The following is a 142,323-nucleotide window of genomic DNA, read 5'->3' as shown; positions in this document are numbered from 1 at the left end:
TCTTGCATAAAAGCCAGATCCAAATCCTGACATTGCTGAAGGTCTAATTACAGATTCTTGTTCCAGTTTTGTAGTTTGCTGCAAAACAAGCATTTAGGAAGGATAAAATAACCCTCAGATAGTCCCAGCTCCCTCCAGCCTCCCAGGCTTTCTTCCGGGGTGTGTTGGTAGGAGGGTATGGAGCGGGTCTCCAGGGCACAATGGGGAGTTACAGGAGTTCTTGACCTTGTGTTGTGGCTGTGGCTGCCCTCATCTTCAGCACAGATGCTTCTGTGTTTCCTCCTATTGTATTTGATGAGCTTGTTTGAAAGCCTAAATGATTGCCAGTCCTCTCAAGGGTCAGATTTATGAATAATAATAATTAATAATAATTAATGCTTGTATGCAGATGACACCATCCTTATGGCAGAAAGTGAAGAAGAACTAAAAAGCCTCTTGATGAAAGTGAAAGAAGAGAGTGGAAAAGTTGGCTTAAAACTCAACATTCAGAAAACTAAGATCATGGCATCCGGTCTCATCATTTCATGGTAAAAAGATGGGGAAACAATGGAAACAGTGACAGACTTTATTTTCTTGGGCTCCAAAATCACCGCAGATGGTGACTGCAGCCATGAAATTAAAAGACGCTTGCTTCTTGGAAGAAAAGCTACGGCAAACCTAGATAGCATATTAAAAAGCAGAGACATCACTTTGCTGACAAAGGTCTATCTAGTCAAAGCTATGGTTTTTCCAGCAGTCATATGAATGTGAGAGCTGGACCATAAAGAAAGCTTAGCATCAAAGAATTGATGCTTTTGCACTGTGGTGTTGGAGAAAACTCTTGAGAATCCCTTGAACAGCAAGATCCAACCAGTCCATCCTAAAGGAGATCAGTCCTGAATATTTACTGGAAGGACTGATGCTGAAGCTGAAGCTCCAACACTTAGGTCACCTAATGTGAAGAGCCGACTCATTGGAAAAGACCCTGATGCTGGGAAAGACTGAAGGCAGGAGGAGAAAGGGATGACAGAGGATGAGATGGTTGGATGGCATCACGGACTCAATGGACATGAGTTTGGGTAAACTCCGGGAGTTGGTGATGGACAGGGAGGCCTGGCATGCTGCAGTCCATGGGGTCGCAAAGAGTCGGACACGACTGAGCGACTGAGCTGACTGTATAATGGGCACAGTGGTGTGAACTTGAAGTTCGTGTAGAGCTTACATCAATGGCGAAGGGGTTTCTCCCCACTCACGCGGCCCTCCCGGACCCCCGGCGGCCCTCCCACCCCGCCTGCCCAGCTGCTCCTCTGCGGCGCAGGCTCTCTGCAGCCACTCTGGGTCCCCTTCACCGCTCTCACCTGCCCCCTCTCCACCAGAGACCTGAGCGCTGTGACCTTGGCCCACATTCCCAGACAGGCCTCTCCTGCTGACCCTGAGGGGGCTGTGGCCACCTTGGCTGAGTCCTCCAGCCACTGGCCTGTCAAGAAATACACCGTGAAGCGCTTTCGTGAGGCTCCAGTCAATCAGCACAAGTCAGGTGCCGACACTCCGCTTCTTGCACCTCTGGTGATTCTCAGCAAGCAGCTTATCTTCACGCCATCTGCCTCTCTCTTAAAAGTCAGGTAAGCCTCATTCCTTTAAAATAAAGTTCTGTGTGGTTGGACTCATAAGCCAGAAGTTCCCTGAACTGTTTCATAGCTAAATTGCTAGAGATTAGGCCTGACTCCCTTATTGGCACCCAAAGGATATTTTCCAAGCTCTTAAGTCTTGCATCAAGAGGCCCAGATTGTGGACCTGCTCATCTCACAGGACTGTTGACCCGGATATGTGCTCAAGGCTCAGGGCTCACCATGGGAACCCCCAAGTGCTTCCCAACCAACCTGTGAGAGACTTGATTATATTCCTAGTTTCCAAGCCATTCGGAGCAACATTGTTATAAAAGACAATGAGAGCAAATTACCAGGAAAACTTAAAGCACACACAGCAAGTCCAGGTTTCTATTAGCTAAAGAAAAAGTGAAAGTGGAGTTGCTCAGTCGTGTCTGACTCTTTGCAACCCGTGGACTGTAGCCCACCAAGCTCCTCCGTCCATGGGATTCTCCAGGCAAGAATACTGGAGTGGGGTGCCATTTCCTTCTCCAGGGGATCTTTCCGACCCAGGGATCCAACCCAGGTCTCCCATATTGCAGGCAGACGTTTTAACCTCTGCACCACTAGGGAAGCCCCTAATTAGTTAGAAGAGGCATAAAGTAATATTGCAATCAACCTAATCAGAGAAAGTATAGTGTAGATAAACTACCAAAAATATACAAGTAGTCCATTGCAGAGTGGATGCACTTATACACGTATAAGTCTCTGTCATTTTGCAACCAGAGATAAACAAAAATTTATGAAAAAGCAATTGTCCATGAGCATGATTCTGAAGGTGGTCAGCCCTGGGATTTCTTTAGAAGGAATGATGCTGAAGCTGAAACTCCAGTACTTTGGCCACCTCATGCGAAGAGTTGACTCATTGGAAAAGACCCTGATGCCGGGAGGGATTGGGGGCAGGAGGAGAAGGGGACGACAGAGGATGAGATGGCTGGATGGCATCACCAACTCGATGGACGTGAGTCTGAGTGAGCTCCGGGAGTTGGTGATGGACAGGGCGGCCTGGCGTGCTGCGATTCATGGGGTCGCAGAGAGTTGGACACGACTGAGCGGCTGAACTGAACGGAACTGAGGCTTGCAAAGGAACACCAACATTTAAAGCCTTTGACGTGAATAAAAAGGCTTCTCGCCTTGTTTATCTAACCTGAGCACGCAGACACGAATGCGGGAAATGAACGCCCCAACTGCCGTCGAGTGTGGCCTTTAGAAACAGTGAAGCGGTCTGACAGGGGAGCGGATGGTGCGGGAAGAGACGCAGATCGTGCCAGCAGGCCTAGGCTGTTCCTCCTAACCTACCCGCAGCAAAGCAGGCCCCTCGGCGGCAGCGGCGCCGGCCACACCCTCTGCAAACCTGCCACTCTCCGCACGGTCCCCACGAGGCTGAGACGCCGCGGGCCGAGTTGAGGCCCTGCCGCTCGGAGCCGCGTCCCGGCGGTCCCCACCTGGCCAAGCAGGCGGGCTGACCGCACCTGGGCGGAGTCTGGGGGCCAGCGGCCACGGGCTCCGAGGGCTTCGCCCAGCTTCTGCCTTCCTCTGGCCGCGCGACTTAGAGACTAAACCACCACCGTTAGTGACAGAGGGCATTTCTCTGTAGAGTACTCGAGAGTGTCATGCTTAGACCAAAATTTCCACATGGAAAATTCCATTCTTGGAAACCCATGTCTATCGCAGAAGTGCTATGAGGGAGCAGGCTGTGTGAATTTTTCTACTGATTTATTACCTTATGAAAGTTTCCAGAAAATACACTGTGAAAGTACCATTTCCTAGTCCGGTTAAAGCAAATCCTGGGCAAGCAGCCAAGATGAAAGCCTTTAACCTCTCCAAGGATTTCGCAGCCACCTACACCCCAAGGTGCAAGGCAGAAGACTCGTGTCTCTGCAGGTGGAAGCTGCAACTTCAAGTCCTCCCAAAAGGAGAGAAAGTTGTTCAGAAAAACAGCTTCTCTGGAATTCGACCAGAGTGCGCATGTGTCTCGGGGCTGCTGCTGCTGCTGCTGCTGCTGCTGCTGAGTCACTTCAGCAGAGCATCAGAGCCTAGTTTATACTCACCTCGCTGTCCTGCTCACACTTTTCTATTTTTCACTGTTTTCCCACTTTCCAGTGAACTTTGCCCTGCTTCCTACTTCAATCACACGGTCACCTTTTCCTGTTTTTTGTTTGTTTGTTTGTTTCTTCTAATTGAATCTTCAGTTTCTAGGAACATACTCTCATTATTGTTTGTACAATGCCTACTTTTTAAAATTAATTTACTTAAATAATTTAGCAAACATCCAGAAAAGTGCTACCCAAAGTAAAAATGAAGACTTTATAAAACTACTACCTCTGCCTTAACAGCCCCCAATCGACTCTTCCCCTTAGATGTTATCTTGTGCTATTTGCTTTTCTGTCCATGTATTTCTAGCCTATATACATGTGGCTTTAGTTTTACTTGTTTTTAATTCTTTGGGGATTTTCATTTAGCAGTCAAAACCAAATTCTGAAATTCATACGTCTGCTTGCATACAGCTGTGGTTCCTAATTTCAGTTCAGTTCAGTCACTCAGTTGTGTCCGACTTTTTGCGACCCCATGGACTGCAGCATGCCAGGCTTTTCTGTCCATTACCAACTCCTGGCGCTTGCTCAAACTTATGTCCATCAAGCAGGTGATGCCATACAACCATCTCATCCTCTGTCGTCCCCTTCTCCCACCTTCAATCTTTCCCAGCATCAGGGTCTTTTCCAATGAGTCAGTTCTTCTCATCAGGTGGCCAAACGATTGGAGCTTCAGCTTCAGCTTCAGCATCAGTCCTTTCAATGAATATTCAGGATGGAGTTTTAGGATTGACTGGTTGGATCTCCTTGCTTTACAAGGGACTCTCAAGAGTCTTCTCCAACACCACAGTTCAAAAGCATCAATTCTTCAGCACTCAGCTTTCTTTATAGTCCAACTCTCATATCCATACATGAAAACTGGAAAAACCATAGCTTTGACTAGATGGACCTTTGTTGGCAAAGTGATGTCTCTGCTTTTTATATGCTGTCTAGGTTTGTCATAGCTTTTCTTCCAAGGAGCAAGCGTCTTTTAATTTCATGGCTGCAGTCACCATCTGCAGTGATTTTGGAGCCCAAGAAAATAAAGTTTGTCACTGTTTCCATTGTTTCCCCATCTATTTACCATGAAGTGATAGGACCGGAGGCCATGTTCTTTGTTTTTTGAATGTTGAGTTTTAAGCCAGCTTTTTCACTCTCCTCTTTCACTTTCATTAAGAGGCTGTTCAGTTTCTCTTCACTTTCTGCCATTAGGGTGGTATCATCTGTGTATCTGAGGATACTGATATTTCTCCTGGCAATCTTGAGTCCAGCTTGTGCCTCATCCAGCCCAGCATTTTGCTTAATTAAGGGTGCTAAAAATAATGCACTGTTTGCATATATGACAATTTAGCTATTCTCCTGTTGGTGGTCATTCCAGATTTTTGCTATCACATTAAGCATTCCCACTCATGTCTTTTGTGTACATTTCTGTGAAGTGCTGCTGCTTTTGGACATAACTAGTCCTTTTCTTAGGAGAAGGCAATAGCACCCCACTCTAGTGCTCTTGCCTGGAAAACCCCATGGACGGTGGAGCCTGGTATGGTGCAGTCCATGGGGTCGCTAAGAGCGGGACATGACTGAGCGACTTCCCTTTCACTTTTCACTTTGATGCATTGGAGAAGGAAATGGCAACCCACTCCAGTGTTCTTGCCTGGAGAATCCCAAGGATGGCAGGGCCTGGTGGGCTGCCGTCTATGGGGTCGCACAGAGTTGGACACGACTGACGCGACTCAGCAGCAGCAGCAGCAGCAGCCCTTTTCTTGTTGATTTAAAGCAGTGTTTGGGCCACTGGATTTCCACTTCTGAGAAGGGGTGGTCACTCCCTCTCTGGGTGTAGATGTAGTTCCAAGGTGTGGCTTCTCAGAGTTCTGCTCTCTGCTAGTGAGAAAACTCCCAAGAGAAGGGAGAGGATAAAATTGGAAGAAAAAGCAGTTCTTGGAATTCCAGATACTAATCCTTTGTTGATTATATGATCCACATATAATAGGATGCACTCATCCTATGATGCTTTCGGTTTCCTTATGGTAACTTGAGATGCTGTTCGCAACAGCACCTTTGGGACTATTCAAGGGCCCTTTTGCTGGATGTCCAGGACGGAGTCTCCAGACGTCCAGGTCTGGAAGACTCTCATCTACACTTTCTGCTGGCGTCACCCTGCTTTTCCACTTTTTCCACAACAATGAACAGCACCGTCACATGAACAATTTCTGTTACTTTCCAAGTTGTGCACAGAAGCAACTGACATGTTAGCTTTGCCAAGGCTACTGGCTTTTAAAGCATTTTTCCTAAGTGTGGAATGAAAGGTCTGGATCAGATCGTGCGGATTGAGGTATCAAGTCTAGGGTGAGACTGTGTGTCAAGGGGCTCCTTGCAACGCTCGTCTGTCTGCTCTGGGAATGAGACTGATCCTTAGAATGGGCGTTCTCTAAACGCACTGGAACTCAGGCTCCTACGGCGTCTTGGGAACACTTGACACAGACTTTGTTTCCCTTGTACTGGAAACCTGAATAATGTTGGACCATCCTACCCCCACTGCTAACGTGCCAAAGTCAGCAAATTCCTTCTTGCTATGAAAAGCTTTCTAAAATATCAGAAACAAGGCATTCTATTGATTCATCCCAAAGCAAAACTACTCTACATAGATGCATACCCAAACTTTAATAGTAAGTTTATTACAGCATGCAGGCAATTTGCCCTGTGATTTAAAAGGAATAATTTTGGTTTCAGTTAGCCAAAGCTTTCCATTCTAAAACCAACACACACATTGCTTTACTCATGTCAACCAGAAAAAAAGAAAAAAAGAGTCCAATTTAGCATCTGACTCATCCAAATTCAATGACTGGAAAGTGAGGACAGATGCGTTGCACCTGGAAAAGTCTTCCTCAACCAGCAAACCAGGAAATTCCAGGCTGTGTCAATATCTACAAGAAGTGAGCAGCAGCTCAAAGAACCGTGCTTGCCAGATCTCGGAAACACTCCTCCTCTCCCAAATAATTCCACGTTGTTTGAAGCAGAACACAAATGGAAAAGTGTACAAAACACAGATGTGCAGTCCAGGGAAGTATCTCCCACATGAAAACCAGGCGGCTGCCCGATGCTTGCCCCTGCAGCTGCCCCTGCCCTGTTCCCACAAGGCAGCTGCTCCCTGGTCCGAGAGCACCCGTGCGGCGTTGCCCGGCTGCTACCCTTACGGGACAGACACTGTGCACGCCTCCGGGTCTGGCTTCTTGGCCAGCCTGACTAGCGTCTGCTGTGATGATCCACTCAGATGTCCTTCCCACTTCAATTCTCCCAGCCGCCGGGAGTGCTGTCTGCAGAGGGCCCACAGCCATGATCTGCGCAGGGCTGGCCTGGCACACCCCGGGCACCTCACAACCCCTGATGGATCCAGATGGGGGTAAAAGTTCCACACGAGGGGCCACTGCAAAGGGCCATCCCAGTTTCAACGTATTCTGTGTGGTCAGCTGAGGCCTCTTGAGACTGTGTCCCAGCTCAGATTTGCCCTCTGCCCGCTTCTGCCGTAGGGGAGGTGCAAACGCCTTAACTGCCTTAGAGATGGTGAAGGAGGGATGGGTGGGCTAGGAGAGGTGGGCTCGCTCAAACGGAAAAGCGCCCAGAGGGCACCCCACTGACCAAAGCGTAGCAGAATTTGCTGGTGGAAAGGAGAGTGGTGGCCCTCCGAGCAGGCCGGGCTGACGAGAGCAGACAGCCAAACTGGGCTCTCCGACAGCAGTGGGGTCACCGGACCCTGAACACTGCAGGCCAGGTGGCTTACACGACCCTCAGGAGCCAAGGGCAGCGCTCGGAATCTGCGAGCTAGAGGGGCAGTCGAGGGAGCCCGACTCACAGATGTCACAGAGGGACTGGCAGAGGAGGGTCCTCACGTGCAAAATAGAAGGACAGTCAACAAAGGCGCTAAGCAAAGGCACTGTGAGCTCAAATCAAGCATGTCCATGACCCCAGTGAACACTTAGGAACCGCAGTTTGGGGACCCCAAACCCCACTATAAGAAGGAGTCACCAGTCCTCCAGCAGGAAGGAATCGGATACACTGTCGCAGAACATGGTTCTGATTTCCTTAGTCCTTGCCGCAAAGGAGCTTCAGCCAGTTACGCAGGTAACCGTTCAGGAGGGAAGGGCCAACAACACACATGCTTCAGACTGGGGAAGGTGGCAGTCCAACTTGACGGACTGCCTGCTGCTTCTTGAACGAGCCTTGGTAGTTTGTATCTTTTAAGAAGTTGGTCTATTTAGCCTAATTGTCAAATTTATCAGCATAGAGATGTTTATAGTAGTCCCTTATTTTCCTTTTAATGTCTTTAGGTTCTTTAGTAATATCCTTTTATTAAGTTTTGATGATGATGATGTGTGTCTTTTCTTATTATTTCTGGAGCAGTCGGCTGGAGGTTTATCTATTGCAGTGACCTTTTGCAAGTATAAGCTTTTGAGTTCAGTGATTTTCTGTATTGTTCTTGTTTTCAATATTACTCATTTTTGTTTTCATGTTTTTGCTTTGTCTTCCTTTGTGTTTAATGTTTTCTTTTCCTAGATGAATTATTTTCTATTTTTCTAATGAAATATTAAATATATATATAGATATTTAATGCTAGAAAATTTCCCTCTAGCAATCACCTTCGCCAGATCCCATAAGTTTTTACATGTCTTATTTTTATTTTCATTTAGTTCAAAATATTTTCTAATTAACAGGTTAATTAAGCTTAGCTTATTGAACTGTATTCTAGTATTTTTAGGTTGCTTCTTCTATCAGGAACTGAGAGAGGTACTTGAAAACTTCCCAATATTATTACAGGTCTCAGGGCTTTTCCTTTTGTAGCTCTGTATAGTTTTTCCTCATATATTTGGATCTGTGTTATTTGCGGCATTCATATTTGTAATTACTAGAATGAACCAGTGAACCATATTTTTGCATAAGAAGTCTAGGTCTTCCCCAGTGGTTCTGTGGTAAGGAATCCACCTGCCAGTCTGGAAACATGCACTCCATCCCGGATCCAGGAAAATCCCACATGCTGCAGAGCAGCTACGCCCATTCGCCACAGGTACTGAACCTGCGCTCTCAGCCCAGGAGCCGCAGCTCCCGCAACTCGTGGGCCTGGAGCCCCGTGCTCTGCTGCAAGGGGACCCGCCGCAGGAGGAGCCCGAGCACTGCAGGGAAGCGCAGCCACCTCACCGCTGCTAGAGAAAAAGCTGTGCAGCAACCAAGGCCCAGCAGAGCCAGAGAGAAGAGATGGGCGAGCAAAGGAAGTGGGTGAAAGAGAAGTCCATCTCTGTCTCAAGCAACCAAGGCCCAGCAGAGCCAGAGTGAAGGAAAGAGCGAGCAAATAAAGTGGTTTAAAGAGAAGTCCATCTCTGCATCTCAAGTGACACATTTTCCCGTAGAGTCTGCATTGATATACAGCTACATAATCTTCTTTTTGGTTTAGGTTCGCATCAAATTCTTTCCCATCCTGTTACTTTCAACCTGTATTATCTTTACATTTTGTATATGTCTCTTGGAAGAAGCATGTAAGTTTGGGATTTTAACTTTATTTTATAATTAAATATTTGTTCTATTTACATGTAATGTAATTATTGATATATTTTATTTGAACTCTGCCAACTTATTAATTGCTTTCAACTTGTCGCATATGATTTATATTCTTCTTTTTCTCTATTCATGTTTCATAAGATTATTTTTTTGTTCTTTTCTTTTATCCTTTTAACTATTAGTAATTATAGATTCTATAACTATTCTCTTTCTGATTATACTTGAGACTACCACCATCATCTTTTAGTTAGAAAATTCAAATTTAAATTAGTATATTTCCTCTGAAAGTTAGAAGGAACTTTGAATAATTTTACTTCATTTGCCACCTCACAATCATATGTTGCTCATATCATATATATTTTTTGAACCTCTCCATACATTATTGCTGCTGTTGTTATTTTTAAAATCACCTTTATGCAGATTTACCAGACATATACACTCTTATTCACTCTCCTTTATTCTTCCCTGAAGCTCTAAGATGCTATTATCTAGTATCACTATATTTCTACTTAAAATATTTAAACAGACTCTAAATATTTCCTTTAGAGAATTAGCTCTTCTTGTAAAAAAAAAATCTCTCAAATTTGTTTGTCAAAGAAGTTTTAATATTTAAATTTCTTTATTATTAAATAATATTTTACTGAATATAAAATTTCAGCTTGGTATTTTTATTTCTTTTCACGTTTAGCAATAACATCCTATTTTGTTCTGGACTTTTTCTTCCTGAGATAAAGCATCTCCTCATTATCGTTCCATTTGACGTCGTCTCAGTAGTTGGCTGCTTGAAAGATGTTTCGCTGTTGCTCTGCTTATTGCTACCAACCCACCTCGCGTCATCCCCCTGACACATGTGTGCTCAGCCGTCTGACCCCAAGGACCGAAGCTGGCCAGGCTCTTCTGTCTATGAAATTTTCCCAGCAAGAATACTGGAGAGTTTCTTCTTAACATTAGTTTAGACAGGTTTTGCTAAAATATATGTAAATGTGATTTTGTTTGGAATTTATAGTGAATCAAATTTAACATTTAATGTCCTTTAACATATTTTGTTAAAATATGTTTAACACAGAGTTTTGCCAAGAGAATGGATTGGTCATAGCAAACACCTTCCAACAACACAAGAGAAGACTCTGCACATGGACATCACCAAATGGTCAACACCGAAATCAGGTTGATTATACTTTTTGCAGCCAAAGATGGAGAAGCTCTATACAGTCAGCAAAAACAAGACAAGGAGCTGATTTGCTCAAATCATGAACTCCTTATTGCCAAAGTCAGACTTAAATTGAAGAAAGTAGGGAAAACCACTCAGAGAAGGCAATGGCTACCCACTCCAGTACTCTTGCCTGGAAAATCCATGGATGGGGAGCCTGCTGGGCTGCAGTCCATGGGGTCGCTAAGAGTTGGATATGACTGAGCGACTTCACTTTTGCTTTTTACTTTCATGCATTGGAGAAGGAAATGGCAACCCACTCCAGTGTTCTTGCCTGGAGAATCCCAGAGACGGGGAAGCCTGGTGTGCTGCTGCCTCTGGGGTCGCACAGAGTTGGACATGACTGAAGCGACTTAGCAGCAGCAGCAGCAGGGAAAACCACTAGACCATTCAGCATGACCTAAATCAAATCCCTTACAAATATACCGTGGAAGTGAAAAATAGATTTAAGCAACTAGGTCTGGTAGACAGACTGCCTGATGAACTATGGATGGAGGTTTACAACATTGTACAGGAGACAGGGATCAAGACCATCCCCAAGCAAAAGAAATGCAAAAAAGCAAAATGGCTGTCTGAGGAGGCCTTACAAATAGCTGTGAAAAGAAGGGAAGTGAAAAGCAAAGGAGAAAAGGAAACATATACCCATTTGAATGCAGAGTTCCAATGAATAGCAAGGAGAGATAAGAAAGCCTTCCTTAGTGATCAGTGCAAAAAAATAGAGGGAAACAATAGAATGGGAAAGACTAGAGATCTTTTTGAGAAAATTAGAGATACCAAGGGAACACTTCATGCAAAGATGGGCACAATAAAGGACAGAAATAGTATGGACCTAACAGAAATAAAAGATATTAATAAGAGGTGGCAAGAATACACAGAAGAACTATACAAAAGAAGATCTTCATGACCCAAATAATCACAATGGTGTGATTACTCACCTAGAGCCAGACATCCTGGAATGTGAAGTCAAGTGGGCCTTAGAAAGTCACTACGAACAAAGCTAATGGAGGTGATGGAATTCCAGCTGACCTATTTCAAATCCTAAAAGATGCTGTGAAAGTGCAGCACTCAATATGCCAGCAAATTTGGGGAGCTCAGTAGTGACCACAGGACTGGAAAGTGTCAGTTTTCATTCCCATCCCAAAGAAAGGCAATGCCAAAGAATGCTCAGACTACCACATAATTGCACTCATCTCACATGCTAGTAAAGTAATGCTCAAAATTCTCCAAGCTAGGCTTCAACAATACGTGAACCATGAACTTCCAGATGTTCAAGCTGGTTAGAAAAGGCAGAGGAACCAAAGATCAAATTCCCAACATCTGCTGGATCATGGAAAAAGCAAGAGAGTTCCAGAAAAACATCTATTTCTGCTTAATTGACTATGCCAAAGCCTTTGACTGTGTGGGTCACAAGAAACTGGGGAAAATTCTGAGAGAAATGGGAACACCAGACCACCTGACCTGCCTCTTGAGAAATCTGTATGCAGATCAGGAAGCAGCAGTTAGAACTGGACATGGAACAGCAGGCTGGTTTCAAATAGGAAAAGGAGTATGTCAAGGCTGTATATTGTCACCCTGCTTATTTAACTTATATGCAGAGTACATCACGAGAAACCCTGGACTGGAAGAAACACAAGCTAGAATCAAGATTGCCGGGAGAAATATCAATCACCTCAGATATGCAGATGACACCACCCTTATGGCAGAAAGTGAAGAGGAACTAAAAAGCCTCTTGATGAAAGTAAAAGAGGAGAGTGAAAAAGATCATGGCATCTGGGAATTTCATGGGAAATAGATGGGGAAACAGGGGAAATGGATGGGGAAACAGTGAAAACAGTGCCAGACTTTATTTTTTTGAGCTCCAAAATCACTGCAGATGGTGACTGCAGCCATGAAATTAAAAGATGCTTACTCCTTGGAAGGAAAGTTATGACCAACCTAGATAGCATATTGAAAAGCAGAGGTATTACTTTGCCAACAAAGGTCCATCTAGTCAGTTCAGTTCAGTTCAGTCGCTCAGTCGTGTCCGACTCTTTGCGACCCCATGAATCGCAGCACTCCAGGCCGCCCTGTCCATCACCATCTCCCGGAGTTCACTCAGACTCACATCCATCGAGTCCGTGAAGCCATCCAGCCATCTCATCCTCGGTCGTCCCCTTCTCCTCCTGCCCCCAATTCCTCCCAGCATCAGAGTCTTTTCCAATGAGTCAACTCTTCACATGAGGTGCCCAAAGTACTGGAGTTTCAGCTTTAGCATCATTCCTTCCAAAGAACACCCAGGACTGATCTCCTTTAGGATGGACTGGTTGGATCTCCTTGTAGTCCAAGGGACTCTCAAGAGTCTTCTCCAACACCACAGTTCAAAAGCATCAATTCTTTGGTGCTCAGCCTTCTTCACAGTCCAACTCTCACATCCATACATGACCACAGGAGAAACCATAGCCTTGACTAGATGGACCTTAGTGGGCAAAGTAATGTCTTTGCTTTTGATCATACTATCTAGGTTGGTCATAACTTTTCTTCCAAGCAGTAAGCGTCTTTTAATTTCATGGCTGCAGTCACCATCTGCAGTGATTTTGGAGCCCAAAAAAATAAAGTCTGACACTGTTTCTACTGTTTCCCCATCTATTTCCCATGAAGTGATGGGACTGGATGCCATAATCTTTGTTTTCTGAATGTTGAGCTTTAAGCCAACTTTTTCATTCTCCTCTTTCACTTTCATCAAGAGGCTTTTTAGTTCCTCTTCACTTTCTGCCATAAGGGTGGTGTCATCTGCATATCTGAGGTTATTGATATTTCTCCCAGCAATCTTGATTCCAGCGTGTGTTTCTTCCAGTCCGGTGTTTCTCACGATGTATTCTGCATAGAAGTTAATTAAGCAGGGTGACAATATACAGCCTTGACATACTCCTTTTCCTATTTGGAAGCAGTCTGTTGTTCCATGTCCAGTTCTAACTGTTGCTTCCTGACCTGCATACAGATTTCTCAGGAGGCAGGTCAGGTGGTCTGGTATTCCCATCTCTCTCAGAATTTTCCCCAGTTTATTGTGATCCACACAGTCAAAGGCTTTAGCATACTCAATAAAGCAGAAATAGATGTTTTTCTGGAACTCTTGCTTTTTCCATGATCCATCGAATGTTGGCAATTTGATCTCTGGTTCCTCTACCTTTTCTAAAACCAGCTTGAACATCATGGAGTTCACGGTTCATGTACTGCTGAAGCCTGGCTTGGAGAATTTTGAGCACTACTTTACTAGCATGTGAGATGAGTGCAATTGTGCGGTAGTTTGAGCATTATTTTGCATTGCCTTTCTTCCGAGGAGCAGTGGCTACGCAGGCACATGAGGGCCTAGAGGAGCTATCACACGTTGAAGGTCAGGAATGGCAGCATTAAGGAGATACCCCTCATCCAAGGTAAGGAGCAGTGGCTGTGCTTTGCTGGAGCAGCCGTGAAGAGATACCCCACGCCCAAGGTAAGAGAAACCCAAGTAAGACAGTAGGTGTTGCGAGAGGGCATCAGAGGGCAGACACACTGAAACCATAAGCACAGAAAACTAGTCAATCTAATCACACTAGGACCACAGCCTTGTCTCACTCAATGAAACCAAGCTATGCCTGCATGGCAACCCAAGACGGGTGGGTCATGGTGGAGAGGCCTGACAGAATGTGGTCCACTGGAGAAGGGAATGGCAAGCCACTTCAGTATTCTTGCCTTGAGAACCCCATGAACAGTATGAAAAGGCAAAATGATAGGATACCAAAAGAGGAACTCCCCAGGTCATTAGGTGCCCAATATGCTACTGGAGATCAGTGGAGAAATAACTCCAGAAAGAATGAAGGGATGGAGCCAAAGCAAAAACAATACCCAGTTGTGGATGTGACTGGTGATAGAAGCAAGGTCCGATGCTGCAAAGAGCAATACTGCATAGGAACCTGGAATGTCAGGTCCATGAATCAAGGCAAATTGGAAGTGGTCAAACAGGAGATGGCAAGAGTGAACGTCAACATTCTAGGAATCAGCGAACTAAAATGGACTGGAATGGGTGAATTTAACTCAGATGACCATCTAATCAAGGCTATGGTTTTTCCAGTAGTCATGTATGGATGTGAGAGTTGGACTGTGAAGAAAGCTGAGCACCAAAGAATTGATGCTTTTGAACTGTGGTGTTGGAGAAAACTCTTGAGAATCCCTTGGACTGCAAGGAGATCCAACCAGTCCTAAAGGAGATCAGTCCTGGGTGTTCTTTGGAAGGAATGATGCTAAAGCTGAAACTCCAGTACTTTGGCCACCTCATGTGAAGAGTTGACTCATTGGAAAAGACTCTGATGCTGGGAGGGATTGGAGGCAGGAGGAGAAGGGGATGACAGAGGATGAGATGGCTGGATGGCATCACCAACTCAATGGAGGTGAGTTTGAGCAAGCTCCGGGAGATGGTGATGGACAGGGAGGCCTGGCGTGCTGCAGCCCATGGGGTCACAAAGAGTCGGACACGACTGAGCAACTGAACTGAACTGAACTGAACTGAACTCCTTGGAAGAAAAGTTATGACCAACATAGACAGCATATTAAAAAGCAGAGACATTACTTTGCCAACAAAGATTTGACTAGTCAAAGCTGTGGTTTTTCCAGTGGTCATGTATGGATGTGAGAGTTGGACTATAAAGAAAGCTGAGCACTGAAGAATTGGTGCTTTTGAACCATGGTGTCAGAGAAGACTCTTGAGAGTACCTTGCACTTGAAGGAGATCCAACCAGTCCATCCTGAAGGAAATCAGACCTGAATGTTCATTGGAAGGACTGATGCTGAAGCTGAAACTCCGATACTTTGGCCACCTGATGGGAAGAACTGACTCATCTGAAAAGACCCTGATGCTGGGAAAGATTGAGGGCAGGAGGAGAAGGGGACGATAGAGGATGAGATACTTGGATGGCAACACTGACTCGATGGACATGAGTTTGAGTGAACTCCGGGAGTTGGTGATGGACAGGGAGGCCTGGTGTGCTGCAGTCCATGGGGTCACAAAGAGTTGGATACGACTGAGAGACTGAACTAAATTGAGCTGAACATATTTTGGAAATTCTTAGCAATATTTTTTGGATTCTCTTTTTGCTTCCTTCTCTCTCCTCTCTCCTTCCACAATTACAGTCGCAGCCATGCTAGATTTTTATCGTTGTTATTATTTCCTCTGTGACTCTTAATCTTTTTTCTATATTCCATAGTTTTGTTTCTTCATTCTATTTATTTTTTCTAAAATATCTTTCAATTCCACTAATAGTCTCTTTAGCTCTGTTTTTATTATTAATAATCTCATCCATTAATCTCTTCGTTTGGGTTATAGTACTTTTTAGTTCTAGAATTTCCTCTTGGTTATGTCTTATTTCCATTTCTCTGCCAAAATATCCACCTTGTCTTTTATTATTATTTTAATATGAGGTGGCTACTTTAAAGTTGTGTGTCTCTAGTTATCATGTATTATCTCTTTTATTCTTTCAATCACATTATTTTTCTCCTTGAGACAAGATTTTTTTTTTTTGAGACAAGTTTATTTTTTATGGATGTGTACTTTTTATGGGAAAAAAACCCAGAATGCTTAAGGCCTAGGATGAAATCTATCTCGACAGACTTTTTCTTTATTTTTAGCAGTCAGCTAGATTAAGAGCTGTAACAATTCCAGAGCACCTTAATGTATTCCTAAGGACTGAGAGGATTTGAATCTGTCTTCAGCCCTTTTTCTCTCATTTTCTTGGCAGACACTATATTCCAATTTTCACCCCTCTTTCCCTTAAAGGCTCTGCTAAGCTTCAAAGTCTTTCATTTGCCTTTGCCGTCTCAGAATCAGGAAAATGTTCCTATAGAAAAAACATCACTGGATTACCTCCTTTTTCCCAGTCTTGGCCCCATATCTTTGGCTCTCTGAGGCTTTCAAGCAAGTGTTTTTATCTTTGTCCAGGTTTTCTAGTTGTTGTCAGGAGGCTTTTCCTTATTACCTAGCTACCACTAACAAAAGTGGAATTCCGCCAAAACAACTTTTAAATGTAACTTGGGAAACTTCCAAATGTATTGCATTGTGACTGTATTAGTTATAAGATTCTGAATTAGCCACATTGCAGTGTTGAAATAATACAATTTTTGCCCTTTGTGACAGAGACAATCAATATTCATTTGCCCTTTAATTTCCATGAATAGAACGTCTGTCTCTTTGGATGGTTATATGACCACCTAAAATATAACCCAATTTTTCATGTCTTTCTCAGAGGTGGGTGTGCTTGAGTAATGTTTGGTCAACGGGACGTGTGTGTGGATTCCAGGCAGTGTCCTGAAAGGAAAGGACACATAGTTTTCCATCTCTTCTCCCGCGCTGCTGTCTAGACTGGAGAAGCAATGGCTGGGGCTCCTTTCAGCAGCTTAGACCCTGGAGTGACCTTGGCACTGGGAGCCCAGGACCGCACAACAGAATGAGCGGCGCCTGGCCCCGTGTCTCTGCCGGCCGTCGTGCCAACGTTCAGTCGTCCGCTTCTGGACTCCTGGGATGTCGCAGGGCAGTAAAGAGCTGTCTTACTTACTTAAGCCTCTCTCGCTTTCTGTAACTTGTGCCTAAAATGCCCCAGGGAGGTTATCTACATGCATTAATTAAAAGAATACCTAACAAAAGGTGGAACTTGGTGATTACCAAATGAGTGACGTAAATCGTAGGTAATATTAAAATTCACAGGAGGCAATGAGCGGCCTGCGAGTTACTTGAAGTTTTAGTGAGAGATGAAGTATTTCAGCTTCACCTCGAATGAGGGACAGGATTTACACATGCAACAACAGAGGGAATGACCATGAGCAGATTAAAGGCTTATTCACGACCAGGTATCTGACCGAACTGGCAGGACAAGCAGCAGGACTCTAGCTGAGGGCCAGCGGGGGAACGTGGCTGGAGACTCGGTCGGTACGTTGGACAGGCCCTTGAAAACAAGCAAGGTGACTGGATTCTAGTTGCTGAAAACTTACAAAGAATGAATCTGATAAATATTTAATTATTCTGATAATTGAAGTCAGATAATTGAATGGGTAGCCTTTGCCTTCTTCAAGGGATCTTCCCAACCCAGGGATCGAACCCCGGTCTCCCGCACTGCAGGTGGATTCTTTACCAGCTGAGCCACAAGGGAATCCTGAGAACACTGGAGTGGGTAGCCTATCCCTTCTCCAGCGGATCTTCCCAACCCAGGAATAGAACCAGGGCCTCCTGCATTGTGGGCAGATTCTTTACCAGCTGAGCTATCAGGGAAGACCCCACAAAGAATGTAAGTATTTAATAACCCTGATACTTGAAGTCACCCAAGGACTAGTCCCAGCCGCCTGAGTTGCCGCCTGAGTCACCTTAGTCTAGCGTGCTCTGCATGAGCACACTTGTCAAGAGTTTGAGAACTGAGGTGAAGGATTTCCAGATCACGGTGTGGAAAACCACTCAAAAAATCCCTCAGAACTGGAAAACAACAAGAAAAGCAATCAGTGGAATCTTTGCCATTGGGGAGTCAGAAACCAAACCAAAGTGTTTGATGCAGAGGAAAATTATGATGATTTAAACATTTTTTCTACCCTTTCAACAGGTTTTATCATTAAATTGCCAGATGGGAAAAGTATTTGTTACGAAAGTTTGCATTTTTTCCAAGAAGGAAACTTCATCAAGGGAAACCTGGCTTGAGAGATGCAGGCAGAAAATGCTCTGCTTATAAATTTCCCTTTGAAGCATAATCTCCCATTACTAGAGGTAACTGTGAAAATGAGGCCAGAAGAAAGCCAACTCTCCATATAAAATATGCTGAAGCTTTTCCACAGAAAAGTCTCTTGCAGACACTTAAAAAAATGGACTAGGAAAAAGTGGAATGTTTGTTGTCATAAAAAAAATATGGAAAAAGGCTGGTTATGTGCAGAATGGCCTATTTTGGAAACTATCACCACACAGACAATGCTATCATCTCAGCTAATTAGCTTTTCCTCTTTCTCCTCAGTGACTGCCTTGTGGTTATACACACAGACCTGCGGGGTTTGTGTGTCGTGGTGTTTGTGTGAAGGAACAGAACAGACGCAACAGCTATTTTCATGGAATTTTTGACAAGTATACAAAAATATGAAAATGCTCACTTGGGTGATGAAGGGAATGTAATTTTGAACTTTGTTATGAAAAGCACTGCATTTGTAGGTAAACATGAATACCCCATCTTAAATTTACTGTCAACTTTTTCAATAAAGCCAGCCAAACTAACTTGAGACAGAGCCCATTTCCCCCAGAACCCTCCCTTTCTCTTACTCCAGAGTTTAACTGAGCATACAGCTGCCCAGTGAGCCTGTGCACTCAGCTGGGGCTGTTTGAGGGCCGCTGGCTGGTGCAGGCGAGCAGAGGTGATGCAGACACCTGGTCCTGGGGGGCTTCGTCTGCCCCGCCCCGCCCAGCCCCCGGGCAGCTAGTCTCCAAGCCAGGAAGGCTCCAGGCTTCCCCCCTGTCTGAGCCCTGCCTCATTTAACTGCCATTTGTCCTTCCTGGCTCTGAGGCCCTGGGAGCTCAGTGTGTGGTGGGAGCAGGACTCTCCCCACCCCCTCATGGGAGGAGGCCCTGGGCTCAACCCAGAGCCCACCCTCCAAACACTGAAGTCTTTTCCCTGGATACATGGGAGTTTCCAGAGTTATAACGGGGGAGAGCCTGGAGACTGAAATGGAGAGGAGGGCTAAATCAGGCCTAACGCAGTAGAAAATGGCTTCAGTTACTGAACAGTACTAATGTTAGTTATTTTCATAATAATTTTTTTCAGTTGTAAGTACCTGCTATGTTCTACATCAGTGGTCCCCAATATTTTTGGCACCAGGAACTGGCTTTGAGGGAGACAGGTTTTCCACAAACTGGGTTGGTAGGGGTAGTTGCAGGATGGCTCAAGGGCATTGCACTCAGTATGCACTTTATTTCTGTTATTATTACATCAGCTCCAACTCAGATCATCGGGCGTTAGATCCCAGAGGCTGGGGGCCACTGTTCTAGGTCTAATGTTGGACACTGGGTATAAAAAGATGATTTTTGTACAAATCTGCCTCAAAGTAGTGATGAAGATGGTTCATTCCAAGGAAAGAGCGGTTCGAGGAGAGGAGTGACCCGGTCTGTCCCGGGTGGGCTGAGCTCACGGACTCCTCAGGGTGCAGTCCTTAACATACAGGGTTTGAAGGACGAAGAGGTGTTCGCTTGGCAGGCGAGGAACACACTCCTGTTGTGTAAGTTGTGAATCCTGGGCTCAGCCAAGACTGAGGCTCAGAGGAAGGCGGGGTCTTCCCATATGGCACTGAGTTTGGATTTTATCCTGAAGGTGATTAAAGCTGCCGTAGGATTTAAGTGGAGGAGAGGGAGGACAAGAGCTTTGCTTTGGGAAGCACTTCCAGGCGCAGAGTGGGGGATGGTTTAGAACCTGAAACCAGGCAGGGAGCTCTGCTCTCAGAGTCTAGGGAGATGAGAGCCAGGGTCCCTGCGGCAAGGCTGAGACCATGAGGACAGAGAGGCGGGGCTGGCAACACTTGTGCGTGACGGGAGGTGGGGGGGTGAGGTGCAGGCTGGAGTCCTGGTGCCCAGAACGCAGGTGAGGAATCATCCTTGGATGAGTTGGGGCTGAGACATCCCAGGGAGAATCAGAGTAACAGCAGGTGCCAGCTGGTCCCTACAGGCCCCACTCTGCCCTGCATCCTTCAGCGTCACAGCCCTGCCCCATCCGGTGCTCTTACCCCCCTGGTTTCAGGTCAAAACTGAGGCGGGGGATGGGTCCTCGCAGAGCTGCAGCGTGAACACGGGCTCCGAAGCTGGTCTCACCCCTGATCAGCACGCACTTCACCTCTCTGCCAAGCAGCACAGGTTCAGCCTGCCGCCCCGAGAAGTCTGAGCTGCAGTGCAGACTTCAGCATCTCTGAGCTACAAACCGCCACTGAAGTCACAGGGGCCCCAGGTGGATTCCTACATGTTAGGTCCCCTGGAGACCCAGGGACGAGGCGCAGTGCCTCCCCTCAAGTAGCTCAGATCAAGTGGCTTCACTGGGGAAAATGATCTTACGGTAGTTCAGGAAATCCATACACAATTAAAAGGAGCATAGGAAGAAAGAACGTGTAGGGAGCTAACCTAGGGTACGAAGAGGGTTGAGGAGAGAAGCCTGGAAACGTGGACCCTTGAGGAGACCCCAGTAGGGAAGGAATCCCTGGGGTGAGAACCAGCCCAGGAGGAGGGTGAGGCTGAGGCATGAAGGGCAAAGAGCTGCTGCAGAATGTCTGCCCCCCTGCTCATCCGAGTGTGGAAATCTCACCCTCGTTGGGACGGCGTGTGGGGCCGACTAGCCCAGGAGGACAGAGCCTCGTGGTGGGAACGGTGCCTTCCAGAAGGACCCGAGAGCTCCCGGCTCCTGCCTCCACATGAGGACACTGGGAAGATGCCTCTGCCAGCGAGGAAGCGGGTCCTCGCCAGACACGCCAGCGTTCAGACCTGTAAGAAACCAATGTGTGTTGTTCAGCCACCGAGCCCCAGGTTTGCTGTTGCAGCAAGAAAAGGAACCAACGTGGTGGGGAGGGCTCTGGTGCCCCCAGAACAGGCGCCCGCAATGCTGACCACGTCTGAGCATTGCGGAGCCTACAAGGCTGCCTCGGGGGCTTGTTGACTTTGGCAGGGAAACACACATGAAAACCACAGGGAAAACTTTGGAGGGAACACAGGTGTGACAAGGGGGAGAGAAGCTTCGGTTCCTCTGGGAAGCTCTGCTGAGAAGCAGTGAGAAAGGGTAGAAAGCAACCAGGCTGAGAGGACAGTTGAGAGTGTCTTACCCGTGTTTGACTTCCTAGTTATCCCCCGGATGTAAATCATTTGAGCCTGAGGTAACAGCCTGAGGTAACAGTGAAAGAATGCGAAACCAGGAAGGGCAGGGAAGGGGGCCAGCAGGGAGGGGCGGTAAGGGGGAGTCAAGACGCTCGGCTGAGCTCCTGCGCCCCCGCCCGCGACGGTCCTCTGCAAGACCCGCTCATTGGCCGACTTGACATCCTGGGTGTTTACAGCCTCTTGGAGAATTGCAAGAGTGGGAAAATGTGCAAAGCGGAAAAAGCTGTAAAAATTGCTGTCCCTCCAAGTTTGGTGTCCGTGACCTCCTTCAAGTTTACCGTTGCTCATAAGATGGAATGGGTTCACATAGATGCTCAAGAGTAGTTCATGTAGTAATCTGTTTGGGCTGGAAAAATTCAAAAGCAAATGAGGCCTTGGTGAAAATCTTCCTCTTTCAAAACCAAACCAACACTTGCTCTGCGTGTTCCTTAGAGGAAGGAGGCTTGGGCACCCTCTGCAGCAAAGCAGAGCAGAGCAGGGGCAGCGTGGTCGGAAGACGGAGAGGCTGGTGCTGAGGGAACAGCAGGGTCCTGACAACAGCCGGGTCTGGCTGGCCGAGCAGCCCTTGTATTTTATTCAGTTTTCCTCACAGATCTGCGGCTGTCTGTTCTCATTTTATTTCAGCCCGTATGGTTTAGATAGATGAGTTTTGCTTCTCGTCTACATTTCCAGCTAAATGAATTCTATTTTTATCCAAGTGAAAACGTACTGGTGATCAGAGTATGTCTGCTCTAGACGGAGTGCATTGCTGAGAGATTCCTTGGGTGGTCTCACCTTGGAGTCTTCAACTGCTGTCCGGGTAAGAGAGGGGATTCCTACTGAGGGGTCTCTGAGCTGCTCTTCAATCAGGTTTTATGGGTTGTTTCTCTTAAATAACTGGGGAACAAGAGATCCTGTTTTAACAAAACAAAATATTATATTAGGACCACTTGTTTCCTTGATTTTCTGTTAACAATGTCCCTATTTTCTGATTCAGTCCTATAGTAAGTTTTCCTTTCAGAAAAAAAGTGATTTCTGTTTGCTATACAACATTGCGCGTATAGTCAAAGATAACGTATGTGCACTTAAAATTTTCTTAAGAGGATAGATGTCATGTTCTTAAAGTCACTCAGTCATGTCCAACTTATTGTGAGTCCATGGACTATAGCCCACCAGGCTCCTCTGTCCATAGGATTTTCCAGGCAAGAATACTGGAGTGGGTTACCATTTCCTTCTCCAGGGGATCTTCCTGACCCAGGGGTTGAACCCAGGTCTCCCACATTGCAAGCAGATGCTTTACTGAGCCACAGGGACCTATTATCCAAGTAGTCTTACCACAATAAAATTTTAAAATTTTAAATGGTATTTTTTTTCAACTCAACAGGAATTTCTATCCTTCTCTGTCTTTAAATTTTTTCAGATTAAACTCAGCAGCAACACATAAATTAGTTTTAGCTTTGTTTTATATTCTTAAATCTAAACTTTTTCCAAGCTTTAAACTTTTTTACTGAATTGGAATATAGTCCATGTAGTTGAAGCTGTGGTTTTTCCAGTAGTCATGTATGGATGTGAGAGTTGGACCATAGAAAAGGCTTAGTGCCAAAGAATTGATGCTTTTGAAATGTGGTGCTGGAGAAGATTCTTGAGAGTGCCTTGGACTGCAAGGAGATCCAACCAGTCCATCCTAAAGGAGATCAGCCCTGAATACTCACTGGAAGGACTGATGCTGAAGCTGAAGCTCCAATATTTTGGCCACCTGATGTGAGGAGCTGACTCATTGAAAAGAACTTGATGTTGGGAAAGACTGAAGGCAGGGGGAGAAGCGAGTGACAGAGGATGAGATGGGTGGATGGCATCACAGACTCGACGGGCATGCCTTTGAACAAACTCTGAGACTGAAGGACAGGGAAGCCTGGCATGCTGCAGTCCATGCGCTGCAAAGAGTCGGACATGACTCAACAACGAACAACGACAAGAGCAGCCGATTAACACCGTTGCGGCGGTTCCAGGTGAGCATCGCAGGGTCCCAGCCACACACACATGCACCCAGGCGCCCTCAAAGCCCACTCCCCTCCAGGCTGGCACACAACATTGAGTAGAGCTCCATATGCCACACAGTGGGGCCCTGTTGGTTACCCGCTTTGAATTTAGCTGTGCGTGCATGACCTTACCAAACTCCCTAACTATCCCTTCCCCTTGGCAATCATAAGTTCATTTTCTAAGTCTTTGAGTCTTTCTGTTTTATAAGTAAGTTCCTTTGTATCATTTCTGTTTAGACTCCATAATAAGGGATGTCGTACAGCCTTTCTCCTATGTCTGACTTCCTGACTCAGTGTGACACTCTCCAGGTCCATCCATGTTGCTGCAAATGAAGTCATTCCATTCTCGTCAACAGCTGAGTAATGTCCTGTCGTACGTATATACCACGTCTTCTTTATCCAGTCCTCTGTTGATGGACACTGAGGCGGCTTCCGTGTCCTGGCCACTGTAGACAGTGCTGCAGTGAACAGCAGCGTGCATGTATCCTCTCGGATCATGTCTTCCTCCAGATGGATGCCAGGAGTTGACTTATAGGGTCATGTGGTAGCTCCACTCCTAGTTTTTAAGGAACCTCCTTACTGATCTGTGGCCATGTCACCCTGACTTAATTCTCACAAACACACAGCATTATGAGAGACAGCTCGGGGAGAACTCGTGAAAGAGCAAGACCCTGAGAAAATGCTGAGTGCATGCTTACTGAGAGCTTATCTGGCATTCAGTAACAGAGCTCAGCAAAGTAACAGTAAAGCTTTGAAGATAAGGAAGTTTCTTCCGTGTGCAGAGCGTCTGCTGAGGCTGATGTGTCAGCCAAGGTATCTATCTTAACAGCATGAGAAAGGGCAGATAAGGAAAGGGGAAGACAGAACAGTCCCCTTGAGAAACAAGCAACTTTTATATTCCCACACCTTTCTCCGGAGTGGCTGTACCAGTCTGCATTCCCACCAACAGTGCAGGAGGGTTTCCTTCTCGCAACGCCCTCTCCATCAGTTGTTGTTTGCGGCTCTTTTTGATGAGAGCCCTTCTGACCGGTGTGAAGTGATGTGTCGGGCAGTTCTGTTCTGCATTTCCCTAATAACCAGCAAGGCTGGACTTCCTTGCATGCGCCTTCTGGCCATCTGTATGTTCTTTTGGAGAAAAGTCTTATTCAGGTCTTCTGCCTATTTTTCTTTATCTAACAAGGTCTGTATCCTGACTTCATTTTAAAGCTAAACTTTTTTTAGTTTCCATACTTTGAATGTGTCATGTTGCCTCCTCTGGCCTCAGCTGTTTCTGAAGAGATGTTAGCATTATCTGAATGTTTCAGGGTGAGTAGACTTTCTCAGGCTGCTTTCAAGTTTGAGGCTGTCCTGGGCTGCCAACATTTTGGCTGTGATATAGCTACACGTGGATTTCTTGGGTTTTATCCTTTCTTTTCCTTTAATTTTTCTGACAGGTAGATCAGGTTTTCCACTGCACTTGGGAAGCAGCAGGTGCCTCTCTGAACACTGCTCCCCCCTCTTCCTCTTCTCCTCTGTTGCTTGCCTTGCACTTACGCTCTGCGCCTAACCAAGCCTCAGATGCCTCTTCATCCCCCCGTGTGATCGCTCCTGGTCTCCCTTCTGCCAGTGCAGACACCCAGATGAGCCTCTAGGGACATTCTCGTTTGGTTATTATCACTTTCATCTCCAACATTTTCACTTTATTCTTTTCAACGACTTCTCTTGATTCATAGTCTCTGTTTAATGAGACATTGTCATCCTGCTTGAGTTTCTTAGGTGGGGTTCCATTTGGTTCTTTGAACATCTTTCTTGCAGCTGCACTGAAGTCTCTAAGTCTACACTCTGGGCCCCTCAAAGGCAGTTTCTCTTGCCCTGTGTGTGGACCACACGTTCCCGTTCTTGCCTATCTCAGAATTTTTGGTTAAAGACAGAGGAGCTCAGATAATACCCTGTAGCGACCGCACGCTGACTCAGCTCCGGGTGTTGTTATTTGCCTGGGGGTTTGTCTTGTTCTTGGCTGAACCAGTTCTCTAAAGTCCGTCTCCCCACCAGCTTGCCCGCGAACATCAAGGGCAACCCCTAGTATCTCCAACCAGATCCCCACCATCTTCTAATCTGGTTACGTAAGTCTCACCTCTGGGTGAGCCCAGGTCACTGTCTGGCCGACGGCTGTGTTTGAGCCAGCGGCGTTTTCCCCCTTTAGTGCGCTACATGACTGGGGCTCGGTGCAGCTAAGGCGGTTCACTGAGTCCAGCCTTTCTGCCCCCTTTCCTCCAGAGAGCAGCAGCCTGTGCTTTTCCTTGCTGACCGCTCCTGAGGGACACGGTGGGAGGCACGAATGGTCTTCCAGGCCTCCAGGCCTGCCTTGCTCTTCCTCACAGGCCCAGCTCCCGAGGAGTCACCCCTGGGTCAGAGCAGCTTAGTCAGTTTTGGCCTCAAGGCCCTCGTCCGGGTGTGACCCTGCCCTAGTGATGGTCTGCGTGTGGCCGGGAAACGCTTTCATGTCTGCGGCTCGTGGCTCGGGCTGCTTGCCGGCACCCAGCCTCTCTCCTTCCCTCTGGGTCGTCTGAGAAGCTTCTGGAGGCTCTGCCGCCTTGCTCACACTGTGGAGCTACCAGCCCCCTGGTAGCTTCCCCCTGCCCAGGCCCCGTTGGCTACTGACTCCGCTTCGGGGAGTGCCCCGCGGGCGGGACTCCTCCACGTCGTGCCTGCCTCCCTCCAGGCCCACGGCACCAGCGCAGGGGGGAGAGGCGACCTCTCTTCCTGCAGCGTCACCCATGCTCTGCCAGTGGGAGCCTGGCGGGGACCGAGGGAGCTGGGGTGTGGACTCCGGGGTCAGCCTGCTGGGCCGGGGAAGGCTTCCCTCCTCCAGGTGGGAGCCGACGGGGCGAGGCTTCTGCGACGCGGTGCAGGAGGAGGTGCCTCGAGGGCAGCTCGTCCTCCCGGGGAGGGAAACACAGCCCTGCCCGAGAACTGGGGGCGAGGGCACCTGTGTGGTCGGCTGCCCCTGCCAAGGACACAGCCTCCGCAAGACAGGGCCTGGGGACCGAGAGTGATGCGCCTGCTCGTGGTTCAAATGTCCTTATGTTAACACGGTCAGAAGCAGGCAGAGAAACTGTAAGTCACTCTGGCCAACGCCCGGTGAGGCTCAGTCAGAAGTCATGACAGTGAGTCACTATAGACACTTAAACCTCGGCAGCGAGCGTTTTTGCAGAGCTTTGGTAGACTAGTCCCAGTTTCCTCAGTTTCCTCACCAGGAGTTTGCCTGGTGGCTCAGATGGTAAAGTCGTCTGCTTGCAATGCTGGAGACTGGGGTTCGATCCCTGGGTCAGGAAGATCCCCTGGAGAAGGAAATAGCAACCCACTCCAGTACTGTTGCCTGGAAAATTCCATGGGCAGAGGAACCTCATAGGCTACAGTCCATGGGGTCTCAAAGAGTCGCACATGACTAAGCGACCTCGCGTTCTCTTTTTAGTAGTCTAGTCTCAATTTCCTCAATTTCCTAAGGAGGTGAGCGCTTTCGCAGGACCCCCGAGAGACAAGAGGGAACATGCAGGGCAGGGTGGGCTCCCCCTGGGGACACCCCGCAGCCCCAGGCAGTTCAGCCCACACAGGGGTCCAGGCAGCTCTGAAAAGAAAGGCGCAAGAGCCAGAAGTCATGATGACCTGTTCAAAATTGCGCCCATGACTGACTCCAATAAATCAAGAGTCTCCTGATTTTTTGGATGAAAAATCTGCAAATGTTGTGAAGCTAGAATTTCTTCTGTCTGGAAAATAAAATCATAAATCCTGGTTGTGCATGTCAGTTCACCCAAAGGAAGTTCAGAAGCACTCTCTTTGGCTTGGTGTGTAGCAGTTTCTGGCTTAGACGAGGCCTCCAGAAATGCACTGCTTTTCAGGGAAGATGGAAACCAGCAGAGCCAAGCCCCTTGCTCTGTTGACGAGGCCCTGAGAGGTGAAATAATTTGCTGTGATCCTCCAGGCATGCGGGCCTGTTCCAGCTCTCGTCATTTTATCTGATAGAAGACGAGCCGGAGGGCACAGCATCCCACAAGCGCAACTTGGCCAACAGGCCTGAAAGCCAAAACAGCTGCCCTGCAGCAGAGACTGTGTCAGACTCAGCCAGGCTGGTCGGGAGGAGCTTTTCCAAGATCAGAGTGAAATCCTGAAGCTTAACATGTGAGCAAGACTACCGTACTTTCCTCCTCTGGCTTTAAGTTTTAAAACTCACTGCTCTAGGTTAAACCCTTGGAAGCTGGTATTAAACTGTGACCACCATTAAGAGCTTGGTGTTGAAGATTTTGCTGGATTGAAGCTTGCCCAGTTGAGGGATGTTTGGGAAAGGCTCAGCATAAGGAAGATTCAGGGAGAAGTCCTGGAGCAGGTGGCGAGGATGCAGGTAGGGAGACAGAGCAGGGCTGTCAACAGGCGCCAGACCCCCGTCCGCAACTGCTGACTCCCGCCAGTCCTCGCTCTGTGCTGGACCGTTCTTCCTTATGCTTCATTTTGCTTGACCTTCACAGCAGCCTATGTCAGTGATATTATTGTCTTTCATTCTGCAGCCCAGGACCTCTGCCTTGTACACGGCAACGCACAGGGACCAGATAATATTGGATGAACTCAGGTTATGTTCTGGGCCAAAAGGCATGCTCCACTCCATCGCCAAGGGAGGCAAATGCGATAATTCTCCCCAACGCCAACTCCCCAGACCATCACCTCCCAGGGGAAGGTCTTTATAAACGGCTCTCAGTGACACTGAGACTCACAGCCAAGTCACAGCCAGTGCCGTAAGAAAGGCCACGTGCAAATCCATCTCGGTCGCTAGGAAAATAGACTTAAGTACCAGGCTTAGCATCAGATCCTTGGTCTCATTTCGGGGAAGGAAGTGAGCTTTATGTGCTCCCTCCAAGTTTATCCCAGGACGTGACGATGTCAGTTTGGGAACAGGCAGCAGTGCCAACAGCTGCATCACTGCAGTTTCCAGCCACTCAGACATCTTCTGGAAACTGGCCTGAGAGAGGTAAACTTGGGTAGCGGCTTGTACTCCTGGCCTTTGCCCTTGGTCCAGTCCCTGCCAGACATCCTGCAATGGGGGCCGTGTTCTACACATGGCAGGTATGTGCAGCCTGGACTGAGTTCTGGTTGTAAGAGCAAACAGAAAAAAATTCTTTTTAATTTTCAAAATGTTTCCCTCTCCTGGAAACAAATAAAACTTGAGCCTGGCAGCAGGTCTTCACTGAGTCTTAATGGTTTCACCTTGTTGTGCAAGGCACTGGGAACTCTGAGTGGAAGGAAGACCCCAAGGGGGAAGAAGACCACCCTACCACCCCCAGTAAGTGAGATGTCCAGAAAGGGCTTCATTTGCACCAAACTCTCTTTTTTACATCAGGGATAGGGGAATAGTGCCTGAAATATCTGAGTGACTATCTCCACTTCATTTTGGTTTCAAACACCTAATCTGTGACTAAAGAAAAAATGATGACGAGAAAGGAGTCGATCTGGGTGATCAGCTGCGTCTGAACACAGGCGCATCGGAAGCACCCCTGCGACCTCAGCACCTCTGCCTGGATGCGCCCACCCCAGGCAGCTCCAAGCCTCCGCCGCAGACCTCAAGGCAGCCCCAGTGGCACAGGAGAGCTGGGAGGTGAAGGCCGTCGTTCATGCCCCTGGGATGGGGCAATTCTGGGGCACACCCCAGATGTCCACCGCAATGATCTGCTTATTAATGACCTTCTCTTCCCCACGTCTCCTCCCCGTGACCCATCAACAACTCCGGGGCCACCTCCCAAAAAAACTGGCTGCTCAGACTTAGCTGCAGAGTTATTTGTGACAGAGAGAAAAAGCTATAATTTCCTACTGATGGAACCAAGAAGGGTATTGTTAAGAAACAGTGCCTGCTATTTTCTTCAAGGACTGTTTTTTTTTTTTTAACCCAAAGCTTTTAATTTTTTTTAATTTATTTTTAATTGGGAGAAAATTGCTTTACAATGCTGTGTCGGCTTCTGCCACACAGCCACGCGAACGAGCCTTGAGTCTGCACGTTCTGTCCCTTTGAACCTCCCCCAGCCTCACACCTCGAGGCTGTCGCAGAGCTGAGCTGCGTTCTGGGTCTGCAGAGCAGCCTCCCGCTGGCTGTCTCTCTTACGCGCAGTCGTGCCTGTCAACCCTGTTCTCACAACTCAGCGCTCCCTCTCCTTCTCCTGCCGTGTCCGCAGTCTGCTGTCTATGTCTGTGTCTCTACTCCTGCCCTGCAAAGAGCTTCATCAGCACCAACTATTTTTTGATTGGCTTTTGTAGCGTTTTCACTGTCACTTAAAGCCATGCGAATGTGTGAAAGTGAAAGTGGAGTCGCTCAGTCGCGTCCGGCTCTGCGGCCCCGCGGACTGCAGCCCACCAGGCTCCTCCCGCCATGGGACTCTCCAGGCAAGAGCACTGGAGGGGGTTGCCATTTCCTTCTCCAGGGCATCTTCCCGACCCAGGGATCGAACCCGGGTCTCCCTTATTACAGGCAGACGCTTCACCATCTGAGCCACCAAGAATATATAAAACATAAACGTATTTTTAAAATCCAATTAACTGACTGAAAAGTATTCAAAAAGTTAAATGTTAGCATTCTCAGTCCTTCTCCAGGTGGCCTTGACTGGACCCCACGGTCTAGGAGATGAAGCCACTTTTGTGTGGCAATAAAAAATAAAAATAAAAAATCCCTGCTTCAAACTTATGGGGGAAAACTGATGCATGTACGTTGAGCAAACCTTAAGTACATGACTCAGTGAATTTCACACACACACACATCCCCCTGGATCCGACTACCAGACCAACACACAGAACCTTTCTGGCATTGCCGACCCTCCGAGGACCTCAGCTTTGGCCTCTGCTGCCACAGTGAGCGCTGTCTGCTCTCACCCCTGGTGTCTCTGGGCTCATCCTCGCCGCACGGTCTTGGGCCTGGTTTCCTCCCCGTTGGTCACGGCACGTGTGTCAGCGGTCTCCTCTGCTTGTTGCTTAGATTGTCCCAGGGCACAGCAATAGCACAGGTTACCTATCTCTCCTATCACTCATGAATATGAGACTGCTTTTAATTCGGGGATGCTATTAAAAGATGCTGAGACTATTGTACGCGTGCAGCGGTGGGCGCGCACATCCGTCTCGGCTGCCGCCACGGACGGAGCCAATGGCCACCCACAGACGCAGCTTTGGTCTTCAGTAGCTGCTCCAAATGGTTTTCCAAGGCGCTTGCACCAACTTACACTCTTACCAGCAAACAATGTGAGTTCCCTACCCCACCTCCTTGCTAAGACTCGGTTCTGTTGGTGTTTTTAATTTCAGCCATTTCTTTGAGTATATAGAACATTTATTTGAAAAATAATGATGAGTAAGTAGTTTAATCGCACTTCCATATGCTTATTAGCCACTTGGGTCTCCTCTTTTGAAAGCAAGTGAAGAACACATGGTTTTAATTCTAAATAAAACTGTATTATGTAACATTATGCTGTGTTCAGTCGCTAAGTCGTGTCTGACTCTTTGTGACCCCATGGACTGCAGCATGCCAGGCTTCCATGTCCTGTACCATCTCCCAGATTTTGCTCAAACTCATGTCCATCTTGTCTCAGATCACTTCATGAAATTAAAAGATGCTTGCTCCTCGGAAGAAAAGCTATGACAAACTACACAATGCATTAAAAAACAGAGACATCACTTTGCCAACAAAGATATGGTTTTTCCAGTAGTCTAGGTTTGTCAAAGCTTTTCTTCGGAGGAGCAAGCATCTTTTAATTTCATGGCTGCAGTCACCATCTGCATTGATTTTAAAGCCCAAGAAAATGAAACCTGACTCTGTTTCCACTCTTTCCCTATGTATTTGCCATGAAGTAAGTAATGGGACCAGATGGCATGATCTTAGTGTTTTGAATGTTGAGTTTGAAGCCAGCTTTTTCGCTCTCTCTTTCACCTTCATCAACAGGCTCTTTAGTTCCTCTTCACATTCTGCCTTTAAAGTGGTATCATTATGCCCTCAACAAAAATGGTCCATGACAAATAATAGATGTCAAACACATCTCATTTTCAAAATTTACCTGAAAGTTTCAAAAATGAATTTCCTTGCTCAAGAATGTCACCCTGAAAATTCTTAGGGCCATAAGCTGACAATGAGCCATCCTGTGTCCAAATGATCATAAATGCAGAACCGCTGAACCCACCCTTGAGAGCTTGCATGGAAACGGCTCAGCCTGGTCTGGCAGCACAGTCCTTGCTCCGGTCGTCTGCGGTCCTGTCGGCATGTGACTGTAGTAGATTATGTGGGTGTGCAGGGCACAGGGTCTCTCTTGTGGAGGAGTCCACAGCTTGTGGCTGCTGCACTTGACCTACAGACATGGGGCCTCTGCTTCCCTCCTGCCTCACCTGCCTCTCAGAAAACAGTTTCTGTTCCAATTTCCAGAGCACCTTGCTGTCCAAACACAACCTCCCTGTGATGCAGTGTATTCCCGCAGTGACCTCTGGGACAGGTGACAGGCCTGACGTGGATTACGCCCTCAGGGAAGCAAAGAGAAGCGACAGCAGGCTCCTGGCCGACGTGAACCTGAGGGGCATGTGTGGTGGGCTGTAGAAAGGCCCATGCATCTGTAACTCCAGCAGCTTTGGGGGAAGCATCTTGGCCTCCCTCCTCTCTGCCCCAGGCAGCACCAGGTGGACCCATTCCTCCAGGCAAGACTCTCAGCATCGCCCACCCCCAGCTCAAGGGCTCGAAGAGGCTGTGAGCAGAAGAGACCCCAAGAGAGACGGAGAGGCCAGAGGCACAGGTGAGAAGCCGTGTTAGTGGTGGCTCCTCTGGCCTTAGCCAAGAGTTGATTTTTAAGGACAAATTGGCAGATGATATAAAAATACAGTGAATAAAAATTTAAAGGGCAAAATTATTTCATGAGCTTTCCATTCAGTTCAGTCACTTGGTTGTGTCCAACTTTTTGCGTCCCCTTCTCCTCTCACCTTCCATCTTTCCCGGCATCAGGGTCTTTTCCAGTGAGTCAGCTCTTCGCATCAGGTGGCCACATCAGTATTAGAGCTTCAGCGTTAGCATCAGTTCTTCTGATGAATATTCAGGACTGATTTCCTTTAGGATGGACTAGTTTGGTCTCCTTGCAGTCCAAGGGACTCTCAAGAGTCTTCTCCAACACCACAGTTCAAAAGCATCAATTCTTTGGCACTCAGTTTTCTTTATGGTCCAACTCTCACATCCATACATGACCACTGGAAAAAACACAGCTTTGACTAGCCAGACCTTTGTTGATAAAACAATGTCTCTGCTTTTTAACATGCTTGCTAGATTGGTCATAGCTTTTCTTCCAAGGAGCAAGCATCTTTTAATTTCATGGCTGCAGTCACCATCTGCAGTGATTTTGGAGCCCCCAAAACAAAGTCTCACTGTTTTCATTGTTTCCTCATCTATTGGCCATGAAGTTATGGGACCAGATGCCATGATTTTAGTTTTTTGAATGTTGAGCTTTAAGCCAGCTTTTCATTCTCCTCTTTCACTGTCATCAAGAGGCTCGTCAGTTCCTCTTCACTTTCTGCCATAAGGGTGGTGTCATCTGCATATCTGAGGTTATTGATAATTCTCCCAGCAATCTTGATTCCAGCTTGTGCTTCATCCAGTCTGGGATTTCACATGATGTACTCTGCATATAAGTTAAATAAGCAAGGTGACAATATACAGCCTTGACATACTCCTTTCCCAATTTGGAAACACTCTGTTCTTCCATGTCGAGTTCTAACTGTTGCTTCTTGACCTGCTCACAGATTTCCCAGGAGGCAGGTAAAGCGGTCTTGTATTCCCATCTCTTGAAGAATTTTCCACAGTTTGTTGTGATCCACACAGTTAAAGGCTTTCGTGTAGTCAGTGAAGCAGAAGTAAATGTTTTTCCAGAACACGCTTGCTGTTTCTATGATCCAGCGGATGTTGGTCATTTGACCTTTTGCTCCTCTGTCTGTTCTAAATCCACCTTGAACATCTGTAAGTTCTCGGTTCACATACTCTTGAAACCTAGCTTGGAGAATTTTCAGGATTATTTTGCTAGTGTGTGAGATGAGTACAATTGTGCAGTAGTTTGAACATTCTTTGGCATCGCCTTTACTGGGGATTCAAAAGAAAACGGACTTTTCCAAATTTGCTGGCATACTGAGTGCAGCACTTTCACAGCATCACCTTTCAGGATTTGAAATAGCTCAGCTGGGATACCATCACCTCCACTAGCTTTGTTCGCAGTGATACATCCTAAGGCCCCCTTGACTCCGCGTTCCAGGATGTCTGGCTCTAGATGAGTGGTCACACCGTCGTGGTTATCTGGGCCACGAAGATCTTTCTTCGTGTGGCTCTTCCCTGTGTTTCTGCCACCTCTGCTTCGTTAGGTCTATCCCCTCTCTGTCCTTTATTTTGCCATCTTGGCATGAAATGTTCTGTTGGTGTCTCTAATTTTCTTGAAGTGATCCCTAGTCTTTCCCAGTATATTATTTTCCTCTATTTTTTTGCATTGATCAGTTAGGAAATCTGTCTTATCTCTCCTTGCTCCGCGTTGGAACTTTGTATTCAGATGGTTGTACATTTCCTTTCTCCTTTGTCTTTCGCTTCTCTTCTTTTCTCAGCTATTTGTAAGGCCTCCTCAGGCAACCACCTTGCCTTTTCGTGTTCCTTTTTCTCAGAGATGATTTTGACCATGGTCCTGTACAACGTTATGAGCTTTGTTCATGGCTCTTCAGGCACTCTGTTTATCAGATCGACTCCCTTGAATCTAATTGTCACTTCCACCATATAAGCATAAGGGATTTGATTTAGGTCATACCTGAATGGTCTAGTGGTTTTCCCTACTTTCTTCAATTTAAGTCTGAATTTTGCAATAAGGAGTTCAAGATCTGAGCCACAGTCATCTCCTGGTCTTGTTTTTGCTGACCCTATAGAGCTTCTCCATCTTTGGCTGCAAAGAATATAATCAATCTGATTTCAATATTGGCCATCTGGTGATGTCCATGTGTAGAATTGCCTCTTATGTTGTTGGAAGAGGGTGTTGGCTTTGAACAGTACATTCTCTTGGCAAAATTCTGTTACCCTGCTTCATTTTGTACTGCAAGGCCAAACTTGCTTGTTACTCCAGGCTCATCTTCCTACTTTTTCATTTCAGTCCCCTATGATGAAGAGGACATCTTTTTTCAGTGTTAGTTCTAGAAGGTGTTGTAGGTCTTCATAGAACCATTCAGCTTCAGCCTTTTCTGTGTTAGTGGTTGGTTGGGCATAGACTTGGATTACTGTGATATTGAATGGTTCGCCTTGGAAACAAACAGAGATCATTCTGTCATTTTTGAGACTGCAGAGAAGTACTGCATTTTGGACTCTTTTGTTGACTACGAGGGCTACTCTATTTCTTCTAAGGGATTTTTGCCCACAGTAGTAGATATAATGGTCATCTGATTTAAATTCGCCCATTCTGGTCCATTTTAGTTCACTGATTCCTAAAATATCAGTGTTCACTCTTGCCATCTCCTATTTGACCACTTCCAATTTACCTTGATTCATGGACCTAACATTCCAGGTTCCTATGCAATATTGCTCATCGGACTTTACTTCAATCACCAGTCATGTCCATGACTGGGCGTTGTTTTCTTTTTGACTCTCTCTTCATTCTTTCTGGAACTGTTTCTCCGCTCTTCTCCAAAAGCATATTGGCGCCTACTGACCTGGGGAGTTCATCTTTCAGTGTCATATCTTCTTGCCTTTTCATACTGTTCATGGAGCTCTCAAGGCAGGAGTACTGAAGTGGTTTGCCATTCCCTTCTAGAGTGGACCACGATTTGGCAGAACTCTCCACCATGACCCGTCAACCTCAGGTGGCCCTACATGGCCTGGCTCATAGTTTCATTGAGTTAGACAAGGCTGTGATCCACGTGATCAGTTTGGTTAGTTTTCTGTCCTCTGATGGATGAGAAAAAGAGGCTTGTGGAAACCTCCTGATGAGAGGGACTGGCTGTAGGGGAATCTGGGTCTTGCTCTGGTAGGTGGGCCATGCTTAGTAAATCTTTAACCCAATTTTCCATTGAAGGGTGGAGCTGTCTCCCCTCCCTGTAGTTTGGCCTCGTAGGGGTAACGGTAGTAATGGCGACATAAGGACCTATGCCAGCATGCCCCGTGGCTCCCAGCACTGCTGGAGCCAGTGCCCCTGTCCCCACGGCAGGCCGCTGTTGACCCATGCCTGTGCCAGAGACTCCTGGACACTCACAGGCAAGTCTGGCTCGTCTCTTGTGGGGTCACAGCTCCTTTCTCCTGGTGCACACATGGTTTTGTTTGTACCCTCCAAGAGTCTTTTTCCCCAGTCTTATGGAAACTTTGTAATCAAATCCCACTGACCTTCAAAGTCAAATTCCCTGGGGAGTCTCAGCCCCTCTGTCGATCCCCAGGTTGGGGAATCTGTTGTGGGCCCTAGAAGTTTGCAACAGTGTGAGAACTTCTCTGGCATCATTGTTCTCCAGTTTGTGGGTTGTCTGCTCGGTTGTTCTGTGGTGGAGCTAACGGCCACCTTCTCCAAGAGGGTTTATGCCATACGGCACGGGTCCCAGGTCTGCTGCAGCCAGAGCCCCTGTCCCTGCAGCAGGCCACAGCTGATCCGTGCCTCCACAGGAGACACTCAAACACTCAAAGGCAGGTCTGGTTAGTCTCTTGTGGGGCCTCTGGGTCCTGGTGTGCACAAGGTTTTATTTAAGTCCTCCGAGCGTCTCTGGTGGGTATGGGGTTTGGTTCTCATGCAATCCTGCCCCTCCTACTGTCTTGTTGGGGTTTCTCCTCTGCCCTTGGGTGTGGAGTACCTTTTTTGGTGGAATCTGGCACTCTCCTGCTGATGAATGTTCAGCAGCCAGCTGCAGTTCTGGAGCTCCTGCAGAAGATGAGCACATGCACTCCTACCCTGCCATCTTATAACTGTGTCATGAACTTTAACTTCAAAAGTGAGTCACAGTTTCATTGGCTTCTCCATTTACGGCTGAATTATTTCTTATCACATGGGGCTTTACTGAGCTCATTCAGACCTGGCTTGATGGGTCACTTCTCCGGGCCATAGGTGCCTGGGACGCACAGGGTGGACAAGAGCAGAAGTGACTGCCAGGTGGGCGTGTTCATGATGGGGTGGTCTTGAGTATTACTAAGGAAGGGACAGTGAGGAAGGGACCCCAGTATGGGAAATGGCTCCAGAGAGCTGTGGGAATACACTACTCCTATTTGGACTGAGCAAAGTGTTTGAGTGGGAAGGCAACAAAAATGCGTCTTTTGGTGGAGAAGCTAGGAGAAGAGAGAAGGCAGCTCTTGGCGCTGAGGGACACTGCTTTGGGTAAACACCTGAGGAAGAGCAGGCAGGGCTCCCTGTTCCGTTGCTCCGTCTTCACCACACCCATCTCCTGAGTCCCGAGTGTTGGTCTCCAATCGGAAACGCAGCACTTTATTTTTCTATCTTCTTAGGAATTAAATTCTAAGAAGATGGCATTAAAATTGCATTTTCAAAAGAGCATTTCATAAACAGAACTGTAAGGAAAATGGGAAAATTGAAAGAAGCATTTTTTATATTATTCTTCAAAGGGAAGAAAATGTGACCCCTGCCTGGGGAGCAGAGCGGGGCTGTAAGCGCCTGGCAGTGGGGGGTCGGGGGGGGGGCGGGGACCCGAGCTGCAGACTCCCAGGGACCGCGCCCAGGTGAGGGCGTCAGACCTCGTGACACCTGCCCGCCCACGCAGTCCAGCCACAGCCCCCCACCCACAGTGCCGACGCCCACCCCTGCCGGGAGGCCGGCAGGTTGACCACACTTCCCACGCTGAGCCTCCGGTCCCTCTGCCGGTTTTCTCTCCCACTCCCATTCCCTTGGGTCTCGCGTTTTACAAGCTGCGGGGAGAGCTGCCGGCGCAGAGAATCCAGGCGGGAAGTGAGTGTTTGGGGATGAGCACCCTGAAGGGTCAGCGAAGTGCTCTCGCTGACAACCAGGCACAGCCTCAGGGCGCACGTGGGCCTAAGAGAGCGTCCTCATCTGCGGTCACGTCACGCCCAACTCCGCGTGTTTACTTTATGTTGACTCATAAAGGCGTTTGCGCTGAAGCTCACTGTTTATTTCGTGTGTAATCATCTCTGCGTTCCCTGTGATCAGCCGGCTGAGTTTATCAGAACAAAGCACTCATGACAACTCAGCTTTTCCTATCGGCGCCGAGGCGGTCTCCCTGCAGCGCTGAACCCCGGAGGCCCGGTCAGGTCTCTGGTCCTCGAAGGTCCAGCATGACCCCACGCGCTCTGCGTGCTGACTGGTGACTAATCGTGTTGGACCGCTGAACATGTGGTTTTCCTTTAAACTTGTTCATTTTCTTCTCTTCTCCCTAAGAAAAAAAAAGAAAAAACAGAAACAAGACCTTGAAAAGGATCTCTCAGATCCTCTGAGTGTGATGTCTGTCCACGCCACTGGTCAGGGCTGCCCTGTGAAAGAAACACCAGATGGGCCCCTTCTCAAAACTGTTAATGGCCCCTTGTGCAACAGGGCTCAGCAGATACCATCCCTCCGCCCTGGGCCCTCCACATCAGTCCCCGGTCCCTGCCCCATGCTCCACCGGGGCGTTCAGGCCCAACCCCAGCCCCAGGGCCTCTGTATCCCTGCCCTCTTGCTCTCTCCTCCCACCCCGCCCCCCACCCCCGCCATTCTCCTCTCTCTGGACTGGGCATGCCCTCAGCGTCCTCTGGGCACCCCAGCCCGCCTCCTCCACCAGCCAGCTCTGAGGGAAGGACCCTGGTCATGTAAGAACTGGACGCATGACAACTGCAAGGCTGGGCCTACTTTGGAGGAGGACCTGAGGGAGCAAGGAGCATCCTACCACACCGCCCTCCTTCCCCACTGCCCCTCCTTGCCAGGCCCACTGCAGGGCACTCTCTGCCCAGACTTTTCTCAAAGATGAAGGGTCTGAGTTACCAGTTCGAGTTAAACCTGCATGATTTAAAACCTGTCACCTGTGCCCCAAAGCTGGGGCCTGGTTTAGAAGACCAGCTTCTCCTCCTGAGAGCTGCTGGATTTGTTTCTGCTGGCTCCACCCAGCCTGGGGAGGGAGGCCTAGCCCCCAGGCTGCTCTTCCAGGGCCTCTTCAAGCCCAGCTCCTGGCTCTGTTGGTTGAGAACCCCGGCCTGGCCTGGCTCTAAACTCTGCTTAGATGGGTGGAGGTTCTCCATGTTTCCCTCAGCAAGGAAAACAGATGCTTCCAGAGATGGGCCAAAGGTGAGAGTGTCCACCTTGGGCTTGTAGGATCCTGAGTTGTCCAGTTGGGAGTGACAGCAAGTTTTGCTCTCTGCAAACTCAGGCAAGTGGTGAGAGAAGGTGGTAAGGAGGGGTCAGATCACCTGTGGCCTCAAGCGTAGGGTGAGCATGGAATAGGTCCAAAGCAGGACAGGTCTGAGAACGCAAGTGAAAGTGGAGGTCACTCAGTTGTGTCTGACTCTTTGCCACCCTCTGGACTATACAGTCCATGGAATTCTCCAAAATACTGGAGTGGGGAGCCTTTCCCTTCTCCAGGGGATCTTCCAACCCAGGGGGTGAACCCAGGTCTCCCGTGTTGCAGGCAGATTCTTTACCAGCCAAGCCACCAGGGAAGCCAAAGAATAATGGAGTGGGTAGCCTATCCCTTCTCCAAGGGATCTTCCCGACCCAGGAATTGGACGGGGTCTCCTGCATTGCAGGTGAAATGCAAGGGACACTGGTGATAACCTTGCTGGGGCGGTGGATGAAGCAGGTGGTAGACTCAGCGTGATGCTGAACGGTGTATAAGCGGCAGCAATAAGAGGGTTCTGGGCAGGAAGGGGTCATGGTCACTGCGTTTTAAAAGCAGGTTTGGTGGTTGTTCAACAGAGCTTGTATCTGCGACATCCCCCTACCCTCCATCCCTGTCACTGCAAGGAACTCATCACCAGCAGTGTCCTTGAGCTCTGCAGGGACTTTGGGCTCACCCTACGCTCCTGTCCGTGGCCCTGACCAACTGGTGTGCCCTGCATAATGCCTTCCTTGGGCCACACCATCAGTCCCTTACATCTTACAGTGGTTTTGGGGAAAATCCCCACATGACTAGATCTCATCTTTCTAAACTGATTGTGAGGTTCCACCTAAGGCTGTGCCTCTCAGATGCCTTTGTTGACAGGTCTGGAGGGTAGATCTTTAAGGTGAGGAACAGCTGCCTACATCTCAGGGTGCTGTGTACCTGGCCCCACTGATGCTCACAAGCCCCTTCCTTTGCTCCACAAACCCAGGAGGGACAGCTCCACCTGAGACTGCTGGTGATCTGGGGCAGGTTTCACGCCTCCTATACTCACACTCGGTCGGTGATGGAGGCAGCCAGTAGGAAGCAGAGTCTGCCTCCCAGGGTGGACCCTTGAGCTGGGGGTGAAGAAGAGTGTTGGGGGAGGGCAGGTGTGCAGGACAAGCTCTACCTGTAAGGACATCAGCATCCCAAAGGCTGGTCCTGCCCCCTGGACCCAGCAACCTGAGCAGAAGCAGCCCTGAATCCTTGCTGGCTGCTTTGGTACCTTTGTGTGTGTGTGTGTGTGCTCAGTCACAGAAACAGAAATACCTGTGACTTGGGCATCAAAAACACTAGATGTCACTGGTGAGGTTTTCGAAAGAAAAGCTGAGGAGATTCCAGCTCAGTGGGGAAGCAGCTGCTTTGTGTGGCAGTGACCTGGGAGGCAGGCGCAGAAAAGGCCTTCTGAGCTCCCAGGCTCCCGCTAGAGGCTGCCCAGCCTGATGTCAGCTCCGGCCATGCAGGCGTCCACAGGGGACAGTCACAGCACCCACCGTGCAGGGATGGTTTCATCAAGAGGCAAGTAGAGCACGTCAGATTGCAGAGCATGGCTCAGGGAACCAAACAGAGCTAGGTGTGTTGGGAGGTTTGCTCTGTTCTCCCCCTTCCCCTCTTCTGAGAATGAGGATTCAACCCATTCTGTCAAGGTTATCACACTCTCCAGGCTGATAATCTCCAGCTTTTTGCTTTGAGTTTATCAACCCTTGGAAGTCAGCCTGCCATTTGAAACATTAAAGCTACAACTACAAGGCTTTCCTGATCTTCAAAAAGTACAGAAAATCTTGTTTTATCACTTAATCTGCTAATCGGTTAATCATTTGATCTGTTTTCCCTGGACTTCACCAAACATTGAGTAAATGATGGAGTCCATCTGATTTATACTCTGGCAAGTCCTTTAAAAAGTAATCCAGTGTATTTACAGAAGTATCATGCTATATTCTACCTCACCCCTGGCTTCCCTTAGGAGTCCCATTACTAATACAGGACAAGCCATCAGTCTTGTCTTCATAGCAAGAAAAGGCTGAACAACCTGGAGATCAAAAACTCACTTAGACATATCAGAAAATTGAGTTCAGAGGGCAAACCATTCCCCTCAAACTGGAGAGACAGACAACTGTTGCAGAGAACCACAGCTTTCCAGACGAAAGGCCAGAAGCCAAGACCATTGTGGGAACCAGGCCTGGGGCTGGAAAATCTTATCTGTAATTATTGATTGATGAAGATTCATTGTGGACAAATTCAAGAGTTAAAAACTCCAAGAGGAACCCAGATGGCTTCACATTTTCTTGACTTTTACCTCCAGGAGTGACTAGGTTCTCATAGTGAAAATCCCTTTGTGCTTCCAGTAGGGATGGAGAGAAAAAATCATTTTTAAACACTTCAAGCTGGTTTTAGAAAAGGCAGAGGAATCAGAGATCAAATTGCCAACATCCGCTAGATCATGGAAAAAGCAAGAGAGTTCCAGAAAAACATCTATTTCTGCTTTATTGACTATGTCAAAGCCTTAGACTGTGTGGATCACAATAAACTGTGGAAAATTCTGAAAGAGATGGGAATACCAGACCACCTGACCTGCCTCTTGAGAAACCTATATGCAGGTCAGGAAGCAACAGTTAGAACTGGACATGAAACAACAGACTGGTTCCATTTAGGAAAAGGAGTACATCAAGGCTGTATATTGTCACCCTGCTTATTTAACTTCTATGCAGAGTACATCATGAGAAACGCTGGACTGGAGGAAGCACAAGCTGTAATCAAGATTGCCGGGAGAAATATCGATAACCTCAGATATGCAGATGACACCACCCTTATGGCAGAAAGTGAAGAGGAACTAAAAAGCCTCTTGATGAAAGTGAAAGAGGAGAGTGAAAAAGTTGGCTTAAAGCTCAACATTCAGAAAATGAAGATCATGGCATCCAGTCCCATCACTTCATGGCAAATTGATGGGGAAACAGTGGACACAGTGCCTGACTTTATTTTTCTGGGCTCCAAAAATCACTGCAGCCATGAAATTAAAAGACGCTTGCTCCTTGGAAGGAGAGTTATGACCAACCTGGACAGCATATTAAGAAGCAGAGGCATTACTTTGCCAACAAAGGTCCGTCTAGTCAAGGCTATGGTTTTTCCAGCGGTCATGTATGGATGTGAGAGTTGGACTATGAAGAAGGCTCAATACTGAAGAATTGATGCTTTTGAACTGTGGTGTTGGAGAAGACTCTTGAGGGTCCCTTGGACTGCAAGGAGATCCAACCAGTCCATCCTAAAGGAGATCAGTCCCGGGTGTTCATTGGAGGGACTGATATTGAAGCTGAAATGCCAATACTTTGGCCACCTCATGCAAGAAGCTGACTCATTTGAAAAGACCCTGATGTTGGGAAAGATTGAGAGCAGGAGGAGAAGGGGACGACAGAGGATGAGATGGTTGGATGTCATCACCGACTTGATGGACATGGGTTTGGATGGACTCCAGGAGTTGGTGATGGACAGGGAGGCCTGGCGTGCTGCGGTTCATGGGCTCGCAAACAGTTGGACACGACTGAGCAACTGAAGTGAACTGAACTGAAACACTCCAGAGTGCTCTGTTCCTATCGAGGCCTGCCTCTGGGGGAGCTGATTGACAATTGCCTGACCTAGTAGGGGCAGGGAAATCCTCAACTCCAGCACCCCAGGCCATCCGTCTGCTTAAGGGGAAGAAAAAACTGGGAAGCACTTGGCAAGTTCAGGCCAAGGACACAGGCCTCAAGGCTGAGGCCTCTCACGGGTTATAAAACCCCCTCCCCACATGCCCCTCTGCCACATCAGCAGGGCTCCTGGACCCAACAGGGAGGTAAACTGAAAGACCCACAGCTTAAAACAAGAAAGAGAAGTCGTCTCTCGAGAAAGCCAGAGGCAACAGAGGAGGAAAAACCACGGACACGAGAAATTTTAGGCCCCAATATCGCAGGCTTTCTCAGACACACACACTGAGGGCATTTGCTGCAGACAGCTCTGCCTTGCAAGAAATGTTAAAATAATTTTTCAGAAAAAAGAAATGTGCCATAGGTTAGAAATCTGCGTCTCTATAAAGAAGAGTGTGGAAGAAGGTAAAATGAATTTTTTCATTCTTATTTCTAATTGATCCAACAATGACACTTTGCTCAAAATAGTAACAGAAATGGTACGTTTTTTATAGCTGATGGATGAATAAACTGAATGCCATAAAGAACATTAGGGTTTGTTGGGGGTACTCTGTTATAAGGTACTTATGTTACTAGTGGTTTAGTGTTGGTTTAGTTATTTTGTTTTTAACTTTACAAAATAAAACTTACTCAAAAGGACAATTTTATACTTCAACATATTCCCCTAAAGACTTGTTAAAATTTCAAAGTGTTGGAAACAGAGTCAGGCTTGAGAGACTGTCTCAGCCAGTGTTTCCATTTTACAGATGAAGATGCCAAGGCCTGAGCAGAAGGGACCCCAGGAGAGCCAGTCTTCAGCTGGATGCAAACCCAACGCTCCTGACTTCAGGGCTTTCTTTTCCCTGTGTTCTGCCTGTCTTGTGGTTACTCTTTGCAGGGAGGTGTCCTTTGAAAGTCAGCATGAATTGGTCTTAAGTGTATATTACAAATTCAAGGGATACCACTAAAAAGAGTCATTTTAAAGAAATACAATTAATATGCTTAGAGATGATAAAATTAAATCACATGAAAAGATAAACTGAAACCAGAGAAGAAAAATGAGCATGGAAGATGAAAAAACAAACAAATAAGAAAAAAATGCCCGTAAGGGGCAATGAATAGAAAACAGTAACAAAAATTGTAGATTAATTCAATTATATCAGTAACCACTTTAAATGTCAATGATCTCAATATGCACCAGGTATAAGGCAAAGACTGTCAGAGTTGATTAGAAACAAGGCCTAGCTAGATGCTGTCTACAAAAAAAAACTCACCTTAAATAAAGACACAGCTAGATTAAAGGTGAAGGAAAGAAGAAATAGATTCCTGTCATGCTAACAGGAATCAAAAGAAAGTTTGAGTAGTTAGTTCAATTTCAGACAATGCAGACTTTATAACATGAAAAGTTATCAAGAATAAAGAGGGGCACTGCATAATCACTAAATGGAACCTTCTCAAATATGTATAACAATCATGAATGTGTCTGTGCAAAGCAGCAAAGCCCCAAAATGCATCAGGCAAAAGCTGACAGAACTGCAAGGAGAAACAGCCTGAATCTGCCATTTCTGTTGGACTTCAACACTCCTCAGTGAGCAGTTGGCAGATCTAGCAGGCAGGTAATTAGTGGAGACAGCTGAACTGGATAGCCGCGTCCATCAGCTGGATCTAATTGACATTTTTAGACTGTGCCGTTCAACAGCAGCAGAATTCTTCTCAGCCTCACCAGGAACATTCACCAAGACAGGTCACATTCTGGGCCGTAAAACACACTCTAACAAATTTAAAATAGCAGAGATCGTACAATGTGCACTCAGCGCACAGTGAAAGTAAGCCAGGAATCTGTAACTAAACGGTAGTTGGGGCCCCAAATGCTGGGAGACTAAACAGCATGCTTCTAAATAATCTGTGGATCTAACAGAAGTCTTGTGAGAAATTTAAAAATAGTTTGACCTAAATGAACATAAGATCTAACTAAACAAATTTTCAAGATACAGGGGAAATGGTGCTTAACGGAAATTTATAGCATTGACTGCATACACTAGAAAAGAAGAAAGATGTAAAACCAGTCACCCAAGCTTCCACTTTAAGAAACTGGAAAAAGAAAAACAAATTAAATCCAAAAAAGGCACAAGAAAAAAATGTAAAAATCAGAGCAAAAATCTTCTGTGTACAGTTCTTTTGTCTCCTTAGGTGAGTTTATCCCTAGATATTTAATTCTTTTTGTTGCAATGGTGAATGCGATTGATTCCTTAATTTCTCTTTCTGACTTTTCATTGTTAGTATATAGAAATGCAAGTGCTTTCTGTGTGTTGATTTTGTATCCTGGAACTTTGCTAAAGTCACTGATTAGCTCTAGTAATTTTCTGATACTATGTTTAGGATTTTCTGTGTACAGTAGCATGTCATCTGCAAACAGTGAGAGCTTTACTTCTTTTCTGATCTGGATTCCTTTTATTTCTTTTTCTTCTCTGATTGCTGTAGCTAGGACTTCCAGAACTCCAAGAACAACGGTGGTGGAAGTGGACACCCTTGTCTTGCTCCTGATCTTAGGGGGAATGCTTTCAGTTTTTCACCACTGAGAATAATGTTTGCTGCAGGCTGATCATATATGGCCTTTACTATGTTGAGGCAGGTTTATTCTATGCCCTTTTTTTGGAAGAGTTTTAATCATAAATGGGTGCTGAATTTTGTCAAAGGCTTTTCCCGCTTCTATTATCACATGCTTTTTATCTTTCAATTTGTTAATATGGTGTATCGCATTGATTGATTTGTGTATATTGAAGAATCCTTGCATCCCTGGAATAAACCCAGCTTGATCATGGTGCATGAGCTTTCTGATGTGTTGCTGAACTCTGTTTGCTAATGTTTTGTTGAGGATCTCTGCGTCTATGTTCATCGGTGATATTGGCCTGTGGTTTTCTTTTTGGTGTTGTCTTTGCCTGGTTTTGGTATCAGGGTGCTGGTGGCCTTGTAGAATGAGTTTGGAAGTGTTCCTTCCTCTGCAATTTTTCGAAAGAGTTTTAGAAGGATAGGTGTTACCTTTTCTCTAAATGCTTGATGGAATTCTCCTGTGAAGCCATCTGGTCCTGGGCTTTTGATTTGGGGGGAGATTTTTGATCACAGCTTCAATTTCAGTGCCTGTAATTGGGTTGTTCATAATTTCTATTTCTTCCTGGTTCAATCTTGGAAGGTTGAGCTTTTCTAAGACTGTCCATTTCTTCCAGGTTATCTATTTTATTGCCATATAGCTGTTCATGACAGTCTGTTATAATCCTTTATGTTTCTGCATTGTCTTTAGAAACCTCTGCTTTTTCATTTCTAATTTTGTTGATTTGATTCTTCCCTCTTATTTTCTTGATGAGTCTGGCTAAAGCTTTGTCAATTTTGTTTATCTTTAAAGAATCAACTTTTAGTTTTATTGATCTCTACTATTGTTTCTTTCATTTCTTTTTCATTCACTTCTGCTTGGATCTTTATGATTTCTTTCCTTCTACCAATTTTGGAGGGGTCTGTTCTTCTTTTTCCAGTTGTTTTAGGTGTGAAGTTAGGCTGTCTATTCGATGTTTTCCTTGTTTCTTGAGGCAGGATTGTATTGCTATAAACTTCCCTCTTAGGATTGCTTTCACTGCATCCCATAGGATTTGAGTTGCCGTGTTTCCATTGTCATTTGTTTCTAGAATTTTTTTTTCCCTTCTGATTTCTTCAGTGACCCATTGGTTATTTAGAAACAGCTTGTTTGGTCTCCATGTGTTTGCGTTTCTTACACTTTTTTTCTCGTAATTGATGTCTACTCTCATAGCATTGTGGTCAGAGAAGATGCCTGATATGATTTCCGTTTTCTTAAATTTTCTGAGGTTTGATTTGTGACGCAAGATGTGTTCTATACTGGAGAATGTTCCTTGCACACTTGAGAAGGTGGTGTGCTCTTCTGCATTTGGATGGAGTGTCCTGGAGATATCAATGAGATCTCTCTCATCTAAGGCATCATTTAAGGCCCGTGTTCCTTACTAATTTTCCATCTTGATGAGCTGTCCATTGGTGTGAGTGGGGAGTTAGGGTCTCCTACTGTTATTGTGTCACTATCAATTTCTCCTTATATGTCTGTTATGAAAGAAATCAAGACATAAACAGATGGAGAGATATTCCATATTCCTGGGTAGGAAGAATCAATACTGTGGAAATGACTATACTACCAAGTGCCATCTACAGATTTAATGTGATCCCTATCAAATTACCAATGGCATTTTTTCACAGAACTAGAACAATAAATTTCACAGTTCTTATGGAAACACAAAAGACCCCAAATAGCCAAAGCTATGAGAAAAGAAGAATGGAGCTGGAGGAATCAACCTTCCTGACTTCAGGTTATACCACAAAGCTACAGTCATCAAAACAGTATGGTACTGCTGTACCATACTGATATACAGACCAATGAAACAAGATAGAAAGCCCAGAAATAAACCCATGCACCTATGGATACCTTATTTTTGACAAAGGAGGCAAGAATATACAATGGGGCAAAGAGAGCCTCTTCAATAAATGGTGCTAGGAAAACTGGACAGCTACATGTAAAAGAATAAAATTAGAACACTTCCTAACACCATTTACAAAGACAAACTCAAAGTGGTTTAAAGACCTAAATGTAAGACCAGAAACTATAAAACTCTTAGAGGAAAACACAGGCAGAACCCTTGATGACATAAATCAAAGCAAGATCCTCTATGACCCACCTCCTAGAGTAATGGAAATAAAAACAGAAGTAAACAAGTGGGACCTGATTAAATGTAAAAGCTTTTGCACAGCAAAGGAAACTATAAGCAAGGTGAAAAGACAACCCGCAGAATGGGAGAAAATAACAGCAAATGAACCAACTGACAAAGGATGAATTTCCAAAATATACAAGCAGCTCATACAACTCAGCACCAGAAAAACAAACCACCCGATCAAAAAGTGGGAAAAAGACCTAAACAGACATTTCTCCAAAAAGACATGCAGATGGCTAACAAACACATGCAAAGATGCCCACCATCGCTCATTATTAGAGAAATGCAAATCAAAACTACAGTGAGATATCACCTCACTGGTCAGAATGGCCATCATCAAAAAGTCTACAAACAATAAATGCTGGAGGGGGTGTGGAGAAGAGGGAACACTCTTGCACTGTTGGTGGGAATGTAAACTGATACAGCCACTGTGGAAGATGGTATGGAGATTCCTTAAAAAACTAGGAATAAAACCACCATACGACCCAGCAATCCCACTCCTAGGCATATACCCTGAGGAAACCAAAATGGAAAGAGACACGTGTATCCCATTGTTCACTGCAGCACTATTTACAACAGCTGGAACGTGGAAGCATCTAGCACAGCTAGAACATCGACAGATGAAGGGATAAAGAAGCTGTGGTACATATACACAGTGGAACACTACTCAGCCATCAAAAGGAACACGTGTGAGTCAGCTCTACTGAGGTGGACGACCGAGAACCTAGTGTGCAGAGTGAAGTGAGTCAGAAAGACAAAGACTGTAGTCTAACGCATGCATACGGAATCCAGGAAAATGGTGCTGAAGAATTTATTTCCAGGCAACAGTGGAGAAACAGACATAGAGAATAGACTTTGGACATGGGGAGAGGGGAGGAGAGGGTGAGATGTGTGGAGAGTATAACATGGGAACTTACATTACCATATGTAAAATAGATAGCCAATGGGAATTTGCTCTATGTCTCAGAAAACACAAACAGAGGCTCTGTATCAACCTAGAGGGGTGGGATGGGAGGGAGATGGGAGGGAGTTTCAAAAGGGAGGGGATATATGTATACCTCTGGCTGATTCATGTTGAGGTTTGACACAAAACAGCAAAATTCTGTAAAGCAACTATCCTTCAATAAAAAATAATTTTAAAAAACCAGAGCAAAAATCAATGATATGGAAAATAGGAAATTAATAGAAAAAAAAATCAAAGAAACCCCAAAGCTGTTTTTTTGCAAAAATCAATAAAATTTATAAGCTTCAGGGCAAGTTAACTCTCAGACTTAACGAAAGAGAGAAAACACAAATTACTAATATCAGAAGTGAAAGAGGGGACATCACTATTGATTCCATGGACACTAAAAGGATAGCAAATACCAGGAGGAATTCTGTGCCCACAAGTCTGATAGCTTAGATGAGATGAACAAATTTCTTGAAATACACAATCTACCAAAACTCACATAGAGAGAAATATACAATCCAAATAGTCCTCCATCTGTTAAATAAGCTGAATCAATAATTAATACTCTTCTAATACAAAAAAGCACCAGGTCCAAATGGATTGCCTGGTAAATTCTATCATTTAAGAAAGAAAGTTTACAAATTTTCTGCAATCTCTTCCAGAAAATAGAAGTAAATGTTCCTAACTCATTTATTTCCTTAATACCAAAACTAGATAAAGACATTGTAAGTAAAGAAAATTAGACTAAGATCACTCATGAACACAGATGCAGAAATATTCAACAAAAATATTAGCAAGTGAAAGTCAACAGTATATAAAAAGATTATGCACTTCAAAAAACTGAGATTTATTCCAGGTATACAAAGCTTGTTCAACATTTGAAAATGAGTTAATATAACTTATCACATCAATGGGCTTCCCCAGTGACTCAACGGCAAAATCCACCTGTCTTGCAGGAGATGTGGGTTCAGCCCCTGGGTTGGGAAGCTCCCCTGGAGAAGGAAATGGCAACCCACTCTAGCACTTTTGCCTGGGAAATCCTATGGGTGGAGGAGCCTGGCAGCCTACAGCCCATGGGGTTGCAAAAGATTTGGACACAACTTAACAACTATACAATAACAACAAATCACATCAGCAAGCCGAAGAAGAAAAATTACATTCTCACATAAAGTAGATGCAGAAAAAGTATTTAATAAAACCCAGCTCCCATTCATGATAAAAACTCTCAACAAAGTAGGAATGCAGGAGAGCTTCCTAATTTAATACAGAAAACCTGGGGGGAAGAAACCTACAGCCAGTATTATACTTACTGGTCAGAAACTAGATGCTTTCCTGCTAAGACCAGAAACCAGGTAAGGATGCCACCCCTCACCTCTCCTATTCAGCAGCACACTGGAAGTCCTAGCGAAGGCAGCAAGACCGGGGAGAAAAGGAATACAGATCTGGAATGAATACATGAAGCTGCCGTTTTTACAAATGACATCACTGCCTATGTAGAAAGTCCCAAAGAATCAACAACAACAAAAGATCTCTTGAAACCAATACGTGATTACAACAAGGTTGCAGGAAACAAGCTTAGAATACAAAACTCAGTGTTTCTTATATACCAGTAACACACAATGGGGACTGAAAAATAAAGAGACAAAATACCACTAACATTAGCACAAAAATGACCATGGACTGCTAGATGTAAGTCTATAAATCAAAACAAAATACGTACAAGATCTGCATGAGGAAAGCTACTCACATAAAGAGAATTCTGATGAATTCTGATGAACTAAACCAAAGGAGAACTAAATAAATGGAGAGATATCCTATGTCCATGGATAGGGAAACCTGATAAAGTCAGGATGTCCGTTTTCCGAATTAACCTATGGATTCACTGCAATCCCAATTTAAATCTCAGCAAATTATTATCTGGATGTGGACAAACTGATTCTAAGATCTATATATGGAGAAACAAAAGACTCAGGATAGCCAACACAATATTGAAAAAGAAGAACCAGATCAGAGGACTAATACCACCAGACTTCACAACTTCCTAGACATCTACAGTGATCAAGGCCACGTGATATTGGCAAAGAAACAGACTAATAGATCAGTGAAACAAAATAGAGAACCCAGAAATAGGCCCTCATAAACACAGTCAACTGATCTTTGGCAGTTGAGGAGCAAAAGCAATACTCATGAGTCTTTTCAGAAAATGTTGCTGGAACAACTGAATATCCACAGGCAAAACAGTGAGTCTGGATGCTAATCTTACACTTCACAAAAATTAACTCAAAATGGATCATAGATGTAAATGAAAAATGCAAAACTATAAAACTTCTAGGAGATAAACGGGAGAAAATCTTGGTGACCTTCAGTTTAGACATAACACCAAAAGCATAAATCAAGAAAAGAAAATTTTGATAAGTGAGTTTTTGTTAAAATTAAAAACGTCTGCTCTGAGAAAGACACTGTTAAGAGAATGAGAAGACTGGGAGACAATATTTGCAACCACTTATCTGATAAAAGATTAGAATCTAAAATGTACAAAAGGTTCCCAAAATTCACCTTAAGAAAACAGACCAAGCGATTTTTAAAAAGCAATAAAAGATGGGAATAAGCACTCCACCGAGTTTAATTAGACAGACAACAGATAAGCGTGTGAAAAATATTTCACTTCTCATGCCATCAGGGAAATGCAAATTAAAAGAACGAGATTATTGCTGTTCAGTCTCCAAGTCATGCCAGACCTTTTGTGACCCCCATGGACTGTAGTACACCAGGCTCCCCTGTCCTCCACTATCTCCCAGAGTTTGTTCAGATTCATGTCCATTGAGTTAATGGTTAATGCTGTGTACCCACCTGATGCTCTCCTACCCCTTTCTCCTCCTGCCCTCAATCTTTCCCAGTAACAGGGTCTTTCCCAATGAGTTATCTCTTCTCATCAGGTGGCCAAAGTATTGGAACTTCAGCTTCAGCATCAGTTCTTCCAATGAATATTCAGGGTTGATTTCCTGTAGGAGTGACTGGTTTGATCTCCTTGCAGTCCAAGGGACTCTCAAGAGTCTTATCCAGCACCACAATTTGAAAGCATCAATTCGTTGGCTCTCAGCCTTCTTTATGGTCCAATCCTCATATCCATACATGGAAAAACCACAGCTTTGGTGACATGGGCCTTTGTCAGCAAAGTAATGCCCCTGCTTTGTAATGCATGGTCTAGGTTTGTCACAGCTTTTCTTCCAGGAGAAAGTGTCTCAATTTTGTGGCTGCAATCACCACCTGCAATGATTTTGGGGCCCAAGAAGATAAAATCTGCCACTGTTTCCACTTTTTCTCCTTCCATTTGCCAGGAAGTGATGGGACCAGATGTCATGATCTTAGTTTTTTTTAATGTTGAGTTTCAAGCCAACTTTTTCACTCTCCCCTTTCACCCTAATGAACGGGCTCTTCAGTTCCTCTTCACTTTCTGCCATTAGAGTGGTATCATCTGCATATCTGAAGCTGCTGATATTTCTCCTGGCAATCTTGATTCCAGCTTGTGATTCATCCAGCCCAGCATTTCACATGGTGTACTCTGTGCAGAAGTTAAATAAGCAGGGTGACAATATACAGCTTTGTTGTATTTCTTTCCCAATTTTGAACCAGTCAGTTGTTCCATGTTCTAATTGTTGCTTCTTGACCTGCATATAGATTTCTCAGGAGGCAGGTAACGTGGTCTGGTATTTGCATCTCTTTGAGAATTTTCCGCAGTTTGTTGTGATCCACACAGTCAAAGGCTTTAGCATAGTCAATGAAGCAGAAGTAGATGTTTCTCTGGAATCACCTTGCTTTCTCTATGATCCAATGAATGTTGACAATTTGATCTCTGGTTCTTCTTCTGCCTTTTTAAATCCAACTTGTACATCTGGAAGTTCTCAGTTCATATACTGCTAAAACCTGGCTTGAAAGATTTGAGCATAACCTTATGAGCATGTGAAATGAGTGCAATCATGGTAGTTTCAACAGTCTTTAATGTTGCTCTTCTTTGGGATCTGAATGAAAACTGACCTTTCCCTATCCTGTGGCCACTGCTGAGTTTTCCAAATTTGCTGGCATGTTGAGTGCAGCACTTTAATAGCACCATCTTTTAGGATTTTAAATAGCTCAGCTGGAAATCCATCACCTCCACTAGCTTTATTCATTTAAAAAAAAAAGAGAGAGAGAGACACTACTATACAAACACTGTTGTTGTTTAGTTGCTGTGTCTGACTCTAGTGACCTGATAGACTGGAGCCCACCACGCTCTTCTGTCCACAGGGTTTTCCAGGCAAAAATACTGGAGTGGGTAGCCGTTTCCTTCTCTAGGGGATCTTCCCAACTCAGGGATCAAACCTACATCTTCTGCATAAACAGGCAGATTCTTTACCTCTGAGCCATTTGGGAAGCCCATTCAAACATTAGAATGTTCAAAATCCAGAGCACTGACCTCACTGAACATTGGTGAGGACGTGAAGCAGCAGAAACTCTCATTCATTGCTGGCAAGAATGCAAAATGGTGCAGCCACTTTGGAAGAGTTTGGCATTTTCTTATAAAAGCAAATATAGGCTTGCCATACAATTCAGCAGCTACCCCCCTCAGTATTTATCCAAATCAGGGGAAAACTTATGTCCACATAAAAACATGCTCAGCAATGTTTTTAGCAGGTTTCTTTCTTTCTTTCTTTTTTGTTGTGTGTTTTTTTTTTTTTGCAGTATAGTTAATTACATTGTTGTATTAGTTTCCGGTGTACAGCAAAATGATTCAGTTGTGCATACATACATATATTCTTTTTCATATCTTTCTCATTTATAATTTATCAATCAAGATATTGATTATAGTTTCCTGTGTCACACAGTAGGACTGTGTTGTTTTAGCAGCTTTATTCACAATGGGAGGAAACTTGGACGTCCTTCAGTAGGTGAGTGGAGAAATAAACTGTGGTACACACAGATACTGGGAAATTACTCAGCTCTAAAAATAAATGAGCTGCCAAGCCTCCAAAAGACATGGAGGAACCTTAGATGCTTGTTTTTAAGTGAAAGTAGCCAATCTGAAGAGGCTGCAAACTATCTGAACCAACTTCATGCCATTCTGGGAAAACACCACGACGACCCTGAGCCGTGAGCCTCAGTGGACAGAGACACCGGCTCCTCAGTCTGCCGACGTGCCACTGTGCAACAAGGTGTCCACACAGGCGAGTGTGTGCGGGGTGGTGGATAGAGCAACTCCGCGCGTCCCTGTGAACGTGCGCTGCTCTAAAAAAAAAGTCTGTTTACAAGACCACAACCTTCCGGGGGCGTCCTCCACACCACGCCTCACTTCCTCTCCTCTTGGGAACACCCGAGGGCAGGTCTCTCCCCAGATGTTTCTGAAGGCCCCCTGGCCGCAGAGCTGAGAGTGATGTCAGACATCGGAGACAGCTCAGCTCATCATGTCAGTGTGTGAGCCCAAAGACCAACACAGCTCTGATCAAGTCCCCGTGTTTAAATCGAGGGGCTGGACCATCCGCAGGGTGTGTGACCCCGAGGCCCGTAAGTCCCAGCTCCGGGCCCAGAGCTGGGCCCACCTCGGGGCTGAGTCGCAGCAGGGCCCGAGGGAAGCATTCTCAGAGGTGAGGGGCCCTGGGCTCAGCACTCCGTTCTCCAGGAAGGAGCGCAGAGCGCTCCCGCACCGCAAACCGAGCGGAGCTCAGCCCGCGTCCTCCGCGGGGGCAGGCCGGCTGAGCCTGGCCGCCCGCCCGCAGAGTCCCGGGAGGACGCTGTCCTGGCAGCCGCCGCTTCCCCGTTTGGCAAAGCACAGGATGGGCTTGTGTCCTCATTAGCCTGAGGAGGACCATCTGAGAGTCTCCTCCCGGAGAGGACCGTCTGGGGAGGGAGGCTGATCCCAAGCAAAGGACCGCCTCTGGGAGCAGCAGACGTCCTGAGAGGCGGCCTCGCTCCTGGCTGAGGAGGGCGCCGGTCAGGAGGGGCCCCAGCTCTGCCAGGAAGTGGCGCTGCCTGACCCCCACCCGCCCTCTGAGCCTGGGGGACCCCCAAGCCTCAAAAGGGGCAGAGGTGGAGCAGGAAAGAAAAGACGCCGCCCACCCGCCCTGCCCACTGCTGCCCAGCTCTGTCTGCTGTCCGGCCCTCCTCCGGACTCAGAGCCTTCCCTGCTGCCGGCAGAGGACAAAGCTCCTTAACCTCAGGCTCAGGGCCTGATCCAGAACCGAGCTGCAGGAGAGACCTTTGAACCTAAAGGAAGTGGGGTGCTTTGCCATCTGAGTGCTGGGCTTTTTCATAGCTGGAAAGGAAAGCATCACCAGCTAAGGGCCCAGGACTACAGGCATCAGGCAGGGGTGCAGTTGTAAGGGAGCTTGGCCCTAATTAATCCCCCTCACAGGACAAGTCGGTTACGGTTGAAAATAGGAGGGGCTGGAAACCACCCAGGGCAAATGAGCCAGTCAAGCAGGTCCCTGACCTGTCCTGAGGCCCCAGCGCAGACTGCCAGTGTTGGCCTGGGCAGCAGAGAGCCCCCATGGGGTCACAGGGGCACACCCCTGAGGCAGCACGTCACATCAGTATACTTGAAAAATGTCTGTGAAGGCTTTCCCAGGCTGGTATTTGATTTTATCTTCACCATCATTTTGAGAAGTAGGCTGAGCACATATTAGGAATTCCACCACAGCCTGGGGATCTAACTCAGTCTGATATTCCAAGCACACTTGGGGCACCCGTTCTGTGCTGCAGGCAGCCGGGGTGCTATGGCACCCAGGAGCCAGGGTACCCTGTGCCTACGGGAGCCAGGACGCAGCAGAGAAGCATGCTCTAAGTCTGCTTCCAGGAGCCCAGGAGGCGCGGGCCAGGGTTCAAGCTCCAGAGAGTGCTCCCTGCCTCCTTGGCCAGAGACGTCCTGCCGGCAGCATCTTCGACTCCCCCGTCTTTTTTAGCAGGAGGAAGAAGTAAACTTTTACTGAAGTCTAGTCTAGCAGCTTTCAAAGGACGCAAAAAGAGGGACACAGGTGACTGCTTCGTTTCTGTGTAGGTATGAGTTAAAAATGCACCCGAGGGTGGGGGCGTGTCCCCTCCCCCCACGCAGATCTAGATGGAACAGAAGGACCAGGTGGCCTCAGAGTCAGGTGGTTGCGAAGCTTCTATCCCCCTTTGAACAAAATACAAAGTAACAGCATGGCATGTATTTCGGAAGCAATCTCACTTGCTCCTGATTGCAAAGGCCTCACTGAATAAGTAGGTTTCCAGGCTTCTGGCGTGCAGGCTGGCACACCAGGAGCCAGCTAGCTTCCAACAACACACAAAGCTCAGCCTGGACACTCAGGGACCCAGCAGAGTGGGAGTGGTGACAGGCAGGGTGTCCAGGCAGGAGGGTGGGGAAGGCAACTGAAAAGGGTCTCACCGGCCTGGCCCCTCCTGGGGCCTCGGGACACAGGCAAGCAGGTGCCGGGGCCCGGAGCCACGTGGTCCCAGTCAGGAGAGGCCCAGGAAGGGGAGGCAGGGGTCAGGTCCTGGAGACCAGGGTCCGGAGCAAGGACCCCCGGGCATCAGCATAGCCCCGCCAGGGGGCTGCCACGCCTCAGGGCACCAGTGCCAGGGGTCTAGAGACAGGACCACCCACCCCACGCATCAGACACCCACAGAGGAGCCCCTCTCCCCACCAGCCCTGAGGACACACAGACCTCCCCCTGCAGGGGGAAGTGGAAAAATTCCTGAAAGAATGGGCGTTCACCCAGGAGAAACAGAGTAGCCTTCAACTGATACATTAAGTACCACCCTCCCAACATCAGTTTTGAACAAGGACAGTAAGTCAGGGTACAAAGAACCTTGTGCTGTGTGTTCGCAGTGTGTTACCATTTTCAGTCCTGTGTGATTCAGGTTTTGCTCTCCACGGAGTGAAGACTGTTCTTCAAGCCCTCGGGCCTCCCAAGGTGACCCTCTCCCTTACAACCCTGGCCCTCAGGCTTCTGCCCAGGCGCCCCCTGCGGTGGAGATGCCTGCCCTACCATCCCCGTCTCTCACTCTCCACCGTGTTTCATTTACACATCCACTTCTCTGGGCCCCTCCTCCCCCCATCTGTCTGCATCTTGCGCTTATCACACTTTTTCTGCACATCAGTGCCCCTTCTCTGGACCACAAACTCCTATAGAGGGAGACAGTGCGTCTTGCCTGCCCCTGAAGCAGTTAACGTTTAAGGCATTGAATTTACATCCGTATAAATGGTCTACAGTCTCGGCAACCCTCTAGGTGAGGGGCAGGTATCAGCTTTCTCATTTACAAGGGCACTTGGCCCAAAGTTCATGGCTTGTCCAGCTTCAAATAGTGAGTAAAAAAAATCTGTCAAGTTGCATCCAGAATGGTCAAGTTTCCAGATCCCAAGCTGCATAGCATACCCAGAGTCCAGATCCCGTCTCTACTACTGATTCCCGCCCCCCACCCCCAGACAGAAGGACAGACGGTAGGTGATAATGACGAACTGATAGATCGATAGGTGATGGGCGGAGGACAGAAAAACAGATGAAAATTCCCGGCTTCATTTTTCATTCCTAGCGCCTTTCCATTTGCCAAGTAGCAACCAGCTCTTAGGCTCGGCTGCTCCTTGCGAAGTTCTGAGACAGGTGTGGGATGAGGCGGCATCTCAGGCCCGGGCCGCCCCTGCCCAGCGTCCAACTTTGCGGCCCGAGCAGCTGCGGGGAGGGGCGCGGGGTTGGGGGGAGAGAATGACCTGCCCAGCTTGACGCGGGTCTCCCCCCATCAGGACGCCCTCCAAGTGCCTTCCGATTTTTCAGTTGCCCCAACCAACCCACTTGCTCTTTCTGCCAACTTCTCGGGGGTCTTTAACAAGGAGGACACAGTAGGTGCAAAGGCCGAGAGCCCGGGTCTCCGACAAGGTGGGTCGCTCCGGAGTCGCTCTCCCCTGGCATCTCCGCTGGGAGCTGGGCCGCACAGGGAGCCCACTCGTGCGCACCCGTCACCCGCGGCTTAGAGGCGGTGGAGGGAGCGAAGGCTGGGGGTCGCCAGGGAGAGGCCAGGGGCGCGGGGAAGGAGGTACAAGCGGCTGGGGGCGGGCGGCCGAAGGGAGTGCGGGTGGCGGGGGGCGGTTGCGGAACGTGGGGCGGAGACCCAGGCGGCGAAGCCAGCGCGAGGGAGGGGAGAGACGGAGAGGCGGGGGCGGGGGGCGCGGGGTGCGGACGGACTTGGGGGAGGGAGCGGGGGCGGAGCCGGGGCGCCGGGCGCAACCTCGGCGGACCGCCGACCAGGAGACGGCTGCCGGGTGCCGCCCACCGACCTCGGAGCGGGGAGCCGACCCTGGGGCCGCGTCGCTGCGCACGGGCGGCCCGGCCCATGTCAGCGCCGCGGAGCCGGGATGAGGGCGCCCGCGCTGCTGCCGCCCGCGCTGCTGACCTGCTGCGGCTGGCTGCTCGCCCCGGTGAGTGCCCTCGGACCCGCGCCCTCACGACCCGCCGCGCCGACCCTCCCTGGAGGGAGCGCCCCGGGCGCTCGGCTTTACTGCCGAGGCGCGGAGATCGGAGCTGGTCCCGGGGGCGCGGGGATCAGGGCTGGTCCTGTCCCGGAGGCGCGGGGATCGGGGCTGGCCCGGCCCCGGGGGCGCGGGGATCGGGGCTGATCCCGGGGGCTCGGGGATCAGGGCTGGTCCTGTCCTGGAGGCGCGGGGATCGGGGCTGGTCCGTACCCGGGGGCTCGGGGATCGGGGCTGGTCCTGTCCCGGAGGCGCGGGGATCGGGGCTGATCCCGGGGCTCGGGGATCAGGGCTGGTCCTGTCCCGGAGGCGCGGGGATCGGGGCTGGTCCGTACCCGGGGGCTCGGGGATCGGGGCTGGTCCGGTCCCGGGGACGCGGGGATCGGGGCTGGTCCCGGGGGTTTCACCCGCCCTCCGAGCTCGCTGGAGGGCACAGGCCTGCCGGGGACTCTGGATCCCCGCGCAGAGCGCGAAGAACCGAAGCCCCAGCCTGGCCCGGTGTTAAGACCCGGCTGGGAAGGTGCGTTCGCTCGGTCTGCTCCGCGGTCCCGGGTTTGCTGGGACCGGAACCCAGTGCCTCGCTCGACGCCCTTCGTGGCGGAGCGGGTCCGGGGCCCTGGCGCCCCCTCTGGAGCTGGGGACTGGGCTGCGGTCACCTGCGCAGGCTTCTCCTTTCAGAGGGAAATTGGGGTTTGCCGCATCATTAAACACTTCCCTTTCCACCTGCTAGTACCGGCTAAGCTTCTTGTTTGTTTTAGTGTGTGTCAGGGAGACGTGGTGCGGCTAAACAAAGTTTCCTTTGGAAACAGCCTGCTTTGATTTGTTACCATTTGTTACCATTTGTTACCTATTTAAGAGCACCGGAGGAGGTCATATGCTGGGTGGAAGTTTGTTAACCGAGTGCATTTATAGACTATTTAATTCTTCCTCTTACGAGAAGACGCTTAACCGTAAGCCCGGTTTCTTGCTTCCCTCCCGCAGCCTGGAGCCAGTTTGGGTGTGCGCGCGCGTACGCACTTCACACCGAGGCCAGATCACCGTCTCTATTGACTCATACCCCCTCTTACGGTTGCGAAGCCAGGGATGGAGCTATTTAGGGAAATTCGTTCTTGCTGAGGGTGTTTGTTTCCCGTCTGCACCTAGCCCACCCCTCAGAGAGGCCAATCCCTCCTCAGAGTGAAGGCGAACGATGCCTTCCTCCGTCAGAGGAATGCTGCGGGGATGAGAGCCTGTCTGACCATTTCAGTGCGCGAAAGAGCTGCAGGAATTGTTACGCTTAACGCGGCTTTAACTTCTAGGGTATCCCAAAATACGGCATCACTGTGCGTATTTCAAGAATGCCTGGTATTATGATGTCTTTTAGTACCTTATCAAAAATCCATTTTTTAAGTCAGTACAATTTTCCTAATTCTGACATTTAAGGTATTGACTTGTTAACGTATGAAAAATACAACCTGGTTGAAACCAGAAGCTTGTACAGTGGCCGTTGTCCCGAGATGAGCCATGGGAGAAAAAAGAAGACCAAGCTTCACATCTTGTTTTCTTAAGTGAGGGTGAAGTCGCTAAGTCGTGTCCGACTCTTTGAGATCCCATGGACTGCAGTCTACCAGGCTTCTCTGTCCATGGGGTTTTCCAGGCAAGGGTACTGGAGTGGGCTGCCATTTCCTTCTCCAGGGGATCTTCCTGACCCAGGGATCGAACCCAGGCCTCCTGCATTGCAGGCAGACGCTTTACCCTCTGAGCAACCAGGGAAGCCCAAAGTGAGGTGAACGTGGCAAGAGCACCCAGCATTAAGTTTCTGCTCCTAACACTGCTGCGAACACGCTCAGCTGGGTCCCACTCTGTGGCCCTGTGGAGTCTAGACCACCAGGCTCCTCTGTCCATGGGATTTCCCAGGCATTCTCGGAGACCTGGGATGGGAGTGGGTTGCCGCTTCCTCCTTCAGGGGATCTGCCAAACTCAGGGATGGACCCCAAGTCTCCTGCATCTCCTGCCTTGGCAGGCAGATTCTTTACCACTGAGCCACCTGGGAAGCCCCTTAACACTGTTGGGAAATGTTATTTCTGGTTAGAATTCTACTGACTTATTTCAGTGGTAGGATAACTAAACGTGAGCATATGTGCTAAGTCGCTTCAGTCGTGTCTGACTCTTTGCAGCCCTGTGGACTGCAGTCCTGCCAGGCTCCTCTGTCCATGGGGATTCTCCAGGCAAGAATACTGGAGTGGGTTGCCATGCCCTCCTCCAGAGGATCTTCCCCACCCAGAGACCAAACCCGTCTCCTGCACCGCAGGCAGCTTCTCTACTCCTCAGCCACCAGGGAAGCCCAGTTAGATATAGGTGGCTGTAATACATGCAAGAGCGTGATTCTCTCCAGTAACACAAAAGTTTTGTTCAGACATGAGAGTGGGTGACACCGCTCCAGCCTACTGTGTGAGTACTTATCAGGGGTTGGAGATGGTAATAAAAGAAGAGAATGCTGGACCTTTGTGAAAATAAAGACCAGAGAATATTACCTTCCAAGACTCAAGCAGCATTCAGCCTGTCTTTTGCACACACTGACAGGCAGTGTTAATCGCATCTTTGGTTCCCGTAATCGAGCCTGGCGAGAAGTCCCCCACTGCCTCGCTGCTGCCTCGCTGCTGTGACTCTGCTCTAGGCCTCTCCCGGCTCACCCCTCATCTTTTTGAAAAGTTTGTTCATACCAGATTCCAAAGTTCAGTTTTGAATGTGACCTGCAGCCTCTAAAAATAAAGTTATTCTATTAGGGCTTTCCAGTGAATGCGGAGGCTGGCCTTAGATGAAGCACGCTGGCGTCTGGGGTTGTGTGCAGCCATTAAGAATGGGCTGATGAGTAAACATGTATTTACTTTGATTAAATCAAGGGCTATGAACTGGAGGACTCGAATACTGGAAGATTATTGGATTAAAGAGCTTTGTTGCTGCCAAATTAGTACTGACAACATACAATGTATCACGTTAGTCAGTTTGCTTTCCTGCCCAGAAAAAAAATTATATCAAGTTTCTTGTTTACTAATTCGTTTACAAAGTAAATACTGAAGCTTTAAAAAAAAAAAATTACCATGCCAAAATGTGAAGGTTATTGCTTTTAAATGAGTGTTAGTTTGGAAGCAGTTTAGAACTGTGAGATTTAGGGGCTTTTATGTAGAGTTTTTGCTTGCCTTTCCTATTACAGTGGAATTGTCCCTTTCTTTTAACCATGACTAGGTGAGCAGTATTCACCCAGAATGCCGATTTCATCTGGAAATTCAGGAGGAAGAAATGAGATGTGCAGAGCTTCTAAGGACTCAAACAGAAAAACACAAAGGTAAGGCAGATAGATGCTTGGTGAGACTCTCCCCGGGGTGGACAGGCGGGCTTGCACCTCACTCAGAAAACTGGTGTTTACAGTCACTTGTGTCTTTTTTTTTTTTTTAAGTCTGTTTCCACTGTTTTTTTAATGAACTGCTGGCAAAAATCCTATAGCATTGAGGGTAATGGGCAGTGGGGTATGTGTGTTGGGAAGGGCAGAGGGGAAGGGGGTCCTTCACGTAAACCTTTTAACGTAATAGTTTCCGTGGTTTGAGACAATAGCAACAGTTATTAAAATAATTTATGACAGTTGTTACGATTTGCAAAGGCAAGTCTTTTTCCCATGGAAAGACTATTTATCTGATTTCTTGCATTTTAAATCCTTAGTTACATCACAGATTATTTACATCCAGTTAAGAACAGTGGGAATTTATCAGAAATTAAACAGGAAATTGAGACTTTTGCTTTCTTGAAGAACAGACCAGTTATGAGTACAGTGAGCTTACTGACTATTTCTCCCAGAAGTAAAGCTGGGATGATGAGCTCCCGCCCTGGGTACCGTCTCCTGTTTGTAAACTCTGAAGGTTCTGGGATAACACTCAGATCATAAACTGTGGCAAAAACCTCTTGTCCTTCAGCTTTCTTCTTTTCCTCTGTTCTGTGTTATCATTTTAGTCTATTCAAGAAAAAAATTAAAATCAAAGTACAGCCACGTGTTAAGAGTCTGGTGCCCTGCAGAGGACCGTGAGTGGGAAGTCCCAGGTGTGGGTGTTGTTCTAGACCAGTACTTCCCAGCAGAAGCGGGATGCAAGCCTTATGGGCAGCTTGAGTTTTCTAGTGGCCGTGTTAAAATAAGTAAAAAGAAACTTAGGACTTTGACAATGGTTTTATTTATCCAAATATATCCAAATCACTATTTTTTCAACTTGTAATCAATGTAAGATATTGATGAGAGGTTTTGCTTTTTCAGTGTATTGTCTTGGAAACCCAATATGCATTTCACACTTAGAATGCATCACAATTTGGGTCACACATTTCAGGTACTCACAGATGGTCTGCAGCCAGAGGGGTTTCAAACCAGTTCTAAAACAGCTCTCCTGGGCCCCTTCCTGTCTCCCTGGACCTTCCCTTTTCTCAGCCGAGAAGACAAGGACTCTGGCCCAGGGGCTCCTTGCAGCCTTTGAGATCTGTGGTTCTGCAGTGCCCACAGCGTTCTGAGAGCCACGTCTTCCCAAAGGTCTGGTCAAGCTCTGTCCGGAGGAAGGCAAAACAGGCGGCTCAAACATGAACTCAGGAGGTGTCCTGTAAAAGCCACATGTGACCAGCTACTAGGATCCATGAGGCTGGGTCTTGCCAGTCAGTTCAGCCTCAGGACAAGACAGCTGCCACAGCCACTGAGGCCTGTCCTTTCGGTGAAAATTAAGAGACTTAGGGGAGCTAAACGCTGATAGGAGACATGCCGAAACCCCAGAAGCATCTAGTCGTGGCAGGGAGCAGGTCCGACCAGCACAGCGCTCAGTCCAGGCCTCCCTCATGGAGAGTGCGGGCGGGTTCCGTCCGCCGCATCTGTAGGGGTGACCCTCAGCCTTTGCCCCCGAGGACCATCACCGGACCATCAGGTTGCTGGGCTCTGAGGCTGCTCACAGATGGCGTCCACTCCCTGGCACTGACCGGGGACAGCTGTGAACAGAACCCCTTCTCCACGCGGGGCATCGGCCAGCATTCAGAGGGCAGCCCTCACCGCTGGCAGGCCCCTGCCACAGGCCTGATACATCAGGCACTCCTGACGTGGGAACAAGGGAGGACGCGACCCCTGACATGGGGCAGACTGAATTGGAGTCAGTTTACCACCACAGATAAAGCCTCTGCCCCAGCCCGCCTTGCAGTCACCCGGGGTGCCCCTCCCGCCCCTCGCTGTCCCCTCTGCTTGGGGAACACCAAAACACCGCCTCGTGTCTCCTCCTTAGCACTCTTCATCCCCCGTGCTCACCAGAAGGGCTTTGCTAACAAGAGGAAGCCAGCCCAGCAGGAGGCAGGGAGCGTTTACTTTCCAGAGAGGGGCTTTGGCCGTGGCTTTCCCTCGTGAAGACCCCTCCCAGCTGGCCAGGGCCACTGGGCGTCGGGAGGGGTGCCTGCAGGCCTGTGCCCATGACTCAGGCTGGTGGAAGCGGGCCCAGGAGAGCAGCGTGAGCACGTCCACCGCGGGGCAGGGCGTGTGGTCCTCAGTCGGCTCTCTGTCGTAGAGACTCTTCACCTCCGGTCGGCCCAGGTGGACGGAGTGTGGCCTTAAGCAGCGCGAAGGCTTGTCCTTTAGTGCTTCTCGTTCCAAAGGCTCGAGTCTGGCCCTGGTTCCTGGCCAACACGAACAAGTAACATTTTGCCACGGGGCCTTGGGGAATGTCCCTCAGCACCCGCTTGTTGCTGTGAAGAAACGCAGGCACCAAACATTAGAAATGCAAACTTTAGGTCCCTGTTGTTCAGTTGCTCAGTCATGTCCGGCTCTTTGTGACCCCATGGACTTCAGCACACCAGGCCTCCCTGTGCTTCACCGTCTCCTGGAGTTTGCTCAAACTCACGTCCATCGAGTCGGTGAAAATACTCCAATTCTTACAAGTTTGCAACTAGTACTTTTTAAAAGGTTCTGTGGGAGCAGGCGGAGCTGCTGTGCAGACGCTGCCTGAGCTGCCAGGCTGCTCTGCAGGGACTGCGGGCCAGGCCAGCCCTGCTCAGAGAGCTGCTCGTGGTGCAGAGATGGGCCAGGATGTTTAAAGTGCTCCTCAGGGCTCAGCCCTCGCAGGCTTTGCTGTCTGGCTCCGCGTTCCTCAGAGTGACCTCACAGGGCCCACTGGACATGCTGCCAGGGACGTGGACAGCACAGCCTTGGTGCTGGCTGGAGCAGAAAGACGTGGGAGAATTAGAGGACGGCCCTCCCGTCTGGAGCCGGGGGACGGTGTCACTCGGTCTTTCTGCAATGACAAGCGTCGGTCCTTCGGTGTTTTCTTGTATCAAAGGCTCTTATTTCACTGTTAGCTTGACAGTAAAAACACCTGCCAGAGCCCTTTCACCCTGACTCACAGGAAGAGCCTGTGGGCAGCGCTCCGCCCCCACAGGAGGGAGGCTGGCCAGGTAGCCTGCCTGGTACCCCCACTTTCTGCAGAGAGAAGCAGCTTGTGTTCTGAATTCCCATCTTTTCCTTGTTGCTCTTTGAAATGTGTGTGGCTCGAATACCAAGGATATAAATAGTAATGAGTTACCAGAATAAAGATACTACAGACGAGGTGAACCGGGAGCTGAGCGAAGGCCTTCTCACCGAGCGAGATGAGACGGATTCCAGTACCCACAGTGAACATCAGGAGACACAGGATCTGTAGGAGCTGCAAGAAAGCAGCGTGAGACAGCACCTGAAATGGCAAAAAAAAAAAAAAAAAAAAAAACTAGTTTTCAATTCTGGTGAGGTAGTTTGTGTAAGTCTAACAAGGAATCATTTTTATTACATGTTGGATCTAAAACAAACACAAACAAACCAACACAGAAATCTATACAAAAGCCAACTTCAGTTCTAAACCTCTTTAACGGATTCACTTTATAAAAAAGAAAAGTTTAGGAGGTATTTAGAGATATTTAGGGCTTTGTGACTTAATACTGATTCAGCACTAAGACTGACCTAGTCCCACCCGTGAAGCTCAGGCCACGGACGCCTGGAAATAAGCTCACAGCAGCTCTGTCCCCACCTGCACTGCCAACCACGGTGGGGGGCCCTGAGTCACCACTGCTCTCAGCCTGCGTCCTTGCCTGTGTTCACGTCACCTGGGACCTTCCCCGCGACTTTGCATCATCTTTGCCCCAATTTGGGGAGGAGGATGGGGCAGCTCCACAGTCTGAGCCATGTCATTCATGGCTATGGAGGCTTTGATAACAAGCAGCAGCTTAAACCAGGTCCCCGGGAGGCGCTGGACTAGCAAACTTCCCACTGTTTGACTTTTCTAAACAAAGGATACTGGACTGATTTTGATTCACCCGCCGAGAGCCATGGCGGGTTTGGGTTTGCTCCCCTTCGAGCTAGCTGGAGGTCCTGGCTCATCCCGGGTGCCTGCAGAGGGCTCAGGCCCTGACAGGTTGGTCATCAGAGGTGACTGCTCCAGGCAGAGCAGGCTGTGGGTGACTGTGCTCTCACTCCCGTGGGTGCCCTTTGCCCTCAGCCCCACAAGCTGCGGAGGAAGGCCTGGGGCAGTGTGTCCTTCCTGAGGAGCCCTGAGCTGGGGAACCCAGGAGCCGCGGGAGACGCTGGTGTGCCTGCCTGTCCTTTGCCCCATGAGAGTTGCCCTCTCGTTATGGCGATCAGCCCCGGGGCCACACGCCATCTGCCAAGCTCATTCACCGACGCTCGTCCTCAGGGAGGGTCTGAAGCAAGGCTGTCCGTGCCCCTCCTGAGGCGCCCACGCCTGTCCCCAGCTCAGGGGCGACTCCCCGCAGGGAGGCCGTCCGCAGCCTCTGGCAGCGGCTCCCACGTGGGCTGCTGGCCCCTCTGCTGCGCTCTCCGCTGTCCCTGCAGCCACAGGTCCGGTCTGGCACTCCTGGGAGGGGCCAGGCGCACTCTCTGCTGTTCCCGGGCGGGCCCTGTCTGCACACCCCCAGCCTCCTGGCACCAAGGCGTCTGCCATGGGCCATCCCGTCTGCTGACCCAGAAGCAGACCTGCAGACCCCACCTGGCGGGCAGACGGAAGGCCCTGAGCGTCCTCCCTCTGGACAAGGGAGGGTGACGTCCACCCAGCAGGCATGGGGCATCCCGGTCTTGATGCTTGAAGGTGCCCTCAGCCACCTTCCCGAAGTGAGGACACAAGAGAGGACCCCCAGTCTCTTGCCCAAGCTGGTGGCAGCACCTGGCTCCCTGGAGCCTGAGCCTAGCGCTCTTTTCGTAAAACTGTACTTGGCACCATAGTGAGAGAGGTGTGCTTTAGACCAGGGTTTTCTTCCCTCCCAAGCCTGCTTCAAAGCTGAGGGGCCTCCCCCTGAGCCCCCACAGCTGCCTCTGTTCATCTGCTATCTGCACCTCTGCTCAGGCGCCCCCTTGGGATGGAGGACCCTCCCTGGCCACTCAGAGTGACATTGCCCTGCTGGGGTTTGGAGGCAGCGTGGGGATTTGGTGAGTCCTTCCTGGCTGGCTGTCCTCACTACACGCCCGGTTCTCTGAGTGTCCACAGGGGCCATCGGAGGCCTCTGGGGTTCAGCTGCAGGCAGAATCCCCACAGTTCGGGTGCTGAACCGGGGCCCAGGGCAGCCCAGACGCCTGCCCTTGCACGCCACCTGGCTGTGAGCTGTGAGGGGCTCCTGCAGCCCGAGAACTGACCAACAAGTCGCCCCTTCCCCACCCCAGGGAAGGGCTGCTCCCACTTCTCAAGTCATCTGTGACTTCTTACAATTCCTTCCTTCCCTGCGAGGAAAGGACTGAGGCTGGTCTGAGCAGACGCAGAGGGTGAAGCCAGGCTTCCCGGGGGCCCGCTGCCCCGGTGACAAAGACAGCATGCGTCCCCTGCTGTCCCTCTTACCCACCCTGCGTGAAGCACCAAAGGTCGCCGGGCAGGTGGCAGGCAGGTGGGGGTTCAGGCTTGTTCCCGAGCTTGGAGAGCTGGACAGGCCACCGGAGAGACCACTTGGCTGGGGACGCCGCTGTGAGGCGAGTGCAGTGAGCTGGTGGAGGGGGGAAGGCAGAGGCGCCTCAAGGCCTGAAGCTGCAGACGGGTGGGGTGAGAAGATCCGACCCCTCCCTGGGGGGCAGCGGGGCCCCCGGAGCAGGCTGGGTAGAGCGAGAGAAAGGGACGGGAGGAAGGCTGGAGGCCGCCCGCCAGGTGGGACCGTGCAGGGCCATTGGCCCCGGAGGCCGGGGGAGTGACCAAGGGCCGGCCCGAAGGGTGTGGCCCGGAAGGAGGAAGGCAGGGAGACAGGGCTCCCGGGCTGCGAGGTCAGCGGGATGTGCCCACCGGCAGCGGCCTGTGGTGTGGACCCAGGCGGCGTCTCTGGCCCCGGCCACGCCCCTGGCCCCGGCCACGCCCCTGGCCCCGGCCACGCCCCTGGCCCCGGCCACGCCCCTGGCCCCGGCCACGCCCCTGGCCCCGGCCACGCCCCTGGCCCCGGCCACGCCCCTGGCCCCGGCCACGCCCCTGGCCCCGGCCACGCCCCTGGCCCCGGCCACGCCCCTGGCCCCGGCCACGCCCCTGGCCCCGGCCACGCCCCTGGCCCCGGCCACGCCCCTGGCCCCGGCCACGCCCCTGGCCCCGGCCACGCCCCTGGCCCCGGCCACGCCCCTGGCCCCGGCCACGCCCCTGGCCCCGGCCACGCCCGCAGCCAGGAGGGTGGCCCCGCGGGAGGCTGGTCTGGACGGCCGGGCGTCCAGCCCCTGGGGTCACACTCGGATGAGCAGCTGCCGGCCCGTGTGAGGATGTCTTGTCATAACACTGCGAGATGGATGTCCCGGGACCATCCCGGGACGGCGCCCAAGTGCTGCTCGTAAATCCACGGAAGATCGCCCTGGGAGTAACATGGCAGGACTCCCCGTGCTCCAGCCCCAGCCTGTCAGCTGAGTCCGGCCTCCAGTGCGATGCAGCTTGACTCTGCCCACCTGGGAGCTTGTGCGGCACCAACAACATCCCAAGGGGTCACTGACGTCAGAGAGAAGGTTGTTGAGGATTTGCACAGAGGATGGTGGGTGAAGGTGCGGCGTCTGCACAAGCTTAGCTCTCCATCAGTTCTGAGCTGACCCGCTGCGGGGCCTCATGGGTCTCCTGACGGTCCTGTCCTGCTGCTGTGGGAGGAGACGCCTGTCTCAGGGGGATTTCCAGTCAGCCCTCAGGCAGGCATGCCTGCCAGGACACCCACCATAGGCACCCCATTTGCTCAGCTCAGTGTAGGGGACATTTTGATATTTGGGGTTGATTGGATTCAGCATATTTTTTAAATAGGTTCAAAGTGGACTTCTGTACATTTCTTTTTTTTTTTTCTTTAAAAAAATAGATCGTTTTGTTCAGTTAACAGCTTTGATTAGTTCTGGGTTTTGAGTCTTTGTTTAGCATTAGTTTAGGTCCCAGAATATGACTCCCAACTTTGGAATCCACCTGAGCTGAAATGAAACTTTGCTGCTTCCATATTCGAAATTCCAAAGGGATTCAATCAAGACACCATCTGGTAGCATTGTCGCCCAAAATGGCATTTCCCAGACCTTGGTTTGTGGTTTGCCTCCAACTTACCAAGGTTGGGATCATTGTAACACCCTAATTAGACTGGATATCCAGGAGGTGTCTGAAGAATGAGGTCCCCGTAAAACATTCCTTGTAGCCCTGGAAACGCATTTAGAGCTGGAGCACCGTTGTGGGAGCACCTGGGTTCACTCCCGTATAGAGTCCAGGCTCCTGCACAGGTGGTCTAGGAAGCAGCATGGCTCTGGGGCATGGTCCACACCCGCCCGATGGTTTCTCTCTGGGCCCGAAGGCTTGGCCCGCAGTGTGGACTTGGAAGAGCCAGCCCCAAGCTGGTGCCTTTGTTGGCTTGTGAATCTGTGCTGTTCCTGCTTCAGGAAGCCCTGGAGAGACCCTCCTGGCCCAGCGCCTCTATGAGGCCCTCGGGCAGCCTCAGGACCAGTGACACTCAGTGAATATTTTTTTTTTTTTTTGAGACATGAACACTCATCACTGCAGGTGTGAAGAGTCCGAGGCTGTCGCTGGTCCCAGAGCTGTGCTGAGTCATGAAGAAGGTCCAGTCCATTTGTGGAAAATGAATACTCCATCTCTGCCTGCATGAGCAGAGGTTGTCATCTCACCCTGAGCCTGTTCTGTGAGTGCCTTCCGAGTCCTGATTGGAGCAGCCTGCTCCCAGCATGTGGCTGGTTTCACCTGCACTGACATGTCTGAGAAGTGCACCTCCCGACATGGGCTGTTATTTGTTCTGGGAGGCTGTCCCCTCAGAAGGGTCCTTTCCTCTCTGCTCCCACCCTTAGCAAGTACTGTTGTCATCCCTAATGACAGCATTTCTAAAAAGACTTTTGGCTCCATGTCCAGCTGAGGGAATGCATGGAAATAGCACTCCTTACACCACTGCAAGTATTTTGAGAACAAAGTGTGTAAATATGCATCCTTAGAGCAACAGAAGGAGGCCTCCACCTGGGAGAGCTTGGCCGCCACTGCTCGTGTCCGGGGTAACTGGGTTCTCTGCAGGATGTCGGGAAACAGGGCATCCGTAGTTGGACACCTGGACAGGTCACACCGAATACGCCCAAAGGGTGACTCTGAAACTGAGGGAGGGGCTGGCAGGCCGGTGTCTCAGAGCCTCCAGGTCCAGTGCACGGGTCCCCAGGGATCACGTCACCGTCTGCGGGGCTGGGGGTCTGAGCCCACTCAGCATCACATCCACTCCCTCAGTGTGCACCAAGACCGCCAGGCTCAGGGGCTGAAACATGGGGCATTCCGGGCCGCTTCCCTGGGGGTGACTTCCACATCTCAGCCTTGCACACCCTGCAGTCAGGAGGCAGACCCTGGGGTCCTTCGTGTGCTGTGTGGCCTGAGAGTCTAGGGTGGGAGTGTTCTGAGAGGTAGTCTCAGCAGGCAGTCAAGGCAAGGCAGCAGTGAGGATGTGGGGAGGTTTCTGCTGGTTGTAACCACAGCCACCCTGGGAAGGGGCCAGGCTCGACCAGGGCTGAGCCTGGAGCCTCCACGGAGCCCCGCTTAGGCCATGGGCACACAGCAAATTTGCCCAGAGATAGAGGCCCAGAGGATGGCCGCTTCTGGCCACCCTGTTCTCCGCACCCTGTGAGAGGTGGGAGGCTCTGCCCTGCCCCAGCTGCCTGTGTGGCCTCTTTCGAATCCCGGGTGCCCACTGGCCTGGGGAAGCCCTTTGGTCAGAGTCGTCCCGACCCTGGGGGTTTCAAAGGCTGGCCTGGATTTACCCGCAGAAAGTGGCACATCACGCACTCACCCTGCACCCGGAGCGGGGCCCTCAGGCGGCAGGCAAGCGGGAAGTGGCCTGTTCGGCCATTCGGGTCAGAATAGGGGAGCGGGTTCACAGAGAAGCACAGACCCTTTTATTTGGGTTGGCCAAGAATTTCATTCAAGTTAAAGCTGGCCGGGGGGGTGGGGGGGGGGGCACCCGAACGAACATTTTGGCCAACCCACTTTAAAAAGGATTTTTCCCAACTTCAGTTGGTGAGACGATCCATCAAGCTTTCAATTATTTACACTGGTAGTAGACGGGGGTTGCTGGGAGCCGGAAGCAGATCAGGGGCTCTGAGGGCTAAAATGAAGATAACTCCTTTCTTTAAAACTGTTAAATCAGAGTTTCAGAGCACAGAGGACCACTGGCAAACCTGCTGGGTCAGCACAGCCCCCTGCAGGGGGTGCTGCCAAGCTGTGTCTGCACAGGGCAGCTGCGGTCCTATTTTAACGAGGGTGGCCTCACCGTCAGCTCAGCCAGCGGTGAGCCTCATGTCAGCCCAGCCGGCGGTGACCACATCTGTGCTGCTGCCCCAGCAGGGTTCGTCTGGCAGTTTCTCTTCTCCTGCGGGAATGCAGAGTCCTCACCTTCAAGGAATAAGAATAAGTAAGCTACACAAGAGCGGGCTGTGCTTTCCGGCTCTGAGACTGCTCCCGTGAGAGCACCCCGAGGCCTCTCCTGGAGTACAGCTTCCCTCTGTCCCTGTGCACTCTGCTCCTGGGCTCAGTGGCAGGTGCACGAGGCCTGGGTGCATGGACTCCCCCACCGGGGACCCTGGCCGCCTCTCTCCAGCCAGGGCCCAGGATCCCACGTTGCCCCAGCTACTCCAGGGCCGGACCTCGCTCTGCAGGCCAAGGGACTGTGGCTTTCCCCTACTGTCTGCATGAGCAGTTTTCCGGCAGCGCGGCTGCCCTTTCTGTGTGACCGGACGTCCGTGGAATCAGGTGTTGCAGAGGAGGCGCCAGGTGTTCAGCAGCTGTCAGCGCTTCGGCACTTGCTGCACCGGCTGGTACAGGACGCATTCCATGGACCTGTCCACAGAGCTGTGGGCTCTGACCCTAGGGCGCTTCCACCTGCACCCCCAGACATTAAGCAGCAGATCAGTCACCTCACAGAGTGTCCCATATTCCTGGTGCGTGTCGGTGTGTCCTTCCAGCCCGTGTCTCCTTCCAGCAGCTTGGGCATGAAGGCTTGCGGAGACTCAGGTCAGACCCTCTGGGAAGAGCGGGTGCAGGCCGCGTGTGTGCTCCGTGGGGTCCCCGCACCGGTGATCGGTATGTCCCTCAGCACCCCATCATGCTTTCTGGCCGCTTGAGTGTAAGTGGCCTCCAGATCTTGGACACCGAGTTCTTTTTCCCTGCAGTTGGCTCGTGCTCCTTGGAGCTGCTCGTCTTTCCCAGCCTTCCCCCGATCCTGTTCCTGATTCACACTTGAACGAGTCTGTCTCAGGGTCCAAAATGTCAGCTTTTAAAGTTCTAACCATTCTTTGCACATATCAATTAGCATTCTCTGTAAAGAGCTTTTCCTCATCATTTGGGGAAGAACTGCAGTTCCTTCTAAAAGAACAGGGAACAAGTCCAGTCACGTGGGGGGCACCTACTAAGGACTTACTACCTAGAGTTCCGATCAGACAGTCGTGTCACCACTTCATGCGTGTGTCACACGCAAGTGGATGTTGGACTATTCGTAGCCATTAAAAACGTGGCACGCTGAGGAAATAACAGGAAAAAGATGAGACACATATTGTTGAGAAAGCAAAGAAGACACCCACAGGGCATCCTGTTTTTCCGAAAGGAAAGCACGTCACGTCACTGTGCCCGTGGTACACAGAGTGCAGGCTGCTGCACAGGCCGTGCAGGATGCTGTGTAGGGTGTGGTGTAGGGTGTGGTGTAGGGTGCGTAAGATGTTCTGCAGGGGGTTGTATAGGGTGTTGTATAGCATGTGTAGGGTGTACAGGATGTTTAATAGGATGTTGTATAGGGTGTTGTATAGGATATTGTATAGGGTCTTGTATAGGGTGTTGTATAGGATGTTGTATAGAGCGTTGTATCAGATGTATAGGGTGTTGTATAGGATGTTGTATAGGATGTTGTATAGGGTGTTGTATAGGGTGTATAGGGTGTTGTATAGGGTGTTGTATAGGATGTTGTATAGCATGTATAGGATGTACAGGATGTTTAATAGGATGTTGTGTAGGGTGTTGTGTAGGATGTTGTATAGAGTGTTGTATAGGATGTTGTATAGGATGTTGTATAGGGCGTTGTATCAGATGTATAGGGTGTTGTATAGGATGTTGTATAGGATGTTGTATAGGGTGTTGTATAGGGTGTATAGGGTGTGGTATAGGGTGTTGTATAGGATGTTGTATAGGATGTTGTATAGCATGTATAGGATGTACAGGATGTTTAATAGGATGTTGTGTAGGGTGTTGTGTAGGATGTTGTATAGAGTGTTGTATAGAGTGTTGTATAGGGTGTTGTATAGGATGTTGGATTGGAGAAGGCAATGGCAACCCACTCCAGTGCTCTTGCCTGGAGAATCCCAGGAATGGGAGAGCCTGGTGGGCTGCTGTCTAAGGGGTCGCACAGAGTTGGACACGACTGAAGCAGCTTAGCAGCAGCAGCAGCATAGGGTGTTGTAGAGGGTGTTGTATAGGATTTTGTACAGGATGTTGTATAGGATGTATAGGCTGATGTATAGGATGTTCTCAGGCCCTGAAGAGAGCAACAACCAGGTACCCATGAGTGGCCAGGAGGAGGCCACTCAGAGGGGTGTTTCCCCAACACCCACAGCATGGAAGAAAAGGGCAAGACTGTTTGTGGAGCTGGTGTCTTTGGGGAGAGCCCTTGGAACACCCTGTGATTTCTGCCCCACTGTGGAGGGAAGGGAGGCCCCCCAGGCCCAGGGGACGCAGGGATGAGAGGTGACTGGCAGCCTCCCCACTGCAGCTGGCAGGGAGGTCTGCTGAGTCTGTAACTGTCCTCTGCCGGGGAGGACAGCCCCCAGAGCAGAGTCCAGAATGGGTCAGTGCCAGCGTTTGGGGTGAGGAGCCTCTGGGCTGTGGGAAGTGGAGGTGCTGGATTCTAAGGGGAGCCCAGAAGACCACCACCAGCAGAGTGGCCCCAGGCTGCCCTTGGCCCCCTACGCTGGGCCACTGGCCTGAAATAAGCTGGGGTCTGGGAGGCGCGTCCACCAGGAAGCAGGCTGCACCTTGGGGCAGGGGCCACGGGGGCTGTTCCACCCCTGGCACCACATGCCGCCAGCCAGGGACTAACCGGAGCAGGCGCGGGCTCCCAGCGCCGCGCACACCTCCCCACACCTGGACTGAGGCCCCTGCAAACGCACACCCAGCGCTTGTGCAGCGCTCGTGGGCTAAGATCGCACACCTGGAAGGCCTTGTAGGATTGTAAGGGCATCTCCATGAATGGCCGAGACGTTCCAAGTGGACAGAGGCTGGTGTCGCGGGAAGTGGCCTGCAGCCCGTGGGCCTTAAGACTCCTGAGACTCACTAGGTGTAGACCTCCGGGTATGAGGCAGAGTGCCTCCAGGGGTCGGCAGGTCCTCCCGGCTATGATGTCCTCGGGTCCTCTTAGTGAGCTCCAGCTGGCCCTGCCCCACAGTCCTTGTTCTCCAGGCAGAGCCCTGGCACTGACTGTCAAAGGCTCACGAGGAGAATGGCAGGCGCAGTGAGGAATTGTGGCAATCATTCTCAGCCTGCTTTGTTCCCGCTGGGAGAGTCTAGTAGTTAATGTGGCCTGAATCACCCAGACCAGAACTCAGGGGACGGGAGGGCCCCGACATCAGAGCCGTCCTGCGGCACCGACCCGCCAGCCGGTCTCCTGTCCTCAGCCCAGCGGCGGGCTTGTGGCCCTCACACGGGTGGCCCCACAGGAGTGCCAGGGTCGGGGGCCCTGGGGGCCACTCGCCACCCAGGAGGCCCAGGAAGGTCAGCGATACTCCGTCTGGCCCAGGCCAAGACCACCGGCCCGGCGCTGCCACTGACGGCCAGGGCAAAAGCAGCCTCACTGAGCTGGGCGCCCACTGGGTGTCTACCCTGCCCCACCCCACACAGGTCATGCAGAGGCGCTGCAGGCGGGGCTGGGGGTCCCTGCCGCATCACTCAGTCCAGTCACTTAGTTGTGTCTGAATCTCTACGACACCAGGAACCACAGCACGCCAGGCCTCCCTGTCCATCACCCTCTACCGAAGCTTGCTCAAACTCATATCCATTGAGTCGGTGACACCATCCAACCATCTCACCCTCTGTTGTCTCCTTCTCCTCCTGCCTTCAATCTTTCCCAACATCAGAGTCTTTTCAAATGAGTCAGTTCTTCCCATCAGGTGGCCAAAGCATTGGGGTTTCAGCTTCAGCATCAGTCCTTCCAATGAATATTCAGGACTGATCTCCTTTAGGATGGACTGGTTGGATCTCCTCGCAGTCCAAAGGACTCTCGAGAGTCTTCTCCAACACCACAGTTCAAAAGCATCAGTTCTTTGGTGCTTGTCACCTCCAGTGAGGACGTGGCCGTCAGGGGTCAGGGCGGTGGTGGCCAGGTGGGGCCCTGGCCCCGCCCTCCCTGTGTGCACCCGTGAGCAGGAAATGCAGTGCCCTGCAAGCTCTGCCTAGAGAAACTGCAGGGCCTGGGTAGTGAGACTTACATGGTTTTCTGGAAAGCGATGTTTATATCATTGAAACAATGAGAAAATAAATCCAGGAGTCAAAACACCACCAGTACCCCCGTCTGTGGTAGTGTGACTTGCCCGGAGATAGCCTGGAGAGAAAGTTGGTTTTGGGGAACAAGGGGATTAGGGTTCTCTCCATGATGGTGGGTACCCCCGCTGAAGACTCCCGTCTGGAGGGTGAATTGCCGCTGTCCCCGTGGAGCTCCAGCATATCTGGAGGCCCGTGTTCCGATCGTAGCCCGTCCCGCACTCTCCATCAGTGCCTCCAGCGTGTTCTGTATGAGATGCGGCGGAGTTTCGGGCATGTCTGGAGGCTGCACCCTGCGTCAGGTCAGTTTTCCTGAACCGCTTGGGCTAGGAGATTATTTCAGGGCACTAAACTGCCCTCCCAAGAGGAGCTTAAGAAGCCCAGCACCAGTGTCCGCTGGGCTCCTATGCTTTCTTTTCTGGTGACCCTGGTGGGAAGCTCTTTGCTCAAGGCTCCCTGCCACCTCCTCCCTGCAACCGCTGGGACCACTTTGCCGAGCTTACAATGTATCGTCACCGCCCACATCTGCTACTCAACCAACGGCTTAGTTAAACAGTATGTAAGCTGACAGGTACCAAAAGGCACTTGTTTCTGGGAAAACCAGTTTGTGTGCTTTGGAAAAACTAGGAAAGTGAGTTGCTAAGCAGCCACAGAGTTAGAGGTGAGAATGATGGCTGGGAATGTCTGGAAATCTGGTTTTGCGAAACAAAGTTTCGCCGGGCTCCAGTCTCCATGGGGTTCTCCAGGCAAGGGCACTGCAGGGGTCACCACTCCCTCCTCCAGGGCATCTGCCGGGGTCAAGCCCACATCCCTCACGGCTCCTGCATTGGCAGGCGGGCTCTTTACCAGCAACACCACCTGGGAAGCCCCGTATCTCTCAACAACTAGCATCAGGCTTTGCAGCAGAACAAGACAAGCTTCTCTCGGGAGGAACACCGGGTGGTCCCCAACTGCAGTTCTCAGAGTGACTCCGCCCGTCTCAGGTGGCCTGGTTGGTTGGGGCCTCCCCTGGGCGCTGCTCCAGCAGGTGGCCTAAGCAGAGCTTCCAGACACTTGGCAGGCTGGGGGAGGCTGGAGTTCCCAGAGTTCAGAATTCACACTCAATGTGATTCTTCCAAATTTAGTTGGCCCGAGCCCCGGGTGCTGGGGTCCAGGGCCCTTCAAGGGCAGTGCCCACTTCCCTTCTCCTGCAGGCTCTTCTGCGCCCCCTTTGCTCCGCCTGAGTCTTTAAAACACATGTGCTATCTGTCTTCAGTTTTATGAGCTCTAGGAACTGCCCTTTCTGATTTCTCGACTGTCATTTTCATGAGGTTTGGAAGGTGGAGAGAGAAGCTCATATGTTCCCCGTTATCTGTGGCTTGTGCTCAGACTCACTGCGCAGGTAAACCCCCCACCACTGCCCCCTGCTCACCCACACACCCCCAGGCCTGCAGGCCACACTGTCCACCCGACTGGGAGAGTGTTTCTACTGACATCTTTGTCCTGATGACTTATTCTAATTAATTTTTCAGAAAGCAACATTTTCTTTAAATATGTGAGCTACTGTAGTGTAAATTTATGTACTCAATCTTTGGTATGTAATTCAGTTTGTAGGATGAGTGTATTTTTATTTTGGGGCTTCCCTGGTGGCTTAGATGGTAAAAAATTGCCCCGCAATGCAGGAGATCTGGGGTCGATCCCTGGGTCAAGGAGATCCCCTGAGGAAGGAAATGGCTTTTATGGACTCTGACTTCAAGGACAATTTGCAGATTTAAATATCTGATAAGGTTTAGTTGATTGCAGCAGTCAAGATGATTATTGATGATGAAATTTAGGCTACCTTCATGGAGTTATCTAATAACTTAATTAGCACAACATCAAAGCCTAAATCATTTTTCAGATCTCTTATTTTGCATGATAACCACCCCATGAGGGGTGGTATTCTTGCCTGGAGAATCTTACGAACAGAGGAGCCTGGTGCGTATAGTCCATCGAGTTACAAAGAATCGGACAGGACTGAGTGACTAAGCACACATATTTTCATTTTCTTTGTAAAAGCCTTTAGAAAGATATTTTCAACTTTTCTGCAAAATCTGGTTTGGAGCCAACTTTTCATTATCTGTTTTCATAGAAGTAAAATATTCCTGTGGTCAAACCAAAACTATATCCTGGTTATCGTACAGGTCTGGATGGCATGTCAGACAGCAGAAATGTTGCTTCTTTGTTTTAACTGAAGCCAGCACACTGCTCCTCCAATACTGAAGTTTACCTGAAATGTAAAACTTTAGAGGTCACAAAACATAGTAGAAACACCTTGAACTTGTAGTAAAAAATCCCTGGGTTCAAGGATTCATTATCTGTTTGTTTCACGTTGAGAGGTCCTGGCACTGTTTGAACCTCAGTGCTCGTTGTTGGTGAGATGCTTAATGCAATGCTTGTATGAATTACCCTCATGGGGTGGTTATTACGCAAAATAAGAGATCTCAAAAATGTTTTAGGCTTTACCGTTGTGCTAATTAAGTTATTAGATAACTCCATGAAGGTAGCCTAAAATTCATCACCAATAATCATCTTGACTGCTGCAATCAACTAAATCTTATCAGATATTTAAAGTTGCAAATTGTCCTTGAAGTCAGAGTCCATAAAAGCACAAAGGTGAGTGCCTTGGGGGACCCTCACCTCCGAGACTTACACAGATACCGGGTGGTGCCCACTGCATCACAGGGGCAAGCACATCATCAGGAAGAAGCACCGATTCTGCTGAAATTCAAAAGTGCACAGAGCACGCTGGGTGCCTCAGATTCGTCCCTTCACACTCACTCATTTCTGCAGAGCTGATCACTGTGAACCCGTGCAAAGCATGTTCTCAGTGATAATCGTGGTGCGAGTCTGTTTCACAGGAGAGTGATTTGCAGTCTAATCATCTAATTGACGGGCTCTCTATTTGCAAAGCTTCAGAGCAGACCTGGCCCCACTGCTCTGGGTGCCACACGCGCAGCCGGAGGGAGCTGCCTGAGGTGGGCAGCGGGCCTCACTCACTCCTGTCTCCCCTGCAGCCTGCAGCGGCATCTGGGACAACATTACTTGCTGGCGCCCCGCAGATGTCGGCGAGACCGTCACGGTGCCCTGTCCAAAATTGTTCAGCAATTTTTACAGCAAACCAGGTACTATTCTGCTGTGTCATTTTTGAGCTTTTCAGGGGTTTTGGTCGGAGGGACCGACTTCTCCATGGAGGCACAAGAAGCAGGGCATCGGTGTCCACGACCTGGTGGGTCAGGGAGCAGCTGTGCTGACCTGGCCTTAGAGCTTGGGAGGACAGGATGCCTGCTGCCAGGCCGTCCACCCACAGCACACGCAGAGGGCTCAGACGGGAGACCCCGAGCAGGAGTACAGGTTTCCAGTGCAGACGAGGGGCCGCAGGCACCAGGCAGGGGGAGAACAGGGACACTTGCCTCACCTGGGCACCCATGGCCCTCAGAGCATGTCCTCCAGGGTGTCCCTTGCTGGCCTGGGACACACTCTCTCCCTCACAGGAAACGTCTCCCTCCTGGACCGACTCTGGGTTCTCAGCCCCTGAACACCTGCAGGAGGCGCTCATGGGGCCAAGGGCTGCCTCTTCCCGGGGCTTGCTCTGCACACAGACCGTGAAAACCCGGTTATTTGAGAAATACACCTGTTTCTTTTCTTTTTTTTAAGTTGTAGGTGGGAAATTGTGGGGGAGTGGGCAGGTGGGGGAGTGGGCGTGTGGGTCTCTCCAGACATTGGTGCACGTTGTCATAGCAACTATGCCAGTGGGCCCTGGGGCCTGCAGAAGGTCCCCCCAAGCAGGGCTAGGATGCGGGTGGGAACGGGCCGCAGAAGACTCTGCCTCTGGGTGGGGAGCTGGGTTGGGTGTCGCTCCAAGGCAGGTCTTTGAAAGGAGCGGTGTCAAACCTCCAGGTGCAGGAGGGCCAGGTTCAAGGACTCTGAGATCTGTTCTGATGAATGGACGAAGGCCCTCAGGGGTTCTCCCCCTTGGGGGAAGGTGCTGCACTCTGCATCCAGCAGCAAGAGGGCCCAGCCCTGCGTTCTGCCTGCTTCTCTCTAGAAGCCGCAGGGCTGGTCTTCAGAGGGCTGCAGGGCTCATCATGACCTGCCCCGACTCGAGCCTGAACGTGACCCGGGATGGGAGCTCTTCCCGGGGGCTGGTGCCTCGTGGAGCCCGCCACAGTTCCAGCCTCGCCCCCGAGTCAGGACCCTCCGGAGCAGGGTCGGAGCCCAGCGGTCAGTGCTCAGAACCAGGCACTGTGACTATGGCCCTACGGGACAGTCACGCTCAGCCATGCACTGAGCAGCAAGGAGAAGAGTGGGGAAAACGCTAGTCTCTCAGTCGTGTCTGAGTCCTTGAGACCCTAAGGACTGTAGTGACCCCCGGGCTCCTCTGTCCAAGGGATTCTCCAAGCAAGAATGCTGGAGCGGGCTGCCATGCCCTCCTCCGGGGGATCGCCCCCACTCAGGGACCGAACCTGTGTCTCTTGCACAGCAACGCCATGCCCTCCGAGCCATGAAGGGTGTGCAGTCAGCTTTGGGGGTGCTGGGGGGTGCCTGTCACCACTGTGCTGAGAACCCCCCATGAACCGCAACTCAGGACAGCCGGAACAGGGAGTGGCCTGGAGATACGGGGGCCCTGCAGCAGGGGGAGGTCCCACAGCGAGTGACGCCCCCGGAGAGCAAGGTTCTTACAGACCCTGGTGGGGAGACCCTCTAACTGTGCGCCTGCCTCGCCCACTGCCTCGCCCACTGCCTCGCCTACTGCCTCGCCCACTGCCTCCCCGCCTCACTCTCTGCCTCGCCCCCTCACTCTCTGCCCCGCCCCTCACGGCCCCGCCCACTGCTCCGCCCCTCCACTTTGCCCCGCCCCGTTGCCGCCCCGCCCCCTGGCCTTCCAGACCTCAGGGTACAGTCCCAAAGGCAGGTGGGCTGCAAGCGTGCTATGCACTTGAGGAGTTGACTGCCGAGTCCTGAAACGGGCCGCTTGCTCTAGGCTGTGGGCCACCGGTGGGCCACCTTCGTTAAGCGTCAGGTTTCTCGTCCACAGCAAGGGGTCGTCGCAGGGCCTCCTCGTGAGACGTCAGGGTTGCATGAGTTACAAAGAGCCCCGCGCGCTGCTCCGCCAGCGCTCTTCTCTGTTCCCGACTCCAGCCGGCAGGACAGGGTGATTGGGGTCTGGCTGAAGACCCTTCTCACTTGACAGGATACACCCCGTTTACTTCCACTCTGCTCTGTTAACTTCATCCCACTTGACCACCATCACGTGCCCGTGCTTTGTCGGAGAACCTGCTCCCTCCAGCCACTGAGGCCCCCCGAAATGCAAGACAACTGCCCAGGTTCCAGGGGTCAGGAGGCCCTGAACAGCGGGCACCCTGGTCCAGGCCCTGACCCTCACCGGCCTGAGGGAGAGACAGGCCCCGAGGCGCGGGTGCAGGCCATGGACACTCAGATCAGACCCATGGTGTTCACTTTCCAGGAAACATAAGCAAGAACTGCACCAGTGACGGGTGGTCAGAGACATTCCCGGATTTCATGGACGCGTGTGGCTACAGCGACCCTGAGGATGAGAGCAAGGTAAGCACCTTGTTCGCTACTCCTGGCCTTGTTCACATCTCCTTCCACTTCCGGTTAGATCCAGCCAGGGCCCTATTTCAGCTCAGCTGCCTGGGCTTAGGAATTGTGACGGTTCTGTATGGTTGGGGTAGGGAGGCCTCGTCAGTCTGCTGCGTCTGGAAAGTGACCCCAGAGTGGCGGCGCTTGCTGAGCCCAGCTGTAACGCGTGTCCTTTCTGCTGTGAGGGTTTCTTGTTCCCTTGGAGATGTCGCCACAATACAGGCTCTCAAGCAGCTGTGAAGCGGTTTTCTCAGCCTTGAGCCAGCTGCAGGGACGGGACCAAGCTTGGAGCATCTGTGCAGATATGGAGCCAGTGTGCCTGGCCAGCGCTGCCCCGGCTCAGCGCCTGCTGGTGATGCTCTCAGGCTGGGTCCAGACTTGGCCCGGGGCAGGTGAGGGGCGAGAAGAGCCCCTCCTCCAAGAACAACTGCAGCCCCGCTGAAGCCTGCCCTGGGCCTTCTGTAAGCTCCCCAGCGCCGGCACGCTCACCCGGCCGTGGCTGTGATGGGGGTTATTTTGTTTACCACCAGAAACCAGCCCACTGTCCCCCCTCAGGCCCTGTCACTAGGGCCATGACCTTGTGTGGACAGGGAAGAACCTTAGGAGCCCCAGGTTGGGCCTCGTTCAGACGTCTGCTCCCTGCCAGCTTCGGGTGTTCAGTTCAGTCGCTCAGTCGTGTCCGACTCTTTGCGACCCCTTGGACTACAGCACACCAGGCCTAACTGTCCATCACCAACTCCCGGAGTTTACTCAAACTCATGTCTATCAAGTCAGTGATGCCATCCAACCATCTCTTCCTCTGTCGTCCCCTTCTCCTCCTGCCTTCAATCTTTCCCAGCATCAGGGTCTTTTCAAGTAAGTCAGTTCTTCACATCAGGTGGCCAAAGTATTGGAGTTTCAGCTTCAGCACCAGTCCTTCCAATGAATATTCAGGGTTGATTTCCTTTAGGATGGACTGGTTGGATCTCCTTGCAGTCCAAGAGGCTCTGAAAAGTCTTCTCCAACACCACAGCTCAAAAGCATCAATTCTGTGGTGCTCAGCTCTCTTTACGTTCCAACTCTCACATCCATACATGACTACTAGAAAAACCATAGCTTTGACTAGATGGACCTTTGTAGGTAATGTCTCTGCTTTTTAATATGCTGTCTAGGTTAATAGCTTTTCCTCCAAGGAGCAAGCATCTTTTAATTTCATGGCTGCAGTCACCATCTACAGCAATTTCGGAGCCCAAGAAAATAATTGTTTCCCCTTCTGTTTGCCATGAAGTGATGGGACCAGTTGTCACGATCTTAGTTTTTTGAATGTTGAGTTTTAAGCCAGCATCACGATCTTAGTTTTTTGAATGTTGAGTTTTAAGCCAGCATTTTCACTCTCCTCTTTCACTTTCATCAAGAGGCTCTTTAATTCTTCTTCACTTTCTGCCATAAGGATGGTGTCATCCGAGGTTATTGGTATTTCTCCTGGCAATCTTGATTCCAGCCTGTGGTTCCTCCAGCTCAGCTTTTCTCGTGATGTACTCTACATATAAGTTAAATAAGCAGGGTGACAATATACAGCCTTGACGTACTCCTTTTCCTATTTGGAACCAGTCTGTTGTTCCACGACCAGTTCTAACTGTTGCTTCTTGACCTGCATACAAATTTCTCAGGAGGCAGGTCAGGTGCTCTGATATTCCCATCTCCTTCAGAAGTTTCCACAGTCTGTTGTGAGCCACACAGTCCACCCACTGTGTGTGGGGCTCATTCAAAGAGCCTGGGGGCTGCCTGCCGCCCAAGCAGGAGCCCAGAGAACCTTGGCAGAAGCCTGTCTGTGGGGCTGGGCGTCCGAGCTCTGTGCGCCTCGCTGACAGGTGTGGGGTTCTACTGCACGCGCCGGCCGCGGGGGTTCACAGCCCCTCACATCCACCTCGGGGAGGCCCCGAGCCTACTCCTCCACCACTGCAGGTGTGTGCTCGCCAGCCACTTGCCCACCCCACACCTCATTTACCAGGTGACAGCCCACTTTATAGACGGAGAAACTGAGGCTTGGAGGAACGATGTGGCGTGGCCAGGGCCCCTGCCATTCTGACGAGAGTGAGTCCGTCTGACCCCTCCTTGGGGGCAGTTCCCGAGCCCCCGCTCCCCACACAAGGGGTAGCTGCCCAGATGCGCTGGGACCCACCTGGGCAGCCAGGCCGGGGCTGCTGACCCGTCCACAGACCCACCTGGACCTGCACCCTTGGGTGCTCTGCAGGGACCCCGCAGAGAAGGGGCAGCCAGGAGGCCCCTGTGGCCCCCTGGCTGCAGCACAGAGAAGGTGGGGCCCCGGTGCTGAGCCTGCAGCTTGGGGGGCTTTCACCGCCTCCACTGTCAGCCCCGTCACCCAGAACAGGCTGAGCGCCATGGCCCGCAGGCTTGCTGGAGGCCGGGCCCCCAGGCAGGCCAGAGACCACCAAGGGATCTTCACGGGCCTGTGAGCCGTCTCAGGTTCCAGACTCGCCCCACACTGCTGTTCTGCGATATAACGTGTCCAAACTGGGAACCATCCTGTCGGTGTTCTACAAGTGAGCCTTGAACTGTGTAGCATTAACCCCAGTTTGAGGACCGTCCCTGTAGAGACAAGTGTCCCAGCCCTGTTCTGACCGGGAGCGAGGACAGCCCCATGACAGCCTGGCCCCTGTCACCTCACACGTGCTCCCAGATGGGCGAGGGGAGCAGCTGGAGAGCGCCCGGCCTCCTGAGCCTTGAGGGCAGGCAGGGCTCCGACACCCACCTACCATTGCCCACAGCTCCTGCCCGCCATCACAGCCAGCCCAGCGTGTGGACCTCCCAGGCCTCAGGACCCCATGGGGGGAAGCATGTGTCCAAGCCCCCCGTGTTCACAGCCTGTGCTCACATCACACAGGAATTGAATGTTCCGGGAAGCCCGGCATTCCCCTCTGTCTTCAGGCGACAAAGCTCTGACATGGCTGTAAAGGACACCTTGTGGGAACCACGTCGGCTCAGACCCCTCGAGGATGGAGCGGCTGTGACTTCCCGATGCTTTTCTATCCAGTGTGAAAAGCTATTTTTGTTCTCAGTTAAACATTTCAGAGACTGCAAGTATCATGAATGCATATTCCCTGCTAATGGATTAGAAACTCAAAATATTTTAATAAGAGAAAGTGAAGGAAATAATGGCACAAAGCCAAGATGAGTAACTCTCTGCCTGGGTGCAGCTCCCACGCTCGCATGCTTTGGATGCCTGGTTGTTTGGGGAGTCCGAGAGGACGAGCGCCTCAGGGCGTGGGGCTGCCCGAGCGAGGCCAGGACAGGCCGCCCCGGGTGGGGAGCGAGAGCCTCAGCCCACCGGCCCGCCGCGGCTCCTGCTAGCGCGCCGCTCCGCGTCTCATCGGCCCACCTTTCTCCCCAGTTCCGCGGCTGTGATTGGATTTCCTGCTGTCACGCAGCCAAACTCCTCCCTGGGTGCCATGCGTGCAACCTTTGTTGGTTTCAAAGTTAATTAAATTCAAGGGGAAAAACAGCCTCCTCATAAGCCGCATATGGTGAGGGAATCAGGAGGTAAAGTAATGGGGAGCGGGAGCCTGAGAAGGAGACACGGGCTTGAAGACCCCAGAGGACCCCTTGGATGACGGCCGGAGCCGTGACTGTGAATCTGCGAGGGGCTGGGGGGCACTCAGTGGTCTAAGCCTGCGTTCCTGGTGCCGCGAAACCCTGACCCAGCCCCGCTCAGCTTGGGACACCCTCTTACCATACCCCAGCTTCCACAGATGAGGTCTCCCCCGTCTGTGTTCCTCTCCCAGCAAAAGTCACCTCCAGCCTGGCCTGTGTATCTTCATCTTAAACCTCTTCTCTTTTAACCCTTGGATAAAGGGCTTAATACCACTGAGAAGGTTTAAGGAAGCCCCACCCTTATCATGGGAGCCCGGGGTTCCCTGAGAGCTGAGGGTGTCTGGAGCCAAGGAGCTCATCCTGCACCATCGCCTCGGCCTCAGGAGGGAGCAGCCAGGGCTGGGCACTCCACCCCATGTTATCTGCCTGCCCACCCGCCCCCAGGCCCCCAACCAGTCCTGCCCCAGACCCAGGGGCTCTCCTGGCCCAGGGGCTCCCCCGCAGCACGTCAGGCAGACCCTGTCCTCCTGACTTCCCTCCTTCGCTGAAGGCCACCTGGAGTCTCCTGGTCCGAGGGTCCTGGCCAGCCTCCCTGCCTTCGGTTCCCACCTCCTGCCCAGTGTCCCACCCGAGAGCTGGCAAAACATCCAACAGCTCATAGTCGGCAGCCGTGATGAGTCTCTGTGGGCCCAGGAGGTCTCCTTCCCCCTGTCACCGAGAGCCGCCCAGGAGAAAGGCCCCAGGGCTGTACTCCGCTCGGCCACCAGGCGTGACTCAGTCACTGCACGTGGCTCCACGCCTGGCCGACAGCCCCTCCCAAGGACAGCAGTCCCAGCGACAGGCTGGCGTCCTATGCTGAGTGGACACGCCAGGCCAGGCACGCCATACGTCTCCCACATTATATATTTGCTAACATAGGTCTTAAATAAAGAGCACTTCTGCTAAATTTAGCCAAGAGAACTGTTTGGCATTTCAACCTTCCCATGCTTCAAGCAGACACATTTCTTCCATGTTATGCCATATTCCTAAAAATATTTCTGCAGCCTCCTCTCAGCTTTCAGACCACGGCGGCAACCCTCACACTGACCGCTAGTGCCGCCTCCCCCAGGGTCCCCGTCCCTAGCGTGCAGTCCTTCCGCATCAGATGCCTTCCATCTCTCACTCCTAGGCCCTGTAGGACCATGATGTCCCCACGTCGGGGTGGGGCAGGAGGCTCGGCAGGGATGGCCTGCAGGGAGCGGAGGCCAGGATTGGAGCCCAAGGCGGGCCCACGCTCAGCTCTGTTACGGTGGCCGATCCCATTCTGCCTCCAAACAAGCACCAAGGGTGGTGTCTTTGCTTCACTTTGCATCGAGTGGCAGGAGGAAGCTTCCCAGGGTTTTTTTCAGGGCACGCGAGGGCACTCTCAGTGCATGGACTGCTCATCAGATGACGGGGTGGCACTGCGTCGGGGAGGTGAGGCAGGCGGGGTAAGACCTGGGGGCTCAGGGTGGGGAGCCCTGCCATCAGGGCTGGGTGCCCACCAGCCCCAGCCGTACCCTCCCAGGCCCTCAGGAAGGGAGGCGCTGCTCCAGGGTAGGATGGGGGCAACCAGGATATTCGATGGATAATCCTGTCTGTTTCACCACGTGACATACAAATTTCAGGACTGAAAGTCTGTAGTCCAAAGAGATAATTGAAGAAAATATGGAAATTAGCAGTGTTTGTTTTACTGGGTGTTTGCGATCTGTTACAGACCTAGAAAGAGAAGACAGGCTTTCAGAGAAGCCCCCCTCCCCACTGTTAGGGTGGTCCCACCCGCCACTGGGGCGGGAGGTGGGCATGTCGGGGGCTGGACAAGGGCAGCGAGAGACTGCACGCCTGGAAACATGTGGATGAAGGACCGGAAACAGAGAAGCTGCAGGTTCTCTTTAGTGGCTTGGTTATATATTCTACTTCTTCAAACGTCAGCAAATACATTACTTCTATATTCAAATAGTTTTAAGTACCCTCGGAACAAATTTCTGCTGTTTGACAAATCATCTCTCAGTGACATTTGCCCCCACCCGGACTCTGTCAGGACAAGGGGGAGACTCAACCGTCAAATTTCCTGCTGCCGAGCATTTCCTGAGGCCTGTTTGGAGGCGACTTTCTGGCAGGAGTGCTTCAGGGAACCCAGCTGGCTGGTTGTCCTGCAGCCTCTGAGGTCTGGGGGGCAAGCGGCAGACACCCGGCCACACACACGTGCCGCCTCGGTGTGAGCAGCCCTGCTGTAACCCCAGCACCGCACGTCTTTGCGAAGCTGCTCCCTGGCTGCTGCCTGCGTCCCCGGCCCGGGGCACATGCCTCCGAGGAGCCAGGGCGGCCCTGGTGGAGTGGCCCAGCCTCTCCCGCCCCAGCCGTCCTCTGTCCTTCGCTCGTCATGCTGGAGGCCTCACCCCTCAGCCCGGCTCCCTGTGGGCTTTGCCTGGTGTCTCTAGGGTCAGGTCCCGGTTCCCCGCCGAGCGTGAGGATGCTCGGTGGCAAAGCACAGGCTCCCGACCTCTCTTTCTGTCGCCTTTTCTTTATCATAAACCCTGTGCTTGAAATAGGTGTCAGTGGGAGAAAGCATTCAAAAATATCTACCACTTTTTTTTTTAACCTCAGAAATGTCACATTTGGATTTTAAAAGAAAATCCATTCTCCTTTAACCCGTCCACACCAACAAAGGAGCGGTCCCTGAGGTAACTGAAAACAGGGAGCTGAGCACACAGTCCTGACACCCGTGCAGACAGGGACCCCAGGACCCCAGGACCCACGCCTCTGGAGGGTCGCGGGACCCCAGGACCCACGCCTCTGGAGAGTCGCGGGACCCCAGGACCCACGCCTCTGGAGGGTCGCGGGACCCCAGGACCCACGCCTCTGGAGGGTCGCGGGACCCCAGGACCCACGCCTCTGGAGGGTCGCGGGACCCCAGGACCCACGCCTCTGGAGGGTCGCGGGACCCCAGGACCCACGCCTCTGGAGGGTCGCGGGACCCCAGGACCCACGCCTCTGGAGAGTTGCGGGACCCCAGGACCCACGCCTCTGGAGGGTCGTGGGACCCCAGCTCCTCTGCCTCTGGAGGGTCGCGGGACCCCAGGACCCCAGGACCCCCACCTCTGGAGTGCCATGGGGCCTCCAGGACCCCTCTGGAAGGTTGACCCTGGCCCGCGCCCAGGCTGCCCGTTGCTCAGGGGTACAGTCTCCACGGGGAGTCTGCCTGTGCTGAGGGGGCATCCGTCGTGGGGACTGTCTGGACCCTAGTCTCCTGCTCCTTCTTGAAGCCTCTGCTCGTCCTCAGGAGGACAGTGACCTCGGGGACAACGTGAGTGATGTCCCCAGGTGACCCCAACTTGCCGGAACCGGGGCCTGGTCATTTCCTCCCGGGACAGTGCTGTCTGAGCGCCCAGCTGGGCTCAGGTCCAGTTCCTCAGAGGCCCCAAAGGCTGCAGCAGAGACCGGAGGGGCCCAGCGCAAAGCCGGCGACCTGCGTCTCCCCTTTGGATGCACGGTGCCTCTGAGCCCCGCAGATGGGAGGAGGAGCTGCGGTCAGCAGGAGCGCGCCCGCCCGTCCCCCTCAACAGGATGCTGGTGGCTGTGCGGGAGGCGCTGCCCGTGGGGAGGCGGTGGGTGTGATTCCAGGTGCTCCATGAAGCAGAGTGAGCGCAAACGGAGCCTGACCCAGGAGGACTAGGGGCGCCGGATTAACAAGCTCGAGGATCTCTCTCCTCATAAAAACGGTCTTTATTATAAAATCAAACCAAGCGCCATAAATCACGTCTCGGGCTTTTACTGAGGGTGTTTACAGCTCTCAGATGGATTGGCTCACTGAATCCCCCGACAAGCCCATGAGGGAGAGCTGTGCCTTTAATCACCGCTTCACAGCGAAGGGACGCTCACCCCCGGGGTCCCCGGTGAGTGCAGAGTCCCCACGCGCTTGCAGGCTCCTGGGGCTCTTTCTGCCTGGACGCCCTGCCCTGTGCTTTCTGGGAGCATCTTCTCATTTGCCTCTTTGCCACCTGGATCCGTTCTTTCAAGAGGCACCTGTTAAGGTCTTCAGCCCATTTTTAATTGGGTTGTTTGTTTTCTCATTGTTGAGTATTAAGAGTTCTTTATATGTCTTGAATAACAATCCTTATCAGATGTCTTTTGCAAATATTTTCTCCCTGTATGTGGCCTGTCTTCTCATTCTCTGAAATTCTTTCACATGGTAAAATTTTTTAATTTTATTGAAGTCCAGCTTATCAATGATTTGGAGTGCCTTCAGCACTGTATTTTTTTTAATTTATTTTTTTATTGAAGGATAATTGCTTTACAGAATTTTGTTGTTTTCTGTCAAACCTCAACATGAATCAGCCATAGGTATACATATAGGGATTGTATTTTAAAAAGCATCACAACCCAAGGGAACCTAGGTTTTCTCCTGTTTTATTTTCTAGGAGTTATAGTTTTGCATTTTACCTTGACATCTGCAGGAGCTTCCCTGATAGCTCAGATGCTAAAGAATCTGTCTGCGATGCAGGAGACCCCTGAAGATCCTGGGTCAGGAAGATCCCCTGGAGGAAATGGCAACCCTCTCCAGTATTCTTTCCTGGAGAATCCCATGGACAGAGGATCCATGGGGTCACAGAGTTAGATAGGACTGCGCGACTCTCTACTTTCTTTGCGGCTATAGCCCATTTTGAGTTAATTTTTGTGAAAGTGTAAGGGTGTGTCCAGGTTCATTCTTTCGCATGTGGACATCCAGTTGTCCCAGCAACGTTTGTTGGAAAGACTGCCTTTGCCCCAGTGTGCTGCCTTTAGTTTTTGTCAAAGACCAGTGACCATCACACAGGTCTGTTTCTGGACTCTGCTCTGTCCTGCTCGCTGGCGTCCTTTTCTGTCCTTTCCGCTGCGCCACTGTCTGATTCCTGCAGCTCGACGGCAGCCCAGCGGTTCTGTTTGGGGAACCCCCAGCTGCTGCTGCTGCCTGGCTTGCCCCAGTCTGGGGACAGCTGTTTGTCCTGTGTCCTCCCTTCTCTTGTGGACCCAAGGAGAGCTGTTGACTTCCAGTGTGTTCAGAGTTCTGCTCTTTGTTTGGATAGAGTGGTGACGTCCACGTCCTTATCTGAAGAACTGACCAATTCCTCTTAAAGGAAAAAGCTGAAACAGATGGGTAACTTGCCCTCAGGGAGGGGCCTCTGGAGGGAGGAGACACTAGGGTCTGAGTGGAGTCTCAACCCTGCACCTCGGTGGCCCCGCGTTTTACGACTGTTCCCCGGACTCAGGCCCCACCTTATAAGAGAAGTGTGGCAAGGATATGCCTGCTCCTTCACAGGCCGTGGGAAGGAGAGAATGAATTAACTTTTGTGCTACATTCTGTAAATGGCAAAGCACCGTCACAATTAGGTTATAGTCAGAATCTTCTAATCAGAATGGGTGGGTCTTAAAAGATATTTGCCAGCGACCTTCAGGAAGAAAAACTCAGCGGTAAGATTGTTACCAGCATGACGGTGAGCCTCACAGCCAATCCTGCGCTGGAACTGAGCCTGGACCACAGGCCCCGAAGACGGGTGGGGCTGTGTTTCTGGTGGCCTCTAAAATGAAGACGCCCCCAGCTTCCATCTTTGAGGTGAGAAAAGGAACCTCCTCACATGGGAGACAGAGGCCACCTCCTGGCCCTGCTGCTGGTCCACAGGCTCCAAAACCCTGCCCTGTGCCAAAGCCGCCACGAGGAAAGGCCCGGGCTGGCCGGCCCACTCTGCGTCCCGCCATGGGCAGCACACACTGCCCGCTGCGCCCTCCACCTGCCGCCCCACAGGACGGCGTGTGTGGGTCCCTGCAGGGCCTTCTCGGAGGAGCTGGGAGACCCAGCAGGACCGGCGTGTTCGCAGCAGCTGCCAAGCGGAGTGAGTGTCGTGCACTGCTGAGGCCTCCGCGTGGAGCCCGGACGGCCCCGCCCCCGTCCAGTGTCCCCAGCGCCCCCACGCCCCCACCCCAAGCCCCCCACCCATCCTCGCCGCTGCCAGCCGCGAGGGCTCCCTGCCCCTCCGGTGCCTTGGCCGCTCGGTCTGAGTCTGCAGGTAGAAGCGCAGGTCAGTGCTTTCTCGTCCATTTTCAGGGTTTGTGTTAGTCTTGTTCACCCAACAGGACGTTGCATGTGCTACGTTTCCCAGAGACAGAGCCGTGCCTTGTAATCAAGTGGCTCCTATCTGAGACAGACGCTGCGTATCAACGGTGGTTTCCTTTGCATTCCCAGGGCCCCAGGTATGCAGGTTAATCATTACCGAAAGGTCTGGGAAAATGAATTAGCTTTTGTGTTACAAAGGTACTGAAGCATGGGGCTTTCGCAGGTTCAAAAGAGAGCACGTCAGGGTGTTTGTGCCTCAGCTGCGGGGTGAGGCGATGGGCCAGGCCAGGCTGTAATCAGAAGTTTCCCGAATCAAGTCTCTGGTCCAGCCAAGGGGCTTTCAACTCCTGATTGAAATCCACAGTAAGAAATGCATTTCACACTGAGAGCCAACACAAACACTCCACAAAGCCACATTTTCCGTGCTGCCTTCTTTTAAGTGTTGGTTGTCACCTTCGGAATTGATTGCATAACCCACTACTGGGTTATAAATAGGGTGGCTGTGTAAAATATCGGCCAAACCTGGCCTCTCAGGAGAGAATGGGAGCTATTAATAGTCCCGGGGACAGCAGATGCGCGGCAGGCCTGGCGGGTCGAGCGGAGGCTCCCTCGCTTAGTTAGGACTCTGCGTTTGCACACACAGGCCAGGCCACGGGGCCCTGGGGAGGGCTCTGCCAGCAGCTCCAGGCAGCGGATGCCTGTGGACGGCTGGGTCTGCAGGGGACTCGCTCGCCACCTGGCCCCACACACTTTGGGGGGCAGGAGGCTGCCCCAGGTGACGGCAGGTGAAGGGGCGGCATCTCCTCCCAGCAGGCCTCGATGGCCCGGCGTGCAGGGCCTCATCCCCGCTGCCCACCGCAGCCCCGCCCACCCCCCGCCGAGGCCCCGAAGCTTCGAGAAGGGCGAGCTCCCTGGCGTGTCCCCCTCGCCTGATCACGCGATATCGGTGGCACCCTGTAGCGTTCCCCCAAGTAAATCGAAGTTTCACACGTGCGCCTGTGACACGGGACCATCAGAGCCTCTCCACTGGAGAGTCGCACAGAGGCCCTGGAAACATGGCCCCCACCTGCCCGTGGGTGTCCCTCTGGGGGGCACCTCGGCCGCACTGGGACTGACCTTTCTGTTCCCTGATAGTCACCTTTGCAGCTTCACCCCTCAAGATCAGGCGCCCCCAGCAAAGTTCTCCCCCCTCTCCACTCCCAGGAATCATCTTGCAGGCCTCAAGCTTAGCGAATCTGAGGACCCTCTGGGAAAACAAAAATACAGCGTTGAATACGAATGGGATGCATTAAGGCCTCCCTTCCTGCCGTCTGCACACCCAGAGACGCCCTAGCAGAGCCGTTCAGGAGGGACCCGGCCCCTGACTCGGGAGGGGCCCTGGCTCTGACGCAGCAGGGGCCCGCCTGCCCTCCTGGGCTCCCTGGGCTGAGTCACGGCACTGGCAGAGACGTGGGGTCCCCGGCCCCTGGCGCCCACTCTGTGCCAGGCGAGGCCGCTTTGTTCCGGGGTGGTACTGGCAGCCAGAACTCAGGCCTGCCTGTTCCAGAAGCAGGTGCACGCCCTCCACTCAGCAGCGGGAGGACAGAGCAGAGCAGCCGCTTGACCGAGGGCTGCGGCTGAATTAGCTGCCTGACTGGGTTTTTAGGTTTGCGCCCTTGTTTCGGGACGACAGGGTTTTAACGGTTCAGAGTAAAGTGGCCTCTGACCCACATGCTGACGGACAGCGGTCCCGCCTCCCTCGGGCCCAAGGGGCCCCGCGCTTGACACGTTCAGCAGCAGAACCGCAGCCGGGCCAGCCTGACCCCCTCACCGGTCCTCCAAGAGATGCCCTGAGACCGTGAGCGATGTCTGCCCATGGAGGGGAACAGAGCGGTCGCTTCACAGGACGGCTCAGGCCACGGCTCTTGTGTGCGAGGCTCGTCTGCTGTTTTTAGTGAGTTCTCTCTGTTCACCCAACATAATCCTCCAACACCGCTTGGAGAAGCCTCAGAGAAAACCCCAGAGGTCACCTTCCTCCCTAAGATGCCCCGGTCAGGATTAGGGGATGTGATGTCAAGTCTGAAACCCAATTGCATAAACTTGAGGACAACACCGTTGCAGGTCACACGTAAAGGTTTTCTGTTCGGCGACAGTGGAAAACTTACTGGGACTGCAGGGAAAACAGCAAAATCTGCAACAGACGCCCTCCGTGACTCTTCTGCCCGTGACACCACAGGGGTCCAGACGCATGCAGCACACGGGTTAGGGTGATGGACAAGTCTGAACACTTGGAAGGCTCTGCAAAGGCCGTGTGTGCAGACAGAGGCTGGCAGAGGCTGCCAGGCTCATCCACAGCGTAGCCAGACATGGCCTGTCCGGCTCCAAACCCCGCGCAATCAAACATCAGCTAAGCAGTGTGTTCTCTGAGCTAACTCCTCACGGACCACAAGCTTAGTGGATGCCCAAAGGGCTCACGAAGAAAAGCGTGAAGGGCTGCAGAGCATCCCGCGTGCTCTTTCCTCACCTTTCGTCGGCTTCAGGAAAGCAAGTCCTTATGACAATAGAATTTAAAACGTCCTTTTCACACATCACTAGACTAGATGTCTAGTTCTAAGACTTCTATAAATTCACAAAGTTCATAAGAATGAGTTTGGAGAGGGTGTCATCCTATTATCCTGACTGGGTCACAAATGAATATTAAGTTCAGCCAGTCATGTGGAATAAATCTTTTGTGTATCAAGAAATTATTACAAAGGAGCGTTTAGATAAGTCCATCACCCTGAAAGGGAGCAATGCCTTCTAATTTCAGAGGTATTAGAAGGGGGGTGACCACTGGACTCGTTGCATTTCCCCCAAGTATTTGTGCCTTCAGCTCTGTTTCGTGAGGTTTGTGGTGCAGATTATAGGCGTTAAAAGGTTTCCCGGGTGGCTCAGACGGTAAAGCATCTGCCTACAATGCGGGAGACCTGGGTTCGATCCCTGGGTCAGGAAGATCCTCTGGAGAAGGAAATGGCAACCCACTCCAGTACTCTTGCCTGGAAAATCCCATGGACGGAGGAGCCTGGTAGACTACAGTCTATGGGGTCGCAAAGAGTCGGACACGACTGAGCAACGACTTCACTTTCTTTATAGGTGACAGAAAATTAGGTATTTTCTCCCTTGGGAGCTTGCCAGTAGTTTTGCTGGGAACTGAAGGCTGACAGCCCATTACCGACCTCTGAGCAGCCTCTGCTCTCACGTGTGGTTAGCGCGTAACGGGTTCCTGTTTCTGTTCCTCTCACTGCGCGGTGCGCCAGTGTGAGCAGGGAGGGGCCCTCCAGGAGGAAGGCGTGGGCAGCGCCCACCCCCGTCCCTTCCCCGGGCGCGTGTGTGCACTTCAGAGTTGCCATTGTACCTAATGTACACCCTGCTTCTTCTGTTTTACAACGTCTCACATGTCATGAACCTTTTCTGAAGTCAGCCAGCATCCTTCAAAAACAAGATTGTTAAGGGAGTGTGATATTCTGTTTTCTAAACATGCTGAGTTTAGTTCACAGCTTAGGTTGTTTCTAATATCTGATTATTTTTAACCAAACAAATCTGGGTGCCAATCTCAAATTCCTGCTTAAAGGACATGAAGTATGAAGAGGATGTTTTTAATTATGTTGTCAAACAGCTCTCCCTGGAGCGTGCTGGTGTGTATTTTCATTGGAAATGGATGCGATTCAGCTAACACCCTCACCAGCAGTTTCATATTCTTTCAACTATCACCAATTTTGTAAACAAAAATAGTTACCTTATTATTTTCACTGTACCTGGTTGACCCCAGTGGACTCGGGCTCCCCACAGGAGTCCTGTGCCAGCGTCCCTGTTGGGCTGTCCTCCTCCCCGGCCGCCAGTCTTCCCCGGGATCTGTCGCCCCAGCTGTGCCTTCCTGCAAGGCGCTTCTTGTTCTGCTGCTCACCACAGAGGCTCTGAGCTGAACATACAGGCAGAGCCCTCCTGACCGGCAGCACCGAGGGGCCTGGCAGATGCAAACACGGGTTCTCCCAGAAGGAAATCCTCACCCAGGCCTCCCAAATTCCCGGAAACCAACCCCAAAGATGAGCTCACGCCTAAGTGTACAAACTGCACAGGGAAGCTTCCCAGGTGGCACTAGTGGTAAAGAACCCACTGCCAACGCGGGAGACAAGAGACACAGGTTTGACCCCTGGGTTGGCAAGATCCCCTGGAAGAAAACATGACAACTCTCCCCCGTAGTCTCACCTGGGAAATCCCATGGACAGAGGAGTTTGGCAGCTATAGTCCATAGGGTTGCACAGAGTTGGACACAACTGAGTGACTTAGCACGCAGACAAAGAAGAAGTCACTGTGAACCAGTCAGCAGATCACAGTGACATCATATCCCCAACACTGGAGACAATGGATTCATCGAGCACAGAATACAAATAAGTGCATTTTTTAATGTTTTTTTTTCAAGAGGAAATTGAAAATAACCAAAGACAAGACATTCCAAAAAGGACCTGCTCTGAGGGGGAAAAAATAGACCTAAAATAATGAAAAGCAAAATATACAGATCTGTTGCATTCCTTTATGCTAACAATGAAATATTGATATCAGAAAGAGAAAATTTTAAAATGACCTCTTTAAAAATTGCATCCAAAAAAAATATATATGGAGGAATAAGACTGACCAGCAGTATGTAAACTGAGAGCTTCCAGATGTACTAACTGGATTTAGAAAAGACAGAAGAACAAAAGATCAAGTTGCAAACATATGCGGGATCATAGAAGCAAGGGAATTCTTTTAAAAATCTACTTCTGCTTCATTGACTACAATAAAGCCTTTGACTCTGAGGATCACAGCAAACTGTGGAGTATTCTTAAAGAGATGGGAATACCAGACCACCTTACCAGCCTCCTGAGAAACCTGTATGCAAGACAAGAAGCAACAATTAGAACCAGACATGGAACAACTGACTGGTTCCAAACTGGGAAAGGAGTGCGTCAAGGTTGTGTATTGTCACTCTGCTTATTTAACTTCTATGCAGAGTACATCATGCAAAATGCTGTGCTGGATAAATCACAAGCTGGAATCAAGGTTGCCAGGAGAAATATCAACAACTCAGGTATACAGATGATACCACTCTAATGGCAGAAAGTGAAGAGCTAAAGAGCCTCCTGATGAGGGTGAAAGAGGAGAGTGAAGAAGCTGGGTTAAAACTCAGCATTCAAAAACTAAGATCATGGTGTCTGGTTCCATCACCTCATGGCAAATAGATGGGAAAACAATGGAAACAGTGACAGATTTTCTTTTCTTGGCCTCCAAAATCACTGCAGAAATTGGCTGCGGCCATGAAATGAAAAGACACTTGCTCCTTGGAAGAAAAGCTATGGCAAACCCACACAATGTATTAAAGGCCCATATGGTCAAAGCTATGGTTTCTCCAGTAGTCGTGTGTGGATGTGAGAGCTGGAGTATAAAGAAGGCAGAGCGCCAAAGAATTGATGCTTTCAAACTGTGGTGTTGGAGAAGAGTCTTGAGAGTCCCTTGGACAGCAAGGAGTTAAAACCATCAATACTAAAGGAAATCAACCCTGAATATTCACTGGAAGGATTGGTTCTAAAGCTGAAGCTCCAATACTTTAGCCCCTGATACAAAGAGCTGACTCATTGGAAGAGACCCTGATGCTGGGAAAGATTGAAGGCAAGAGGAGAAGGGGACGACAGAGGGTGAGATGGTTGGATGGCATTGCTGACCGAATGGACATGACTTTGAGCAAGCTCCAGGAGATAGTGAAGGCCAGGGAGGCCTGGTGGGCTGCAGTCCACGGGTTCGCAGAGAGTCGTTCATGACTTGGAGACGGAACAACAGCAACAAAGGCTGACCAAGATGACTTGGAGACGGAACAACAGCAACAAAGGCTGACCAAGAAGGTGAAAACTATAAAGCGCCAATAAAGGAGACTAAAGATTATCTTAAAAATGGAAAGAAGCCACACGCTCTTGGACTGGAAGATTGTCATTAAAGTGACCACACTGCCCAAAGCGATATACAGATTTAATGCAATCCCTATCAAATTACCCGTGACATTTTTCACAGAGCTAGAACAAATAACCCTAAAAATTATATAAAACCATGAATGGCCCAGAACTACCGAAGCAATACTGAAGAATCAGAACAAAGCTTGAGACATAACCATCCCAGACTTCAGACAATACCACAAAGCTACAGTAATCAAAACAGCATGGTATTGGCACAAAAACGGAACTATGGATCAATGAAACAGAGCCGAGAGTCTAAAAACAAACCCACGCATCTATGACCAGTTAATCTTCAACAAAGGAGACAAGAATATACAATGGAGAAGAAACAAGCTCTTCAGCAAGTGGTGTTGGGAAAACTGGACAGCTGCATATAAATCAATGAAGTTAGAACACTCCCTCATACCGCATATGAGAATGAACTCAAAATGACTTAGAGACTTAAATGTGAGGCAGGACGCTATGAAACTCCTAGAAAAGAACATGGGCAAAACGTTCTGACATAAATCACCACAGTGTTTTCTTAGCTCAGTCTTCCAAGGCAATAGAAATAAAAGTAAAAATAAACACGTGGGGCTTAAGCTTATAAGCTCTTGCACAGTGAATGAAAGCATAAACAAAATGAAAAGCCAACCTACGGACGGGGAGGAAATATTTGCAAATGACGAGACTGACAGGCTTACTTTCCAAAATATGCAAATACTTCATGCAACCCCAAAACAGTAAGACAGACAACCCAATAAAAAGAAATGACCAGGAGACCTAGACGTTTCTCCAAAGAAGACATACAGATGGTCAACAGGCACGTGAAAACACACTCAGCATCGCTAATTAGTAAAGAAATGGAAATCAAAAGTACAACGAGGTATCACTTCAGCCTGGTCAGAATGGCCATCATTGAAGATTCTACAAATAATAAATGCTGGAGAGACTGTGGAGAAAAAGGAACCCTCCTACATTGTCAGTGGGAGTGTAAGTTGGTGCAGCCACAATGGAGAACAGCGTGGAAGCTCCTTTAAAAGCCAAAATAGAGCTACCGTATGATCCAGCAATCCCACTCCTGGGCGTATATCTGGAGAAAATTCTGATTAGAAAAGAAACGTTCATCCCAGTGTTCATCACAGCACTGTTTACAGTGGCCAGGGCATGGAAACAACGTTTGTCCACCAGTAGGTGAACGGATAAGGAAGAGGCCGTGCCCAGATGCAACGGAATGCCACTCTGCCTTAGAAAGCATGAGATGACGCCATTTGTAGCAACATGGAGGCGCCCAGAGATTGTCGTACCAGGTGAAGTAAGAAAAGACAAAGGTCACACGGTATCGACTGTGTGTGAAATGTAAAGTATGATATAGATGAACTTATTTACAAAACAGACGCAGACGCAGAAGACAAACATGGTTAACAAAGCAGGTGGCGGGGGCGGGGGTGTGTAAATTAGGAGTCTGGAACCAAGACACGCACACTACCATCTGTAAAACAGGGAAGCAACAAGGGGAATTCTGCCCACTGTTCTGTGATAACCTATAAGGGAACGGGTGTGTGCGTGTAACTGAGCCGTCGCGCAGTGCGTCTGAGACCAGCACAACACTGTGACTCAATCACACTCCAGTTTCACACTGAAAGCCAGCAGATTCATCAAGGAGCAAAACCAGATTCAGATGAAACGCAGTCTCTGGGACCGGGAAGAAAGGTCCAAAGAAACGGCCAGGACACAGCAGAGGGGTGAGGGGGCAGGCCGTGGAGGGTCCCTGGGATGAGCGGCAGCGTCACTGTGCCCGCAGCCCCAGCAGGAGGGACAGACCCCGGCCGCCCAGGCACCGTGGACAGAGGGCCGTCCCCAGCCAGGCTGCTGCGCTGAGCCCGGGAAGCGCCCAGCCGCTGAGCGTCTGCAGACCGCGCGCACGCGGCCTCCTCCGCGCCTGGGCCTCTGGGGATCCAGCGCAGAGTGCGCTCAGAAACGCAGAGGGAAGAGACGGTCCAGAAAACAAGCCTGATGGGCTTTTTCCTGATGAGGGAAAAAGGCCAAGAAGGGAAAACGCAGCCGAGACTGTTTGCATAATAAAGGAGGCGGGCAACTACAAACAGGGTGATGGGGCGCTGGAGGGGGAGCAGCGCAGCCAGCAGGGAGGCGGCTGCAGGAGGGGAGACCGCCCGCGACCCCGCCGAGACCCGGGGACCAGACCACGTGTGTTGAAGGTACACCGCGGGCATCAGGCCCGCGGAGGGCCCCGGCGCCCCCGGGTTCCACTCAGCTGTGGCTGCGCTTCTGGGGTCTCTCGGCAAGTGTGTGTGCCCATCACTTCGTTTGCTGGGCTTTCGGTGGGCGTGAACTGTCATTTTCCAACTGTCCAACCTGAACTGTAGCTGCAGGTGACACGGTGGCAGCTGCTCCAAACGTGCCCGCCCTGCCTGTGACCCGCGTCAGCGTGGCGCGCGGGACAGACCCTCCAATCCGGGTTCCCGCGGGCGCTGCTGAGCCTGTGCATCCCCGCTTCCTCCCTCGCAGGCTCGAGGCCACACCGTGACCCGTCCCCACACACTGACCTGCGAGCTCGGGGTCACTGGAGGCAGGGCCTGCTGTTTCTCTCACGCTTAGCTCTGCCGTCTCCGTGCACTTAAGACCCAGATCACACCAGGGGTCCATGGTGGGAGCCAGGAGCCACGCGCCATGGAGGCAGGATCCTGCTGGTCTTCCCGGGTCAGACCCGCCCAGTTCTGCTTGAAAGTGGCCATTTCTGTGGGCAGGGTGACCTCGGGGAAGACCACAGGCTGGACCCAGCACCCACCCGGGTAGGCTTCTCCGCCCAGAGACGAGCACGGGCTGCAGAAATGGGTCCCTGTGTCTGGAGGGCTGACTGCTCTGGGCAGGCCTGGAGGCCCCTCCGAAGGTGCTGCCCGCTGTCCTGCTTCCCGAGCTTGCCCAGCTGGCGTCCTCCAGAAAGGTTTGCCTTATGGAGACCGGGCCAAGTGGTTCATTTGCCGTGGAAGGGAACAGGTGGGCGTTGAGTGTCGTTTCTGGCTCAGGGCGGAGGTGGAACTCCAGGATATTACTGCCTCTGTCATGCCAGCAGCAGCAGCCCCCAGCCCCTCCCGAGGAGGAGGGCCCGCTGCGGCTCACGGATGCATCTCCTTCTCTTTCAGATCACGTTCTACATTCTGGTGAAGGCCATTTACACCCTGGGCTACAGCGTCTCTCTGATCTCCCTTACAACAGGAAGCATAATTCTTTGCCTCTTCAGGTAAGCAGCAGAAATGAGTGATTCTGCCAAAAACAGGGGATGGCAAAGAATTCATTTAAGCTGTCTCAGCCTGGGAGGGGGGCAGAGACCACGCCCCCGCCCTCGTCTGTGCCGAGCCAGCCAGACTCCCTTGGAAGGTACAGTACGATGCTGACGCTGATGTTTGCATGTCTCATTTGAGGAGACAATGCTGACCGTGGATAAGAATGCAGTTCAACGGCTGGAATTCTCCAGGCAAGAAAATCAGAGTGAGTAACCATGCCCTTCTCCAGGGCAATGTTCCTGACCCAGGGATGGAACCTGGGCCACCTGCATTGCAGGCAAGATTTTTTACCAGCTGAGCCGCCAGGGAAGCCCCCTACTGATGCCATGCTTTGAAAACACAGGCGCAGCCCGGCCTTCCCCTCCGCACTCAGGAACGCCCGGGTCGAAGCCTCCCAGCAGGCGCTCTGTTGGGAGACGGTGCCACATGTTCAGGAGGACAGGTTCAAGTCCAGGCGGTCTCGTAGCGGCTGTGTGATGCGCAGCACACCGCCTTCTCTCTGTGTGTCTGTAAATTGCGCAGGCTGAGGGACCCGCGCGGCGTGTGGGAGGCGCGCCGTCAGCACAGCCTGCTCCTCCCCTGCACCCAGACCCTCACTGTCTCTGGAGCTAACACCAGACGTTTTGCAGCTGGTGCTGGGGTGTGAAGGAGGTGTAGATGCTTCCACCTGAGAAAAGCTTTTACTTTCAGGTTAAATCCATGTAAGGGGTGCTATCCAGCTTATTTTAGTGGGTTTTGATCGCCTGTCAAATAATAATCTGTAGACAACGAAGAGCTTTATTTGGGGGTCTTAGGAATTGCAACTTGGGAGACACAGATTCGGGTAAAACTGAGAGGGTTCCAGGGAAGAGAAGGAGTTGGAGGCTGGTAAAGAAAGAAGCCGCGGGTTGTGAAAGACGTCTGGCAGGAACTGGGACTGGCCCTGACACAGAGGGAAACTGTCCTCACGGCGTAGACTGTGACAGGTTGTCCAGGGTCTGGGTCCCACACGCACCTGAGTTTCAGGGATAAGGTGCAGACCTTCTGGGCACCTTCGTCAGACAGTAGGTGCTCAGAGCTCAGATTCCATCGGCTGAGACATGGGCGGCCCACCTCCTCCAGGCCTCTAGCCCCGTGCGGGCGCTCTCTTGGCAAGACTCCCTCCGTTTCCTTTTCCTCCACACACCACATATCTTCTTTCGCTTTGCTAAAGAAGTTCGCCTTTAGTTCGCCTAAATAGTTCGCCTGTTGGTCACTCTTCAGATAACATCAGTGACATAGAAAATGGAGTACTTTAAAACATTAGGAGATCCATTCTTGGAAGAAAATGAGTGAGTGGAGGCAGTGGAGCATGTAGACGAGACCCCAGCAGCCGTTGGGTGGTGCTTCTCCCGGTTCGGGCATCTCAGGTGTGACAGGCGGCTGATAATTCTCAGAAAGAATGAGGCAGTGCCTTTAATCCAGAACTGCACTTTGAAAAATGTAGGGAAGACCTGTCATCTTATATGATAAAAAACTTTTAAGAAACTGATATAATATTATTACTGTGTGCTCTGCAATCTTCTATATTTTACTGTACATTTTAAAATCTAGAAATTGTGAAAACAGAAAAAAAAATTTAAGGAGGTTAGCTGGCACAGGGTAACTTGAATGAGAAAAAAACTCAGCTTGTTTTTGAAGAGCTCCCATCTCGAGCAAACCATATACTTGATATCAGTATGGGGCTTCCGTGGTGGCTCAGCTGGTGAAATATTCTGCCTGCAATGCAGGTGACCCCAATTCGATCCCTGGGTCAGGAACATTCCCCTGGTGAAAGGCATGGTTATCCACTCTGATTTTCTTGCCTGGAGAATTCCGTGGACAGAGGAGCCTGGCGGCCTACAGTCCATGGGGTCGCAAAGAGTCGGGCACAGCTGACATCAACAATTTCCCTCAGGTTTGTACTTCATGGCCTGTTTAACTATTGCAAGTACGGTCATGACCCATGAGGAGAATCTCAGATGGTTTCATGCATGTCAAACACCGTCTTCTCTACAGGAGAAGGCACTTCGTGGTTACGGGCAGCACACGCCCGCAGTGGCAGTCCCTGCTCCGCGGCTCAGTGTGGAGCGGCTGCAGGCTGGGCCCCGCCTTCCGCCCGGGCTTCCGTCCGCCTGCTCACGCCCCCCCGGGAGAGCTGTGAGGCTGAGCTGACTCTAAAGTCCATGTTATAGAAGTGACACGCCCCATTGTCTTGCTCATTACACCCGAGAAGCAGGCTTCGTTGCAGTCACCATTTATTCTCCAAAACAGCCCAGAGGCTAAGAAAGGGCCGAGCCACCACGACCTCACTTTGCAGACAGCGAGGGCGCATCGCCTTTCGTCCAAGTTTGTGTAGACGTGGGTGCCGGCGCCGGGCCCAGCTCTGCGTGGGAGTCGTGAGCGGGCGGTCGCTGTGCTCCTGATCATGTCCCGGGGTCCAGGCGTGTGCTCACGGGCCTTTACTCATGGGCCCAGGAGCAGCTGCGGTGGTTGCTCCAGCCTGTGCTGTGCGTTTCATCAGGGTCGTTATTAATAATCTGGTCCTTCCGACACCTCCACCAAGTGAGTGCTCTTGATCCCAGTTGTAGCAACTCGAGAAGGAGGCCCTGCCGCTGAACGCGGGGCGGCAGGGTCTGAGCCACAGCCACATGCACCCCTTTCACCCTCAGGAATCTGTTCACGCAGTCATGGGGCGTGTTAAACACAGGGAACAAACTTCCTGACTGAGGCCCCGCGGGCGTGTTACAGACGCAGAGCAGACTTCACTACTGAGTCATGTTATACACGCAGAACAGACTTCACTACTGAGGCCCTGAGAGTGTGTTACACATGTGGAATAGACTTCACTACTGAGCCCTGCAGGCGTGTTACACATGTGAAACAGATTTCATGACTGAGGCCCTGCAGGTGTGTTACACACGCAGAACAGACTTCACGACTGAGGCCCTGCAAGTGTGTTACACATGTGGAACAGACTTCACGACTGAGGCCCTGCAAGTGTGTTACACATGGGGAACAGACTTCATGACTGAGGTCCTGTGGGTGTGTTACACATGGGGAACAGACTTCATGACTGAGACCCCATGGGTCTGTTGCACACGCAGAGCACACCTCACTACTGAGGCCCTGTGGTCTGTTACACAGAGAACCCCCTTCCCTGAGTGAAGCCTGCAGCAGGGGCCTGGGTAGGGCTCCCCACGCTGAGATGCATCTCCCCCACGAGCACAGCCCCCAGGCCACAGTCCAGCAGGGGCAGCGCCAGGAGCCGGGCTTGGGACACTGCATGTCCGTCAGCTCCCGCTTCCCAGTAGGTTACTGCTAGTCAGAGCTCTGACTGCAATGCTACTTTTGACTGTTTTAGAACTTACGGGAGGAATGCCCAGTCTCTGGGCTCCTCACTCAGCATTTGCGGGGAGATTGATCCATGTTGTTGCGTGTGGCTGTCCTGTGTGAAGATAACACAGCTCACTTACTCAGTGTTCGTGGAGCGAGGGGTAACTGTTTGACGACAGGCAGCGCTGCTGTGACCGTCCACGTGCCGTCCCCTGCACACAGGCACACACTTCTTCAGCTGCGGGCGTGTGTGTGCACGCCTCCCCTTATGTTCCCGTCTGCTCTGTGACTACACGTCTTTCCTGGTCACAGCCGTGCACACACTCTCTCTCTCCGGGTGCTGCACACTCAACCTGATGAGTGAAGATTCCTTCCACTCCATCTCCCACACCATTTGTTATCCCAGTTTTTTTTTTTTTTTTTTTTGTTATCCCAGTTTTAAAAGATGTTTCCATGCAGTTGGGTCTGTATAATATAGAGTTGTGTTTTTAATTTGCATTCCCTGGTGGATCATGATATCATGTTTGGAAACTTTTTTTTTTGTTTGTTTTTGCAGTACCATTTCAGGTGTTTGCTCATTTTCCTATTCAGCTGTCTCTCTTTTTTTTTTAAGTTAATTTTTAGGAGTTCTGAAGGGCAGCCTTTTGTCAGCTCTGGGGATTACAGATTTTATCCCCAGCACTGTGGTTCAACTTTATACTCCTCTGATGAGGTTTTTGATCAGTGAAAGCTCTTCATTTTAATCCAGTCTGTTGACTATTTGTCTTTATGGTCAAAGCTTCCTGAGCCTACTGCCACCTAGAAATTTTATTATTTTAACTTCGTGCGTTTGGGTTTATGATCCACGGGTGGTTTACTTTTGTGGATGGTGTGAGGTAGGGGTTGAGATTCATGTGCTTTCTCCGTGTGTGTGTTCAGTTTCTCCAAGACCATTACCTGGGAAGCCAGCCTGTGCCAGGGCCGTGCAGAGGCGTCCTAGGACTATGCGTTGAGGGACTGGGTTCTCTGTTCTGTCCTGTCTGCCCCTTCACCTGTCACCTGCCATTTTTGTGTTGCTGTAACCACTGTGCCTTTATAATGAGTCCTGATTTCCAGCAAGGTAAGCCTATCAACTCTTCTTTCTCATTACGAAGAGACTGGTCATCTGCACTTTCGTAACCAATCAGCTTGTCAGTAGCCATTAAAAACAGCTGATGGGATCTCATTTTGGATTGCACTGAATCTGTAGATCAGCTTGGGTAGACTGGTCACCTTCACCATTTTAAATCACCCAACCAGTGATCTTAGCAGCTCCTGCCATTGGTCTGGGCTTTCTTAATTTCCTTCAATACTCCTCTGTGGTCTTCTGAGAAAAGATCTTGGACATCTTTTGATAGTCATGCCAAAGTCCTTGTTTATGCTATTGTATATATTTGTGTATTAACTTTCTAGAAAAGGAATTGATTTCTGTATGTTAATCTTGCTTCAGCAGCCTTGCTTAATTATAAATTTTATAGTGATTATGTAAATTCATCTGGATTCTTCTATGTGCAGCTCATGTTTTGGTGAAGTACAGTGACTGGAAGGGATGGTAGCAGACCACCTTTCCTTACTGCTGAGCTCAGAGTGGAAAGCCTAGATATTGCACTGTAAAGCATGAAATTCACTGCAGATATTTTGATGATACTCTTTATCAGATTAAGAACATTCCTTTCAATTCCCAGTTTTCTGAATTTTTAATCATGAATGGGTTATGAATTTTGTGATAACTTTTCTGCATATATTAACATAAGTAGGTGATTTTTTCTCCAAAAGTTCATTTAATGTGAAAAATTGTATAGGGAGATTTTCTGATATTAAATCTCCCTTTCATTCCTGTAATAAACCCTACTTAGTTGCGCTGGGTTTAATTTACTAATATCTTGTTTAGGATTTTTGCGTCTACATTTATGAATTTAATCTATAATTTCCTTTCTTGTAAAATCAGGCTTTGCTATGACAGTTACGCCAGTCCACAAGTGAATAAGCCAGTGGCCCTATTTCCTATTCTGTGAAATAGTGAAGGTTGAATAAGGCGCTGTTTCCTCTGTAGCGTTTGTGGATTTCACCAGGAAAGCCATCTGGGTGGAGAATTGTCATGTGGGAAGGTTTTATTTTTAGGTTCAAGTTTTTAAAAACAGACATAGGATGATTCAAATTCTCTGTTTCTCTTTATGTTAATTATAAGCTGTATTTTTCAAGGAATCTGTTCATTTCATCTATATCTCTCTATATATCTCTTATCATATTTTCACGTGTGTAAGAGCTATACTGATATCTCCTTTTTCATTCCTGGTATTGGTCCTCTTAGTTTGTAGTAATGCTTCCTAAGGCCCACTTGATTTCATACTCCAGGATATCTGGCTTATAGGTGAGTAACCACACCATCATGGTTATCTGGGTCATTAAGATCTTTTTTCTATAGTTCTGTGTATTCTTGCCATCTCTTCTTAATCTTTCCTACTTCTGTTAGCTCCTTGCTCTTTCTGTCCTTTGTTGTGCCCATCTTTGCATAAAATGTTCCCTTGATGGGTCCAATTTTCTTGAAGAGATCTCTAGTCCTTCCCATTCTATTGTTTTCCTCTGTTTCTTTGCATTGCTCACTTAAGAAGGCTTTAACTCTGCATTCAGTTGGGTATTTCATTCCCTCTCTCCCTTGCCTTTAGCTTCTCTTCTTCTTTCAGTTGTTTGTAAGTCCTCCTCAAACACCCATTTTGCCTTCTTGCATTTCTTTTTCTTGGGGATGGTTTTGATCGCCCCCTCCTGTACAGTGTTACAAACCTCTGTCCACAGTTCTTCAGGCGCTCTCTCTACCAGATCTAATCCCTTAAGTCTATTTGTCACCTCCACTGTATAATCATAGGTGATTTGATTTAGGTCAGACCTCAATGGCCTAGTGGTTTTCCCTACTTTCTTCAATGTAAGCCTGAATTTTGCAATAAAGAGCTCATGTTCTGAGCCAGAGTCTGTGGAGGAGCTGGAAGGCTTTAAGCAAATACTGAAAATGTATTTGCTCCACTCAAGACGAAGGTTGGAAGCTGGGACGAGCATAACAAAGGGTTATGAGCGTTCACTGAGTGCCCAAGGCTGGGAACGGATGACGAAGGGTCAATACGCCTGGCCTGGAGGCGTTCGAAGGCTTCCTTCTGACCACCTGTTTCTGAGAGCAAGGACCGTTCTTTCATGATAAGACTCCCTTTAGAATTTCACCAAAGCTATGTTATGGCTTGGGCGGTAGGAACTGTATTTTATGCTTGAATGTTTTAATGTTTATCTGGAATGGCTACGTGCAAGTCAGCCTTATGCTCTATTCCCTGAAAATTATAAAACTACACAATTGGATAATAAACTTTGTCAGTCCACTAGAGGCTGTCCCCGAGTGTCCTTTTCAGAGTGCGGTTCTCCGAGCCTTACAGAGTCAACTCTAGGTCTTGTTTTTGCTGACTGTATAGTGCTTTTCCATCTTCAGCTGCAAAGATTATAATCGTCTCCTGGAATGTGAAGTCAAGTGAGCCTTGGGAGGCAGTACTGCAAACAAAGCTAGTGGAGGTGATGGAATTCCAGCTCTATTTAAAATCCTAAAAGATGATACTTTTAAAGTACTGCAATCAGCATGCCAGCAAATTTGGAAAATTCAATAGTGGCCACAGGATTGGAAAAGGTCAGTTTTCATTCCAGTCCCAAAGAAAGGCAACACCAAAGAATGCTCAAACTACTGCACAATTGCACTCATCTCTCATGCTAGCAAGGTAATGTTCAAGATCCTTCAAATGGGGCTTCAACAGTACGTGAACCAAGAACTTCCAGATGTATAAGCTGCATTTAGAAAAGGCAGAGGAACTAGAGGTCAAATTGCCCACATCTGTTGGATCATAGAAAAAGCAAGAGAATTCCAGAAAAACATCTACTCCTGCTTCATTGACTATGATAAAGCTTTTGACCACAACAAACTGGAAAATTCTTAAAGAGATGGGAACACCAGACCACCTGACCTGCCTCCTGAGAAACCTGTATGCAGGTCAAGAGGCAGCAGTTAGAACTGCACATGGAGCAACAGGCTGGTTCAAAATTGGGAAAGGAGCACATCAAGGCTGTAGATTGTCACCCTGCTTATTTAACTCACTCATATGCAGAGTACATCATGAGAAACGCTGAACTGGAGGAACCACAGGCTGGAATCAAGATTGCCAGGAGAAATATCAACAACCTCAGACATGCAGATGATACCACTCTAATGGCAAAAAGTGAAAAGGAGCTAAAGAGCCTCTTGATGAAGGTGAAAGAGGAGAGTGAAAAAGCTGGCTTAAAACTCAACATTCAAAAAACTAAGATCATGGCATCCGGTCCCATCACTTCATGGCAAATAGATGAGGGGACAATGGAAGCAGTGACAGGTTTTCTCTTCTTGGGCTCCACAATCACTGTGGCCGGTGACTGCCAACCATGAAAGTGAAAGACGTTTGCTGCTTGGAAGAAAAGCTATGACAAACGTAGACAGTGTATTAAAAGGCAGACACATTATTTTGCTGACAAAGGTCCATATCGTCAAAGCTATGGTTTTTCCAGTAGTCATATATAGATGTGAGAGTTGGACTATAAAGAAAGCTGAGCACCAAAGAATTGATGCTTTTGAGCTGTGGTGCTAGAGAAGACTCTTGAGAGTCCCTTGGACTGCAAGGAGATCCAACCAGTCAATCCTAAAGGAAATAACACTGAATATTCTTTGGAAGGACTGATGCTGAAGCTGAAGCTCCAATACTTTGGCCACTTGATGAGAACAGCTGACTCACTGTAAAACACCCTGATGCTCAGAAAGATCGAGGGCAGGAGAAGAGGTGAAGAGGATGAGATGGTTGGATGGCATCATCGACTCAATGGACATGAGTTTGAGCAAACTCCCGGAGACAGTGACGAACAAGGAAGCCTGGTGTTCTGCAGTTCATGGAGCTGCCAAAAGTCAGAGACAACTTAGTGACTGAACAACACTGTCATCTTTATTTCCCTTCTTTGTGTCTTGATGAATCATACTGTATAAAGTTTTATCAGTTTTATCAGTGTTTTCCAAGAACCAGCTTTTGACTTTTTTCTCTTGTGTGCGTATTTATTAACTTACTGACATGGCCTCTTATCGTTATTATTTCCTTCCTTTCGTGTTCTCTGGTTTCGATTTGGTGTTCTTTTTCTAGCTTGTTAAGCTAGATGTTCAGCCTTCCTTCGTTTAGACTGCTTTTATTTATATCTACCAATTTCCCTCTCAGACGTGCTTCATTCCCATCTTTCAAGTCTAAAGATGTGTTTTTCATTATCATTTAGTCCTAGTTTTTCTAAGCTCTTCTTTTGATTATCTTTCAACTATAAAAGTTTATAGTTTAATTTCCAATCTGTTATTAGTTTTCTATTCAGCTTGCTAATGATTTCTGGCATAACTCGTGGTGATCAGAGAGCATACCACATGAATTAAATCCTCTGAAATGTGCTAAGATTTGATTTGTGACTCAGAATCTGATCTTTTAGTCAGTTTCACTTTCATTTTAAGACGATGCAGATTCTACAATTATTGGTTTATGCGCTGCATAGATCATTTACACCATTTATCGATCATGTTATTTAAATATTCTAAATTTTACTATTTCACTTAACTACTTCCCCGGCGGCTGTGGTCCATGCAGTCACAAAGTGTCAGACACAACTGAACAACTAACGCTTTCACTTGTTCTATCAGTTACTGAGAGACGTGTATTAAAATCTCCAACTATAATTGTGGACTTAGCTATATCCCCATTTATTTATTTCACTGTTTACTCTATCTATTTCCAGGTTATGTTATTAGGGGCACACCCATTTCAGGTTTGATCGTCCTATAAGCCTTGCCTTACGGATAAATCTGCTTCTATACCAGTGGAGTTCTGCCTGCTTTCTTTCCTTTGATGTCTGCGAGGTATATCCCTGTTTGCATCTGCGCGCTCTGCGAGCTCCGTTTACTTGAGACGTGTTGCCTGCTTCCGGCCTGCTTTTAGTCACACACATGGCATCTCGCGCTCGCGTTCCAGCTGCTTGCTGGCAGCTGGGGCTTCAGTGCCTCCGTCTCTCGCTATCGTCTCAGCTGTTGTGTGGCCCCCGCGCTCTGCTCGTGTTTGTCTTTGGTTGTCAAGTATTTCTATTATTCCAGTGTCTCCCTTTTGGATCGTTAGTCGTACACTCGGCGATTCTTCCTCTGGTTTTCACCTCATGTTAACAAGGTGCACGCGTGTCTCCCAGGATCTAACCTCCAGTTCCTATTTCCGTCTCCTCCAGGCGGCGCGAGCCGTCCCTGCAGCCTCGTGACTTCTGTGTTATCGTGACGTGTCCTAGCTGTGCACATGTTACACGCCACAGGCATGATCACTATTTTCGCTGTTTTCAAAGTCAGCATTTGTTCAGAATCGCCCATCTGTCCGTCTTTCCTTCCTGCAGCTTCCTGTTTCCATCTGTGTCATCTTCCTCCTCCCTGAAGATCTCCTTTTAGGAAGAATTCTCATGGCTATTGATGCCTGAAATCATCTTAATTTTGCCTTCACTTTTGAGGATATTATTGAGAGTACCGATATCTTTGTTGGCAGTTATTTTTTTCATCACATTGAAGATGTACGTCCTTATTTCTTTTGAAAAAGTCAGCCTCCAGTCTCACCATAATGCTGCTGAAGGATGAGTCTTTTTCTCTGGGTCCTTTGAAGACTTTTTTCTTTGTCTTTGCTTTTTAGCAGTTTTGCTGTCATGGGCTTTAGTGTGGTTTTCTTTGTGGTCCTCCTTCTTGGGGTTAGTGGGATCCCTTTAATCTGTTACTATATTTTATCAGTTTCAAAAATTCTTGGCCAGCAGCTCTTCAAATATTTCTTCTACCGTATTCTCTCTCCTTTCCTTCTGAAACGCCATTTCCACACGATAAGTGTCTTCAGCATTCCCTGTACATTTCCTCTTGTTTCTTTATATCCCCTTAATTTGTTTCTCCCTACTTTAGACGTGGGCTTCCCAGGCGGCTCAGTGGTAAAGAAGCCTCAGTGCAGGAGGCACGGGACACACAGATTTGGTCCTGGGCTGGAAAGATCCCTCGGTGGAGGAAGTGGCGACCTGCTCGGTATTCCTGCCTGGAAAATCCCATCGCCAGAGGAGCATGGCAGGCTGCAGTCCGTGGGGCTGCCAAGAGTCAGACGATTAAGCACAAGTGCATGCAGGGCCTTAGACACAGTCCACCAATCTGTTTTCCAACTTATAATAATACCCTATTTTACTGTGTCTAATCTAACATTTAAACCCAGCTATTTAATTCTGAATTTCATGGGGTTTTTTAATTTTCAGTTTTCCATTTGATTTCTACAATTTATTCCATCCTCTAACCAGTATCAGTTCAGCCACTCAGTTGTGTCCGACTCTTTGCAACCGCATGGGCTGCAGCACGCCAGGCCTCCCTGTCGGTCACCAACTCCCGGAGCTTGCTCAAACTCATGTCCATCAAGTCGGTGATGCCATCCAACCATCTCATCCTCTGTCATCCCCTTCTCCTCCCGCCCTCAATCTTTCCCAGCATCAGGGTCTTTTCTAGTGAGTCAGTTCTTCACATCAGGTGGCCAAAGTGTTGGAGTTTCAGGTGCAGCATCAGTCCTTCCAATGAATATTCAGGACTGATTTCCCTTAGGATGGACTGGTTTGATCTTGCAATGCAAGGGGCCCTCAAGAGTCTTCTCTAGCACCACAGTTCAAAAGCATCAATTCATGGGCACTAAGTCAGAAGTAAAGGGAAATATTTATTAGCGCACCATCCTCTAATTTTCTTGGATATATTAATCAGAACCATTTTATAGTCATGTCTTAAAATGCCAGTATCTGGATCTCTTTTCTATTCTGTTTGATTTTTGTTTTTCCATTTTTAACTGCATTTGATCATTTGGGACCATTTCCGGCATATTTATTAATTGATTATTGAAGTTACATATAATTAAATCATAGAGGCTTTAGATGGTATTGTACCATAGAGAGGATTTACTCTTTCTAGCAAGATGGGCCAAGACTGAGCCAGACAGGGATTGAGTCAGTCTAAGGCTGCATTTCAGGCTCTCTGAAGGCTTGTTTGTCATTCTTCCTAAGTCACAGCCCTTTAGGGGCTTCAGATGAAAACCGAGGAATCCTTCTACTCATCCAACACGTGAACACCTTGGAAAATGGAAAAAGAGAGAAGGAAACTCTCTTAAGTAACTGCCTGCAGAATTTGAGGCTCCCTGTGGCTTCCTTTTCTCCACTCTGTTGCCTTGAAAGCCTTAACGTCTTTCATCGTCCGTTCCATCTGGTGACGCTGTTACAAGCTCTGGGCCTCCGCTCTCTAATCAGCACTGTGCCCTGAAACCTGGGTTAACCCTCAGCCAGGAGATGAGAGGAGGCTGCCGTGCCCGATGCTCCCTCCACAACAGGGCCCTAGTCCTTTAGGTCCCAGCCGCCTCTGCTGCCCTCCAGAGCTCTGAAGACAACTTTTTAAATCATAGTTGACATGGGAGGGAGGTCAGATAAGTTTCTCTTTGGAGCCACAGGTGGAAGTCTGCTTAGAATATATTTTTTAATATCCTTCAAATTTGTAAACTCTACTTCAACTTAAGGAGTTAATGTTTTAATGATCTTGGAAGTGCATTTGTGTGGAACAGCTTGTCTCCAAACAATTAAAAGTCAGAGTTAAATCAAATATCTAATTAAGTCTTCTCCAAAGCAGAATTTAAGTGCTGTAAAATAATTATAAACAAAATGTTCTTAACATGCTTTAGAGAAGCAAATATCACATAAAGTTAAGTTCAAAGACAGGTCCTTTGAGGTGGGTCTTGCAGGAAGTTTGCTGCAGAGACACATGGTGTTCACATCTGTGAAGTGGGGCGTGCTTCTGCAGGCTCAGATGCATCGTGGCTGTGCTATATACATTTCTCCCAAAACCCTCTTTCTAGGACTCTGCTGTAAGGCGTGAAGTCAGAAATAAAGGGCAATATCGACAAAAATGTGTACCGTAGCGCAAAGCAGACGCCATCTCAAATACACAAGGAATGCTTAAATTGGTCAGCTCGGTTCAGCTGCTCAGTCGTGTCCGACTCTTTGCAACCCCATGGACTGCAGCACGCCAGGCCTCCCTGTCCATCACCAACTCCCGGAGTCCACACAAACTCATGTCTATTGAGTCGGTGATGCCATCCAGCCATCTCATCCTCTGTGGTCCCCTTCTCCTCCAGCCTTCAACCTTTCCCAGCATCAGGGTCTTTTCTGAGTCAGTTCTTTGCATCAGGTGGCCAAAGGACTGGAGTATCAGCTTCAGCATCAGTCCTTCCAATGAACACCCAGGACTGATTTCCTTTAGGATGCACTGGTTGGATCTCCTGGCTGTCCAAGGGACTCTCAAGAATCTTCTCCAACAAGGTGAAAAGACAGCCTTCTGAATGGGAGAAAATAATAGCAAATGAAGCAACTGACAAACAACTAATCTCAAAAATATACAAGCAACTTCTGCAGCTCAACTCCAGAAAAATAAACGACCCTATCAAAAAATGGGCCAAAGAACTAAATAGACATTTCTCCAAAGAAGACATACGGATGGCTAACAAACACATGAAAAGATGCTCAACATCACTCATTATTAGAGAAATGCAAATCAAAACCACAATGAGGTACCACTTCACACCAGTCAGAATGGCTGCGATCCAAAAATCTGCAAGCAATAAATGCTGGAGAGGGTGTGGAGAAAAGGGAACCCTCCTACACTGTTGGTGGGAATGCAAACTAGTACAGCCACTATGGAGAACAGTGTGGAGATTCCTTAAAAAATTGCAAATAGAACTCCCTTATGACCCAGCAATCCCACTTCTGGGCATACACACGGAGGAAACCAGAACTGAAAGAGACACATGTACCCCAATGTTCATCGCAGCACTGTTTATAATAGCCAGGACATGGAAACAACCTAGATGTCCATCAGCAGATGAATGGATAAGAAAGCTGTGGTACATATACACAATGGAGTATTACTCAGCCGTTAAAAAGAATTCATTTGAATCAGTTCTGATGAGATGGATGAAACTGGAGCCGATTATACAGAGTGAAGTAAGCCAGAAAGAAAAACACCAATACAGTATACTAACACATATATATGGAATTTAGGAAGATGGCAATGATGACCCTGTATGCAAGACAGGGAAAGAGACACAGATGTGTATAACGGACTTTTGGACTCAGAGGGAGAGGGAGAGGGTGGGATGATTTGGGAGAATGACATTCTAACATGTATACTATCATGTGAATTGAATCGCCAGTCTATGTCTGACGCAGGATGCAGCATGCTTGGGGCTGGTGCATGGGGATGACCCAGAGAGATGTTATGGGGAGGGAGGTGGGAGGGGGGTTCATGTTTGGGAATGCATGTAAGAATTAAAGATTTTAAAATTTAAAAAATAAAAAACTAAAAAAAAAAAAAAAAGAATCTTCTCCAACATTGTTCACTTCCATGAAAAAGAAGCTTTACGATTAAAGCCACACAGGCATCTGTCGAAGTGTTTAACTCTCCATCTCCTCCCTCTTCCCATGACCCCCATTCCCCCCGTCCTCATCCTCCCTCCCCGTTGCCTTCCTCGCCCCCCCGCCCTCCCCCACGCCCCCCCCGCCCTCCCCCACGCCCCCCCCGCCCTCCTCCCTGCCCACCCCCCACTCCACCTCCCCGCCCCGCCCCCCGCCTCCGCTCTGCAGGAAGCTGCACTGCACCCGGAACTACATCCACCTGAACCTCTTCCTGTCTTTCATCCTGCGGGCCGTCTCGGTGCTGGTCAAGGATGACGTGCTGTACTCCAGCTCCGGGACGCTGCACTGCCCGGACCTGCCGTCCTCCTGGGTAAGGCTGTACCGGGCGGGCCCTCTAGGCAGCCTTGTTTACTCCCGCCCTGCCTCCGACCTCCGTCTGGGATGAGGTACAGAGCCGGCTTCACCGAGGCCCCGATCGGGGGCCGGGGGGTGGTCCAGCCTGCGCTCAGAGCATCTCAGAGCAGCGGGTGCCGCGGGCGAGGGGCACAGGCGCTGCCCACTGGGAGGTCATGGCCCGAGTGCTGACGCAGGCAAGACCAGACTTGCTCGAGGGCACCGCCGGGAGACCAGCAGCAGCTGGGGGCTGGAAGAAGGGGACACGCGTGGGCACGCGTGTTGCCGTTTTCTCCCCCATGCCCGGGATTCCGAGCGGTGGATGCTTCCAGCTGGCAGGACGGGTACCACCTGGGGGAGCGTGGCCCTGGCACCTGTCCCGGACGCAGTGCGGTGAACGGGCTGCGCAGGGATCACCCGGACTGGTAGTTTGTGCGGCACAGGTGGGGCACGCGGTGGACTTAGTGGGGCTTTAGAAGGAAGCTCAGTTTGGTGCGTTCACTGAGCGTGCCGCGGTCCAGTGTTTCTCTCCTCCGGGGTTCTTCATGTCACGGGGTCAGATCCGCTCTTCCACGCGGAGCCAGACCCGGCTCTCCACCGGCATCCGGCATGGATGGACCCATTTGCTACCACCGTTCCTCTGGCCTGAAGAGGTCTGAGTCAGGGTCTTTCTAAAACGGTGAAGCCTTTACCACACTGTAGAGTAGCTGCTTCCCGGCCCGCAGGTTAATATACCCCTGGGGACAGCCCCTCCGCGAGGCGTGTGGACTGAGCGCAACAGTAAAATCAGCAGCGCAGCGCTCCAGCCGGACTTCCCAGCCCAGGCGGGAGGGGCCCCCCGGGCTCTTGTCCCAGGATGGAGTCTCTGCACAGGTGGGGGTCCCTCAGAGGCCAGGACCAGGGAGACCCGGTTCTCCTCCCGCTGAGGCATCTTCCCCTGCTTCCCTGCCTTACTCAGAGCTCTGCTCCAAGGAGCCCTCCTTACTTAGCGCCTCCTTCATTAACGGATGTAGTGACGCTGATGGACCCGCGGACACCAGGCCCTTGACCTGAGCAGTGTGCTGGCCTGCTGTGCAGACAGAGGGCCTGGCTGGCTCCAGGCTGAGGGGGGTGGAGGTGGAGGGATGGGGACTTGAATGTCCTTGCCCCGAGTCCCACCTGCCTGGGGCATCCGGGGCAAACTCAGGTTTGAAACATCTGAACAGGGGTACTCCCAGAGAGGAGGGCAGGAGGTTGAGCTGGGGGCCTGACTTTGCCAAGGGTCCTGGGCTCCAGGGGCAGAGGGGGGCAGAGGGGGGAGAGGGAACAGGAGGAAGGGAAGTGAGCAGAGCCTGTCAACACACACAGGTGCACATGTGCGTGCAGACATGCAGCCGTGTGTGCTCACACATGTGCATGCAGACACAGCTGTGTGCTCACATATGTGCATGCAGACACGCAGCCGTGTGCTCACACATGTGCATGCAGATACAGCCGTGTGTGCTCACACATGTGCATGCAGACACACAGCCGTATGTGCTCACACATGTGCATGCAGACACGCAGCCGTGTGTGCTCACATATGTGCATGCAGACACGCAGCCGTGTGTGCTCACACATGTGCATGCAGACACGCAGCCGTGCGTGCGCACACATGTGCATGCAGACACAGCAGTGTGTGCTCACATGCGCATGCAGACACGCAGCCATGTGTGCTCACATATGTGCATGCAGACACGCAGCCGTGTGTGCTCACACGTGTGCATGCAGACACAGCCGTGTGTGCTCACACGTGTGCATGCAGACACAGCCGTGTGTGCTCACACGTGTGCATGCAGACACACAGCCGTGTGCTCACATATGTGCATGCAGACACGCAGCCGTGTGCTCATATGTGCATGCAGATACAGCAGTGTGTGCTCACATATGTGCATGCAGACACACAGCCGTGTGTGCTCACATGTGCATGCAGACACACAGCCGTGTGCTTACATATGTGCATGCAGACATGCAGCAGTGTGTGCTCACACGCAGGCACACACACACTCTTCACAGTCTGTCCCATCAAAAAAGTTTGGCTCCAAGCCTGGAAGGACAGCTCTGAAGACAGGGGCTTTGAGTGGTGCTGGGGGAGCCCACGTCCTCAAGTGTGGGGCAGCTGGCACACAAGATGCCGGAAACCACAGAAACAGCCGTGGCCGTGGCCCTCACCTCTGCTGCTCGCTGAGCAGTGAGGGCTCCGGGCTTCAGGCCCACAGAGGTGACAAAGCCTCCTTCCCCAGCCCTGCAGCCATCACTCCCACACGTTTAAGTAAGATCTCCTGTTTGCTGGCTCTTAGCACCTGCGGACTCTGTAAGTCTCCCCAGGACCGTAGGGAATTGTGTCCCCATAGGGCCCGAGAGGCAAGCGTTTCCAAGTTTGGCCCTGGATTGTGCTTTTGACAGTCATGGAAATGGGAGCAGTTTTCTCATCATTTGCAAGGGGTTGGCCCTCAAAGAAGCCAGCTTTATTGGCTCATAAAGTGGACCTAGAGACAGAACCCGGCTTGCATCCTTACCAAGGCCAGCCCCCACACACACACAGGGGCCTCCTTGTCTGCACTCCTTGGTTTGGGTTTCATCTAAACTGTGGAAACTGCACTGCAGTCTGGAGAAAAGAAGCGACCCAAGGGCCACCTGAAGCTGACCTTCAGCAGGACCTCCTGCAGACCCTGGGGCTCAGTGCCCTGTACGCCTGGCTGCCGTGGGTGGTAGAGGCTCCCAGAAGGCACAGGACTGGCCAGGGCCCCGCTGGGAACCAAGCAGGGTGCAGTCCTGGCCGCTGGCCTCTCGGCCTTCCCACGACCGAAGGTCGGCAGACAGGCCCTCACCCCAGAGCCTCTGCCCTTGGAGTGTGTTGATGGCGTATGAGCTGCAGGGACGAAGTGCAGACATGGCATTTTAAACCTTTTACCAAGAAGACGGAACTGGAATCATCTTAAACACACTTTGTCTTCTTTCCTCCTTCAACAGTTCGTCTTGGAAACTTTCTGAGTCTACCAGGGTCCCGGGGTCTCCTTTGAATCTGGAAGGTGTGATGTAGTCTGTGTGACCATCCCACCAGTAACAGACACACCTTGGTTTCTATTTCTGCCACCACTCGGTCAGGGGGGGCTGGCGAGAGACTGGAGGCGGTGAAGGGCACATGTATTTCAGCTGTAACAAGCAGAGCTGGGCGCCGTGGGCGCCGCGTGTGCAGGGTGCTCCGGCCCCGGCCCCAGGGCTCGCCGTGGGCTCCCTCTCCCCGACCCCCAGACCCGCCTCTGCCACTGTTCCAGCAGGGGGCGCCGGTCCCAGGGCCTCATCGTTGGGTTTTACGTGCCTCTTCCCACTCACCCAGCCCAGCCCTGGCCTCCTCCACGTGCCGCATCCCCGCCCCACACCCGGCACTGGTGAACCTTAACCGCCTTGGAAAGAACAGAGCAGGAGAAAGCTAGTGCCAGGCAACGGAGCGAGGGTCCTGGCGACGTGGAGCCGCTCCAGGTCAGAGCTCCTCGCAGCCGGCGCCCGCCTGGAAGGCTGCCGCGCGTTTCTTGCCTGCCCACCAGGTGCACGCGTGTGGGTCTGTCCACACATCATCGGTGTGTCCAGTGCATCTGTCCACGAGTATGTATTTGGGCAGCAGGCTGTAAAGATACAGGACAATAGAAATACAAGTGCAGGGGGGTTGTTTTCAGTGCGTTTATATAAGCTTAGTGATCTAAAGCCTAAATTTCCCCTTTCTAAACACCTGAGGAAATACATTGTTTGGTGGGTTTCTCTTGTTTTTCACTTTATTCTCGTCTGTTGTTAAGAGTACACAGTGAGGAGGGAGAGAGGAGGGAAGTGGGAGTGAGCGGAGGGTTAGTGGAGACGAGGCGGCCGGGCCCCACGCGGTCGCTCAGGGGGAGCGTCCCCTCGGGCGTGGGGTGCGTCTGCCCTGCCGTGCCGCCCTCTGCAGGCTGCGGGCCTCGCCGCACAAGCACGCGCTCACGCTCGCGCCTCCGGGAGGCACCTCCGCGCGCCTCGCACAGCAGGGACCCGGAGCGGCGGCGTGGGCCTCCGAGAGGCACCTCCGCACGCCTCGCGCAGCAGGGACCCGGAGCGGCGGCGTGGGCCTCCAAGAGGCGCCTCGCGCAGCAGGGACCCGGGGCGGCGGCGTGGGCCTCCGAGAGGCACCTCCGTGCGCCTCGCGCAGCAGGGACCCGGAGCGGGGGCCGTGGGCCTCCGGGAGGCGCCTCGCGCAGCAGGGACCCGGGGCGGCGGCCTTGGCGTGCGCGCTCACGCGGCCCCTCCCCGTGCAGGTGGGCTGCAAGCTGAGCCTGGTGTTCTTCCAGTACTGCATCATGGCCAACTTCTACTGGCTGCTGGTGGAGGGGCTCTACCTCCACACCCTGCTCGTGGTCATCTTCGCCCCCGGCCGGCGCTTCCGGCCCTACCTCCTGATCGGATGGGGTAAGGACTCGCCCTGCCTGCTAGGGGCTCCCTCGGACCTGCCCGCAAAGACGCTCTCCGCTCAGAAAAACCCTGGGCTGCCCCTGGAGGAAGAGAGTCAACACCTTAATGTTTCCGAAGCCAGAAAGTGAAAGGGAAAGTCGCTCAGTTGTATCCAACTCAGTGCAACCCCATGGACTACACAGTCCATGGAATTCTAAGCATTCTTACTGGAGTGGGTAGCCTTTCCCTTCTCCAGGGGATCTTCCAGACCCAGGGATGGAACCCAGGTCTCGCCCATTGCAGGCGGATTCTTTCCCAGCTGAGCCACCTGGGAAGCCCTGGAGCCTGGTTTAAAACCATTGTGACTCTCATTCCTCGGGTGAACCCCAACCAGGGTGGGGCGGGGGGGAGGATCAGAAAGAAGGGGCCTGGGAGAAGAAGCAGGGAGGCCGTCCCCAGTGAGGTCCCCCTAACGTGCTCACCAGCGGGGCTCTGCCCAAGCTGAAATCAGAAAGGGGTGAAGCTGCGGGCCCCCACCTTCACAATGAGGGGTGCCCCTTCAGGTCTCTGCCAAGTCGGGACACAGCCTCTCCAGCACGTTGGTACTAACATCCAGAAACACATGCGTTTCAGGCCTGTGAAGCCTTCAGACACGTATTTAATTATCTTTGCTGCTTAGTAAGGTGTGAGGGTAAGCCTGTATTTATGAAGCCGCCGCCACCGCCGCGAAGTCACTTCAGTCGTGTCTGACTCTGTGCAACCCCATAGACGGCAGCCCACCAGGCTCCTCTGTCCATGGGATTTTCCAGGCAAGAGTACTGGAGTGGGGTGCCATTGCCTTCTCTGTATTTATGAAGAGTTTCCATTAATCTGTCCATCAGAAAGCCCTTGTCCCCGCTGGTGGGGGGCTCACAAAGGCTCCCGTGTGCGTCCCCATCGGGCTGGTCCAGGTGGCCAGCGCTGGGCCGGGGTGACCGGGTGTCTCTCTGCAGGCATCCCCACCGTCTGCACGGGTGCATGGACTGTGGCCCGGCTCTTGCTGGAGGACACGGGGTGAGTGCTGTGCCTGTGGCTGAGGGGGGGGGCGCCGCTGACAGAGGGCCTGGCGAGCCGGAGGGCAGCTTTGTGTCTGGGCAGAAGGCAGCCTCTGGACGTTCAGGGGGGACTCGGGGCGGGGAGCTCGGAGAGGGGCCACAGCGCAGGTGGAGCTGAATGGGGGCTGGCCACAGAGCAGGGCTGGCGTCCGCCAGGCAGAGACAGAGCCCTGTCTTAGGGAGACTGGTGTGGCCCGGAGCCCAGCGGGAGCCCAGCGGGAGGGCATCCGGGCTCAGCCCTCTGAGGGCCTGCGGCTGGGCCAGGCCCGGACACTTCTGCTGTGTGCGTGGTGGGGCAGGCCGCGCCCGGTCTGAGGCACCCCAGCTCCCGCCGTGGAGCCCAGCAGCTGCTGTGCCTCGTGTGAGCCCGGGTCCACCAGCCGCCCCTGCCAGCCGTCCCCCGCCAGCAGCAAACACCCCAAGCATGGCGCTCACACAGCTCCAGTTTATCGGTGTGCCTCTGTCCCTGCCTCTTGGGTCAGCTCTCCAGCTCAGTCTCGCTCACTCACCTGCCGTGGGCACCTACCGGCAGGGGAGGCCGGGGCTGCGGGTCTAGACAGGCCACACTGAGTTACACGGGCTCCACACCCTCCTGTCGGAACCAGCCAGGCTCCAGGACGAGGGTGGGTCTGCTCTGCTGGGAGGGGTGTGGGTCAACAGGGACTCGGGGGGCGTTGTGCAAGCCTCCTGTGCCAGCTTCCTCTCGGAGACAGGGCCTGGCGGTCAGGAGGGGCCACCTGACCAACCTGTGAGTCGGGCTCGTCGTGGTCGGGGCCGGCTTGTTTGGCAAGCCCGGCATAAGGGGTGCGGCCACGGGCACGTGTAATCCTCCTGTGCTTGGTTTGTAGATGGAGTCTGTGATAATGTGATTTTCCTTCTCTTTCTTCAATAGTTGCTGGGATACCAATGACCACAGTGTTCCTTGGTGGGTTATACGAACACCAATTTTAATTTCTATTATAGTAAGTGACTTCTGTGTGGAAACCTGAGTTACCACCAGGTTGCACTTGGGCAGAGAGCCCTGTGGTGAATACAGACGGCCCCATTCCACTCGGCCTCTCTAGACAAGAGTCCCAGGCTGAGCTCTTCCACGGGGGCTCTGCCCACCGTCAGGAGGAAGGGGAGGGCGAGAGGGAGACATGCCTTCGGGGGGGGGGGGGTCACGGTCAGCTCCCCCAGGTGTGCAGCCTTGGATCTGAACTGGATTTCCATCTGTGGATTGCACGTCTTAATGTTCTCAACTTAACTGCCACAGCCTGGGGTCAACACATAGGTGACGCCACAGACAGACTGCCCTGCTCTAACTTGGGGGGTGGGCAAGGGTAGCAGACCCCAGGTGGGCAGGGCACCGGCACTCCTGAGCCAGCGGGGCCCGGAGCCCCATTTTGGGCGGGGCTGAGCTGCAGACATCCAGGCCTCGCCGCCTCCCTTGCAGGGGGACTTCACACCCTGAAATGTCATCTCTTTTTGTGCAGGTCAATTTCATCCTTTTTGTTAGTATTATACGAATTTTACTGCAGAAGTTGACGTCCCCAGACGTCGGCGGCAACGATCAGTCACAGTACAAGTGAGTATGTGTTTAGAGCCAGCTTGGAACCACCCTCACCAGCCTCACGTAGCCTGATAACTTGGAGTATCTGTGTGGAGAGCAGAGAAACGGGGGCTCGGGGACCCACACATGACCCCACGTCTTCTCCTTTAGTCACAGGAGTGTGCCCTTGGCCAATTTACAGGGACCCCCGGACATGGAGTGACTTGCCCAAGGGCTAGCATCGCCATGGCCGAGTCCTTCCCTTGCCCCCAGTGTGGACACCCTCTAGGGAGCTGGGTGCTGGAGTGCCTGGCCTTTCCTCCGTGGCCACGCTTGCTCACATTTCATATTTGGTTCTGTCCTCCCCGTGGGGCCGCAGGGTCCAGGCAGCGCCTCGTGCGGGCCTTGTGCTTGATAACGACTGTTTGGTGTTTGTTGCTTGAATGGTAACAGGAAGGTGGATATCATCTCCCTCGTGAGAAAGAGAGCAGAGTTTAAGTAATCACCCACCCTCATCCAGCTAATTAACAAGGACTGAGAACTCTGTAAAGGAACTGGAAGACTCTGTAAATGTCTATCAGGAATTTATAAAGAACAAATAAAGTCTGCAACTCGAGTGTAAACTAAAACTCAGTTCAGTGTGGAGGGGCTGGTGCAGCTGGTCCAGCCTTGGGTTCAGGCAAACGGGGGCGGGAATTGCAGACCCCGAAAATGTGTGGCCCCAGGGGGCTACCCGCCCACCCCAGGAGGGTGGGCCCCCTCAGCTGCGTCCGCCCCTTCCCTCCTTGGGACGCAGGGTGGCCTGGGGGGACATTCAGGTGGCCTCCCCCGAGGCGGGCGGCCCAGTGCTGGTTCCGTACCAGCTGGAGGCCCAGACGAGGCGACCACCCTGCACCCCGCCTGCCTCCTCACCTTGGAGTGGAGATGCTGGCAGGAAGACAGCCACCATTATTTGGGCGCTCCAAAGTCACTGCAGACGGCGACTGCAGCCATGAAATTAAAAGATGCTTACGCCTTGAAGAAAAGTTATGACCAACCTAGATAGCATATTGAAAAGCAGAGACATTACTTGCCGACTAAGGTCCGTCTAGTCAAGGCTATGGTTTTTCCAGTGGTCATGTATGGATGTGAGAGCTGGACTGTGAAGGAGGTTGAGCGCTGAAGAATTGATGCTTTTGAACTGTGGTGTTGGAGAAGACGCTTGAGAGTCCCTTGGACTGCAAGGAGATCCAACCCGTCCATTCTGAAGGAGATCAGCCCTGGGATTTCTTTGGAAAGAATGATGCTAAAGCTGAAGCTCCAGTACTTTGGGCACCTCATGCGAAGAGTTGACTCATTGGAAAAGACTCTGATGCTGGGAGGGATTGAGGGCAGGAGGAGAAGGGGACGACTGAGGATGAGATGGCTGGATGGCATTACTGACTCGGTGGACGTGAGTCTGAGTGAACTCTGGGAGTTGATGATGGACAGGGAGGCCTGGCGTGCTGCGATTCATGGGATCGCAAAGAGTCAGATATGACTGATCAACTGAACTGAACTGAACTGAAGGCTGTGAGCGCTGATAGAGGGAATCTTCAGAAGACACTTAGTGCCCGGCCCCAGCAGGTGCTGTGACGGGGGGTGTAAGCACGCACACGTGACCGGGCCCCGGGCTGCGGCAGGCTCTGCCCGGCCCTCGGTGGGCTCAGGCCACAGGGGAGCAGCCTTCCTCCGGCACTGTCACTGCCCGGGCTGCTCCCAGACCAGCTGCAGCCCCGGCCACCCCTCGACGGCACTCCCGGGTTCTGCAGGTCTCGCTCACTGCCCCCTTGACCTTTCCTCTGGGCTCTGGGGAGCGATCGTAAGTGGATCGTAGAGAGCGATGCTTTTGTTTTGGAAACAAAATTGCGCGCGGATAACAGAATCCACTCTTTTCCCAGAGCAACAAAAGCAGAGCTGCCCGTGGTGCCCGCCTGCTGTATTTTGGCGTGTTTCCGTCTCCACCTCATAACAGAAGAGACAGATCCCAGGCACGGGGCCCCAGGGGTCCCGCCTCTAGGCCCCCTTTCTAGAGACCAGCAGAGTGTCAGCCACAGGAGTCCAGGCAGACCCCTCGGACATCTGCCTAACGGGCTGCTCCCTGCAAAGCCCCAGCCTCACTCGCCAGGCAGACGCCGGCCACGGTGCTGAAGGCCGTGAGGCCACCACGTGCTGTGGTCAGACAGTCAGGCCTGCACATGCCAGGAGGGGCTCCTGAGGCCTCCTGGCCCAGCGAGGCCCTGGTCACACGCACAGCTGGGGCAGAGCTCAGGCAGATCACCCAATGCGAGGAAACCAATGTGAACTCTGCAGGTGTCTCAAAATACGTAAACAAAGGGGTGACTTCTTTCTGAGTATTCGGTTCAGTTCAGTTCAGTTGCTTAGTTTGTCTGACTGTTTGTGACCCCATGGACTGCAGCACGCCAGGCTGCCTGTCCTTCACTGTCTCCTAGAGTTTTCTCAAACTCATGTCCATTGAGTCAGTGATGCCATCCAACCATCTAATCCTCTGTCGTCCCCTTCTCCTCCCGCTTTCGATCTCCCCCGGCATCAGGGTCTTCCCAAGCACTGGCGCCAACCCAGCAGAGCAGGTGGAGAGGAGCCGGAGGCGCCCCTCCCTTGGTTCCCTCCACGTTGCCAGGGTGAGGCTGGTCATCGGGACGGTGGGGTCACGAGGGGGCCCAGCCACTGCCTGCCTGCCCGTCCTCCAGGTGACCCCAGGGCTCCTGACCCTCAGGCCGTGTTGGGGTCGCTGCATCAGATACAGCCACGAGGACTCCCCCGGGAAGAGGCCAGGTCACCTGCAGAGACCTGATGTAACTGGGTGGGGGGCAGCTTGGATTCCAAGTCTGAAGAGCCCCCCGATGACTCTCGTGTGCAGCTGTGAGAGTCCCTGGCTCACGGCAGGTTCTCCAAGGGGGTTCCGCTGAGCAGCTGCAGCGCCTCTGTGCACCTGAAGCAGCTTCTCGGGCTGAGGCCCAGACGCTGAGTCAGAGGCAGCCCGCTGCCCCTGGTGCAGGGGCCGGCGCAGGGGCCTGGGAAATGCTGACTTAGCGGAGATGACCTGTACCTGGCTGGGGCGTGGGACAGGCTTGGGGGCAGGTAGGACTGAGTTCAGCTGTCTTGCTTTCAACACCACTGTAGTGAGAAGAAAGTGTGCTCTTTGGTTAGGAGGGTAAGAGCTCCCCAGCAGGGAAGTGAGATCGGATCCAAGCTCTCCCACTCCTCAGGTGTCTGGGCCCTCCAGCAGGGTCGCCTGCAGGACCTGTCCACGGCCGTCAGGGGGACACAGTCTCGCTTGTGCCCAGGGGCAGCCTTGCAGCACCTGCTCTTTGGATCTGAAACTAAAACTCGCCCCATCCTCCGGATGCTGGGGACGCTCTCCCCATCTCCGCTGCTAAACGAGGGACACACAGGGCTGTCTCACCTGCTCAGACCAGTGCCGCCCTTTCCAACTGGCCAAGATTCCCGAGAGGGCTTTGCCGCTCTGCAGGGCAGAGTGGTGCTCACCCCTGTGTTTTCACGCCCTCCCAGACGGGCGGAGGTGTGGCTGGGTAGGGAGGCCCTCAGTTGGCCAGAGCTGACCGCTGTCTCCGCTGCAGGAGGCTGGCCAAGTCCACGCTGCTGCTCATCCCGTTGTTTGGAGTCCACTACATGGTGTTTGCTGGCTTTCCCATCGGCATCTCCTCCAAATACCAGATTCTGTTCGAGCTGTGCCTCGGATCCTTTCAGGTGCGGCTGGGGGGGCCGCGTGTCCCAGGCGGGGGAGGGGCGGGGGGCAGGGCCGGGGCCGCAGCCTCTGACCAGCACCTTCTCCCTTTCAGGGCCTGGTGGTGGCGGTTCTCTACTGCTTCCTCAACAGCGAGGTGAGTCCCGGGGGGGCACAGGCTCCCGGCTTGAGGGGGATTCCTTAAAACACCCCTAAAGGACCTGCTTCCGTGGGGGCTCAGACAGTAAAGAATCCACCTGCAATGAGAGAGACCCGGGTTCGATCCCTGGGTTAGGAAGATCCCCTGGAGGAGGACATGGCAACCCACTCCAGTATTCTTGCCTGGAAAATCCATGGACGGAGGAGCCTGGTGGGCTACAGTCCATGAGGTCACAAAAGAGTTGGACACGACTGACTGACTTCACTTCAAAAGACCTGGATCCGGTCCACCTTCTAGAGGTCACCCTGGTGACCCTGCCGGGGTCACTGCCGCTGCCGGTGCCCACGGCTCTCAGCTCAGCCCACCCATGCGTCTCAGCTGCCTCCGGCTCCGGGTCAGAGCACTCTTCTCTGGCACCCCTTGCGTCCCCATCCTCTCCTGGTTCCCAAGCCCACTTGACCCTGTCCATGGATATCACAGCTTCCACACCCAAAAGTGGGCTGCAGGGGGAGATTTGCTCCGGGGCTGCAGGCCCCCAGCTCCCGCCGCTGAGCCCACGCCACCGTGCCCCTCCCCAGGTGCAGAGCGAGCTGAGACGCACGTGGCGTGGCCTGTGGCCCAGCCGGCCCTCCGCCCGGGACTACCGGCTGCACAGTTCGTCCATCTCCAGGACCGGCTCCGACGGCGCCCTGCAGGGTCCCCGCAGCTCCCGGGCCCCGTCCCTGCTGCAGACGGAGACCTCGGTCATCTAAGGGTGCCTCAGTGGGGGCCCGAACAGACTCGGCGCTGACCCCCCAGAGCCAGGCCTGGCTGACCCCCCGGGGGACTGGGGGACCTCGAAACCACCGGGGACTTAAAGCTCAAGACTGTCAAACTCCAGCAGTCAGACGCTTTCTATTTCACGTTGTTTGGCCATGCAGACAGACCCATTTTCAAAGAGACTAGCAAAGACCACAGTGGTAGAAGCCAGGACTTGGGTCCAGCGACTGTGGAAGAAAGGAGGGGTTTTCTAATCTCAGCGCCAGTTCTCGGGGGGCACAGGCCTGAGCTGGGGCGCTGGCCCTCAGGGACGTGGTTACCCCGTCTCTGCATGATCTGCATCGCTGGTCTCCCACCCCCAGTCACGGGGGCGGCCCACCCCGCTGGCTGCAGGACATGTGGGCCTCCCCCCACTCCGAGGGCTTCCACAGAGCCTCCCGCAAGCTCAGCTGGGCCCCTCGCCTCCGCACCCCCGGGCGCCCGCGGCCCCGCCCTGCTCACACATCCGGGCTCTCGCCTCTCTGCTGCGGCGCTTGGTTCCCCAGCCGCTCTGCGGCATCAGGCCCCGCTTACCAAGGAGACCATGGAGCCTTCATCTTGGGGCATCACAGACCTGAGCGTGGGTGCCTGTCATCAGGGTGGCCGGCGCAGGGCCGGGGGGCAGGGCTGCGCTGAGGAGTGGGCTGGACGGCCGGGGCAAGACTGGGAGGCTTGTCACCCAGCAGAGGCCCCCTGGGGGTGTGCCTGGCCCCCAGTGAGAGGAGCCTGGCCCAAGAGTGTGGGGCAGCCGCGGGGGGCCCGGCAGCAGTGTCCCAGCTCAGACAGTGAGCAAGCGTCTCAGGGCCGCCATCTGGCACGGGTGCCGCATAAGCACCCGGGAGTCTGTTAGCTGCCAGCGCCAAGGCTGCGAGCCTGACTGGTGGTCCAGCCCGAAGGGAGCAGAGGGGAGACTGCCTGTCACTGCCCGTTATCAGGACAGAGGTGACCGAAGTGCCCCACGTGTCACTGCAAAGTGCTGTAAACGTGTGCCTAGAATGCCGCCGTGCGTGGCCACTTGAATAAAGCCCATTTCGTGTCTGTTTGCTGGCTGGCTCTGATAGCATCAACATCTTGAGGACGTTCAGAGGAAGCCTTCCCGCCTGTGAAGAGGAGCTCGGGCAGAGGGTGGGCCGGTGGGGACGGGTGGGCGGCAGCTCAGGCCTCTGGACTCCATGGCTTCCTGGGCACTGGCACCAGTTGGAACTGCTCCTTACGGGCCTGGTCAGTGACGTGTCCATGCAGGGGCTCCCGGCACCCCGGAGGTGGGGAGGGGGCTGCCGCTCCCAACACAAACACCCTCACTCCACGGAACCTGGGAACCTGCTCACCAGGGCAGGGCTGAGCACACACGTGCTCTCGTGTATACGTGTGTGTGCCCGTGTGTGTGCATGCCTTCTGGGAGCAAACTCCTAACCGTGGCATCTGTGCCACTGCTGCTGCTGAGTCGCATCAGTCGTGTCCGACTCCGTGCGACCCCACAGACGGCAGCCCACCAGGCTCCCCCGTCCCTGGGATTCTCCAGGCAAGAACACTGGAGTGGGCTGCCATTTCCTTCTCCAATGCATGAAAGTGAAAAGTCAAAGTGAAGTCGCTCAGTCGTGCCCGACTCTTAGCGACCCCATGGACTGCAGCCTAACAGGCTGCTCTGTCCATGGATTTTCCAGGCAAGAGTACTGGAGTGGGGTGCCATTGCCTTCTCCGATTTGTGCCACAGACAGATAAAATCTATTTCTAATAAACTCCATGCTCAGTCAAACTGTCTCATTCCAAGGGGAATATCGCGCAGTGCCAAAGCATCGCACCCTGTGCTCTCCAGAGGCTGAGCTAGAGAAGACTCAGAAATGAGTGGAGACCAGCCTCTCGTGGTTTCTAAGAGCCCCAGGATCCTGGTGATAGGACTTTGTCAGATGTCTGCTGGTGGAAGGAGCTTCGTGAGGACTTGCATCAGGTCTCTTCCAGACTTGGGGAACTGAAGTGAACACACAACGTGGGGACGGGTGTGTGCCCAGGGGCCACTTTGCAGAAGACTCCACCTCTATAGACGGAAATAGCCAGCGCCTTCCTTTCTTATCAAGAACGGCAGTTTTTTCCAGTGGTGCCATTTTCAGGCTAGAGAAGCTATTCAGAGGAGTTACCAAAGCTCAAACATCAGAGGCAGACTAGCTAAAAAGTGAAAAAGCTGTGAATTCCACCCGCCATCTGCCTCTCACCGCTCGGGAAGTCGGTATTACCATCATGAGTGCGTGGAGTTTCCCGGACATTTTCTTCTGGGCCCACGCAAACTTCTCTCCCCCTCTCGCATCTTTCTTCTCTTCCTCGTGGAGAGCACGTCATATTGTACAGACATTTCTGCACCTTGCCTTTCCGCTGGGTCAGACGGTGTGGATCGCGCCTGTCTGCACACAGATGTGGTTTACCCCCAACAGCTGCGTGAGTCTCTGTTGCACACACGCTGCGCTTGTTCCCCCACACCCTCCCCTCCCCCATGAGCGTCTGAGCGCTTCTGCATCTGCGCGAGCAGCCCCGCAGCCCCGCCCCGGAAGTGGGGGGCCCCGGGCGTGCGCGCTGGGCTCTGGGCAGCGTGGCCTGGGAAGAGGCGGCGCAGTGCCGCTCTGGCCGAGCTGCAGTTGACGCATCGCTGGGCTTCCCTTCTCTCTCCACCCCAATCTGCCTGTCTTCAGTCTGGAGGACGGTGAGCGTCTCTTCTTTACGGAAAGCTTTTCCTTTGATCCTGAGCCTCAGCCCGACCCACTGGCACAGGCGTCAGGGAGCCAGCCGCTGCTGCAGGTGGCTGTCCTACCTGACTCAGGCCCTGATGAAAGTTTACAGATTAATGTGTTTATTCTTGGAAACGGGGGCGAGACTCAGCAGAGGCCGTGGACAATGTGCGTCTGTCACCTGTTTGCATCACCGGCCACGAAGCCCTCCGAGAGGAACACTCAGCTTGTGGACATCAACAAAGGATTTGGGGCATCTTTTATACAGAAGTGTGCTCTTTGGAAGACGGAAGGAAAAGAGCCTGTCACTTCTCCTCTCTAAAGCTTTACTGAGCACAGGGGAGTGGGCAGAGGTGGCGGGAGGTCCCCTTGCTCCTGACAGCAGCCCCACGTCCCCCGGCGTCCTGGCCAGAGCCTGGGGCAACAGGCCTCAGTGCCAACACTGACCCAGGGCTGTCACTGGGATTGTTGTCAAGGCTGCTTATATTCAACCACTGGCGCTGCACCACAGGGGATGCAAGCTATTGGAATATGATGACAAAAAAGGAGGCCGAGCAGTTCCAATCTCTCCTTTGGAGATATCAGTTCAGTTCAGTTCAGTCGCTCAGTCTTTACGACCCCATGAATCGCAGCACGCCAGGCCTCCCTGTCCATCACCAATCCCAGAGTTCAGTCAAACTCATGTCCATCGAGTTGGTGATGCCATCCAGCCATCTCATCCTCTGTTGTCCCCTTCTCCTCCTGCCCCCAATCCCTCCCAGCATCAGGGTCTTTTCCAATGAGTCAACTCTTCGCATGAGGTGGCCAAAATATTGGAGTTTTAGCTTCAGCATCAGTCCTTCCGATGAACACCCAGGACTGATCTCCTTTAGGATGGACTGGTTGGATCTCCTTGCAGTCCGAGGGACTCTCAAGAGTCTTCTCCAACACCACAGGTCAAAAGCATCAATTCTTCGGCACTCAGCTTTCTTCACAGTACAACTCTCACATCCATACATGACTACTGGAAAAACCATAGCTGTGACTAGATAGACCTTTGTTGGCAAAGTAATATCTCTGCTTTAAAATATGCTATCTGGGTTGGTCATAACTTTTCTTCCAAGGCGTAAGCGTCTTTTAATTTCATGGCTGCAATCACCATCTGCAGTGATTTTGGAGCTCAAAAAAATAGTCTGACAGTGTTTCTGCTGTTTCCCCATCAATTTTCCGTGAAGTGATGGGACCAGATGCCATGATTTTAGTTTTCTGAATGTTGAGTTTTAAGCCAACTTTTTCACTCTCTTCTTTCACTTTCATCGAGAGGCTTTTTAGCTCCTCTTCACTTTCTGCCATAAGGGTGGTGTCATCTGCATATCTGAGGTTATTGATATTTCTCCCAGCAATCTTGATTCCAGCTTGTGCTTCTTCCAGCCCAGCGTTTCTCATGATGTACTCTGCATAGAAGTTAAATAAGCAGGGTGACAATATACAGCCTTGACGTACTCCTTTTCCTATTTGGAACCAGTCTGTTGTTCCATGTCCAGTTCTAACTATTGCTTCCTGACCCGCATATAGGTTTCTCAAGAGGCAGGTCAGGTGGTCTGGTATTCCCATCTCTTTCAGAATTTACTACAGTTTCTTGTGATCCACACAGTCAAAGGCTTTGGCATAGTCAATAAAGCAGAAATAGATGTTTTTCTGGAACTCTCTTGCTTTTTCCATGATCCAGCGGATGTTGGCAATTTGGTCTCTGGTTCCACTGCCTTTTCTACAACCAGCTTGAACATCAGGGAGTTCACAGTTCACGTATTGCTGAAGCCTGGCTTGGAGAATTTTGAGTATTACTTTACTAGTGTGTGAGATGAGTGCAATTGTGCAGTAAATCTTTGGAGAGTTCAGTTCAGTTCAGTCGCTCAGTCGTGTCCATCTCTTTGCAACCCCATGAATTGCAGCATGCCAGGCCTCCCTGACCATCACCAGCTCCCGGAGTTCACTCAAACTCATGTCCATCGAGTCAGTGATGCCATCCAGCCATCTCATCCTCTGTTGTCCCCTTCTCCTCCTGCCCCCAATCCCTCCAAGCATCAGAGTCTTTTCCAATGAGTCAACTCTTCACATGAGGTGGCCAAAATACTGGAGTTTCAGCTTCAGCATCATTCCTTCCAAGGAAATTTAAGGTTTTACAAATCCTTGTGTGCTGGAGGGCGTGGGTGACAAATTATGAGAAGCAGTGTGTAAACTCAGGACACCTGAAGGATACAAGCTTTCATATTAATCGTTTAATCATTTAATTTAATCATTACAATCATGCATCCAGAATATGCAACATTTGTGATTTTCTGGTCTTCATACGATCACAACCCTTTCAGGTTTAAATCACACAATATAGTAAGACCCCATGAGAGGGTGACTCTTGCAGACTTTCCCAAGCTTGGGTCAATGCGTTCTCCCCAAACTGTCAGCCTGCTCTGAAACCCAAGGACTCTCTGTTCTTAGCACTATAGAAGGCCCATCTCTGGAAGCATAGTTCCAGGTTCTGTGTGTGTGTGCGCACAAAACACACTCGTGAATGCCAGTCAGGGAGTATTTCCAAGGAGACACCCCCAGCTGCCTCCCCAGGGCCTTTGCAAAGCATCTTCCTCTCCCATCCCTCTGAGGAGGGTCGCTCCTCATCAGACAAGCTTAGGACTTTGTGATGGAGAAGCTCGAGGAAAGCGGGGGGCCACCCCACCCCCTCCTCTATGACCTCGTTTTGTGGGTGTTAACCAACAGCTTCTTAGCTGGATCTTGGTGCTGCTTCTCCCCGAATTCTCTCCAAACCATCCACAGGATGACCTCCCTGATGTGCACTTTGGGCCACACTGTGCTCTGAGGGACCCTCACCACCGTGACCCCAGGTTCTCAGCCAACCCCACAAAGCAGTTGCACTCCCTGCTGGCAGGCTGGGCTAACCAGAAATGCACAACGTGAGGACTGCAGGTTAAGTTTTTCTGGGGGCAAAAAGAAGACTATAGCCCAGGAGACAGCATTTCCTGTAGTTCTGAGAAAGTGCTCATAAGAAGTAAGAGGGGAGGTCAGTATACATGATTTCAGTGAAGGGGGCGGACATACAATCGGCCACGTGCTTTTGTGCAGAAGGGTTCTGCCGGGCACGAGGAGCAGTCATCACCGTGAAGGATTATAGTATTCTAAAAGCAATAACAAGAACTGGGCTCATGAAGTCAGCTCCTAAAAGACCTATCTGATGACCTGTTCTGCCAGTTTTTCCTGGAGCACAGAGTGCCTCGTTCCTCTCCCCACCCTGACCTCCTCTCAGGGGATGTTGAGGGTCGGTGGCTGCAGCAGCACCTAGTTCAATCCTTGCTGAGGTGGGTGGCAGGTGCCCGTCTGTGGCTGAGGTTGAGGACTCCCCCAGGGGCCTGAGGGACCGCCTTTCCCTTGGCACCAGCCTCACCGTGAACATGCTTGTTCCACTTCGCATCTGGACTCTAAGTCTCTTGGGACAAATGGTGTCTTGTTTGCCTCTGCCCCCCAAGACTGAGGCGTCACTGCAGAAAGCAGGTCCTGTTCAATCGCTCCGCGTTAATGGTGGTAGCCAAGGCAGGCGAGCTGCCTACGGAAGTGTTCCTGGCAGGGATCTGGCCCAGGGCAGAAGTCGCTCCTCTGGCCCACATCCCTGGGACTTGTGAACTCAGGAGGCAGATTTTCTAGACACAAAGAATCAAATGGGCAGAGGGTCTCCTCTGCTTCCAATGGAAAGCAACATCCAAAGGCTGCTTAGACATTGTCCTGCTGACTTTCCTCCATGCTTGGAAGCAGAAAACCTCAACTTAGAATTCCTGGAGAGCTGGTGCTTTAGATCTCTCCAGGGAGTAAAGATCCAGGTGACTCTCCAGCCAGCTACTTAAGGATCCGTCAAGTCGAATCGCACCTGGTGCTGCTTGTCTGCACGCGGCGGTGAGTAGAGCAGGCAGCTGAAGACGAGCGCCCGGGGCCCCTGGGGCTGCGGGACGTGGTCTCAGCACCATGATCAGGGGGACAGAAGGACGCCCTCCACTCGGGCCCTGAGGCCCCTGCCCCAGGCCCCACGTGAACCACAGTCCTTCCCCCAGGCAGGCAGCCAAGGAGCTGCAGAGAGAGAGCATGGAGCCCCCGGGCACGCCTTAGGCATGTTGGCCGCAGATGTAGTAGCTTAAGAAAGAGGTCTGTGAGAGATTCAGGACTTCATTAAAAATTTCCCTGGTGATAGGATAGGTCGCAGGCGACCCCAGGAGGGCTGGAGGGTGGCTGTGGGGCTGAGGTGCCTGGGAGAACACAGCCGTCCCAGCGACCAACCCACCCACGGCCTGGCCTGGTCAGCAGGTGGGGGTGCCCACACCTGATGAGGCCAGGACCGAATAGGCCTTCACTTTATTTTCCTAGGACTACGTTTGACAGCATTTATTTCTCTGAGGGAAGAAAAAAAAAATACCAATTTAAAAGAAAGTAACTCATTTTCTCAAGTAGTCACTTTGTCTCCAGCTATCTGCCTTAGCAGAAGATACTTGTTGTCATAGTAACGAGTGTGGAATGAGAAATAACCAGTCCAGAAATTTCAGAGTTCTTCCTCAGAAAATTTTTGGTTTTGTTTTGATAGGATCTTTTCATTAAGACAGTTCTGTTCTCAAATAGCCGACGGACCTGGTTTGGCGCCAAGGTCAACAGAGCAAAGGCTTCCCAGCCTCATGGTCGGGCCGTGTCTCCCTCCAGCAGCCCAGCCGCCCTGCGCTGAGAACACACTTGCTGTCCCCAGGGTCACGCGCCAGGCCCAGGCTGGAGACCTGGGCTGGCATCACACTGGCAAGGGTCGGGGCCAGGCCCACCCGCAGCCCTGCCCACCCGCAGCTCTGAGAGGGCAAGTCTGAGCCGCCCAGGAGGCCAGGTGCCTGTGGGCTCCTCTTGAGACATGCACGTCCCACCAGCACCCCAGGAGTCGGAAATGTCCCACCTGGCCAGGGCTTCTCAAGGGCCCTTTCAGGAAAAAAAAAAAATCAAAGCTCATTTTAAAACCAGGAAAGGAAAACGTACGCTAGCACTTCGCGTTATGGATGGATATGAGCCTCGGATAGACAACCCAGTTAATAACGCATTAAAAGTAAAGTCCAACAGATAGCACAGGGATATGTAGGTCCATAGAAAAAGAATATATGTGTGAATTTTTTTATCACTAACTGAGAAAACTCTTCCTAAATTCAAAGAAACGTGCTCCATTTTACCACATAAACATTTTAAAGTTCTGCACATCCAAAAAAAAAAAGGCTGAAAACTAAATTAAAAGGCAAATAAAAATATTTGCAAGAACTATGGAAAGCAGTTAGTATTCCTAAGGTTCAGTCAGTAAGAAACCTGCCAAGACACCAAGAAATACATCATCAGGTTACATAAAAAGCCAAGTATGAATGAAAATGGCTAATAAACGTACGGAGCTTGTTCAGTCTCACAAGCGAGTGAAGTGACACATTTTTATTTCCTGACGCTTACAATAACCTGTGAAACAAATAAGGTTCAACTATGACCCTGTGAGGCAGGACCTGAAATGTGAGTGATAGGATTAAATTGACCCAAGAGTTGTAGAAAACGATTTGGTAAAGACAGCAGTAACTTTAAAAATGTTCACAAACTTTGACAGCTTAACTTCTGAAGACTCTATCCTGGGGGACGTGCCTAGTGGTCCTGAGGCTAGGACTCCCCACTCCAGGGCAGGAGGCCCAAGTTCCACCCCTGGTCAGGGAACTGAACCCCGCACCTGCAACAAGGGTCCTGTGTGCCAGCCGGGGCAGCCCAATAAAGACAGGTGCTTCTCCACAAGAATCTACCCTAAGCAACAGAAGAGGGGGAAGGTTTTAAGCAACCATTTATGCACAAGGATGCAGACAGGGCGAGAGCTGGGAACTGGGGCCATGACTAGGTAGCAGTGTGCCGTACACTGGGATACAATCTGACCACTGGGTACAGATGGGAAAATGGTGAGAGCTAATGCTTAGGAGAAAACAGAAACCCAGAACCGCACGTAGAATCCTCAGTCCGTGCTGTTATTGTTCAGTCGCTAAGTCATGTCCAACTCTGTGACCCCATGAACCGAAGCCCGCCAGGCTCCTCTGTCCTTCACTGACTCCTGGGGTTTACTTACACTCGTGTCTGTTGAGTGAGTGATGTCATCCAACCATCGCCTCCTCTGTTCCACCTCCTCCTGCCCCTAATTCATGCGATAGGCATGAAAAACACAAAGTATTACAGCGGCAGCTCCCAGGGCCGCAGTCGCTCGTTCTCACCAGCTCCTTCCTTCCCGTTACCAGCGTGTGTGGCATGCGCTGCACGTGGCAGGCTGGCCTCTGGGCTCTGGGAACACGCGTGGATGGATCCCTGCCTTCCCAGGACTTGCACTCCAGTCAGGAAGGCGGACAGTCCGTCATGCCCTGCACACTCTCTGCACGGTTTCGGGGCTCGGGAGCATCAGGGGCTGAAGACGGAGATAATCAACACTGACGTTATGAAGAGAAGGAAACAGTGGAAACAGAGACCCCACAAACCTGGCTTTCGGGCAGTTCCTTCTCGCTTATGCACACTCCTGCCATGTGCCGTGGGCCTCCGCCCTTTGAGGTCAGCACGCCACCCTGAGATACAGCTCCAGCAGTCAGACACCACACAAACAAAGGCTTAGGACAGTTTATTCATCAGAACCTGCGCTCCATCCCAGGCGCTGGCTTTTTAACACAACCGTATGTTCCTTCTCGAGCCGCGTCCTCCACCCTCACCAGGACCAGCCGCTCTGTCTGAGCCTCGGGGTCCCGGGCCGCCCCCTTCCATCCTGGGTGTGAGGACTTCTCCGAGCATAAGGGGAGCCCCGCACGGTGGAGGCTCAGTGGGGAAAGAGGGACAAGCTCTCCACAGACTTTAGAAACAATGATGTCTGTATTTACTTCGCTTTTTATTTGCAATACTTTGTTTATATTAAATTTCATGTAGAATTGTGGGCACATGTCTTTAAAAGAGGAAAGCATCTTATTCTATTACCTAAAGACCTAAGTCTTTAGGCTATGGTTTTTCCAGTAGTCATGTATGGATGTGAGAGTTGGACTATAAAGAAAGCTGAGCACCGAATAATTGATGCTTTTGAACTGTGGTGTTGGAGAAGACTCTTGAGAGTCCCTTGGACTGCAAGGAGATCCAACCAGTCCATCCTATAGGAGATCAGTCCTGGGTGTTCATTGAAAGGACTGATGCTGAAGCTGAAACTCCGATATTTTGGCCACCTCATGCAAAGAGTTGACTCATTGGAAAAGACTCTGATGCTGGGAGGGATTGGGGGCAGGAAGAGAAGGGGACGACAGAGGATGAGATGGTTAGATGGCATCACTGACTCAATGGACATGAGTTTGGGTAAACTCCAGGAGTCGGTGATGGACAGGGAGGCTTGGCATGCTGTAGTTTATGGGGTCATGAAGGGTCGGACATGACTGAGCGACTGAACTGAACTGAACTGAAAGACCTAAGTGGGTATGTGCTCACTTGTGTCCGACTCTTTGTGACCCCATGGACTGTGGTCCACCAGGCTCCTCTGTCCATTGGATTCTTCAGGCAAGAAAGCTGGAGTAGGTTGCGATTTCCTTCTCCAGGGGATCTTCCTGACCCACGGATTGAACCTGTGTCTCCCATGTCTCCTGCATTGCAGGCAGATTCTTTACCACTGAATCCCCTGGGAAGCTCATTAGCTAAAGGGCTAAGCCTCCATAATGTAGCTCAGATTTCCATTAAGTGGAATTTGTGATAATTCAGATTGAAAGTATGTGGGAGGTATGTGTGGCAGTAGTAATTGAGCTTCAAATTATTCTTCTAAGTTATAGTTTGACGTTTTTGTAATTTAAAAAATCTTCTACAAACATTGAAACAAATAAAGGCTGAAAATCAAGCCACTGTCAGATTTCTCTGCAAACCTAGACATCAGATTTATAGCCAGTCAGATCTCTTCATGTGTAAAGGCAGGAAAAGATGTAAATTCTCAGAAAACATAGAACTCAGACACCACCCAGGAATGCCAGTTTTTGGTTTTTTTTTAGCGACATTACATGTCAACAGTTCAACAAATAGAGACAATGAAAATTTTCAAATGGGGAAAGTGATGGTATTATAAAACCTGTTAGCCCCAAATCAGTTTAAGTAGAAATGATCTAAATCATTAAACTGCTTTTAAAATGAAATGAAAATGTAAAAAGAAATCTCAATGTTGAATTACATAAGATTATATAAAATAACTGCAAGTCATTTAAAACAGTAGATATTTCCTCTCATCCTGGGCAGTGGACATACATAAGGCACGTATGTGAAGAGGCGAGGGCTCTACAAACACGTCTTCAGCAGAAGGGGATTCAAGACAGATCGTGTCACCAGTGTCAACTGCAAATTGGCACTTACCAAGAGCATTGCCAACGACTCAGCAAAAAAGGCGTTTGCCATCTGCCCCACGGAGATGGAACCCCATGCTGCTAGCTGGCGACCCCTAACACCCCCTGAGGGGGTTCAGGGCAGAGTGAAGCACTCTGTGCTCCAGGGAATCTGGTGGGACAGGTCCTTAGATAGTTGGATGTTTTCAGGAACAGATTTCATGATCTCAGTCCTTGCATCTCGTCATATCTAGAGGAGCACTAAGTCCCTTCACGGTGACATGAGGTCCTCATAACTAACAAAAAGCCTTTCATAAAAATGATTGCTCCACAACACTGAACTCCCCCTTCACCAAAACCTTATATATTGTCCTTCCCCCACTGCCGCTTTGGAGCAGGCTCCCAGAGCTATCTGAGATGCTGCCTCCCGGGCTGAAGGCCTCATTTTGCCCCAAATAAAACTTAACTCACAACTCTCAAATTGTACATCTTTTTAAAGTCAACACCAGTGACTCTACTAATTGGGGAAATATGGCTGAAGAATGCCATTAAGAAATAAAGATAATCACTAGTTAGCGCTGAATATAGTACCTATTGCTTGTAAAACAGAGAACACAGAAGAAAACACCAATCAGTACCCAAAGAAGGAAGCTGCATGCAAGCCTGAGTTAGAATGAGGAAAGAGTATTTAAATTAGATATGATTTTATATCATTCCCAGGCTTCCTGGTGGCTCAAATTGTGCAGAACCTGCCCGCAATGCAGGAGACCCAGGCTTGATCCCTGGATTGGGAAGATCCCCTGGAGAAGGAAATGGCAACCCACTCCAGTATTGTTGCCTGGAGAATTCCGTGGACAGAGGAACCTGGTGGGCTACAGTCCAAAGTGTCGCAAAGAGTTGGATACAACTGAGCAACTAACCTGAAATCATTCATAGGTTAATTCTCTGTAGAATAAATCTAAAACTGAATCTAAAGCCAAAATCCAGCCACATGCTATTTTTAGAAGTTTCACCTAAAATAAATGATGCTTGAAACACTACTATATTTTATTTATCTATTGGCAAAGAATCCAGGCAAATACAGTGCTGAGTAATTCCAGGTGGAGGCAGGGAGGCTGTGATCTGGTCACTGGTCTGGTTTCTCTCCTACAGTAATATGCAGATGACACCACCCTTATACAAGAAAGTGAAGAATAACTAAAGAGCTTCTTGATGAAAGTGAAAGAGGAGAGTGAAAAAGTTGGCTTAAAGCTCTCAACATTCAGAACTAAGATCATGGCATTTGGTCCCATCACTTCATGATAAATAGATGGGGAAACAGTGGAAACAGTTGCAGACTTTCTTTGGGGGGGGGGGGGTGCTCCAAAATCACTGCAGATGGTGACTGTAGCCATGAAATTAAAAGACGCTTACTCCTTGGAAGGAAAGTTATGACCAACCTAGATAGCACATTCAAAAGCAGAGACATCACTTTGCCAACAAAGGTCTGCCAGGGTCCAGCCCCAGTGGATCCAGGGTGATTCAAAGGTGGGGATGGAGTCGGCATCCTTGGAAAAATACATGTTTAATCACAAATATGTAGAGAGATTAGAAATGGATAGTGTAGTAGGAAAATTAGTGGGAAAAAAGAGGCTGAATAACTTGGTTTACGTGGAATAGCATCCATGCTCCAGATGGGAATTCAGCCAGAAAAACGGGGAGCAAGAAAGAAACGACATGGGGGAATCAGTCTTTCCAGAAACTGATCCAATTTCTTTATTTTTGGGTTTGCTTATATACCTTTTGTTACACATAAGGATGAATACAGAGTCACGTGGGGGTCAGCAGTCCTGACCTTTATCAAAATCAGGTGCTTCGCATACAAAGGTCTTAGGAATTTTACATCATCTTCTGGCCATGAGACCTGCTGACATTTTATGATCCTTTCTTTCTGATAACCAAAAAACTTATTTCTTCCAAGGGTGTTTTTCCTTAAACCAGGCACCACCCTCCAAATAAAAATACATTGCTATAGGGTGAGGGTGTAGTGAGTTACAAAGGGTTATTTAGTGAGTTATTTAACCCAAGGTTAACATGATTAATCTTAAAGGTTAATACTTATTTCCCCTATATGCTTAAAGGTCAATACTTATTTCTCCTATATGCTAGTTATATTCATTATAAGGGCAGGGAACATGGAGATTTAGCAGCAAACATCAACCCAACAAATGAAAATCCTTTCACCAATGTTCCCCTTAAGATCTATTTAGTCTTAAGATAGTGATAAAGTTACATTTTTACATAGCAAGGACACAGTGACTTATAACAAAGTACAGTGATCTATTACAAAAGAGAAAATTCATTCACCCAAAAAGTCTAGTATTACTAACATTAAAAACTACTATATTTCCTTTTCTATATTCCAGATACATTGATTAATATATTCCCAGGTGCCTAAGGATATGGAGGCCTGGCGGCAATCATTGACTCAACAATGAGAAAAGCCCTATGCTAATTAAGACTCTCAAAAGACTCCAAAACTCTCTGTGCTGTTTGTGGTTAAGAGGTAGTAAACAATCATGTGCTTAGTGGCAGGAGTATGGATAATCCTGTCACACAAGCTAGTCTGTCAGCAGAGAGGTTTGACCTGAGACACCCTTGTCCCACCCAGGGCAGGGAATTAGCAGCAATTATTGGCACAACAAATGAAAAAAACCCTTCACCAATATAATTCCTAAGCAACCCACTATACTGACAATTTCCAACTTCCCAAAGGAATTTGCCTTTAGTAAGTCTAAAACATCTCATGCCTCTCAGGTTGGGAGGCTGTAAACAATCACATGTTGCCGGAGGAACCTATACAGGCGGGCTAGATAACCTTCAGAGGAGTCTGTAAGCTGAAACACTCTTGTCACGCCCAGGAATTTTTATTGCCTTGGAGCTGCACGTTTACGCCTTCTCCAAGAGAAATGGTTATGGGGGAGAGCCCCCCGTAAGGTCAGAGGTGGAGGTGAGAGCATAAAACAGACTCTGGTTTTGGGGTAGATGCTCGGGAACAGGGGGTTTCCTGAGGCTTGATCACGCCTTTGCGTATGCCAAGCCTCCTTCCTCATGAGCTTTGCCATGGGCGGAGTTCCTCACGCTGGCCCCCGGCAAAGGTCCATCTGGTCAAAGCTATGGTTTTTCCAGTAGTCATGTATGGATGTGAGAGTTGGACTATAAAGAAAGCTGAGTGCCAAAGAATTGATGCTTTTGACCTGTGGTGTTGGAGAAGACTCTTGATAGTCCCTTAGACTGCAAGGAGATCCAACCAGTCCATCCTAAAGGAAATCAGTCCTGAATATTCATTGGAAGGACTGATGCTGAAGCTGAAACTCTAATCCTTTGGCCACCTGATGCAAAGAACTGACTCATTTCAAAGGACCCCAATGCTGGGCAAGATTGAAGGCAGGAGGAAAGGGGAACGACAGAGGATGAGATGGCTGGATGGCATCACCGACTCAATGGACATGAGTTTGAGTGGGTGATGGACAGGGAAGCCTGGCATGGTGAAGTCCATAGGGTCGCAAAGACTCAGACACGACTGAGCTACTGAACTGAACTGAACTGGGAGAGTCAATTCTTAGGTTGATAAGAAGTCCAGGGTCCCCAAGGAGGAGAAAGGGATCTGGGACTCTTAAGGAGAAAAAGACAAACTTCTTTTCCACATTCCTGCATCTTAATCACATAAAACATTTTTCCTTTAAGCCCAGAGCTGATGATGACACAACAGAACAGCTCATCTTGGATTCTGTGAGAGGGTAACAGGCAGGAAGGCCAGGCGTTTCCAAACAGAGGAAATAGCCTGCAAGTGTCAGACATTTTTGTCTCTCTTAAGAGGCAGGAGGAAACACACTAGGGATATTTTTTCCTTCTCTGTACGAATTTAAAAGGAGGTTTCTCTTAAAATACTGTGTTGCCATAATGACACCTGGTTTCACCTGAAGTTAACTATTCTCAAACCTTGAGATAATCAATGCATTTTTCTTACAGAAATGTTTGTCTTAAGCTATACTAATGTACTATGCATTTACCCCAAACTCTGTCTTCAAGTCGGTTCCACCTAGTGGCTCAGAACCTACTTGACAAACCAGTATGTTATACTCAGATATTGTTCCCCTAATCTATGGAAACAAAACTATTTGTATGGTAACCTGCTCTTCTACAAGATTCAAGTTAATCATTTTGTGGCCTGGACTGGTCTCAAGATTGTCCCAAAATGCATCTGTGGGTGAGGGGCCTGGTGCCATTCTGAGTTTTAAGACATTCCTTTCTGTCATGAACAGGCTGCTGGTGACTAGATAACATCCAGCTGAAGACTAGCAGGGGGCACTCTTTCTGCCCCCTTCTGATGCCTATGCCAGAAGCTTTCTCTATCTCCTTTATACTTTAATAAAACTTTATTACACAAAACCCCTGAGCGATCAAGCCTCATCTCTGGCCCCAGATTGAATTATTCTCCTCTGAGGCCAAGAATCCCAGCCTCTTTGTGTTGTTCAGCAACAACCTTTCATCTGTACCAATGACTATATAACAACAATGAACCCTCCTTCTTGAGAACCTTCTGACTAATCCTGTCATCTTAACATGTATATTATGGGAGTGGGTCTGGTAAGATCTTTCTATTGTTAGTTCTAATCTTGTTATCGCAATACAGAACTGTACAAAAAAGATCTTCACAACCCAGATAATCATGATGATGTGATCACTAATCTAGAGCCAGACATGTGGGCCTTAGAAAGCATCACTATGAACAAAGCTAGTGGAGGTGATGGAATTCCAGTTGAGCTGTTTCAAATCCTGAAAGATGATGCTGTGAAAGTGCTGCATTCAATATGCCAGCAAGTTTGGAAAACTCAGCAGTGGCCACAGGACTGGAAAAGGTCAGTTTTCATTCCAATCCCAAAGAAAGGCAATGCCAAAGAATGCTTAAACTACTGCACAATTGCACTCATCTCACATGCTAGTAAAGTAATGCTCAAAATTCTCCAAGCCAGGCTTCAGCAATACGTGAACCGTGAACTCCCTGATGTTCAAGCTGGTTATAGAAAAGGCAGAGGAACCAGAGATCAAATTGCCAACATCCGCTGGATCATGGAAAAAGCAAGAGAGTTCCAGAAAAACATCTATTTCTGCTTTATTGACTATGCCAAAGCCTTTGACTGTGTGGATCACAAGAAACTGTGGAAAATTCTGAAAGAGATGGGAATACCAGACCACCTAAACTGCCTCTTGAGAAATCTGTATGCAGGTCAGGAAGCAACAGTTAGAACTGGACATGGAACAACAGACTGGTTCCAAATAGGAAAAGGTGTAAGTCAAGGCTGTATATTGTCACCCTGCTTATTTAACTTATATGCAGAGTACATCATGAGAAACGCTGGACTGGAAGAAACACATGCTGGAATCAAGATTGCTCGGAGAAATATCAATAACCTCAGATATGCAGATGACACCACCCTTGTGGCAGAAAGTGAAGAAGAGATAAAAAGCCTCTTGATGAAAGTGTAAGTGGAGAGTGAAAAAGTTGGCTTAAAGCTCAACATTCAGAAAATGAAGATCATGGCATCTGGTCCCATCAATTCATGGGAAAACAGTGGAAACCATGTCAGACTTTATTTTTGGGGGGCTCCAAAATCACTGCAGATGGTGACTGCAGCCATGAAATTAAAAGACGCTTACTCCTTGGAAGAAAAGTTATGACCAACCTAGATAGCATATTCAAAAGCAGAGACATTACTTTGCCGACTGAGGTCCGTCTAGTCAAGGCTATGGTTTTTCCTGTGGTCATGTATGGATGTGAGAGTTGGACTGTGAAGAAGGCTGAGCGCCGAAGAATTGATGCTGTTGAACTGTGGTGTTGGAGAAGACTCTTGAGAGTCCCTTGGACTACAAGGAGATCCAACCAGTCCATTCTGAAGGAGATCAGCCCTGGGATTTCTTTGGAAGGAATGATGCTAAAGCTGAAGCTCCAGTACTTTGGGCACCTCATGCAAAGAGTTGACTCATTGGAAAAGACTCTGATGCTGGGAGGGATTGGGCGCAGGAGGAGAAGGGGACGACCAAGGA

General features: G+C 50.6%; 1 protein-coding gene, 1 long non-coding RNA gene and 1 pseudogene across 3 annotated transcripts; 2 read left to right on the top strand and 1 right to left on the bottom strand.

The window, feature by feature from the left end:
* Positions 1 to 3,091, top strand: part of LOC138439848 (vacuolar protein sorting-associated protein 35-like) — a 21,272-nt pseudogene extending 18,181 nt beyond the window's left edge.
* Positions 3,092 to 19,370: 16,279 nt separating this feature from the next.
* On the bottom strand, positions 19,371 to 20,940 carry LOC138439793 (uncharacterized). The gene is made up of 2 exons (XR_011256808.1): positions 20,765 to 20,940; positions 19,371 to 20,306 (listed from the first exon to the last, which is right to left on the bottom strand). It is a non-coding gene; the product is annotated as an uncharacterized lncRNA (long non-coding RNA).
* A 36,253-nt stretch (positions 20,941 to 57,193) lies between these two features.
* On the top strand, positions 57,194 to 126,160 carry VIPR2 (vasoactive intestinal peptide receptor 2). 2 transcript variants are annotated; one of them, XM_069587280.1, is made up of 14 exons: positions 57,194 to 57,461; positions 60,738 to 60,837; positions 68,488 to 68,645; positions 77,545 to 77,652; positions 79,995 to 80,092; positions 98,977 to 99,074; positions 113,212 to 113,353; positions 117,678 to 117,828; positions 118,803 to 118,863; positions 119,797 to 119,866; positions 120,380 to 120,471; positions 124,056 to 124,185; positions 124,278 to 124,319; positions 124,901 to 126,160. In XM_069587280.1, exons 3-14 carry the CDS (start codon positions 68,609 to 68,611, stop codon positions 125,072 to 125,074), a joined length of 1,203 nt encoding a protein of 400 aa, XP_069443381.1. In that variant the 5' UTR covers positions 57,194 to 57,461; positions 60,738 to 60,837; positions 68,488 to 68,608; the 3' UTR covers positions 125,075 to 126,160. The 2 variants fall into 2 exon arrangements, with proteins under 2 accessions (XP_069443381.1, XP_069443382.1); XM_069587281.1 differs by lacking the exon at positions 68,488 to 68,645 and having other exon boundaries at positions 57,280 to 57,461.
* The last annotated feature ends 16,163 nt before the right edge of the window (positions 126,161 to 142,323 follow it).

The sequence above is a fragment of the Ovis canadensis genome, chromosome 4 (assembly GCF_042477335.2).
Source record: "Ovis canadensis isolate MfBH-ARS-UI-01 breed Bighorn chromosome 4, ARS-UI_OviCan_v2, whole genome shotgun sequence".
Classification (NCBI taxonomy): domain Eukaryota; kingdom Metazoa; phylum Chordata; class Mammalia; order Artiodactyla; family Bovidae; genus Ovis; species Ovis canadensis.
The sequence above is the reverse complement of the archived record's forward strand: the minus strand, read 5'-3'. Positions and strand labels throughout refer to the sequence as shown.

Bases quoted from the DNA above. Each gene is read 5' to 3' on its own strand.
- VIPR2 (XM_069587281.1), top strand. From the start codon at position 57,399: ATGAGGGCGCCCGCGCTGCTGCCGCCCGCGCTGCTGACCTGCTGCGGC. The intron at 77,653-79,994 runs GTACTATTCTGC...TTCACTTTCCAG, and splicing joins CAATTTTTACAGCAAACCAG to GAAACATAAGCAAGAACTGC. The intron at 124,320-124,900 runs GTGAGTCCCGGG...GCCCCTCCCCAG, and splicing joins ACTGCTTCCTCAACAGCGAG to GTGCAGAGCGAGCTGAGACG.